Source organism: Brachycentrus maculatus, unplaced genomic scaffold (genome assembly GCF_059751285.1).
Source record: "Brachycentrus maculatus isolate JH-2025_06_01 unplaced genomic scaffold, ASM5975128v1 h1tg000243l, whole genome shotgun sequence".
Taxonomy (NCBI): Eukaryota; Metazoa; Arthropoda; class Insecta; order Trichoptera; family Brachycentridae; genus Brachycentrus; species Brachycentrus maculatus.
The window spans coordinates 285794-429972 of NW_028280994.1; the positions used below are offsets into that span (position 1 = coordinate 285794).

The window sequence follows — 144179 nt, forward strand, 5'->3', positions numbered from 1 at the left end:
TAAAACCCTTATCCGCACCCCAATGGTGCATAGGGCACTGCTTCATATGAACACAGTGTTATCTTGATCGTTTACACACGAAGGAAAGGTGATCAGCCCTCCGCTTCAGGTACCAGTCCAGGGTAATATTGAATAAATATTACAGTGAAAAAATCACTTATATTTATTTGACCCCCCTGGGAATCGAACCCGGGACCTCCAGAACGGTAGCCGAGCGTGCTGACCGTTACACTACAGAGGCGGACAAAAATATAATACTAAATAAATTTTAACTTTATAATACTTTTCCTAATAAACCAAACTTAAGTGTCATGTTTGTCCACCTCTGTAGCGCAGCGGCTACCGCGCCGGAGGTCCCGGGTTCGATTCCCAGGGGGGTCAAAATAAATATGGCCAATTTTCACTCTCATATTTATTTAATATCACCCTGGATTGGTACAAGAAGCGCATCGCTGATCACCTCGCCTTCATGCAATCAACGATCAAGATAACACTGCGTCGCTGCGATGCAGTGCCCTATGCACCATTGGGTGCAGATAAGGGTTAGAAGAAGAAGAATAATACTTTCATGTAGTACATGATTATAGTACGGAGGAATACTAAAATTGTGAGCCCGTATCTATTATATATTATATGGATATTCTCATTTGAAAAGTGGAGTTGTAGTACATACATATCACCGGGAGGGGAAGGTTAATAATAAAAAAAACAGATTTTTTTCCTGCTTTAAAAGAATATAACATATTACAATATGTACAATATTTTTGTTGGACGTCATTTTTATCTTAAATAATTTAACACGGCCGCGTTACGGGTCTGATTCCCTGAGGGTCTAATTACCTTGCGCGGCTGGAGCCGCAAACGCTCCCGCTCGCGAATTGATTTCAAGGAGAGGCCTGTGCACAATGCATACTGACCCATGTCGGCATCCTTGAATCAAGACAAGTCTAGATGCATGACTTTGAGTGTCAGTCTGGAGTTTAGACACTCTAGGGGTCGTCTAGATTCAAGACTGAGTGTCAGTCTGGAGTCTAGGGGTCGTCTAGATTCAAGACTGAGTGTCAGTCTGGAGTCTAGGGGTCGTCTAGATTCAAGACTGAGTGTCAGTCTGGAGTCTAGGGGTCGTCTAGATTCAAGACTGTGAGTGTCGGTCTGGAGCCTAGACTTTAGGGCTCGTCTAGATTCAAGACTGTGAGTAACGGTCTGGAGTCTAGACTTTAAGGCTTGTCTAGAATCAAGACTTTTAGTGTCAATCTGGAGTTAAGGTTTTAGGGCTTGTCTTGATTCAAGACTTTGAGTGTCAGTCTGGAGTTAAGGTTTTAGGGCTTGTCTAGAATCAAGACTTTTAGTGTCAGTCTGGAGTTTAGGTTTTAAGGCTTGTCTAGATTCAAGACTGTGAGTGTCGGTCTGGAGTCTAAGCTTCAGGGCTCGTCTAGATTCAAGACTGTAAGTGTCGGTCTGGAGTTTTAGAATCTAAGGCTTGTCTAGATTTTTTAGACAGAGTGTTTGAGACGGCGGGCTGCACTGTCACTCTCACTGCACCCATGGTCGCCAGGTTGCAATTACGAAAATAGCTTTCGCCCATCACACTCGGAGTATGCAACTACGAATAATCTAAGAATACTCTTTTCTTTACATATTTAACCCTTTGAATAATGTTTTCATAGAAACAACATTTTGAGTGTGTCCAAATACTTGTTCACAAATCTGGATTATCTCCAATCAGGGATTATTTTTGACATCTCAACAAAGATGAAGAAGAATATGAAAGTCTGGGCGTTTTACAGGTGATCAAAGTGTGATTAGTAAAGCGATCACTTAAACCAGCCTATGACGGTCGTAAGCCCCGTAAATGCCCAGACTTCCATATCCTTCTTCGTCTATGTTGAGATGTTAAAAAAGAATATATTGACATTTTTGACAACCAATCAACATAGATGAAGAAGTAGAATGGTGAATGTTGCACGTATGTAAAGTGATCACTTAAACCAGCCTATGACGGTCGTAAGCCCTGCAAGACTAAGACTTCCATATTCTTCTTCGTCTATGTTGAGATGTTAAAAAATATTATTTCATAGGATTAAGAATGGCGAATTTGACGGTGCGGAGGTCCCAAACTTTGGCGACCGCTGGTCTAGTGTCTGGACATCAGTCGGTCTGGCATCTAGACTCGGAGACTTGAGAGTCGGTCGGTCTGGAGTCTAGACCTTGCGAGTCGGTCTGCAGTCTAGACTGGGGCAGCAAGCATTATGTGGGCGAGGTGTTCTGAAGGATCGCGATAGTGGATCTGATCTGTTCCACGGCTTTCCTGCAAAAACAAAAAATAAATAGCACAGAACTAAAATACAACATTTTGAGTGTGTCCAAATACTTGTTCACAAATCTGAATTATATCCAATTATTTCATTTTTCATTCGAACCCTTATCCGCACCCCAATGGTGCATAGGGCACTGCATCATATAAACGCAGTGTTATCTTGATCATTGACATGAAGGGAAGGTGATCGGCCCTCCGCCTCAGGTACCAGTCCAGGGTGATATTGAATAAGTATTAGAGTGGAAAAAATCCTTTATATTTATTTGACCCCCCCTGGGAATCGAATCCGGAACCTCCAGTACGGTAGCCGAGCGTACTGACCATTACACTTACGGAGGCGGACGAAATTATAGGAGTTATTTTTCATATTTGTGATTTGTGAACAGGTATTTGGACACACTCAAAATGTTGTAAATAAATGAACTGGGTCTGGGCGCGGAGTGCGCTACACCACAGGGGGTACAAGGCGTGCTCACAGATGGAGGGGGTTGTCGGTGAGGCCGGCGAGCACCTCGCGGCAGCAGGCGAGGAAGTGGCGCAGCGGGGGCACCTCGCGGTCCCACGCGCGCGGCAGGGAGCTGCCAATGGCCCAGCACAGCTCGGCCGCGTACACTGCAATCGAAATAATAATTTCATTTATTGATTCGGCAGTCACTTTGTGGTAAAATCTATCCATTTTTAATTAATGTTTTACTTAGTAAATAGCACTATTTCTTAAAATCTACTGTGACACGTGTTTCCATGCATTCCGCATCATTTTCAAACACCGTATGATGCGGAATGCATCGAATGCGGAATGCATCAAATGCGGAATCAATGCGGAATGCATCGAATGTGGAATGCATCGAATGTGGAATGCATCGACTGCGGAATGCATCGAATGCGGAATCAATGCGGAATGCATCGAATGTGGAATGCATCGAATGTGGAATGCATCGACTGCGGAATGCATCAAATGCGGAATCAATGCGGAATGCATCGAATGCGGAATGCATCGAATGTGGAATGCATCAAAACACGTGTCACAGTAGATTTTAATAAATAGTGCTATTTACTGAGTAAAACATTAATTAAAAATGGATAGATTTTACCACAAAATGACTGCCGAATCAATTAATGAAATCAAAAAATCTGTTTTAAAAATTCATAAATTCATAAATTAAAATGGAGTTCTACAAATTAAACGTCAAATCAATAAATATGACATATTTGGTAACTGTTATTCCTCTCCGTCTATGTAGAGATGTGATGTACACCGTAGGGCGGCGCTACTCACCGGGGGGGCAGCAGCGCAGGCCCGCGAGCAGGTAGCGCTGCAGCAGGGCGGCGAGCGCGAGCGGCGTGAGCGCCGAGTCAGCCAGCGCGCCCTGCAGCGCGGCCAGGGAGCCCAGCAGCCGCGCGCCGCGCGCCGTCTGCCGCCGCAGGAACAGGCACCCGGCCCCCTTGCCCGCCTCCGCCGCGCTGCAAACCACATACTCGATAACCATCAACATAACACTGGGTTTACATGATGCAGTGACCTGTGCACCATTGGGGCGCGGATAAGGGCTAGAGAGAGAGAGAGAGAGAGATGTGTAGTAAATGAATTAGGTAGTGATATTTTTGGTAACTATATTAAATATCCACCTCCGTAGTGTAATGGTCAGCACGCTCGGCTACCATACTGGAGGTCCTGGGTTCGAATCCCAGGGGGGGGGGTCAAATAAATATTAGTGATTTTTTCACTGTAATATTTATTCAATATCACCCTGGACTGGTGCCTGAAGCGGAGGGCTGATCACCTTTCCTTCGTGTGTTAATGATCAAGATAACACTGCGTTTATATGCAGTGCCCTATGCACCATTGGGTGCGGATAAGGGTTTGAATGAAAAATGAAAAATATTTAATAAATAAATCATATATTTTGTATATTAAGAGCAAAATAAGTACTTGGGAGTGTACGCGACTGAAAATGGCAGCCTTCAAAAGGAACTGGGAGTGCGATCAGGACTCGCAGGGTCCGCATTTAACAGTATGAAGGCTGTCTGGAGATCGGATTTATACTCGGTGAAGACCAAATGCCACCTATACAATGCCTGCATCGCTTCTGTTCTCTTATACGGCTGTGAAACATGCCACCTTACAAGGGCCCAGAGCAGCCGTGTACTAAGCTTTGAGAATAGGTGTCTGTGGAGAATTCTGGGCGTGCGGTGGTCTGACTTTGTGAGGAATGAAGAGATAAGGCGTAGGACGCAGCAAATCTTGGTCACAACTGTCGTCAAGAAAAGGCGATTCAGTCGGTTTGGCCATGCACTCCGCATGCCTCCCGAGAGCCGCCATCAAGCTCGCCTCCTTTACAAGGCATCAGGTTCCCGACCACTGCTGACAATTTGTCGGCAGTTCTCGTCAGAACTTCGGGACGCGGATCTGACTTGGAAGGATGCGAGGGAGCTGGGGGCCGACAGAATAGTCTGGAGACAGTTTGTGGACTCTATATGCTCCACATAGGGAGCGGATATCGCTCACTCCTTTCAAGAACGTCATAAATCAAAAAACTTGATTTTTCAGGAGAACGTTTTTAAAGTTTAAAAATATAATACAATGTATTAAAAATAAATATCAAGCCACTTATTGAACTTTTTACTGTGCCACAGATCTTTTTAGGTAAAACCTGAAGGTTTTTTCTCAATTTGAAAAATATTTAGTTTACTTAAAAAAAATAATTAAACAATACCTTTTCTTCAAAATGCAAAAACAACACTTTCTGCCCTGTAGCGGGTAAATATGAAGTTCATAATATGCCACTTTTGCTGGGATATAGTACATTTTCTGGGCATTCCGAAAACATGCACAACTGAAAATTGACAATTTTTTATTCATGACTTTCTTGAAAGGAGTGAGCGATATGGTCTAGTAATAATAATACAGGAGTGGTCGGCTGTCCAAACTTAAAACACTGTAAGGGGCATTTTTTTGTAGTAGTTTTTTTTTGCATTTTCAAACTAAGTAGAATCTTCACTTCACTTCAAACCCCTTATCCGCACCCCAATGGTGCATAGGGCACTGTATCATATAAACGCAGTGTTATCTTGATCGTTAACTCATGAAGGATAAAGATATCTGTATCATCCCTGATAAAAAAAAAGAAAGAAAAAACAGTTTATTATTCAAGATTTTTATTAGAACTACAAACGTATTTTTATACGTAGATTATAATAATAATAATAATAATAATAAAACCCTTATCCGCACCCCAATGGTGCATAGGGCACTGCTTAATAAAAACGCAGTGTTATCTCAATCATTTACACATGAAGGAAAGGTGATCAGCCCTCCGCTTCAGGTACCAGTCCAGGGTAATATTGAATATTAGAGTGAAAAAATCACTTACATATATTTATTAGACCCCCCCCTGGGAATCGAACCCAGAACGGTAGTCGAGCGTGCTGACCATTACACTACGGAGGCGGACAAACAGTAGAATCTACTTAGTCCAAAAATGCATACTACAAAAAAATGTCTCATACTGTGTTTAGAGTTTGTGGACAGCCGCGGCGTGCGTTACCTTTTGGGCAGCGGGATGAAGACGTCGTGTTGCAGGGCCAGGTGTGCCCGGCGCAGCGCGGCCTGCGCCAGTGCGGCCAGCTGGCGGCAGGAGGGCCCCGCGCCCGGCAGCGCCGCCGCGCGCCGCAGCAGCGCGGCCAGCCGGCGCGACTGCGCCCCCGACACTGGGTCCCACGTGCCCTCCACCAGCTCTGCAACAACGACCAGACCGTCAGAGGGACATGCATACAGCACCACTTACATAACAAACTAACATTTAAGGCGTATACATTAAAAAACAAATTAAAAAGTAGGCAAGACTCTTGTTAAATGTGTAGAAGAATCCTGCTTCGGAAGACTCCTTCGGACACATGGAACAGATCAATATCCAATGTGATATTGTTCAACATAGCGGTAGCTCTTCCTACAGGCATAACCATCGGCAGGTTGGTCCTGTGTATAGGAATGTCACCGGGAGGGGAGGGTTAAACAGACACGGTGACATCGCGCGTCCCTGTTCGATAGGGTTTTGTGTCCAGTATCGAACTGGGCGTAAGAAGAAAATCTCTTATGGTAGAGAAAGTCCAAAAGAAGTTTCTGAGGTATCTCTTCATGAGAGAGTACGGCTATTATCCTCGGCTCTACCCGACCCAGTTTCTCTAGGGTATGCTCGGCTACAGCAGTTTAGAGACTAGAAGGAATGTGTATTTGATGAGGCATTTCTATCCATTGTTGCGCGGTATGATGGATAATCCTGAAACTATCCGGAGCGTCGGTCTGTATGTTCCCGATAGTTAGCTAAGGACAGCGTGGGCATAGATAGTTTCCCATTCCTATATACAGGACCAACCTGCCGATGGTTATGCCTGTAGGAAGATGTGCTGAACAACACCTGTTCCATGTGCCTGAGGGGGTATTCCCACAAGGGATTCTTCTACATCTTTAACAAGTCTTCTTGCTTATATTTGAAATTTGTTGTATATGTATACGCTTTAAATTTTAGTTTGTAATGTATATGTTAACCGGATCCACGCGGCTCGCATAACCGTATGTGTTTTCATAAAACATGCCCCATACGCGGCTGACATAACCGTTTGCGTTTTTACATTGCTCCAAGTTTCGAACCTCAGTTCAACTTGGAGGGATTTTTCATGGTGTGGAACTTTGGATAAAATAATACGTCAATCCTCGGCCTTATGACATCTGTTGAAATATCTGACTAATAATTTGTAACATCACAAGGATAAATAAAAGAACAGATCCCTGATTTTTCTTGCGGTCGGTAATTAGTTAGCGCCATAATCATGCCCTATATCTGTCTCACTCTCGACGCTACGCATCGCCAGTGGGTAAGAGTGACACACGATGCGTGCTTTGATTTATTTATGTTACGATCTTATTTGTTTATATTACGACATATTTCGAGAATAATGTGACACAAGTGTATTATAGAGTACCAAAAAGGCACAATGAATCCCATTGAATGTTTTGTTTAGGAAAATAAATGGTTTCTTAACTAAATACATGATAAAAGTAATCATTTTAAAAACGGTGAAATACCGCCGCGTACGGGCGTCTCTCAGGAACAAAGTTGACGCGGTTAAAAGGTTAATTATAAATAGATCGAGTATATAATCTGGTTGAATAATAATATTAAACCCTAGTGCATGTTTGACCTCGGCTCTTGACGCATGTTTGTGCTGCAACCCTTAGTGCATGATGGTCTTCAGGTCGACCAAAAATGGCATGTGTCTAACATTTTGTGTAGTTTTAAGTGTGTAAAGAGTCCTATGGTGGTGAAGGGTGGTATTGTTTGCACGCTGTAGTAGTGATTGTCCTGACGAAGAGACGGGTAAGTCTCCAAACCGGTAGACATAAAAATCTCGGTAAGTGGTTATATACTAATTTTACTAACATTTTTGTAAAAAAAAAATAATATAATAAAACCTTTATCTGCACCCGAATGGTGCATAGGGTACTGTGTCATATAAACGCAGTGTTATCTTGATCGTTTTTACACATGAAGGAAAGGTGATCAGCCCTCCGCTTCAGGTACCAGTCCATGGTAATATTGAATAAATATTACAGTGAAAAAATCACTTATATTTATTTTACCCCCCTCGGGAATCGAACCCGGGACCTCCAGAACGGTAGCCGAGCGTGCTGACCATTACACTACGGAGGCGGACAAAAAAAATAAATAATAAAAGATAAGAAACAGCTCCTACCCCGTCTTTAACCTTCAACGTCCCAAGGACACAACTCTAAAATTTAAATTCATCTTAGCACTCAAAGTCATCAGACATATAAAATCAAGCATATAAATTGCCCAGCCGATGACAGGTCACAGGCCTTGTAAATACCGTTGCTTCATCCGCGTGGGTAGCCCATAACAGTTGAGATTGGTTTGGTACTGACCTGTCAGCTTGGGCAGGATGACCTTGATGACGATGTTGGGGATGAGGCCGATGTCGGGGTCCGCAGCCAGGCTGGTCTCCGACTCGGGGCTGTCGGCGCCCTCCGAGAGCCCGTACAGCATCAGGCCCCTGGCGGGGGACACACAACAACCGTGAATAGTGCATACATCCTAACTAGAAAATACTATTAATGAATGGGGAAATTGAAGAACAGGTTCATATTACTATATACATATCTCCTTCCTGGCTACATCCTAACTTATCTTCTTTGAAGACTGCTGGGGTCAGCTCTCCTCGTCCTCAGACTGTAGGTCCTTCTGTCATGGACAACGTCACCTAGGCTATGCCTTGGAATCATGTTATCTCTCTGCAGCATCCGTGAATTCCTTGGCCTTCCTCTAGATGCCTTTCTATGGCGATTGCCTGGTTCACAATATGATCAGGTTCTCTGCGCCCTATGTGCCCATACCACCTCCGATTGCCTTTCCCCTACCTTACTATTGATGCCTGTTACAGCCAGGCTTCCACGAATGCGTGAAGTCCAAAAGAAGTTTCTGAGGTATCTCTACATGAGAGAGTACGGCTATTATCCTCGGCTCTACCCGACCCAGTTCCTCCAGGGTATGCTCGGCTACAGCAGTCTACAGACTAGAAGGAATGTGTATTTGATGAGGCATTTCTATCCATTGTTGCGCGGTATGATGGATAATCCTGAAATTATCTGGAACATTGGTCTGTATGTTACCTAAGACAGCGTCGGCATAGATTGTTTCACATTCCTATATACAGGACCAACCTGCCCATGGTTATGCCTGTAGGAAGAGCTACCGCTATGTTGAACAATATCTCATTGGATATGGATCTGTTCCATGTGTCTGAAGGAGTTTTCCGAAGCGAGATTCTTCTACACCTCTAGCAATAGTTCTTGCATTTTTTCGATTTTTGTATGTATTTAATGTATAAGATTTAAATTTTTTAGTTTGTAATGCTTATGTTAATTTAACCGGATCCACGCGGCTCGCATAACCGTATGTGTTTTTACAAGACATGCCCCATACGCGGCTGACATAAGCGTTTGTGTTTTCACTTTGCTCTAAGTTTCGAACATCAGTTCAACTTGGAGGGATTTTGTTCATGGTGTGGAACTTTGGATAAAATAATACGTCAATCCTCGGCCTTATGACATCTGTTGAAATATCTGACTAATAATTTGTAACATCACAAGGATAAATAAAACAACAGATCCCTGATTTTTCTTGCGGTCGGTAATTAGTCCGCGCCATAATCATGCCCTATATCTGTCTCACTCTCGACGCTACGCATCGCCAGTGGGTAAGAGTGACACACGATGCGTGCTTTGATTCATTTATGTTACGATCTAATTTGTTTATATTACGATATATTTCAAGAATAATGTGACACACGTGTATTATAGAGTACCAAAAAGGCACAATGAATCCCATTGAACGTTTTTGTTTAGGAAAATAAATCGTTTCATAACTAAATACATGATAAAAGTAATAATTTAAAAAACGGCGAAATACAGCCGCGCACGAGCGTCTCTTAGGAACAAAGTTAACGCGTTTAAAAGGTTAAAGAAATAAATTAAACTCTTTATCTTGTCTCCAAGGGACACTCCAGCTGAGCACCTGAGCATTCGCGTTTCAGCAGTTTCTAGCTGCCTAGAGTAGGCGTTGTACATTGTCAGAAGTGTGCTTACCTGTACCACTGCATTTTCTCCCAGTCCAGGGCGTCTTCATCCGCTATAGGGTTCCACAGCAGTAGCTGTAATGTTAAAACACAATACTTTATTCTAGTCACTGAAGTTTAGTGTCTAAAAGTGAGGAGAACTTCCTAAACACCCTATCACAGGCCGGAATCCAACCGCCCGCCCAAGTATCCGCCACTCATGCTGACCCTCATTCAAGAATTGTGCTTATAAACACTAAATGACGATACTTAATTTATGGTCCAAAAAAAATTCCATCACTCAAAAATAATTGAAATAATAATTTGAATTGTGAGGTTGTCAATAATGGGTAGAATTGGTGAATGTTACACGTGTGTAAAGTGATCACTTAAACCAGCCTATGACACTCTTCCCAATTTTTCTTCATCTATGTTGAGTTCTTCTTCATCTATGTCCGCCTCCGTAGTGTAATGGTCAGCACGCTCGGCTATCGTTCTGGAGGTCCCGGGTTCGATTCCCAAGGGGGGTAAAATAAATATAAGTGATTTTTTCACTGTAATATTTATTCAATATTACCCTGGACTGGTACCTGAAGCCGAGGGCTGATCACCTTTCCTTTATGTGTAAACGATTAAGATAACACTGCGTTAATATGACACAGTGGCCTATGCACCATTGGGGTGCGGATAAGGGTTTTATTATTTTATTATATTATTATGTTGAGATGTCAAAAAAATAATCTAGATATGTGTGACTCGGGGGTACCTTGAGGCGCAGGAAGGGCCCGGCCAGCTTGGGCAGGCAGAGGCCGGCGTAGGCCTCCACGTACGCGGGGCGGTCGCGGCGCCGCCACTCCTCCATGCGCCCCAGCACGGCCGCCAGCGAGGCAAACTCCTCCAGCGTGTCCGAGAACAGGGCCCCGCAGTCCTCCATGATTTGCTCTGCCGAGGAGAAGATAGTCCGTAAGGAAAGTTGCAAGTTTGCGAGAATAGATGGTGCAAAGCTGAGATGGAAGTTGGCCAAAGAGGGATGAAAGCAGACTGCAGAAATGTGATCCCTTAGACCAAGGGCGGCCAAGCCGGGTGTGTACTTGCGGCCCGCGGAACAAATCACACATTTTTTCCTTTAGTGTGTAGGCGTCTAGCTACACTGCCAAGTTGGCACCGCTGAAAAATACGAATTCGCCACGGAGATTCCCGAACGAAATCAACAAAAGCGGCCAACCGAAGAGAAGAGGCCGAGATTCGCCTGCACCGCTTGGTCCTAACGGACGTGTTTATCTAGCTTCACATTTTTACATCTATATTTCTTTATTTCATTAGATTAAATATTAATAATAATTATCAGCAGTAATTGTAGTGTACAAGCTTATATAAATAAACCGCCAATACTTGTCCGCCTCCGTAGTGTAATGGTCAGCACGCTCAGCTACCGTTCTGGAGGTCCCGGGTTCGATTCCCAGGGGGGTCAAATAAATATTAGCGATTTTTTCACTGTAATATTTATTCAATATTACCCTGGACTGGTACCTTAAGCGGAGGGCTGATCACCTTTCCTTCATATATATAAAAACTAAAACTAACTAAACATCACGCCGCTTCGCCGCAGGGGTAGGCAGAGAGAATCGAACGCCACACCACTCTGTCCTTGCAAACATTCTTTGCCTCTTCTATATTCACGCATCTCCTCATACATACCCGACGATTATTACGACTCCTGACCCGGCCGCTTTTTGACATACCTGATTGTGCCAAGTTTTCCTCGGTCGTCCTCTGCTTCTTTTTCCAACTACATTCGCCTCATAAATTTGTTTAACCATTCTTTCTTCACTCATACGCTCCACATGTCCAAACCATCTCAACACACCGATCAAGATAACACAACGATCATGATAACACTTCGTTTATATGACGCAGTGCCCTATGCACCATTGGGGTGCGGAAAAGGGTTTTAATTTAATTAATCAATAGTAATTGTAGCGTACGAGCTTATATCAATAAACGATCTGTAAGTAAGAATTCTTTAAATATCCTTTTCTGGCTTCCCGTTTCAATAACGCACACACTCACAAGGTCACCAAAAGTGTCAAAAAGGTCACAAAACCACCAAAAGAACGTTCCGCCGTGCGTAGTTCGTATCATATCCCATATATGGGAGTATTTCACTATCCTGGCAATTTCAAGACCCACAATGGCGTCAAGTAGTAAAGACGTTGGACTGAAGAAGAGAAGAGTAACAGAAGAACTGACAAGTTTTTAATACGGATGGACTATAAACTATTTTTTCGTGGAATTTAAAACAAAGCCAACATGCCTGATATGTAATGATTCTATTATTTTTTGACATCTCATCAAAGATGAAGAATATGGAAGTCTGGGCATTTACGGGGCTTACGACCGTCATAGGCTGGTTTAAGTGATCACTTTACACACGTGTAACATTCACCAATCCTACCCATTATTGACAACCACACTACTCAAATTCTTGGAAGTTCTATATAAGTTCCAGACTTCCATATTCTTCATCTTTGATGAGATGTCAAAAAATAATATGAAAATAACCCCTGTAATTGGAGATAATCCAGATTTTGTGAACAAGTATTTGGACACACTCAAAATGTTGCAATGATTCTGTTCATTATTTTCAATTTTCTTACATTCAACGGCAAAGTATGGGATAGAAACTATGGAAAGCTCGTGTAACGGATAGCAGGAGAGGTCAATATTGATGAAAAGGAGCCGCTGCCTGTACCTGCATCTCCAGAAGCGTGCACACTCTTTGAAAGAAAACTTTCTACAACGCACATTCAATAACCGGTGCTGAAAAAAATACTATTAGCAAAGCCGAAAATATACTATTGACTTACGAAAATAAAACAGTCAAAAAACAAAAGTATTTTTTAAAATTCTATTCAGGTTTGTATTTTTTTTAAATAAATACATTTGCATCTGAAACATGTATTCTGCTTAGAATTTTAGCCTACGGATGGTTATGCAGATTGGGAGGACGGTATCTTTACCCGGTCGTATCTACTCGCGTATTGACCTCTGAATCCCGCATTCGTTGTTTTCCCGCATTCACAGTTTATTTTAATAGGTCCATTTAAAAACGATAGATGGAGGTTTCGCTGCATTCAGATGGGCTGGGAGGTCACCTTGCGTGGCGCGGTAGGCGATGAGCTCCGACTGCGGCAGCTCGTCGTCGCTGGAGTCCCCGTCGCGGTGCGCGGCCCCGGGGGCCTCCTGCTCGCGCGCGCGCCGCCGCCGCAGCCGCCGCCCCTCGCGCTCCGCGATCCGGCGGCTGCGCTCCTCGTCGCGGACCGCGCCGACGCCTGAAACAATTTTGCCAAAACTTCCACATCTCAAATCTTCACACATACTAGCTTATTGGCCTTGTAGACTGCTGGGGTCAGCTCTCCTCATCCTCAGGTTATACCGCTCACTCCTTTCAAGAACGTCATAAATCAAAAAACTTGATTTTTCAGGAGAACGTTTTTGAAGTTTAAAAATATAATACAATGTATTAAAAATAAATATCAAGCCACTTATTGAACTTTTTACTGTGCAACAGATCTCTTTAGGTTAAACCTGAAGGTTTTTTCTCCATTTAAAAAATATTTAGTTTATTTAAAAAAATAATTAAACAATACATTTTCTTCAAAATGCAAAAACAACACTTTCTGCCCTGTAGCGGGTAAATATTAAGTTAAAAATATGCCGCTTTTGCTGGGATATAGTACATTTTCTGGGCATTCTGAAAACATGCACAACTGAAAATTGATGATTTTTGATTTATGACATTCTTGAAAGGAGTGAGCGATATATCAAAAAATGTAAATTTTCAGTTGTGCACGCTATCGGAATGCCCAGTAAATGTACTATATCCCAGCAAAAGCGGCATATTATTAATATGTATTTACCCGCTACAGGGCAGAAAGTGTTGTTTTTGCATTTTTAAGAAAAGGTATCGTTTAATTATTTTTTTTAAATATACTAAATATTTTTCAAATGGAGAAAAAACCTTCAGGTTTTACCTAAAAAGATCTGTTGCTCAGTAAAAAGTTCAAGAAGTGGCTTGATATTTATTTTTAATACATTTTATTATATTTTTAAACTTTAAAAACGTTCTTCTGAAAAATCATGTTTTTTGATATATGACGTTGTTGAAAGGAGTGAGCGATATGTCCTTCTGTCATGGACAACGTCACCTAGGTGCCTTCGAATCATGTCATCTCTCTGCAGAACCTATGATGTTTTTTGGTCTTCCTGTAGGCCTCAAATGCACCCTTCAAAGAAGTTGAAGAACATTTTGAGTGTGTCCAAATACTTGTTCACAAAATCTGGATTATCTCCAATTACAGGAGTTACTTTCATATTATTTTTTGACATCTCGTCAAAGATGAAGAAGAATATGGAGGTCTGGGCATGTACGGGGCTGACGACCGCCATAGGCTGGTTTAATTGATCACTTTACACACGTGCAACATTCACGAGTTTCTGCTCAGTAAAAAGCTTCTTTTCATCTCACCAATAGGTATCGTTAGTGAATTTCTAGTGATTCAAGAACAAGGTTTCAAAATTGGTTCATATTGTATATGGAATTTCCAAGAATTTGAGTAGTGTGGTTGTCAATAATGGGTAGAATCGGTGAATGTTACACGCGTGTAAAGTGATCACTTAAACCAGCTTGTGACGGTCGTCAGCCCCGTAAATGCCCAGATTTCCATATTCTTCTTCATCTTTGATGAGGTGTCAAAAAAAAAATGAAAATAACTCCTGTAATTGGAGATAATCCAGATTTTGTGAACAAGTATTTGGACACACTCAAAATGTTGTACATAAAAATTCTCATCATTCATCATTCACTGTGTTTAATACCACATTAAAAATCGCAACTTAAAAAATTTAATTGAATTATTGATGAATGGGGAGTTGTTTTCCATCCCTAGAAAACATATTTGGGAAGTGTGTTTTATAGGGGTGCAGGGCGAGCTAGTCCTCGCGGGAATGACTAGGAGTGTATTGGAGTCGAGTAGGGGTGCGGGGTGAGCGTACCCTGGGCGGGCTGCATGACCTCCTGCGCCTGGTCGCGCACGTCGGCGCGCCGCCGCTCCGTGAGGAAGGCCGCCTTGCGCCGGTGCAGCGTCATGGCGCGCGCCTCCAGCGCGCAGATGGCCGGCATCTGCAACACGACGAGCCTCGCTGGTAACCAACAGAGGGTGGAATCCGGTCTGTTGCGTCCAGAGACAAACAGACCGGATTAGACCGGAATAATGATTTTAACAAATCAAGGATGGGTATTTATTACGCCTGCAAACCGCTGCCAAAGGGATTTGATAATTATGTACATATAGTTTAGACCTTAACAAAAAGATTGGTATATAAAATATTCAGATAAAAACTTATTTTCCGCCATTGAAATGAGACCAGCAAAGCAGCTGCCAAATGACTGTAATCCGGACCGGATTATAATAGCATCCGGACCGGATAATTATGTCATCTGGACCGGATTGTATTGATATCCGAACCGGGTAATAATGGCATCCGGAACGGATAATTATGTCATCCGGACCGGATTATAATGGTATCCGGACCGGATTATAATGACATCCGAACCGGATTATAATGGCATCCGGATGGGATAATTATGGCATCCGGACCGGATTATAATATCCGAACCGGAGTAAAATGGTATCCAGACCAGATTATAATGGCATCCGGACTGGATTATAATGGCATCCGGACCGGATAATTATGACATCCGGACCGGATTACAATGATATCCGAACCGGAATATAATTGTATCCAGACCGGATTATAATGATATCCGGACTGGATTACAATGGTATCCAGACCGGATTACAACGGTATCCGGACCAGATTATAATAGTATCTGTACCGGATTATAATGCTGTCCGAACCGGATAAGATATGAACATGACCGGATAAGATATTAACATGACCGGATTGAAAAATCATTGGTCGGGATCCGAGTCGGACCTGACAGGGAACCAGATAGTTTTAATGGTATTCGGGCCAGATAAGATGTAAAAATGATTGGGACCAGATTGGAGCATTATCGGTCGGTATCAGAGCGCACGGGTTACCTTCTCGTCGAGGCACTCCACGAGGTCGGCCAGGTAGGCGCGCAGGCGCTGGTAGAACTCATAGCGCGAGGCGAGCTGCGGCGCGCGCGCGGCGCAGGCGTCCCGCCGCTCCTGCAGCGCGCGCAGCTCCTCCTGCATGGCGGCCTGCTCGCGCCCACGGCTCGCCTGCCGCTCCCGCAGCGCCGACAGCCTGACACACACACACGACAACGCTCGTCAGCTGGCCTTCATTCATGGGTGTGGTGTGTTGGGAACTGTTTATATGTTTCATGGGTGTGTTGTATTGGGAACTGTTTATATATTTTAAGTGGTACAAATTGTGAAGTGCTTATCTTTTTTATGGGTGTGTTGTATTGGGTGTTATAAGTGTTAATATGTTTCATAAGATGTTGTATTGGGAACTGTTTATATGTTTCATAAGATGTTGTATTGGGAACTGTCTGTATGTTGTATTGGGAAGTGTTTATATATTTCATAAGATGTTATATTGGGAACTGTTTATATGTTTAATAAGATGTTATATCGGGAACTGTTTATATGTTTCATAAGATGTTGTATTGGGAACTGTTTATATGTTTCATGGGTGTGATTTTTTCACTGTAATATTTATTCAATATTACCCTGGACTGGTACCTGAAGTGGAGGGCTGATCACCCTTCCTTCATGTGTAAACGATCAAGATAACACTGCGTTTATATGACACAGTGCCCTATGCACCATTAGGGTGCGGATAAGGGTTTTATTATTATTATTATGCAGTGAAGGGTTAATACGTTTCACGGGTATGTTGTATGTATTGGGAACTGTTCGGCTGTGTGACGGGGGCCCTACCTCTCCCGCAGCGTCTCGGCCAGCTGGCGCGGCGGGGGCCCGGGCTCCCCGGGAGGCGCGAGCGGCCGCAGGTGCTCCCTCGTCAGCGCGGCCTCGCTCACGGCCGCCGGGGGCGCCGCAAACGGGTTCAGCTCCCCCAAGTCTGCAATGCGCAAGCCTGAATATCACGTGACTGCAGTACCGACACCAGCACACACTACACGCACCACGCGGCCATCTAAGAGGCCGTCTCAACAGTGTTTTTTTGTGCGGAACACTCTCCTTATTTACAACATTTTTTAGTGTGTCCAAATACTTGTTCACAAATCTGGATTATCTCCAATTATAGGAGTTATTTATCATATTTATTGTCTAAAATAATGAACGTGCAGTGCACAACCGAGTCCTGGTTCCAACTCTAATGTATGGAAGTGAAACATGGAGTTGGCAAAAGAAGGATGAAAGTAGACTGAATGCAGTCGAAACGCCATCTCTCAGAAGAATGTGCGACAAAACGATGTATGATAGATGTGCGAATAGTGAAATAAGGAAGGAATGCAAAGCTGAGACAAGCATTATCGATAAAATTAAGAAAGGTGTGTTGGGATGGTTTGGACATTGTGGAGCGAATGAGTGAGGAAAGAACGGTAAAACGGATTTATGGGGCGAATGTTAGTGGGAAAAGAAGCAGAGGAAGACCGAGAAAAACATGGCACGATCAGGTATGCCAAATACTTGAAAGTGGTCAGGTTAGGAGTCGTAACAAACGGCGGGTATGTATGAGGAGATGCATGAACGTGGAAGAGGCTAAGAATGTTTGCAAGGACAGAGTGGTGTGGCGCTCTATTCTCTCTGCCTACCCCTGCGGAGAAGCGGCGTGATGGTTAGTTAGTTAGTTAGTTGATAATGAACGTATGGTGACAATAAGTGTCACCTGTCGGGGAAACAGTGAATCATGTCCATACGTTCATTATTGTAAACCAAATACAGATCTAAATATTTTTTTGTACTGGGCTCAAGTAACACATCAAAGTTCGAGTAGCCCCATTCTACGGTAACTAAGAAAATTACATATACTAAAAATGATACATAAAGGTTTCACTGTATATGTATAAATAATAAAATTTATTGTAACTGCAGACAGTTGGTAGAATTCCATATTGAATTGTTGGGTAATATACCCAAAATAAAACAAGGTTTGTTGGATTGAATTCTACATTTATTTATGTATATGTTAACCGGATCCACGCGGCTCGCATAACCGTATGTGTTTTAACAAAACATGCCCCACACGCGGCTGACATAACCGTATGTGTTTTTACTTTGCTCCAAGTTTCCAACCTCAGTTCAACTTAGAGGGATTTTGTTCATGGTGTGGAACTTTGGATAAAATAATACGTCAATCCTTGGCCTTATGACATCTGTTGAAATATCTGACTAATAATTTGTAACATCACAAGGATAAATAAAAGAACAGATCCCTGATTTTTCTTGCGGTCGGTAATTAGTCCGCGCCATAATCATGCCCTATATCTGTCTCACTCTCGACGCTACGCATCGCCAGTGGGTAAGAGTGACACACGATGCGTGCTTTGATTTATTTATGTTACGATCTAATTTGTTTATATTACGATATATTTCAAGAATAATGTGACACACGTGTATTATAGAGTACCAAAAAGGCACAATGAATCCCATTGAACGTTTTTGTTTAGGAAAATAAATCGTTTCTTAACTAAATACATGATAAAAGTAATCATTTAAAAAACGGCGAAATACCGCCGCGCACGGGCGTCTCTTAGGAACAAAGTTAACGCGGTTAAAAGGTTAATACATGACGCGTTTCCTCTTCTTAGGACATTATCAAACACTCTTAGTCGGTGTTTGATAATGTCCTAAGAAGAGGAAACGCGTCACATATTAAAATATACATAAATAAATGTAGAATTCAATCCAATAAACCGTGTATTATTTTGGATATGTTACCTTATCATATTATTTTTTCAGTGTCGACATATTAGGAGTTAATTTTTTACATTATTTTGGACATCTCAACATAGATGAAGAAGAATATGGAAGTCTGGGCATTTACATGGCTATGTTGATGTCAAAAAAAAATGTTTAAAAGACGCGTTGTACCTTTGGAAAGGAAAGCGCTAACGGTGCCCCGCGAGCACATACCTGCAATCTGGTGTGTGGGCGGTATGACGTACGCGTTGCCGTAATACGTCTCGTGTTGGGCGGCCATTATCTGCGGAAGAGAATCAAAATTAGCTAGCGGTCGAAGAATACCCAACGACAAGCTGAATGGTGAGCATTCTTCTTCTTCTCTGTCTGATTCCTCATTACTGAGGGTTGTGACCCTTGTGGGAGCAATGCCTCTTCTCCGATTATCCCTCGACTGCGCTGCACGGAGTGCATGTCAGAACAGAAGAGTGTGGAGTTCCATCCTTTCCGCCTACCCCTGCGGGTCAAACGGCATGATGGTGGTAGCAGTAGTAGTAGTATGTATTTACAACATTTTGAGTGTGTCCGAATACTTGTTCACAAATCTGGATTATTTATTTATTGAACGGCTGAAGCCTTTAAGATAATACATATAATACATATATACAGTATGTCCGCCTCCGTAGTGTAATGGTCAGCAAGCACGGCTACCGTTCTGGAGGTCGCGGGTTCGATTCCCAGGGGGGGGTCAAATAAATATAAGTGATTTTTTCACTCTAATATTTATTCAATATTACCCTGGACTGGTACCTGAAGCAAAGGGCTGATCACCTTTCCTTCGCGTGTTGACGATAAAGATAACACTATGTTTATATAATGCAGTGCCCTATGCACCATTGGGGTGCGGATAAGGGTTTGAAGTATCTAATATAAAAATTCAAAATACACTAATGAATACACTAATAGAGAAACAAAAAGTCTTAAACATAAAATCATAATAAAATAACCAATAGTAAGCACTGGTCAATACACGTCTCCTTCACACACTATCAGCGAGCAGCGAGAGAGAGTGAAACACAACGTTTACATTTATCCATTATAACATGGAGGAGAAATGCTGAGAAAGTACACACTTCAAGGTGGATAACAATATATTAAATAAATCTATACTTTCAAAAGCATCGGCTAACATGTGAAGCCACGGAATGGGAGAGAACGTGGCATACTTTGCATTATGTACAAATACTGGGAATTCAGATTTTTGCCTAGTACCTCTTTGGTGCACGCTAAGCTTTATTTGGTTTAGGAGATCAGGGCTGGTAAGGATTTTATATAACAGGACCAAATCAGTAATTACCCTTCTATCACTAACATTTATCAATTTAAGCCGCTAATTATAATCAAACTCAACAATGGGTATATTTAGTTTAAAATTAATTAATTATCTCCAACTAGTTTTTTTTATATATATATTTTTTGACATCTCAACATCGATGAAGAAGAATATGGAAGTCTGGCCATTCTTTGTCTCTGTTGGGATGTAAAAGAAATAATCTGAGTCATGTTGATATATCGTTCACTCCTTCCAAGAACGTCATAAATCAAAAAACTTGATTTTTCAGGAGAACGTTTTTAAAGTTTAAAAATATAATACAATGTATTAAAATTAAATATCAAGCCACTTATTGAACTTTTTACTGTGCAACAGATCTTTTTAGGTAAAACCTGAAGGTCTTTTCTGCATTTGAAAAATATTTAGTATATTTAAAAAAAATAATTAAACAATACCTTTTCTTCAAAATGCAAAATCAACACTTTCTGCCCTATAGCGGGTAAATATTGAGTTAGAAATATGCCGCCTTTGCTGGGATATAGTACATTTTCTGGGCATTCGGAAAACATGCACAACTGAAAATCGGCAATTTTTTATTTATGACGTTGTTGAAAGGGGTGAGCGATATCATCCGTAGGGTGTCTGACTCACCTGGCTGTGCGTGACGGCTTTACGGATCTGTTGCGCCTCCCACTCCTCCCCTCCACTGTCCACGTCGGAACCTGACAACAAAACAAAATTATAAAGAAAAAAATCATTTTCTTCTTTCTCATATTTTTTTTCTGCGTTTATTTGAGTGGTATGGCAGTCGATGTTCTCTACCTGCTCCTGTGGAAAAGCTGCGTGATGGTTAATTGGTTTGACTCCTAACCTGACCGGTGACAAGTATTTGACATACCCGATCACGCCAAGTTTCTCTCGGTCTTCCTCTGCTCTACATTCGCCGACAGCTGGGAATCGACATCGCAGGAGGATAATCCCTCTTCACCAGGCTTATACCAAGAAGAATGGAGGTTATGGTTACCGTTCTCGGTGACGGCCAGCTCGATGGCCTCCCGCTGGGAGTGTTGGGGCGCAGCGCCGCGCACGTGCAGGCGCTCCTCCTCCTCGTCCGAGCCGTCGCCCGCGCCGTCCTCGCGCACCAGCCGCCCCGTCGCCTCCGCGCCGCCGCCCTCCGCGCCCCCGCACGGCAGGAACTCCGCGCCCTCGCGCGCCTGCCGACAGGACCCATGGGGCGTGAGTGGGAGGCGTACAGAACATCGAGGTGTCAGTCGGAGGGTCATAAGGCAACAAGGTTAGTGGAGGGAGCACAGAATCAAGAACAAGGTGTCAGTAGGAGGAGTGCAGAACTAGCAGGGTGTCAGTGGGAGGAAAACAGAACCAACACGGTGAGAATGGGAGGAGTGCAGAACATCGAGGTGTCAGTCGGAGGGTCATAGGACAACAAGGTTAGTGGAGGGAGCACAGAATTAAGAACAAGGTGTCAGTAGGAGGAGTGCAGAACTAGCAGGGTGTCAGTGGGAGGAGTGCAGAACCAACACGGTGAGAGTGGGAGGAGTGCAGAACATCGAGATGTCAGTCGGAGGGTCATAGAGCAACAAGGTTAGTGGAGGGAGCACAGAATTAAGAACAAGGTGTCAGTAGGAGGAGTGCAGAACTAGCAGGGTGTCAGTGGGAGGAGTGCAGAACCAACACGGTGAGAGTGGGAGGAGTGCAGAACATCGAGATGTCAGTCGGAGGGTCATAGAGCAACAAGGTTAGTGGAGGGAGCGCAGAACAACAAAGTGTCAGTGGGAGGAGTGCAGAACATCGAGGTGTTAGTTGGAGGGTCATAGGACAAGAAGGTGTAAGTGGGGTGAGAACCAGAGCCAACAGGGTGTCAGTAGGATGAGAACCAGAGCCAACAGGGTGTTAGTGGAGGGATCACAGAGCCAACAAGGTGTCAGTAGGATGGTCACAGAACAAGGTGTCAGTAGGGAGAGAACCAGAGCCAACACCTTTTGACACCCTTGTCAGTGGGAAGAGCACATGTAACAAAGGTCCAGAGACAGCAAAGTAACAGCGGGAGGAGCACAGGGCGAACAGGGTGTTAGTTGGGGAGCACAGAGCCAACAAGGTGTAAGTGGGAGGGTCACGGAACAACAAGGTGTCAGTAGGGTGAGAACCAGAGCCAGCAGAATGTTAGTGGAGGAATCACAGAGCCAACAAGGTGTCAGTAGGGTGAGAACTAGAGCCAACAGGGTTTCAGTAAAAGAAGCACAGGGGATAGGATGCCAGAAGACCTAGATCAATATAAGGACCAGAGTAAGGTATGGAGGGGGGTGGGAGGAAGGTGTGCGTACCTGCTGGCGCCTCTTCCTGGCGGCGTGGATGAGCGCCGCGTCCGGGATGGCACCGCTGTCGAGCAGCGCGCGCACGGCGCGGCCCGAGGGCGGCGGCGCGCGGAAGCGCGGGCGCGCCCCCGCCGGCCCGGCCGGCTCCCCCTCCTCCCCGTCCGAGGCGCTCAGGTCGCCGGAGCGCGAGGCCGCCAGCGCGGCGCGCCCCCGCAGCACGCGGCCCTGCAACCGGACAGGCGGCTGAGCTGGGAACCCAACCCTCACATCGCGCGATAATCGCTCTCATTTCACACTTTGTAGTCATACAGGAGAAAGTGACCAAGTGCATTGTTTTACAAAAACATTATCATTGACTATTTGATATCTTACTAGCTTAACCTTTTAACCGCGTTAACTTTGTTCCTGAGAGACGCCCGTGCGCGGCTGTATTTCGCATTTTTAAAATGATTACTATTATCATGTATTTAGTAAAGAAACTATTTATTTCCCTAAACAAAAACGTTCAATAGGATTCATTGTGCCTTTTTGGTACTCTATAATACACGTGTGTCACATTATTCTTGAAATATATCGTAATATAAACAAATAAGATCGTAACATAAATAAATCAAAGCACGCATCGTGTGTCACTCTTACCCACTGGCGATGCGTAGCGTCGAGAGTGAGACAGATATAGGGCATGATTATGGCGCGGACTAATTATCGACCTCGAGAAAAATCAGGGATCTGTTCTTTTATTTATCCTTGTGATGTTACAAATTATTAGTCAGATATTTCAACAGATGTCATAAGGCCGAGGATTGACGTATTATTTTATCCAAAGTTCCACACCATGAAAACATCCATCCAAGTTGAACTGAGGTTTGAAACTTGGAGCAATGTAAAAACACAAACGGTTATGTCAGCCGCGTATGGGGCATGTTTTGTTAAAACACATACGGTCATGCGAGCCGCGTGGATCCGGTTAATATTGCCCTGAAAACATCCCAAAGGATTTTAAACTTGTAAGTATAATATATTGACTTGGTAAAAATGACTAACTGCATTGATGTTTATTTTGTTGCCAAGCAAAAGTGACTTGAATGGTCCTCCTGAACATTTTACGTTTTGGTAGTTGGTCACTTTCTCCTGTACGACTACGATTTATTCACACCATTTTGTAAAGTATATTTTGTTCAATTTCATCAATTGATTCGACAGTCACTTTGCGGTAATATCTACATATTTTTAATTCAAGTTTTACTCGGTGAATACCATCATTTCCCAAAATCTATTGTGACACGTGTTTAATAATAATAATAATATTATTTTTTGACATCTCACCAAAGATGAAGAAGAATATGGAAGTCTGGGCATTTACGGGGCTTACGACCGTCATAGGCTGGTTTAAGTGATCACTTTACACACGTGTAACATTCACCAATTCTACCCATTATTGACAACCACACTACTCAAATTCTTGGAAGTTCTATATATATATGAACCAATTTAGAAACCTTGTTCATGAATCACTAGAACTTCACTAGAGACATCTATTGGTGAGATGTAAAGAAGCTTTTTATTAAGCAGAAACTCTTATATTAGTATGTGAGATCCGAATCCTGGATTATTATTACACGTGTGTAAAGTGATCACTTAAACCAGCCTATGACGGTCGTAAGCCCCGTAAATGCCCAGACTTCCATATTCTTCTTCATCTTTGATGAGATGTCAAAAAATAATATGAAAATAACTCCTGTAATTGGAGATAATCCAGATTTTGTGAACAAGTATTTGGACACACTCAAAATGTTATAATAATAATAAATTTGGATAACTTATATAGCGCCATTTTTGTAAAAAAAATACCTCAAGGGCGCTTCACGGTGAATGAATTGGGGAAAATATTATGGTGGAAATGATTTAGCAAACAAATGTGTTTTTAGTCTTTTTCTAAAGATCATCTCACTCTCACTATTTCTAACCATTGGCATTCCACGCCGTCGGTCCTGCAACAGCAAAGGCACGCTCGCCAAATTTAGTGCGTTGGTTGCGAGCTGGTAAGGTAACTTTGCCCATTGCGGATGTTGTAGCCGATGGAAGCGCGAGACGTCTATCGACCAATTCATCTGGAATACACAGCTCCTTAAGATACTCTGGAGCCATATTGTGTATTGATCTATACACGAGTAGGCGGAGTTTATACTCAACCCTTTCGGGAAAGCGTAACCAGTGGAGTTTGTGAAGTAGTGGGGTGATGTGATGTGATGTTTAGATGCGTTGATGTTTAGATGTGATGTGATGTTTAGATGCGTTGATGTTTAGATGTGATGTGATGTTTAGATGCGTTGATGTTTAGATGTGATGTGATGTTTAGATGCGTTGATGTTTAGATGTGATGTGATGTTTAGATGCGTTGATGTTTAGATGTGATGTGATGTTTAGATGCGTTGATGTTTAGATGTGATGTGATGTTTAGCTGCGTTGATGTTTAGATGTGATGTGATGTTTAGATGCGTTGATGTTTAGATGTGATGTGATGTTTAGATGCGTTGATGTTTAGATGTGATGTGATGTTTAGATGCGTTCCGCATCATTTTCAAACACCGTGATGCGTGTTCAAAAATGAAAAATGATTCGGAATGCATGGGAACACCTGTCACATTAGATTTTAAGAAATAGTGGTACTTACCAAGTAATACCATAATTGAATTGTCCGCCTCTGTAATGTTATATACTGGAGGTCCCAGGTTCGATTCCCAGGTGGGGGTCAAATAAATATAAGTGATTTTTCACTCTAATATTTATTCAATATCACCCTGGACTGGTACTTGAAGTGGAGGGCTGATCACCTTTCCTTCGTGTGTTAATGATCAAGATAACACTGCGTTTATATGATGCAGTGCCCTATGCACCATCGGGTGCAGATGAGGGTTAGAAGAAGAAGAAGTGATTTTGTAAATTCATAATAATAAATATAATGATAAAAATATCTCTTTATTCCAGGTTGACCAAATGGTAGGTGCAATACTTAGTCAGCCATATATGTTTTACAACATTTTTTTTAATACAGTAAAATAAAAAATTATAAAAAAAATAAGAATAAAAATAATGAAAGGAAACGGTGAAAGAAAAAAAAAGAAAATTTGGAGAGATGTAGGTCCAGTCCCCATCTGCGCTCCACAAGCCGCTTAAAATTAAAAGCTAACCTTGTGATACGGTAATATAAAATACTAAATAATGTAATGCAATGGTCAGCACGCCCGGCAAACATTCCGGAGGTCCCGGGTTCGATTCCCGGGGGGGGGGTCAAATAAATAAAAGTGATTTTTTCACTCTAATATTTATTCACTATCACCCTGGACTGGTACCTGAAGCGGAGGGCTGATCACCTTTCCTTCGTGTGTTCATGATCAAGATAACACTGCTTCTATACGATGCAGTGCCCTATGCACCATTGGGGCGCGGATAAGGGCTAGAAGGAGAAGAAGAATATAAAATTGTCCACCTCCGTAGTGTAACAGTCGGCACGCTCGGCTACCGTACTAGAGGTCCCGGGTTCGATTCCCAGGGCAGGGGCAAATAAATATAAGCGATTTTATCACTTTTTTTTAAGACTAAGTGACTTGGGTAGGTCTTTAAACAGACAGAGGACCTTTGAAGGCGTCAAGTTGGCAACGCTGACATAGCAGAGGCTATAAGAGCCCTAACACACTTGCAATCGCTGTCTTTTAATTTGTGCTGACTCGTGGAGACCTTGGGAGAACAAAAGAGGCGTCGGAAGACCCTAAATAAGATGGTCCGACGACATAGTCGCTGTGCGGGGTAGGAACTGGCTGCAAGCAGCAACCGACCATATACGATATTCCTGACTCCCGGACGTTTGACGATTCGCCACCAAAAACATAAGCTGGAAGAAAACATGGTCCGGAAGGAAGCTACCAACGCCCTCCCAATCGAATGTCAGGAACAGTAACAGTCTATACATTAGTCGCATCTCAAAAACAGAGGCGCAAAATATGATAAAAATAAATTCACTAAACATTTTCAAAGTGTGTCCGAATCTTTGTGTTTTTTTTTTCAAGTGGAGAAAAAACCTTCGGGTGTTACCTAAAAAGGTACTAAATCCCAGCAAAAGCGGCATATTTTTAACTTAATATTTACCCGCTACAGGGCAGAAAGTGTCGTTTTCGCATTTTGACGAAAGGATATTGTTTCATTATTTTTTTAAATATACTAAATATTTTTTAAATGGAGAAAAAACCTTCAGGTTTTACCTAAAAAGATCTGTTGCACAGTAAAAAGTTCAATAAGTGGCTTGATATTTATTTTTAATACATTGTATTATATTTTTAAACTTTAAAAACTTTCTCCTGAAAAATCAAGTTTTTTTATTTGTGACGTTCTTGAAAGGAGTAAGCGATTTGTTTAAAAAATGCCATAACTAGCCGAAACAATCGTCACACAATATTAATTTTTTATGTGTTTTTGTTAATAAAATAAAACTTAGTAGACTCAAAAAATCTGTGTTTGATTCAAAATTAATACATACAGTCTTGCATTCCATACACGCCTCGCATTCCTTCCTCATTTCACCGTTCGGACAACTGTCACGGACCGTTTTGCCACACATTCGTCTGAGAGATCGCATTTAGTACTGTCAATACCAGGCTATCTATTAGGACACGCAATTTTCGCTATCGCACGATAATCGCGTCACTAACTCCCGCGATGATTGTTTAGTATTAGAACGACGCCCTATAGTCTTGCATTCATTCCTCATTTCAATGTTCGGACATCTGTCACGGACCGTTTTGCCACACATTCATCTGAGAGATCGCATTTAGTACTGTCAATATCAGGCTATCTATTAGGACACCCAGTTTTCGCTATCGCACGATAATCGCGTCACTAACTCCCGCGACGTTCGCGTAGTATTAAAACGACGCCCTATAGTCTTTATAAAATTAATTAACTTTGTTTTCACCATTTTTTTATGAATACAATTCAACCTACCGGTTTCGACAATACCTTGTCATCATCAGGGTTTATTTTCAACATTTTGAGTGTGTCCAAATACTTGTTCACAAAATCTGGATTATCTCCAATTACAGGAGCCATTTTCATATTATTTTTTGACATCTCATCAAAGATGAAGAAGAATATGGAAGTCTGGGCATTTACGGGGCTTACGACCGTCATAGGCTGGTTTGAGTGATCACTTTACACACGTGTAACATTCACCAATTCTACCCATTATTGACAACCACACTACTCAAATTCTTGGAAGTTCTATATATATGAACCAATTTAGAAACCTTGTTCATGAATCACTAAAACTTCACTAGAGACATCTATTGGTGAGATGTAAAGAAGCTTTTTATTAACCAGCCTATGACGGTCGTAAGCCCCGTAAATGCCCAGACTTCCATATTCTTCTTCATCTTTGATGAGATGTCAAAAAATAATAGGGTTTATTTTAAATCAAAAATATTAAAAACATTAAAATACTCTCACCAAAAACTTCCACACACTCCGTAAAAATCTTAAATGTTTTTTTTATTATTCATTGCATGGCAACATGTTAATAAAAAAGTTGTGAAAACCAAGATAATTAATTCAATAAAGGTATTATAAAGACATTATAAGATGTTCTCATTGGAGAAGCCCTATAGTCTTGTCGGCGCGTGTGGGGACACCGCGCCGCCTGCGGGGCTAGCGCGCGAGTTCTGTACGTAAGTTATGGCTGTCACTCAAGTTTATACCTCGGGGCAAGAATCATTTATCCTACTGTTATTGGAGGTGCCTTCCTGCTGCGCCGGCGGCGGCGCCTCCACGCCCCTGCGCTCGCGGTCCAGGCGCCGGCTGAGCTTCTTGCTGTGCGACGACTTCCTCACTTGGAACACCTCCTCCTCCACTGGACAAAGAGAAAATGTATTATTTTTAGACATCTCATCGAGGATGAAGAAGAATATGGAAGTCTGGGCATTTACGGGGCTGACGACCGTCATGGGCTGGTTTAAGTGATCACTTTACACACGTGTAACATTCACCAATTTTACCCATTATTGACAACCACACTACTTAAATTCTTGGAAGTTCTATATATATATATATATATATATATATATATATATATATATATATATATATATATATATATATATATATATATATATATATATATATATATATATATATATATATATATATATATATATATATATATATATATATATATATATATATATATATATATATATATATATATATATATATATATATATATATATATATATATATATATATATATATATATATATATATATATATATATATATATATATATATATATATATATATATATATATATATATATATATATATATATATATATATATATATATATATATATATATATATATATATATATATATATATATATATATATATATATATATATATATATATATATATATATATATATATATATATATATATATATATATATATATATATATATATATATATATATATATATATATATATATATATATATATATATATATATATATATATATATATATATATATATATATATATATATATATATATATATATATATATATATATATATATATATATATATATATATATATATATATATATATATATATATATATATATATATATATATATATATATATATATATATATATATATATATATATATATATATATATATATATATATATATATATATATATATATATATATATATATATATATATATATATATATATATATATATATATATATATATATATATATATATATATATATATATATATATATATATATATATATATATATATATATATATATATATATATATATATATATATATATATATATATATATATATATATATATATATATATATATATATATATATATATATATATATATATATATATATATATATATATATATATATATATATATATATATATATATATATATATATATATATATATATATATATATATATATATATATATATATATATATATATATATATATATATATATATATATATATATATATATATATATATATATATATATATATATATATATATAAACCAATTTAGACACCTTGTTCTTGAATCAGTAGAACTTCACTAGAGACATCTATTGGTGAGATGTTAAGAAGCTTTCTACTAAGCAGAAACTCTTATATTAGTATGTGAGGTCCGAATCCTGGATTTCAATCACACATGAGAAACGCCAGAAAATGGCATTTTCATTTTTATTATTTAAGCTTATAATTTGACCAGATAATATGAAAAATAACTCCTGCAATTGGTGATAATCCAGATTTTGTGAATTTGTATTTGGACACACTCAAAATGTAGTAAATTTATTTTTTTATTTCTTTTATTCAAACCCTTGTTTGCACCCCAACATCCATCCGTCTACAGATGTGTCGCCCACACATCTGTAGACGGAGGTGACCAGATCGATGCACTCTGAAAACATAGTCGCATTTGTATGAGCATTTTCTGCAAATCTCTTTGCACTGGTCCGTGTCTGTCTGCCGTGCTGGTCGAGCGTCTGCATATTGGCCAGCGTCGGATTGGAATCGGATCTGAACTCTCTATCCGCACCCCAGTGGTGCATAGGGCACTGCATCATATAAACGCAGTGTTATCATGATCTCTAACACACGAAGGAAAGGTGATCAGCCCTCCGCTTCAGGTACCAGTCCAGGGTAATATATAATTTTGATACTTTAATTTTTTATTTGATTTAGTAATTGTATCATCATCAAACCCTCATCCGCATCTGTTAGTGCATAGGGCACTGCGTCGTATAAACGCAGTGTTATCATGATCTTTAACACATGAAGGCAGTCCAGGGTAATATCGAATAAATATAGAGTGAAAAAATCATTACCCCCCCCTGGGAATCGAACCCGGGACCTCCAGAACGGTAGCCGAGCGTCTGACCATTACACTACGGAGGCGGACAATTTTTCAACAAAATTTCTTTAGTAAACTTATATTTATACTTTTAAGAAACGTCTGAGACATTACTATCTAACATTAGTACCCTAACTGTCCATCAAACCTCCTCCCTCTACCTCTTTCCCTAAACTCCCTTCTTCCTTTGCCTTCCTTATTATCATCTTATCCCTTATCCGCACACAATGGTGCATAGGGCACTGCGTCATATAAACGCAGTGTTATCTTGATCGTTTACACATGAAGGAAAGGTGATCAGCCCTCCGCTTCAGGTCCTTATTATCATCAACTTGTAATTTATTTACAACATAATAATAAAATGTTGTAAATAATAAAATGTTGTAAATAAATTATATGTTGTCTGGTTAAATTATAAGCTTAAATAATAAAAATGAAAATGGTATTTTCTGGCGTTTCTCATGTGTGTGATTATAATCCAGGATTCGGACCTCACATACTAATATAAGAGTTTCTGCTTAGTAAAAAGCTTCTTTACATCTCACCAATAGATGTCTCTAGTGAAGTTCTAGTGATTCAAGAACAAGGTTTCTAAATTGGTTCATATATATGGAACTTCCAAGAATTTGAGAAGTGTGGTTGTCAATAATGGGTAGAATTGGTGAATGTTACACGTGTGTAAAGTGGTCACTTAAACCAGCCTATGACGGTCGTCAGCCCCGTAAATGCCCAGACTTCCATATTCTTCTTCATCTTTGACGAGATGTCAAAAATAATATTGTAATTTATGTTTTTTTTAATGTTCAAGTACTATCCACCCTCTGATTGCAAACAGCTATATATGGTATCAAACGTTTTGACCAATATCACTAGACTATGTTTTTAGTTGGTCGGAAGATATTGCTTTTTAGCAATAAGCCCGCCAATGTACTTATTTCTGTTCTGTACATGAAGTTTAAATAAATAAATAAAATGATGGATAATCCTGAAACTATCCGGAGCATCGGTCTGTATGTTCCCGATAGTTAGCTAAGGACAGCGTCGGCATAGATTGTTTCCCATTCCTATATACAGGAGCAACCTGCCGATGGTTATGCCTGTAGGAAGAGCTACCAGTTCCTCCAGGGTATGCTCGGCTACAACAGTCTAGAGACTAGAAGGAATGTGTATTTGATGAGGCATTTCTATCCATTGTTGCGCGGTATGATGGATAATCCTGAAACTATCCGGAGCATCGGTCTGTATGTTCCCGATAGTTAGCTAAGGACAGCGTGGGCATAGATAGTTTCCCATTCCTATATACAGGAGCAACCTGCCGATGGTTATGCCTGTAGGAAGATATGCTGAACAATACCTGTTCCATGTGCCTGAGGGGGTATTCCCAAGAGGGATTCTTCTACATCTTTAACAAGAGTCTTCTTGCTTACTTTAAAATTTATGTTTTTAATTTATACGCCTTAAATGTTAGTTAATAAATAAATAATAAAACCCTTTTCCGCACCCCGATGGTGCATAGGGCACTGTGTCTTATAAACGCAGTGTTATCATGATCGTTTTACTTATGAAGGAAAGGTGATCAGCCCTCCGCTTCAGTCCATGGTAATATTGAATAAATATTACAGTGAAAAAATCACTTATATTTTTTTTACCCCCCTTGGGAATCGAACCCGGGACCTCCAGAACGGTAGCCGAGCGTGCTGACCATTACACTACGGAGGCGGGCATGTTAGTTAGTAATATATATATATATATATATATATATATATATTTATTTATTTATTGAACGGCTAAAGCCTTTAACATAATACATATATACAGTATCTAATATAAAAATACACTAATGAATACACTAATAGAGAAACTAAAAGTCTTAAACATGAAATAATAATAAAATAACAAATAGTACTACTACTACTACCATCACGCCGTTTCCCCGCAGGGGTAGGCAGAGAGGATGGAACGCCACACTCTTCTGTCCTGATATACACTCCTCGCCTCCTTCAAATAGTAAGCACTGGTCAATACACGTCTCCTTCGCAAACTATCAGCGAGCAGCGAGAGAGCGTGAAACACAACGTTAACATTTATCCATTATGACATGGAGAAAAAATACTAAGAAAGTACAGACTTCAAGGTGGATATATGAATTATTATTGAACAAATTGAATTGAATAATATTCCCTTTGAGAAGAAAGATGAAGAAAAACGTAGAAATTCACTAACCTTCATCGCCAAAACTGAGCAAAGTCTGCTTCGGTTTCAATTTGTCCTTACTCTTGTCCTTTTTTGGCCTAATGCTGGGCGCAGGGGGAGCTTGAGGTATATTTTCATCCATATCCATAGAGTTTTCACTCCCGTTCAGCTCATCATCGTCCTCGGTGGCAAAAGCTCGCATCTGCATGCGCTTTTTCGGTTTGCGAAAGAGCGACATTTTGGCCGAACGAACTAAATATCAATATTATAAATGATACAAAACGCACATTTCAACATTCAACGACGTTTCTCCGATGTTGCGAACGCGATGACAGCAAGCGGGCGGCACGGCGGCCATGTTTGTTTTTCAATAAAATGCTGCCAGTTTATACAAATATTTTTTTTTTGTATTCAGGTACGTCACAGTTAAACGGGGAATTAAAATTGCGGGGTGAATAGAATTGATTTTTTAAAAGAAAAGCACAGAGCACAGGATGCCTATAGAAATACTTTTTTTCCCCATATGATCGATTTTACAACAGTTTATTCTACGAAAGCATTTAGAATAAAAGTCAGCTATCCAAAATGTATAAACTGAAAAAATACTTATGGAAAGACATTGGTGTTGGTTAGTCTTCTAAACATGCTTCTTATCTTATATTTATTTAATATGCCTATTTACCGCATTTTTTATTGCTTTATATTTTGCATTTTGCTTATTCGTTTTCCAAACTTAATTCCATGTCCCGAAATGACTAATGGAAATTACTCGTCAGAAATATTATGCATTTGACTTATGTGTGTTATATGTTACTACTACTACTACTACTACTACCATCACGCCGTTTCTCCGCAGGGGTAGGCAGAGAGGATGGAACGCCACACTCTTCTGTCCTGACATACGCTCCTTGCCTCCTTCACATCCATACATCTAGTCATACATGCCCTCCGATTACGCAGACTTTTGACACCGCCAGATTTTAGGTTCTGATTGATCTGATCGTGCCAAGTCTTTTTCGGTCGTCCACGTTCTGTTTTCCCTCTCTGTGTTATATGTTTAAATAAAAAAAAATTAAAATAAGGGAAAAAATCCGAACAAAGTAATATGATGGATAAATGACTATTATCTTTGAATTTTTTAAAGTAAAATTACTTCATTGATTAATTTTTTTAAATGAGTTTTTCATCACCAGGCATTATTTTTGTACTTTTTTTTGCATTTTTACATACATTTTTCGTTTCTTTTGACAATATAAGTGAGCAAGTGAGAACATCATAATATGTTTAATACAGTGAAAGAAGACAAAATGAATTTATGCAAGTAGACAAGTCAGGCAAATTATCGGTAAACTTTTGAGTAATGAATTAAAGAACTCGATACAATTTTTTTTAAAAATAAGTGGGTAGATATGGGTTAGACTTTTTTTTTTCTTTCTGTCCCTCAATCAGAGAGAGTTTGTGATTAAATTTTAGTCCAAAGAGCAAATATTGACATTATCGGACGCAAACGAACTATGTATTGAGATATACAAAACAAGATAAAAACCTACTGATATAAATTGCGATAATGTATTCAGAATGGTAGGTGAATAGAAATACAATCAATATAAAAGATCTTTTTCTCGATATGAGCTAATAACTACTAAAAATAATTGAAAATTGTAAATAATTCTAAATAAAATGTAAATATTTGGGTTACATAATAAAATATTCAACGCAAGATAACAAACCTAATTTGAAATTGAGCGCGAGCAGCGCCATCTGTGTGAGAACCGCGCAAGCGCTTCATTGCGCAACTTCACGCAGTTCCCTTCGTTACCGACGCCGCCATCTTGCGCTACAGATGCTATACCCAAAGGACGTATTATCAACAAAATGCTAGTTCGCGCACCGAGTGTTTCGTGCGAATTATGACTTTGTGCAATATCCTGCCAGCTCCGGGTCCTAGTAAATAAAAAATATGGACTCCGATCCATCTGACGAGACGTCTAGGGTCGCCCCAGGTACCGTAGTAACAAAATAAATCCGCTCTCAAATTGCGCTAAATTCCGACATCCGACTAATGGCTTTCGATAACTTTTCAGAACTGTATTTTCTGGTGGCGAAATTCCTGTCGTCGGGCCCTCTGAAGGAAACCGCGGAGGTAAATTTGGACGTAATTGAATTCGTTAATGTTTTATCTCCATTTTATTCCTAACTAACGCGTCGTTTTGTCCTCAGGTTTTGAGGCGAGAGCTCGAAAAATGCAAGGTGAGTTCTTTGGTGTTTCTTTGACAGATTTCCAAGTTATACATATTTATTGTTGTTTTTCCACGTGGTATCGGCTGTCAAAACACTCTCCGGTGGTTAGTTTCACGAATGTGTGATTCCTATCGATAAATTTACCCCGAATTTCGCTATTGCAGATACTTCCACGGCGGCTAGACTGGGAGGGTCGCGAGCATGACCAAACTTTCGAGGAATTGGTAAATATAAATTTCCACCCTTAATTAAGTGTTTTTCTTTCAATTATATTGATAAATTACAACCCCGATGATAAATCTTGCGTTCAAGACGTTTTTAAAAAATTCCACCTGTACAACGACAGAAAACGATGTTTAAAACGATATTATAAATAAATATGTTAATTAATATGTACTAAATGTTTTAGTTTAAAAAAAAAACCTGTCATCCACGTAATTATCCAAAAGGGTTGATTTCGAGAGAACCGAATCATTGAAGTAGATCTTAACTTCACGAGTCGTGTTTTTAGTTTGAGTCAATTCACCTGTGAAAATAATATATACGACCACCTCTCTGTTTTCTATAGTGCCTCAACATTTATTTATTATACCGTTTATTTAAAATTTCCTTTTTTTATATTTATTCTTTGCTTTTTTTACTTTTTTGTTTTGGTTTTTCCCTTTGCGGATCCTAATCGCGTAATTTTGTTACTGAACCGAATGAATCGGTTCTCTTGAAATACCCGGATCCTAGTTCCTGTTACCGAACTCGGATCTCATGCCGTCTCTTTCCTTCTCGTGCGGAAAACGTATTTTCATCTCTTTCTGTAATAATTGACCTTTGGAACGATTGAACAATGGCTCTTTCCACAGCCGATGCAAATTTTTCGTTATCTTTTTTGTTATGTATGAAAATTTAAAAAACGTGAAAAATTCTTCGTTTATATCAAACTAAATATTGCATTTTATTAAAGCTGCTATTATTTGTATTTAATTCAATTTGAAATATAGATTTATGTTAAAAAGAAACTAACATTTAAATTTTTTTTTCTAATGTAATTTTTATTTATTTATTCTTCTTCTTCTAACCCCTATCCGCACCAAATGATGCAGAGGATACTGCGTCATTTCGAAGCAATGTTATCTTGATCGTTAATTGCGCAAAGGCAAGGTGATCAGTCCTGCGCTTCTAAGGTAAACGTAGCGTAGGAAGAAGGCGTATATCCTGGCTCCGCTGCAGCACTGGGGCGCTGCTCAGAGCGGCTGCAGACTGACACGATGATTGCCAACCTTCAGCGTGGAGTACTCGGGCCGTTGTATGAGGGGAGAGAAATAGCGAGTAATAGGTATTATATTACAAGGCGGCGTGGAAGGTAAACGCAGCGTAGGAAGAAGGCGTATATCCTGGCTCCGCTGCAGCACTGGGGCGCTGCTCAGAGCGGCTGCAGACTGACACGATGATTGCCAACCTTCAGCGTGGAGTACTCGGGCCGTTGTATGAGGGGAGAGAAATAGCGAGTAATAGGTATTATATTACAAGGCGGCGTGGAAGGTAAACGCAGCGTAGGAAGAAGGCGTATATCCTGGCTCCGCTGCAGCACTGGGGCGCTGCTCAGAGCGGCTGCAGACTGACACGATGATTGCCAACCTTCAGCGTGGAGTACTCGGGCCGTTGTATGAGGGGAGAGAAATAGCGAGTAATAGGTATTATATTACAAGGCGGCGTGGAAGGTAAACGCAGCGTAGGAAGAAGGCGTATATCCTGGCTCCGCTGCAGCACTGGGGCGCTGCTCAGAGCGGCTGCAGACTGACACGATGATTGCCAACCTTCAGCGTGGAGTACTCGGGCCGTTGTATGAGGGGAGAGAAATAGCGAGTAATAGGTATTATATTACAAGGCGGCGTGGAAGGTAAACGCAGCGTAGGAAGAAGGCGTATATCCTGGCTCCGCTGCAGCACTGGGGCGCTGCTCAGAGCGGCTGCAGACTGACACGATGATTGCCAACCTTCAGCGTGGAGTACTCGGGCCGTTGTATGAGGGGAGAGAAATAGCGAGTAATAGGTATTATATTACAAGGCGGCGTGGAAGGTAAACGCAGCGTAGGAAGAAGGCGTATATCCTGGCTCCGCTGCAGCACTGGGGCGCTGCTCAGAGCGGCTGCAGACTGACACGATGATTGCCAACCTTCAGCGTGGAGTACTCGGGCCGTTGTATGAGGGGAGAGAAATAGCGAGTAATAGGTATTATATTACAAGGCGGCGTGGAAGGTAAACGCAGCGTAGGAAGAAGGCGTATATCCTGGCTCCGCTGCAGCACTGGGGCGCTGCTCAGAGCGGCTGCAGACTGACACGATGATTGCCAACCTTCAGCGTGGAGTACTCGGGCCGTTGTATGAGGGGAGAGAAATAGCGAGTAATAGGTATTATATTACAAGGCGGCGTGGAAGGTAAACGCAGCGTAGGAAGAAGGCGTATATCCTGGCTCCGCTGCAGCACTGGGGCGCTGCTCAGAGCGGCTGCAGACTGACACGATGATTGCCAACCTTCAGCGTGGAGTACTCGGGCCGTTGTATGAGGGGAGAGAAATAGCGAGTAATAGGTATTATATTACAAGGCGGCGTGGAAGGTAAACGCAGCGTAGGAAGAAGGCGTATATCCTGGCTCCGCTGCAGCGATGGGGCGCTGCTCAGAGCGGCTGCAGACTGACACGATGATTGCCAACCTTCAGCGTGGAGTACTCGGGCCGTTGTATGAGGGGAGAGAAATAGCGAGTAATAGGTATTATATTACAAGGCGGCGTGGAAGGTAAACGCAGCGTAGGAAGAAGGCGTATATCCTGGCTCCGCTGCAGCGCTGGGTGACTGTAGAGTGGTGGTCTTGTTCCGCAGGAGAGTCAGCTGCCGGGAGTGGTCCCGGAGCACCTGCTCTCCGTGTGCGCGGCCCTGCTGAAGACGGAGTCCGGCAAGCCGAAGAGGTCCCTCCTCTGCACCAGCCTGTTCTCCGAGCCGACACGGAGCAAGAAAGACAATTTGCGTGAGTACTCAAATAAGTAATATGTATACGAATCACTAGAACTTCACTAGAGACATCTATTGGTATAAATAAAATTAAAAATAACCCTTATAATTGGAGATTGGTCCACTCCATTTTTCTCTATGCTGCTGAGATATGGACCATAAAAGCAGCAGAAAGGAGAAAAATTTATGCCTTCCAAATGTGGTGTTGGAGGCGCATGCTCCGAATTCCATGGACAGCTAGACGCGCCAGGAACTACGCTTGGATGGCTTGACTCTGGCCAATATCTGTACCCAACGGATTCTCCAGTCCTTTCGACACGTTGCGCGTGGCAACGAGAACGGGAACGACTAGTTGTGATGGGTAGCCTGGAGGGAAAGAGAGGGAGAGGAAGATCCCCCGCACGATGGACCGATCAAATTAAGGCAGCAGTGGGCACCTCGGTGGTTGGAGCGCTACGTGCAGCGCAGTCAAGGGATAACTGGAGAAGAGTCATTGCTTCTGCAAGGGTCACAACCCTCAGCATTAAGGAATAAGACGGAGAAGAAATTGGAAATAATCCAGATTCTGTAAACAAGTATTTGGACACAAGTTATATCTGTATTTGTGTTTATTGTTTTCAGTGGACCGCCTGATATCGCGGCAAGGGGGCAGGCCGTGCGCGCGATTACTGCCATCTTCCATCTACGGATGCCTGCAGCTGCAGCGCCGCACGCTGGGGCACCTCAGCGCCGTGTACTGCGTCCTGTTTGACCGTTCGGGCCGATACATCTTCACGGTGAGTGTTTACCGTCGGATATGTCGCTCACTCCTTTCAGCAACGTCATAAATCCAAAATCGTCAGTTTCCAGTTGTGCGTGTTTTCAAAATGCCCAGAAAATGTACTATATCCCAGCAAAAGCGGCATATTTTTAACATAATATTTACCCGCTACGCTTGGATGGCTTGACTCTGGCCAATATCTGTATCCGACGGATTCTCCAGTTCTTTGGACACGTTGCGCGTGGCAACGAGAATAGCCTGGAACTCCAGTTGTGATCGGTACCCTGGAGGGAAAGAGAGGGAGAGGAAGATCCCCCACACGATGGACCGATCAAATTAAGGCAGCTCAGTGGTTGGAGCGCTACGTGCAGCGCAGTCCAGGGATAACTGGAGAAGAGTCATTGCTTCTGCAAGGGTCACAACCCTCAGCAATTAGGAATAAGACGGAGAAGAAGAATTTACCCGCTACAGGGCAGAAAGGGTTGTTTTTGCATTTTGAAGAAAAGGTATTGTTTAGTAATTTTTTAAAAAAATACTAAATATTTTTCAAATGGAGAAAAAACTTTCAGGTTTTACCCAAAAAGATCTGTTGCACAGTAAAAACTTTAATAAGTGGCTTGATATTTATTTTTAATACATTGTATTATATTTTTAAACTTTAAAAACGATCTCCTGAAAAATCTAGTTTTTTGATTTATGACGTTCTTGAAAGGAGTGAGCGATATATGTAAATAAAGTACATTTTAATGCAGTAACCTTGTTTTGTCTGCCCCGTAGTGTAATGGTCAGCACGCTCGGCTTCCGTTCTGGAGGTCCCGGGTTCGATTCCCAGGGGGGGTAAAATAAATATAAGTGATTTTTTCACTGTAATATTCATTCAATATCACCCTGGACTGGTACCTGAAGCGGAGGGCTGATCACCTTTCCTTCATGTGTAAACGATCAAGATAACACTGCGTTTATATGCAGTGCCCTATGCACCATTGGGGTGCAAATAAAGGTTTGATGAATTTTGGGACACTGGCAATTCGTATGACCGTGTTAATTAAGATGAACTGTATTTATCTGAAATATTTGTTGGTAGAATATACTCGGATGATAGATAGATCAGTGATTAAAGTTATACCTGCGCCGGGCCAGACATTGTGGCCCACGGAGCTGCCTACTAGAATCATACTAACTAACTAACTAACTAACCATCACGCCGCTTCTCCGCAGGGGTAGGCAGAGAGAATAGAGCGCCACACCACTCTGTCCTTGCAAACATTCTTCGCCTCCTCCACGTTCATGCATCTCCTCATACATACCCGCCGATTGTTACGACTCCTAACCTGACCACTTTCAAGTATTTGGCATACCTGATCGTGCCATGTTTTTCCCGGTCTTCCTCTGCTTCTTTTCCCACTAACATTCGCCTCATAAATCCGTTTTACCGTTCTTTCCTCACTCATTCGTTCCACATGTCCAAACCATCTCAACGCGCCTTTCTTAATTTTATGGATAATGCTTATCTCAGCTTTGCATTCCTTCCTTATTTCACTATTCACATCTATCACATCTATCATACATCGTTTTGTCGCACATTCTTCTGAGAGATCGCATTTAGACTGCATTCAGTCTAGTACAATCATACGGGCCGGAATGTCTGGCCTACAGAGTGGTAAGAGTTCGGACAAACAAAGGCTAAAGGTTAAAATACTTCAATATCCCCGTCGAATAATGCGTGAGTGTGTTGTGTCTGGTGTTGCAGGGGGCCGACGACCTGCTGGTGAAGATCTGGAGCGCCGTGGACGGGCGGCTGCTGGGCACGCTGCGCGGCGCCTCCTCGGAGATCACGGACCTGGCCGTGGACGCGGACAACCACCTGGTGGCGGCCGGCTCGCTGGACCGCCTCGTGCGCGTGTGGGACATGCAGACCGCCGCGCCCGTCGCCGTGCTGCAAGGTGATCCTTATCATCATTCCACCTTTCCTTAGATTAGGAAGCTATGGGATGCGCGTGTGAGGAGAATGGAACCATCCAGACTCCCCCACATTGCACTGGGACATCTTGTAGGGTATCGAAAGCTCTTACATCGAGGGGATATATTCAAGGGGGGACCCTTGTAGGGTATCGAAAGCTCTCATATCGAGGTTTACAGCTCCTATCTGAGGGATAAATCAAGGGGGGACCCTTGTAGGGTATCGAAAGCTCTTACATCGAGGTTTACAGCTCCTATCTGAGGGATAAATTCAAGGGGGGACCCTTGTAGGGTATCGAAAGCTCTCATATCGAGGTTTACAGCTCCTATCTGAGGGATAAATTCAAGGGGGGACCCTTGTAGATTATCGAAAGCTCTCATATCGAGGTTTACAGCTCCTATCTGAGGGATAAATTCAAGGGGGGACCCTTGTAGGGTATCGAAAGCTCTTACATCGAGGTTTACGGCTCCTATCTGAGGGATAAATTCAAGGGGGGATCCTTGTAGGGTATCGAAAGCTCTTACATCGAGGTTTACAGCTCCTATCTGAGGGATAAATTCAAGGGGGGACCCTTGTAGGGTATTGAAAGCTCTCATATCGAGGTTTACAGCTCCTATCTGAGGGATAAATTCAAGGGGGGACCCTTGTAGGGTATCGAAAGCTCTCATATCGAGGTTTACAGCTCCTATCTGAGGGATAAATTCAAGGGGGGACCCTTGTAGATTATCGAAAGCTCTCATATCGAGGTTTACAGCTCCTATCTGAGGGATAAATTCAAGGGGGGACCCTTGTAGGGTATCGAAAGCTCTTACATCGAGGTTTACGGCTCCTATCTGAGGGATAAATTCAAGGGGGGATCCTTGTAGGGTATCAAAAGCTCTTACATCGAGGTTTACAGCTCCTATCTGAGGGATAAATTGAAGGGGGGACCCTTGTAGGGTATCGAAAGCTCTTATATCGAGACTTACAGCTCCTATCTGAGGGATAAATTCAAGGGGGGACCCTTGTAGGGTATCGAAAGCTCTTACATCGAGGTTTACAGCTCCTATCTGAGGGATAAATTCAAGGGGGGACCCTTGTAATGTATCGAAAACTTCTTTCTATATGGAAGGTTTATGGCTGCTCTGAGGGATAAATTGAAGGGGGGTACGCAGCTCTTAACAAAAACCGACTAGCCACCAACTGAGTCATCCCAGTTCATATCTGTGTGGAAATCATAGTACACAGCTCGAACTGAGTCACACACAAGACATATCGCTCACTCCTTTCAACAACGTCATAAATAAAAAAACTTGATTTTTCAGGAGAACGTTTTTAAAGTTTAAAAATATAATACAATGTATTAAAAATAAATATCAAGCCACTTATTGAACTTCTTACTGTGCAACAGATCTTTTTAGGTAAAACCTGAAGGTTTTTTCTCCATTTGAAAAATATTAAGTATAAGTAAAAAAATAATTAAATAATACCTTTTCTTCAAAATGCAAAAACAACACTTTCTGCCCTGTAGCGGGTAAATATTTAGTTAAAAATATGCCGCTTTTGCTGGGATATAGTACATTTTCTGGGCATTCCAAGAACATGCACAACTGAAAATTGACGATTTTCGGTATATGATGTTGTTGAAAGGAGTGAGCGATATGTCTGAGGAGATGCGCTGCATGACCGGATGACTTCAATCCATTGGTGTGAGGTTCTTCACTCCCTGTCTTACCTGCGGTGGTCTTTCCTCATTCCAGGGCACAACGGGATGATCACGTCGGTGCACTTCTGCCCGGCGCGCTCCGGCGACCTGAGCTGCCTCGTGAGCACCTCCACGGACGGCTCCGTGGCCTTCTGGACCTACAGCCACTCTGGCGGGGGCAAGCCGTGCTTCATGTGAGTCGGTCTCCCCACTCCCACCACACACAGAGTTACTAAACAAACCAAATTTATTTTATTTTCATATTATTTTTTGACATCTTATCAAAGATGAAGAAGAATATGGAAGTCTGGGCATTAACAGGGCTGACGACCGCCATACGCTGGTTCAAGTGATCACTTTACATACGTGTAACATTCACCAATTCTACCTATTATTGACAACCACACTACTCAAATTCTTGGAAGTTCTATATATATATGAACCAATTTTGAAACCTTGTTCTTGAATCACTAGAACTTCACTAGAGACATCTATTGGTGAGATGTAAAGAAGCTTTTAACTAAGCAGAAACTCTTATATTAGTATGTGAGGTCCGAATCCTGGATTATAATCACACACATGAGAAACGCCAGAAAATACCATTTTCATTTTTATTATTTAAGCTTATAATTTGACCAGATATCTGGTCAAATTATTTTATTTTATTTATTTTCAAAAATACTTCAATTTCGTACTATTTCTGTGAGTCTGAGGGGGGCTCATTATTTGAAATAGGTATCAAATTGTGGTAAAGTGGGTTCAAACTGCGAGACTGACTCGGAGAGTCCGCGACACTAACCACAGGACCACAGCCCGACACATCTTTATAGAAGAGGTATTGATAATCAAGCAATGGAAGTTAGTAGATATAGAATGTGCCATTCGGCCATGTAATCATCCATGATTGTATGACTCATGACATAGTACTTCTTCTAACCCCTATCAGCCCCGATAGTGCATAGGGCACTGCATCATACCGACACAGCGTTATCTTGATCGTTAATTGCACAAAGGCAAGGTGATCTCTTGCGCTTCAGGTACCAGTCCAGGGTAGTATTAAATAAATATTGGAATGAAAAATTCACTTATATTTATTAGACCCCCCCCTGGGTAAATAAATTTTAGTGATTTTTAAATGGTATTTGTTTTTTTAATAGTCACTTAATTTTTTTTGAATAGTATTCATTTTGTCATTCAACCGCATCATCATTCATGATTGCATGCCCCATGACATTGATTATAAAGCTAATAATAATTAGCTACTAGAGGTGGTTAGATGCAGAATAGATGGTGTCATTCGGCCACGTCGTCATCCGCCGTCTCTCTCTGTCGGCAGCTCCAAGCCGGTGCAGTACGTGGAGCGCATGCGGCCGGGCGCCTGCCAGATGATCTGCGCGGCGTGGTCCCCCGGGGGGGCCTTCCTGGCGGCCGGCTCCGCGGACCACCACGTGCGCGTCTACATGATGGCCGAGAACGGGCCCAAGCGCATCTTCGAGGTGGGCCCCCGACGCGGAGCGCCCCTCTGGCGCGCTCTGTAGACCGAGGAGACTAAATTGTATCAATTCAAAATAATTTATTACTTTGGAAAACCTGAGAACGTCCGGGAGTCAACCATTATGGTCAACCGGTGAACGTTTGGGGTCAACCAATTTAGCCACGTGTGAATGTCGTGGTCACCAATTTAGCCACCTCGATGCACTGAAATCAGTTATAGCAAATAAAAACCTATCAGCGGAAGCTAAACTGGCAGTGCGCAACGGAGTCCTGGTTCCAACTCTAATATATGGAAGTGAAACATGGAGTTGGCAAAAGAAGGATGAAAGTAGACTGAATGCAGTCGAAATGCGATCTCAGAAGAATGTGTAACAAAACAATGTATGATAGATGTGCGAATAGTGAAATAAGGAAGGAATGCAAAGCTGAGATAAGCATTATCGATAAAATTAAGAAAGGTGTGTTTAGATGGTTTGGACATGTAGAACGAACGAGCGAGGAAAGAACGGTAAAACAAATTTATGAGGCGAATGTTAGCGGGAAAAGAAGCAGAGGAAGACCGAGAAAAACATGGCACGATCAGGTATGCTAAATACTTGAAAGTGGTCAGGTTAGGAGTCGTAACTATCGGCGGGTATGTATGAGGAGATGCATGAACGTGGAGGAGGCGAAGAATGTTTGCAAGGACAGAGTGGTGTGGCGCTCTATTCTCTCTGCCTACCCCTGCGGGGAAGCGGCGTGATGGTTAGTTAGTTAGTTAGTGTGTGTGTTATTAAAACGGGAAGCCAGAATAGGATATTTAAAAAATGCTTACTTACAGATTGTTCATCGATATAAATTCTCCCTTAGACGAATGTGTGGAAAATCATTGTATGACAGAATTAAAAACGATGATATAAGAAAGGAATGTAAGGCTGAACGAGGAATAATTGAAAAGATTAGAAAGAGCTCTTTGCGGTGGTATGGACATGTGGAGCGAATGGATAGCGAAAGAATGACTAAGAAAATATATGTGGCGAATGTGAGAGGGAAAACAGAACGTGGACGACCGAAAAAGACTTGGCACGATCAGATCAATCAGAACCTAAAATCTGGCGGTGTCAAAAGTCTGCGTAATCGGAGGGCATGTATGACTAGATGTATGGATGTGAAGGAGGCGAGGAGTGTATGTCAGGACAGAAGAGTGTGGCGTTCCATCCTCTCTGCCTACCCCTGCGGGGAAACGGCGTGATGGTAGTAGTAGTAGTAGTAGTACTTTAATTACCATTGATAAATAATAATAATAAACCCTTATCCGCACCCCAATGATGCATAGGGCACTGTGTCATATAAACGCAGTGTTATCTTGATCGTTTACACATGAAGGTAAGGTGATCAGGCCTCCGCTTCAGGTACCAGTCCATGGTAGTATTGAATAAATATTACAGTGAATAAATCACATATATTTATTTTATCCCCCTTGGGAATCGAACCCGGGACCTCCGGAACGGTAGCCGAGCGTGCTGACCATTACATTTGATTAATTACTATTGATATTAACTATTATAATTTAATCTAATTGATTATGAAACTTTGAATTAAAATATGAAGCTAAATATACGTCCTTCAGCAATCAAGCGATGCAGGCGAATCTCGGTCTCCGCGCTTCGGTTGGCCGCCTTTGTTGAATCCGCTCGGGAATCCCCGTGGCGAATTCGTATATATGCACAATGGTGCATAGGGCACTGTGTCATATTAACGCAGTGTTATCTTGATCGTTTACACATGAAGGAAAGGTGATCAGCCCTCCGCTTCAGGTACCAGTCCAGGGTAATATTGAATAAATATGACAGTGAAAAAATCACTTATGTAATATTGAATAAATATGATCAGATCAATCAGAACCTAAAATCTGGCGGCGTCAAAAGTCTGCGTAATCGGAGGGCATGTATGACTAGATGTATGGATGTGAAGGAGGCGAGGAGTGTATGTCAGGACAGAAGAGTGTATGTCAGGACAGAAGAGTGTGGCGTTCCATCCTCTCTGCCTACCCCTGCGGGGAAACGGCGTGATGGTAGTAGTAGTAGTAGTAATAAATATGACAGTGATAAATATCACTTATATTTATTTTGCCCCCCTTGGGAATCGAACCCGGGACCTCCAGAACGGTAGCCGAGCGTGCTGGCCATTACACTACGGAGGCGGACGGATTAATTAATTAATTACTATGTGTTTTATTTAAAAGCCCAATAAGGGCGTTAATAAAAAAAAATTGTAGTCAATGTTTTATGAAAATATTTTTTTCTTGAGATAATTATTTGGGAAATTTGTAAGGAGTCTGGACATTTTTTTCCTCCAATTTGGGGAATTTGACCTAGATTTTCGGGTAAGTCTGAAAATTGCCATTGGCGACGCTGGTAACACGCGTCTGGTTTGCAGACGGCGGCGCACTGGGAGGCGGTGGACTCGCTGCAGTGGGCGCACGTGGGCCTGCGCTTCGTGTCCGGCTCGAAAGACGGCACCGCCATCCTGTGGCAGCTGCACGCGACGCAGTGGCGCCACGTCAAGCTCAACATGGCCGACTCGCTGCCCGGGTGAGTCCATACCACGAGTGTGTCCAAATACTTGTTCACAAAAGCGCTCGATAATTGGTCAAATTATAAGCCAAAATTAATTGAAAATTATGTATTTTATTATTTTTTTGATGTCTCAACATAGATGAAGAAGAATATGGAAGTCTGGGCTTTTACAGAGGCTTTTACGACCGTCATAGGGTGGTTTATCATTGTTTCACGTGTGTAAAGTGATCACTTAACCAGCCTATGACGGGTCATAAGCCCTGTAAATATTCATACTTCCATATTGTTCTTCATCTATGCTGAGATGTAAAAAAAGACTAAATTTTCGATTTATATACATAGATAAAAATGTGCGCATATTCAAATGGAACTCTGTGTCAAATTTACAGATGAATTGGTGGATAAATTAGGAAGATTTGAGATTTTGAATTTTTCAAGAGGTTCATTCGTACGCCGGACTACTCGTCGGACAAATGTCGCTCAACCTTCGCGTTTTACTGACGTGTTCTCTGATTGTCGGTTTTAGGGAGAAGGTGGACGCCGAGGACGGAAAGAAGATGAAGGTGACCATGGTCGGGTGGGACTGCACCGACAGCTACGTCATCACTGCCGTCAATGACTTCACGCTGAAGGCAAGTCTCCGCAGCCTCGTGTGACAAAAGGCCTGTTGATATGTGACCTTGTCAAAAAAGGTCTTGTTGATATGTGACCTTGTTACAATAGGCCTTATATTGTTTATATTTGGCTTTCTAACAAAAGATTTCATCCCAAGCCGCCTTCCTTAGTTTGCTGGATAGTGCTCATCTCAGCCTTGCACCCTTTCCTTATATCACCATTGGAACATCTACCATACATGGTCTTGCCGCACTGAGAGATGGCATCCCGACTGCATCCAGTCTACTCTCATCCTTCCCAAACCATCCCAAGCCGCCTTGCTTAGTTTGCTGGATAGTGCTCATCTCAGCCTTGCACCCTTTCCTTATATCACCATTGGAACATCTACCATACATGGTCTTGCCGCACTGAGAGATGGCGTCCCGACTGCATCCAGTCTACTCACATCCTTCCCAAACCATCCCAAGCCGCCTTCCTTAATTTGCTGAATAGTGCTCATCTCAGCCTTGCACCCTTTCCTTATATCACCATTGGAACATCTACCATACATGGTCTTGCCGCACTGAGAGATGGCATCCCGACTGCATCCAGTCTACTCTCATCCTTCCCAAACCATCCCAAGCCGCCTTCCTTAGTTTGCTGGATAGTGCTCATCTCAGCCTTGCACCCTTTCCTTATATCACCATTGGAACATCTACCATACATGGTCTTGCCGCACTGAGAGATGGCATCCCGACTGCATCCAGTCTACTCTCATCCTTCCCAAACCATCCCAAGCCGCCTTCCTTAGTTTGCTGGATAGTGCTCATCTCAGCCTTGCACCCTTTCCTTATATCACCATTGGAACATCTACCATACATGGTCTTGCCGCACTGAGAGATGGCATCCCGACTGCATCCAGTCTACTCTCATCCTTCCCAAACCATCCCAAGCCGCCTTCCTTAGTTTGCTGGATAGTGCTCATCTCAGCCTTGCACCCTTTCCTTATATCACCATTGGAACATCTACCATACATGGTCTTGCCGCACTGAGAGATGGCATCCCGACTGCATCCAGTCTACTCTCATCCTTCCCAAACCATCCCAAGCCGCCTTCCTTAGTTTGCTGGATAGTGCTCATCTCAGCCTTGCACCCTTTCCTTATATCACCATTGGAACATCTACCATACATGGTCTTGCCGCACTGAGAGATGGCATCCCGACTGCATCCAGTCTACTCTCATCCTTCCCAAACCATCCCAAGCCGCCTTCCTTAGTTTGCTGGATAGTGCTCATCTCAGCCTTGCACCCTTTCCTTATATCACCATTGGAACATCTACCATACATGGTCTTGCCGCACTGAGAGATGGCATCCCGACTGCATCCAGTCTACTCTCATCCTTCCCAAACCATCCCAAGCCGCCTTCCTTAGTTTGCTGGATAGTGCTCATCTCAGCCTTGCACCCTTTCCTTATATCACCATTGAAACATCTACCATACATGGTTTCTACTGCACCGAGAGTGAAGTGGCTAGACTCACCTGTGTGTCACTCCAGGTGTGGTGCAGCCAGTCGGGGGCGCTGGTGCGCGTGCTGCGCGGGCACTCGGACGAGATCTACGTGCTGGAGGCGCACCCGCGCGACCCGGCCGTGCTGCTGTCGGCCGGCCACGACGGCCAGATCTTCATCTGGGACATACTCAAGGGGGTGAGCCCGTGTTTTATTATTACTGATATGCAGTGAAACCTTTATGTATCATTTTTAAAGAAACCTTTTGAATTAAACTATGAATGCTGTTGAAATTTTTTATGCCTAAGTATATCGCTCACTCCTTTCAACAACGTTATATATCAAAAAACTTGATTTTGCAGGAGATCGTTTTCAAAGTTTAAAAATATAATAAAATGTATTAAAAATAAATATCAAGCCACTCATTGAACTTTTTACTGTGCAACAGATCTTTTTAGGTAAAACCTGAAGGTTTTTTCTCCATTTGAAAAATATTTAGTATATTTAAAAAAAATAATTAAACAATACCTTTTCTTCAAAATGCAAAAACAACACTTTCTGCCCTGTAGCGGGTAAATGTTAAGTTAAAAGTATGCCTCTTTTGCTGGGATCTAGTACATTTTCTGGGCATTCCAAAAACATGTACAACTGATAATTGATGGTGATGGTGATATTTGACGTTCTTGAGCGAGCGAACTGCTTTTATTGAGTTGCATTGCACTGGATACACAATTGAATCCTGCATAAAGTCTCAGGAGTAGGGATGAGTGGCCGAATACGGGTGTACTGAGGAAGGAGGCGGGTGTTGCAGGTGTCGCTGGGCTCGTTCCAGAACAACATCGAGGGGCAGGGCCACGGCGCGGTGTACGACGCCAAGTGGGCCCCCGACGGCTCCAAGGTGGCCGCCACCGACTCGCACGGCCACATCCTCATGCTGGGGCTCGGGCGCGGCCACCCGCTGCTGCAGACGGTGAGTGTCCCCTAGACTAGACCTAGAGTAATAAGTGATCAACAGGTCCAAATACTTCACAAATCTAAATTATCTCCAATTATAGAAGATATTTTTTATATTATTTTTTGACATCTCAACATAGATGAAGAAGAATATGGATTCTGTAATATAATATTCCATAAAACTTAAAGTACCTATTTTGGACAAATTTTCCTAAAGTGCCCCGGTGTAGGCAGTGAAAGGAATCAGCTAGACAGTCGGCTAGATCCTGCAGGCGGAACGCAGACGCCTCCACAGCACCGACCAGCACGGCAGACTGACGCGGAACAGTGTGCCAAGACACTTCATCATCGTCATCGCATTTCCCACTCGACCATTATTCATCGACACTCTATAACGGATCCCTTTGAACGATAGACCGTTGGCTGGTTTCAGCTGCCCCTGGAGCTGTTCTTCCACACGGACTACCGGCCGCTGGTGCGCGACGCCCTGGGCGGCGTGTGCGACGAGCAGACGGGCGCGCCGCCGCACCTCATGGCGCCGCCCTTCCTCGTGGACGTGGAGGGCGCGCCGCACGGCCCGCGCCTGCAGCGCCTCGTGCCCGGCCGCGAGCACGCCGCGCACGACCAGCTCGTGCCCGACACCTCGCACGGTGAGCCCCACTCCTCCGTCACTAGTGACTCGCTAGAGACTCGCCAGTATCACAAGGTACCTCCGAGCGGGGTACCTAGTGATACTGGCGAGTCATCCATCTGTGAGAGACATGTCTAGAGTGCCGCTTGCCAGACTGTGCAGGTGTGTTGTTGTCACACACATACCCTCATTCTCGTGATCAGCTCCTAGTGACTCTGAAATCTAGCTACGGCTTATGCAAGACGGCTTATAGCTACGGCTTATCATGACCCTCAGGCTTCAACTTTATAAGTTTCATAGCCTATGCCTACTCGTGAGTGGATTTACTCTTTATATTTAAAGTTAATATAATATAAGTGATTTTTTCACTCTAATATTTATTCAATATTACCCTGGACTGGTACCTGAAGCGGAGGGCTGACCACCTTTCCTTCGTGCGTTAACGATCAAGATAACACTGCGTTTATATGATGCAGTGCCCTATGCACCATTGGGGTGCGGATAAGGGTTCGAATGAAATGAAATAATTTAATGTAATTCATGAGTGAAAATATCATATTTATTCAATATTACCCTGGACTGGTACCTGAAGCGGAGGGCTGATCATCTTTCGTTCATGTGTAAACGATCAAGATAACACTGCGTTTATATGACGCAGTGCCCTATGCATCATTGGGGCGCGGATAAGGGTTTTATTAACTATAAATGTGTATATTAATTGAAATAAATGAATTGAATTGAAAAGAGGCGAAGAATGTTTGCAAGGACAGAGTGGTGTGGCGTTCTGTTCTCTCTGCCTACCCCTGCGGAGAAGCGGCGCGATGTTTAGTTAGTTAGTTACTTGAAGTGTATGCTGTGTCCTACAGATATCCTGATGCAGGACGGAGAGGAGCCGCGATCACACATCGACTACATGATCGAGGCGCTGGCACGCCAGTACAACTACCGCCGGTACGAGCTGCCCGCCATAGACGTACGTATCATAGCCATATATATATATATATATTTATATACAGTGAAACCTCTATCTATCGTTTTTAAAGGGACCTATTAAAATAAACTATGACTGCGGGAAAACAATGAATGCGGGATTAAGAAGTCAATACGCAAGGAGATACGACCGGGGAAAGATACCGTCCTCCCAATCTGCATAACCATTCGTAGGCTAAAATTCTATGAAGAATACATGTTTCAGATGCAAATGTATTTATTTAAAAAAAAAAAACCTGAGTAGAATTTAAAAAAATACTTTTGTTCTTTAACCGGATCCACGCGGCTCGCATAACCGTATGTGTTTTAACAAAACATACCCCATACGCGGCTGACATAAGCGTATGTGTTTTTACGTTGCTCCAAGTTTTAAACCTCAGTTCAACTTGGAGGGATTTTTTCATGGTGTGGAACTTTGGATTAAATAATACGTCAATCCTTGGCCTTATGACATCTGTTGAAATATCTGACTAATAATTTGTAACATCACAAGGATAAATAAAAGAACAGATCCCTGATTTTTCTTGCGGTTGGTAATTAGTCCGCGCCATAATCATGCCCTATATCTGTCTCACTCTCGACGCTACGCATCGCCAGTGGGTAAGAGTGACACACGATGCGTACTTTGATTTATTTATGTTACGATCTTATTTGTTTATATTACGATATATTTGCAGAATAATGTGACACGAGTGTATTGTAGAGTACCAAAAAGGCACAATGAATCCCATTGAACGTTTTTGTTTAGGAAAATAAATCGTTTCTTAACTAAATACATGATAAAAGTAATCATTTAAAAAACGGCAAAATACCGCCGCGCACGGGCGTCTCTCAGGAACTCTGAGGTTTGAAACTTAGAGCAATGTAAAAACACAAACGCTTATGTCAGCCGCGTATGGGGCATGTTTTGTTAAAACACATACGGTTATGCGAGCCGCGTGGATCCGGTTAAAAACGGGAAAATTGTGAATATTCCTTTTAAATGTTGCTTTTATTGACCATAAACAAAGTTGAAATGTAACAATTTAAGCTAGAGGGCACCAGCTATCATAATGAATATCTTTGTCTGTTGGCAGGGCCAGTTTGGGCGCCGGGAGGGCGTCCGGCACAGCGCGGGCGAGTGGCAGCGCGGGGACCCGCTGGTGCGCTCGCGGCGGGCCATGGTGGCGCCGCTGTCGCGCGCCGAGCTGATCACGCGCCGCCTCTACACGTGAGTCCAGACCGTCGCAGAGGATAGAACCCCATGTCCATCTGTCTAATGAAATTTGCCAGATGGATTACCCCCATTGAGCTTCGATATTTCTTCTTCTTCTTCTTCTTCTTTCCATGTTCGCTCCCTAAGTGCAGCATATGGCCAACACAAGACGTCTCCGAGTCATCTCCTTGGCTTCCTCCCAGGTCAGTCCGGCGTCTCAATGTTGCGCTGAGTATAGTCGGTGCACGGGCGCCGGAATCCTCGGGGTTGGAAGAAGAGACACGAGGGTTCGATGCTCTCGGGTGCCGTTCTAAGGCATGTCCCAACCATGTCCACCTTCTCCTCTTCAGGACTTCCAGTATGAAGGGCTGTTGAGTTCTGTTGGCACTGCGTATAAACGCAGTGTTATCTTGATCGTTAACACATGAAGGAAAGGTGATCAGCCTTCCGCTTCAGGTAACCAGTCCAGGGTGATATTGAATAAATATTAGAGTGAAAAAATCACTTATATTTATTTGATCCACCCCTGGGAATCGAACCCGGGACCTCCAGAATGATAGTCGAGCGTGCTGACCATTACACTATGGAGGCGGACAAAAGACGTGGTACCTAACCTAACATAACCATGACACAGAAAGGCAAGGCAGTATATGCCCAAACAGTGAAACCTCTATCATTCCGCTATGTATTGTTTATTTCTTCAACTGTTGACGGTCTCCTCAGGGAGGAGATGACCCAGCTGGAGATGGCGTGGTACCTAACCTAACCTAACTAACATAACCATGACACTGAGAGACAAGGCAGTATATGCCCAAACAGTGAAACCTCTATCATTCCGCTATGTATTGTTTATTTCTTCAACTGTTGACGGTCTCCTCAGGGAGGAGATGACCCAGCTGGAGATGGCGTGGTACCTAACCTAACCTAACTAACATAACCATGACACTGAGAGACAAGGCAGTATATGCCCAAACAGTGAAACCTCTCTCTATCATTCCGCTATGTATTGTTTATTTCTTCAACTGTTGACGGTCTCCTCAGGGAGGAGATGACCCAGCTGGAGATGGCGTGGTACCTAACCTAACCTAACTAACATAACCATGACACAGAGGCAAGGCAGTATATGCCCAAACAGTGAAACCTCTCTCTATCATTCCGCTATGTATTGTTTATTTCTTCAACTGTTGACGGTCTCCTCAGGGAGGAGATGACCCAGCTGGAGATGGCGTGGTACCTAACCTAACCTAACTAACATAACCATGACACTGAGAGACAAGGCAGTATATGCCCAAACAGTGAAACCTCTCTCTATCATTCCGCTATGTATTGTTTATTTCTTCAACTGTTGATGGTCAACGATAAACGCAGTGTTATATTGATCGTTAACACATGAAGGAAAGGTGATCAGCCATCCGCTTCCGGTAACCAGTCCAGGGTGATATTGAATAAATATTAGAGTGAAAAAATCACTTATATTTATTTGATCCACCCCTGGGAATCGAACCCGGGACCTCCAGAATGATAGTCGAGCGTGCTGACCATTACACTATGGAGGCGGACAAAAGACGTGGTACCTAACCTAACATAACCATGACACAGAAAGGCAAGGCAGTATATGCCCAAACAGTGAAACCTCTATCATTCCGCTATGTATTGTTTATTTCTTCAACTGTTGAAGGTCTCCTCAGGGAGGAGATGACCCAGCTGGAGATGGCGTGGTACCTAACCTAACCTAACTAACATAACCATGACACAGAGGCAAGGCAGTATATGCCCAAACAGTGAAACCTCTCTCTATCATTCCGCTATGTATTGTTTATTTCTTCAACTGTTGACGGTCTCCTCAGGGAGGAGATGACCCAGCTGGAGATGGCGTGGTACCTAACCTAACCTAACTAACATAACCATGACACTGAGAGACAAGGCAGTATATGCCCAAACAGTGAAACCTCTCTCTATCATTCCGCTATGTATTGTTTATTTCTTCAACTGTTGACGGTCTCCTCAGGGAGGAGATGACCCAGCTGGAGATGGCGTGGTACCGCCGCGAGATGCGGCGCCGCCCGGTGATGATCAACACAGCGGGCGGGCCCGAGGGCGCGCGGGGCGGGCGCTCCCGGCGCGGCGCCGGCAGGGGCGCGCGCCCGCCGCGTCGCGCGCCGCCCAGCGCGCGCGCCTACAGCGTGAGTACCCCGTCCCCGCACGTGCATGTTTATACACATTTGTGTTTATATACATTTATATCTATATGCAGTTACATGTTAATACACATTTACATGTACATACATGTGTTCATATACACTTACATCTATATACAGTTACATGTTAATACACATTTACGTGTACACGTGTTCATATACATTTACATTTTAATTCACATTTACGTGTACACGTACATTTACATGTACATATATATTTACAGGTGTATGTTCATTTGTGCATTTACATTTACATGTACATTTATATTTACATGTTTCTATACATTTACATCTATATACAGTTACATGTTAATACACATTTACGTGTACACATACATTTACATGTTCATATATATTTACAGGTGTATGTACATTTGTGCGTTTACATTTACATGTTTAAATACATTTACATGTTTATGTACATTTGTATGTTCATTTACATATACATGTACATATATATTACATGTACATATACATTTACATAGTGACCTCAAAAGAGATGGTCTGACGACATAGTCGCTGTGGGGGGTAGAAACTGACTGCAAGCAGCAACCAACCGGAGGAAATGGGAAGAAGGGGAAAAGGCAGTGGAGGACATTAGGCTAGAGAAGAAGAAGAAGATTCCGATCACTGCCCATTTTATTATGATTAGTTATCCAGTGTCCTATGCACCGTCCGAGCTAGAAAGACGGCCAAGGGGATTTACGTAAGAAATATCAGCCTTTTTTAGAATGCGTCATTTACTGTTTGTTTCACAGGAGCCGCCCGAGGATGCGTCTTCGCACCATTCCGACTCGGACTCCTCAGTCCGCATGTCCGTCACCGAGTACAGCGTCTCCAACTCCTCGTCCAGCGAGCGCTTTGACAACGATGGCTCCAGGTAAGAGACGAAGCCCTGACGCAGGCCATCTGAATGAATGCGAGCCAGAGAACTATAGGTGATGTAAGGAAAGGGTGCAAGGCTGAGATGAGCGCTATCCAGCAAACTAAGGAAGGCGGCTTGGGATGCTTTGGGAAGGATGAGAGTAGACTGGATGCAGTCGGGATGCCATCTCTCAGTGCGGCAAGACCATGTATGGTAGATGTTCCAATGGTGATATAAGGAAAGGGTGCAAGGCTGAGATGAGCACTATCCAGCAAACTAAGGAAGGCGGCTTGGGATGGTTTGGGAAGGATGAGAGTAGACTGGATGCAGTCGGGATGCCATCTCTCAGTGCGGCAAGACCATGTTTGGTAGATGTTCCAATGGTGATATAAGGAAAGGGTGCAAGGCTGAGATGAGCACTATCCAGCAAACTAAGGAAGGCGGCTTGGGATGGTTTGGGAAGGATGAGAGTAGACTGGATGCAGTCGGGATGCCATCTCTCAGTGCGGCAAGACCATGTATGGTAGATGTTCCAATGGTGATATAAGGAAAGGGTGCAAGGCTGAGATGAGCACTATCCAGCAAACTAAGGAAGGCGGCTTGGGATGGTTTGGGAAGGATGAGAGTAGACTGGATGCAGTCGGGATGCCATCTCTCAGTGCGGCAAGACCATGTATGGTAGATGTTCCAATGGTGATATAAGGAAAGGGTGCAAGGCTGAGATGAGCACTATCCAGCAAACTAAGGAAGGCGGCTCGGGATGGTTTGGGCGTGTGGAACCAATGAGTGAGGAAAGAATGGTAAAACAGATTTATGAAGCGAATGTAGTTGGAAATAGAAGCAGAAGAAGACCGAGGAAAACTTGATGATCAGGCATTATTAAGTATTTCAAATGCTTGAAAGTGGTGGGGTCGGGAGTCGGAATAATCGGCATATATGTACAAGAAGATGTATGACTGTGGAAGAGGCAAGATTGTGTCCAAAGACAGGTCGTAGGTCGCAAGCTCTTTAAATACCCAGACTAATTCTTCTTCATCCTTGTTGAAATGTCAAAATGTGACTATAATGTCGCTGATTTATTGTTGATGTTTTGATGGAACTGTTGGCTTGGCTTCCAGCTCCTCGTCCTCGGACTACTCCGACTGGGTGGCGGACCAGCCCAACGTGCCGCTGCAGCCGCCCAAGCGCTCCAAGAGGAAGCCCATCGCGAGGCAGAAGTAAGAGACCTTCAGTTTATTTAATAATATACAGCCGTCGGTTTCGGGATCAACCATTTTTATTGTGGCGTGTTGCCACGTTTACGTGATCACTTGTTGGTGATTGTTTTCGCTAATGTAGTGGCTTGGTGCACAGAATGAAATGAAAGAATGCACTGTGATTAAAGAAAACACTTCGTTTTTTACCACTTGAGTTTTATTATAGACTACATGTTTCGGAAGTTAAACTTCCATCATTCAGGTCTGTATAATAACTAAAATATAAAATTGTTCTATAAATAAGGAGAGGGGAAAGTAAGGGGAAGGGGTTAGTCAAGGGGCGGAGTTTGAAAACAAAGGAAAAATGGAAAGCAATGGCGAAGAATTTTGAAACAATATATTATTTAATAAATTATTATTAGAATTTAGGTTTTTTTGTATTTCTAAATTTTCAAGATAATTCATAATTTGGCCTTTATATGGAACAAGGTGTAATCATTTTAATTTATGAGAGTGAAATGGGTGATTAGTATCTATTATGTGATTTGCGAATTCCGAAAAATAATTACTAACAAGACCTACTAAATCAAATCCTTTATAAAATACAGAGATGAAGAAGTGAAGTTAAAATCTAAATTACACGTCTGCTCCCGTTGACAGTCCAAATGATTCTCTTCAGTTTTTAGGTCTCAAGTTTCAGCCTCAAGTCTGTTCGGGTCGGTGGGCTCGAAACTCCTCGGCCCTGCTCGCAACGGTGTTGCCACAAATATAGGGTTATCCAATAAGAGGTTTCATTTTGATATTTGAAAAGAACTGGTATATTTTAAGATAAATTAATAAATATTTATTGCATTGTTAAGAAAACAGTGTCCGCCTCCGTAGTGTAATGGTCAGCACGCTCGGCTACCGTTCTGGAGGTCCCAAGTTCAATTCCCAAGGGGGGTAAAATAAATATAACTGATTTTTTCACTTTGATATTTATTTAATATTACCCTGGACTGGTACCTGAGGCGGAGGGCTGATCGCCTTTCCTTCGTGTGTAAAACGATCAAGATAACACTGCGTTTATATGACGCAGTGTTATCTTGAATGCACCGTTGGGGTGCGGGTAAGGGTTTTATTATTATTATTATTAAGAATGCGATTTACGATGGAAAACGATATCAGCCAAATGGCCGCCGCGGCTACGGCTGCAGCACCATATCCTTTTCGTGAAATTTTCCATGACCAGTTCGCACATTTGCGGCTGTATGTCCTCGATAACTTCACGAATTCCATCCGTAAGGTCTTCAATGGATTGTAGATGTAGAGCGTTGGCATAGACCTCATCTTTCACGTGGCCCCAAGTAAAAGAGTCTCAAGGTTTTAATCACAAGATCTCGGGGGCCAACTGTGATCACCGCTTCGAGAAATAACACGGCCAGGAAATTTTTGTTGCAAAATTGTGATTGTTTCGTTGCTTGTGTGGCACGTGGCGCCGTCTCGTTGAAAATAAACGTCGTCCACATCAACATCTTCCAATTCCGGCCATAAAAATCATTAATCATAGCTCGATAGCGCAATCCATTCACCGCAACAGTTGCACCAGCCTCATTTTCGAATAATTCAATTCAATTCAATTCAATTTATTTAATAAAAAAATAATATATACATTACAAACAATATTCAAGGCGTATATATTATAATAAAAGTAAGGTGTAGAAGAATCCCGCTTCGGAAAACTCCTTCGGACACATGGAACAGATCAATATCCAATGTGATATTGTTCAACATAGCGGTAGCTCTTCCTACAGGCATAACCATCGGCAGGTTGGTCCTGTGTATAGGAATGTGAAACAATCTATGCCGACGCTGTCTTAGGTAACTATCGGGAACATACAGACCGATGCTCCGGATAATTTCAGGATTATCCATCATACCGCGCAACAATCGATAAAAATGCGTAATCAAATACATATTCCTTCTAGTCTCTAAACTATTGTAGCCAAGCATACCCTGGAGAAACTGGGTCGCGTAGAGCCGAGGATAATAGCCGTACTCTCTCATGTAGAGATACCTCAAAAACTTCTTTTGGACTTTCTCTACCATAAGAGAGTACTTAAGCTCGTGTGGCCCCCAGATCATGGAGCCACTCTCGAGTCTACTTCGCACCAAGGAGTTATAAAGAGTTCTCAGCACGCGGGTATTTTGGAAAACCCTGGCAGTACGCAGAACAAATCCTAGCATTTTCAATGCGTAAGGTCCAATCACACCGCCAGCCCAAAAACCGCACCAAACAGTGACGCGTTGAGGGTTTCGATTCTTCACATCACCAAGTTGTCCCAACAGCTCAAATTTTTTAACAAGTTTCACTATTGCTGGCCGAGAAGGCGCTTCATGACGGCCAAAAAGTGCTTTAGTTTCGCGAACTGTGATTGCAAATTTTTCACCATTTCTGTAGTGAATTTTAGCAATTTAAATGCGTTGTTGAAGCGTGTATCGTTGCATTTGTATTAATCGCGTAGTTTTTACTTGTCAAATGTCAAAAGATGACAGCTTCAAAAGTGGCAGCTGCCCAGATAGCGGGCTATTCAAAATGAAACCTCTTATTGGAAAACCCTATATAATTAATATCATATCGTCATATCAGCCCGTTGAGGTCCGCTGCTGGACAAAGGCCTCCCCCTTCCGCCTGCACTCCTCCCGATCCTGCGCCGTCCCCATCCACTGTCTTCCGGCAAACTTCCTGATGTCGTCCGCCCATCTCATCGGTGGACGTCCTTGAGGCCTCTGGTTCCTCGGTCTCCACACCAGAACGCGTTTCCTCCATCTGTCGTCGGTCATTCTGGCTATGTGACCGGCCCATTTCCACTTATATAATTAATATATACATTACAAACTAGCATTAAAGGCACTAAAAAAATAATTATAAAGTAACCAAGAAGACTCTTGTTGAAGATATAGAAGAATCCAGCTTGGGAATGCCCCCTCATCATCTCACATATTTCCCTTATCCTGGTGTTCCTTATTCTGTCTCGTAGACTGTTGCCAGATATGCTACTTAGGGTCTTCATTTCTGACAACTAACTAACTAACTAACCATCACGCCGCTTCCCCGCAGGGGTAGGCAGAGATAATAGAGCGCCACACCACTCTGTCCTTGCAAACATTCTTCGCCTCTTCCACGTTCGTGCATCTCCTCATACATACCGGCCGATTTTTACGACTCCTAACCTGACCACTTTCAAGTATTTGGCATACCTGATCGTGCCATGTTTTTCTCGGTCTTCCTTTGTTTCTTTTCCCGCTAACATTCGCCTCATAAATTTGTTTTACCGTTCTTTCGTCACTCATTCATTCCACATGACCAAACCATCTCAACACACCTTTCTTAATTTTATCGATAATGCTCATCTCAGCTTTGCATTCCTTCCTTATTTCACTATTCGCACATCTATCATACATCGTTTTGTCGCACATTCTTCTGAGAGATGGCATTTCGACTGCATTCAGTCTACTTTCATCCTTCTTTTGCCAACTCCATGTTTCACTTCCATACATTAGAGTTGGAACCGGGACTCCGTTGTGCACTGCCAGTTTAGCTTCCGCTGATAGGTTTTTATTTGCTATAACTGATTTCAGTGCACCATTCTCTTTGTTCTGACACTCTAAGCGCGTTTTTTGTGACTATGGTGTCCGCTCTACTTCCAATCCCATACGTCACAAGTTGTGTAAATCTCGATTTTGCTTGAAAATATGAAAAATATTAAAGAAAAACGTCGTTAATCCGCTGAGTCTGAAGGGGGGAAAGTGGAGCCGCCGTATTATTCGGCCTTCTTCTCGGTCCTCTTGGGCCGGAGCACGGCCAAGGTGTCGGCGTAGAATGGGGCCTAACGCTCTTGGATGTGCGCAGGTACAGCCCGCACCCCGTGCCGGGACGACGCGCGCCGGCCGCGGCCCCCGCACCCGCGGCGCCCCCCGAGCCGGCGGAGGCCTACCGGCCCTCGGACTGGCTGTGCGCCGTGCAGCCGCGCAAGGCGCCCTACCACCCGCAGATGGGCGACCAGTGCGTCTACTTCAAACAGGTCGGTTCTTACTCCTTAGCCTTTCCCTTGGGTCGTAAGTATTATATATTCCTGGTATGTACATAAGAAAACTTACATGGGAGATCTAAAGAAAACTCACGAGGATTGACATATTATTTTATCCAAAGTTCTGGACCATGAAAAAATCCCTCTAAGTTGAACTGAGGTTGGAAACTTGGAGCAATGTAAAAACACATACGCTTATGTCAGCCACGTACGGGGCATGTTTTGTGAAAACACATACAGTTATGCGAGCCGCGTGGATCCGGTTAAAGAAGTAAAGTTATGATCTAAATAAAACGTCTGCTCGCGTCAACGACCCAAGCAGTTCTCGCGGCTTTTCAGATCTCTCGCTTCAGGTCGGGTTTAGTTTGTATGGAAACACCTCCGTACTACTTAGGTCAGCGCGACATAGCCTACATAGCCTGTTTTGCATCCTTTTGCAGGGCCACGCACTCTACCTGCAGGCCGTCGCGGAGAAGAGCGTCTACAAGGTCAGCGTGAGGGACAAGCCGTGGGAGCGGTTAAACCTGAATGTAAGTTACCCTATATAAGCTAAGTTTATAAGATCAGGTGTAAGTCACCCTATATAAACAAATAAGTTTATAACACCAGGTGTAAGTCACCCTATATAAACAAATAAGTTTATAAGATCAGGTGTAAGTCACCCTACATAAACAAATAAGTTTATAAGATCAGGTGTAAGTCACCCTATATAAGCAAATAAGTTTATAAGATCAGGTGTAAGTCACCCTACATAAACAAATAAGTTGATAAGATCAGGTGTAAGTCACCCTATATAAACTAATAAGTTTATAAAATCAGGTGTAAGTCACCCCATATAAACGAATAAGTTGATAAGATCAGGTGTAAGTCACCCTACATAAACAACAATTACAAGTAAGGTGTAAGTCACCATAATATAATAATAATAAAACCCTTATCCGCACCCCAATGGTGCATAGGGCACTGTGTCATATAAACGCAGTGTTATCTTGATCGTTTACACATGAAGGAAGGGTGATCAAGCCTCCGTTTCAGGTACCAGTCCACGGTAATGTTGAATAAATATTACAGTGAAAAAATCACTTATATTTATTTTACCCCCTTTGGGAATCGAACCCGGGACCTCCAGAACGGTAGCCGAGCGTGCTGACCATCACACTACGGAGGTAGACCAAGTCACCATATATGTCACATAATAAATACATCATGCATTGATTTCCTCGCGAGCAGACAGCGTTTCTGCTGCACCCTTTGGGGAATACGTGCCCAGTGTTGGGAGTCTCGGTGCAGGGAGTCACCCCACTGTCTGGTACACCCGCGCATATACCGTTTCAATAGTACTAGGTCCGCCACCGTAGTGCAATGGTCAGCGTGCTCGGCTACCGTTCTGCAGGTCCCGGGTTCCATTCTCAGGGGTGGGGTGTCAAATAAATATAAGTAATTTTTTCACTCTTATATTAATTCAATAATACCTTTTTCGGAGGGCTGATCACGTTTCTTTCATGTGTTAACGATCAAAACAACACTGGTTTTATATGATGCAGTGCCCTATGCACCATTGGGGTGCGGATAAGGGTTTTATTATTATTATTATTATAAAATGTACCAAAGTAGCGGTGTTGCCCTGTATAACGAGGGAAGGACACTTGCAGGAGTGCGAGCAGGTGAAGGTGGTGGGCATCAAGTACGTGATCCGGCCGCCGCGGCTGGTCTGCCTCAAGCTGCAGCTGGACGGGGGCGCGCACTTCACCGTGCGCTACCACGACATCCCCGACGTGCTGGACTTCCTCGTGCTGCGCCAGACCTGCGACGCGGCGGCCGCGCGGCGCTGGGCCCCCGGAGACAGGTACTCCTTCTTCTTCGCGAGCCCTGCCCTCTTCCCCCCTTCTTTCCGTTTCCTCCGGGCGGTTTCTACCCCCCACCGCCTCCGTAGTGCAATGGTCAGCGCGCTCGGCTACCGTTCTGAAGGTCCCGGCTTCGATTCCCGGGGTTGAGTCAATGACGCGGAATGCATCGAAACACGTGTCACAGTGGATTTTAAGAAATAGTAGTATTTACTAAGTAAAACAATCATTAAAAATTGATAGATTTTACCACAAAGTGACTGCCAAATCAATTAACGAAGTGATTTTTTCACTCTAATATTTATTTCATATCATCCTGGACTGGTACCTGAAGCGGAGGGCTGATCACCTTTCCTGCAAGCGTTTAACGATCAGGATAAAACTGCGTTTATATGATGCAGTGCCCTATGCACCATTGAGGTGCGAATAAGGGTTTGAAGATGTAGAAGATGACAGCGACTATGTCGTCGGACCATCTCTTTTGGGGTCTTCCCACACCTCTTTTGTTCTCTCAAAAATTATGAAATATAGGAAATATGTAGCACATATTTCCCTGATCCTGGCGTTTCTTATGCTATCTGTAAGACTCTTGCCTGATATGGTTGTTAGAGTCTTCATTTCTGACACTCTAAGCGCGCTTTTTGTGCCAACGGTGTTCCAAATTTCAATCCCATACGTCAGGATGGGTAGCGGACACCGTTGCCACAAAAAGCGCGCTTAGAGTGTCAGAAATTAAGACTCTAAGAAGTATATCAGGCAAGAGTCTCCGAGATAGAATAAGAAACGCCAGGATAAGGGAAATATGCGAGACGGAAGATGTCGTTAGGTGGGGAAGGCAAAGAAGGAGGCAATGGTATGCGCGTGTGAGGAGAATGGAACCATCCAGACTCCCCCACGTCGCACTGCACGGCTGACCCCATGGTAGGCGACTCCCGGGCAGACCACCAAAGAGATGGGTGGATAGCTGGGAATCGACGTCGCAGGAGGCTAATCCCTCTTAAAAACCGGCCACAAGGCCACAACAAGATGAAGAAGAAGATGATGGGTCGCACACGAACTGCGTAAATCTTGATTTGATAGAGCCTATTTTACTTTTTTCCACAGATAACCCCTTTCCGGTTAAGGTTTCTCATGGTTCCCTTGACACTAGGACAAATCGCTCACTCCTTTCAAGAATGTCATAAATCAAAAATCGGCAATTTTCAGTTGTGCATGTTTTCGGAATGTCCAGAAAATGTACTATATCCCAGCAAAAGCGGCATATTTTTAACTTAATATTTACCCGCTACAGGGCAGAAAGTGTTGTTTTTGCATTTTGAAGTAAAGGTAAAACTCTTATATTTGTTCAATATTACCCTGGACCGGTACCTGAAGCGGAGGGCTGATCACCTTTCCTTCATGTGTTAGCGATCAAGACAACACTGCGTTTATATGATGCAGTGCCCTATGCACCATTGGGGTGCGGATAGGGGTTTGAATATATTTTAGGCTTCCTGAGATTCCTTCTTTTCATATTAATTTATACATCACGAGGAACCCCTACTGTCCGCTCACGCAGGACAGGTAGTCTGACGTCGCGCGACTCTGCCCGCAGGTTCCGCTGCATGATCGACGACGGCTGGTGGACGGGCGCCGTGGTGGAGGGGGGCGCGGGGGAGGCGGCGGCCGGGGAGGGGCAGTTCCTGAGCCTGCGCGTGCGCTGGGACAACGGCGAGTACGAGCGCATGAGCCCCTGGGACCTGGAGCCCATCGACGACACGCGTGAGTCCACCACACTCCCCCACATCCCCGCATCTCCACATCCGCATAGCATGTCTGCAGTGTGACGGCTTGGATGAATGCAGTGTGACGGCTAGTATAACCACAGTATGGCAGCATATCTTGAGTGTAACAGCTAGTATAACTGAAGTGCGGTAGCATATGTTGAGTGTAACGGTTTGTATGAATGCAGTGCGACAGTATAACTTGTTATTACATTACGTTACAGTATAAGGCTTAGTATAGCTGCAGTGTGACAGTTAGTATAACTGACGTGTGACAGTATATCTGCAGTGTGACGGTTAGTATAACTTAAGTGTGACGGCTAGTATAACCGAAGTGTGACAGTTAGTACAACTGGAGTGTGACGGTTAGTATATCTGCAGTGTGACGGTTAGTATAACCAAAGTGTGACAGTTAGTATAACTGAAGTGTGACATTTAGTACAACTAAAATGTGACGGTTAGTATATCTGCAGTGTGACGGTTAGTATAACCGAAGTGTGACAGTTAGTATAACTGAAGTATGACAGTAAAACTATAGTGTAACAGCTAATATAACTGCAGTGTAACAGCTAGTATAACTAAAGTGTAACAGCTTGTATAACTCGAGTGTTCTGTGGCCAGGTCTGCCCACGGAAGTGGGCGGGTGGGTGAGCGTCCTGCCGAGCGAGCTGGAGGCCGTGCTGTACCGGCCACGGCCCGAGGAGTGGCCCGGGGGGGACCGCGCCGCCGCCTGCCGGATGATCGCCACAGGACTCGACCAGGTGACCCATCTAATATATATCTATATATATATATATATATATATATATATATATATATATATATATTGTATATATATATATATATATATATATATATATATATATATATATATATATATATATATATATATATATGTATATTGTATATATATGCATGAATATTGAAGAGGCAAATATTGTTTGCAAGGACTGAGTGGTGTGGTGTTCTATTCTCTCTGCCTTCCTTTGCGGTAAGCGATGTGTTGGTTAGTTGACTAGTTGACTAGTTGGTTAGTTGGCTAGTTGACTAGTTGACTTTTTGGCTAGTGGGCTAGTAAGCTAGTTGGTTAGTTGGCTAGCTGGTTAGTTGTTCAATTGGCTACTTGGTTAGTTGATTAATTGGCTAGTTTGTTAGTTGATCAATTGGCTTTTTGGTTAGTCGATTATTTGGCTAGTAGGCTAATAGATTAATTGGCCTGTTGGTTAGTTGACTAGGTGGCTAGTGTGTTAGGTGGCTAGTTAGTTAATCGATGACGAGTCTCGTTGTGTTCCCGCAGGTGATGCTGCTGGCCATCGCGGAGCCCTTCGTGGCGCCCGTGGACCTGAGCGTGTACCCCACGTACGCGTACGTCGTGGAGTACCCCATCGACCTGTCCACCATCAAGGTAACCTGCGCACTCACACATCCTAACAAATATACCAAGAAGAATACCCAAATATGGTGTTGGGGCAAGAGCATACCCCCAAACAAAAGTGCTAGAGGTCCCAGGTTCGATTCCCAGGGAGGGGTGAAAATTAAAATTAATGAATTACGATTTTTTTCTTCTTCTAACCTTTATCCGCACCCAATGGTGCATAGGGTACTGCATCTTATTTACGCAGTGTTATCTTGATCGTTACTTGGATGAAGGCAAGCTGATCACTTCTGCGCTTCAGGGACCGTTCCGCAGTAGTATACTGCTAAGTGATCACTTAAACCAGCCTATGACGGTCGTAAGCCCTGTAAATGCCCAGACTTCCATATTCTTCTTCGTCTATGTCGAGATGTCAAAAAATAATGTAAAAAATGTTTGGCTGAACTAGTAAGATTCCGTAACGAATTATGCTCGTTACCAGAAGTTCCAGTGTATAGTTGAATCTGGAAAGGTTTTGATTGACTTTGTGTGTGGTCCCGGGCAGGCTCGCTTCGAGAACCACTTCTACCGGCGCGTGACGTCGGCGCAGTTCGACGTGCGCTACCTCGCCACCAACGCGGAGAAGTTCAACGTCACCCACTCGCACATCATCAAGCAGGCGCGCATCATCACCGACCTCTGCCTGCGCATCATCAGGTGACCTAAAACATGAGCGCGGTTTGCTTAACAACCTGCAAACATGAGCGCGGTTTGCTTAACAACCTGCAAACATGAGCGCGGTTTGCTTAACAACCTGCAAACATGAGCGCGGTTTGCTTAACAACCTGCAAACATGAGCGCGGTTTGCTTAACAACCTGCAAACATGAGCACAGTTTACTTAATTACCTGCAAACATGAGCACAATTTGTTTGACAACTCTTAAACATGAGCACGTATTGCGTAATGCAATTTGAGTTACTACTCTGAAGTGTGTGCTCAGTTTGCTTAACAACCTGAAAATATGAGCACGGTTTGCTCAACAACTCTCAAACATGAGCGCATATTGCGTAATGCTATTTGAATTACAACTCTTGAACATGAGTACAGTTTGCTTAACAATTCTAAACATGAGCGTGTTGTACAATTTGCATAAAAACTCTAAAACATTAGCACAGTTTGCGTAACAACTCTCAACCATGAGCACATTTTGTGTTACAACCCTCATAGCCATGTTGGTATAACAATCCTCAAACATGAACATGTAGTGCATTTTGTATAACAAACTAAAACATGAGCTCAGTTTCCTTAACAACTCTAAAAAATGAGCACATTTTTCCTTAACAACCCTCAGACATGAGCATAGTTTGTATAGCAACCCTCAGACATGAGCATAGTTTCCATAACAACCCTCAGACATGAGCACAGTTTTTATGAAAACCCCCAAACTGAACACAGTTTGCATAACAACCCCCAGACATGAGCATAGTTTGTATAGCAACCCCCAAACTGAACACAGTTTGCATAACAATCCTCAGACATGAGCCCAGTTTTCATAACAACCCTCAGACACGAGCATAGTTTATATAGCAACCCTCGGACATGAGCACAGTTTTCATAGCAACCCTCAGACACGAGCATAGTTTATATAGCAACCCTCAGACATGAGCACAGTTTCCATAGCAACCCTCAGACATGAGCATAGTTTCCACAGCAACCCTCAGACATGAGACACAACCATAAACACAAAAGTAAAACCATTATCTTTGTTTCCAGTGACCCCTTCGAGATCGATGTCCAGATGACCTACCACAGCTTGATGGAGTCCTACCAGTCCTCCGACTCGGACACTCCGCTGGCAAAACAGGTTCGTGGACCCGTCACCCGACTAGCTAACCGCACTGGTCTCAATCTTGCAGATTGGTCTGTAGCTACAGATGACATCTCTTTTCCCATTCTCTCCTATTTTCCGAAGTCCCTGTCAGGTCCTCATACGTGGAGCAGCCCATGTCTTCGTGTATTTGATTACGCATATTTATCGATTGTTGCGCGGTATGATGGATAGTATCGCCTTTGTTGTCATTTGAATAAATATAATAAAATAATTGACATTTTTTGACATCTCATCAAAGATGAAGAAGAGTATGGAAGTCTGGGCATTTACGGGGCCGACGACCGTCATAGGCTGGTTTGAGTGATCACTTTACACACGTGTAACATTCACCAATTCTACCCATTATTGACAACCACACTACTCAAATTCTTGGAAGTTCTATATATATGAACCAATTTAGAAACCTTGTTCTTGAATCACTAGAACTTCACTAGAGACATCTATTGGTGAGATGTAAAGAAGCTTTTTTACTAAGCAGAAACTCTTATATTAGTATGTGAGGTCAGAATCCTGGATTATAATGACACACATGAGAAACGCCAGAAAATACCATTTTCATTTTTATTATTTAAGCTTTTATTTGACCAGATAATTTATTTATAACGTTTTGAGTGTGTCCAAATACAAGTATTTGTTCGTCATTGTTCATCTCTGTCGAATCTACGGTGTAGTTCTGAGAGGTTTACGGATTAATTTATCAATTTTTTCTTATTCCAGGGTTCTTCCGGCAGGAAGGCGTCGTCCCGGGACTGGGCGTCCCGCTGCAGGAGGGTCCTCACCGGGCTGTTCGCCGCCTCCGACTCGGCCCCCTTCCGGGAGTCCGTCCCCGTGGACCAGCTGCCCGGTACGTCCCGGTTGGAGCACCCAGCCTCCAGACTTTGTATTATTGTATTATCCCCCTAAAATGATCTGGAAGGTTGGTAGTCGTCGCACCCCTACTCATGGCTCCTCCCCTCCCTTTACAGAGTACACGGCGGTGGTGGCGCGGCCCATGGACCTGGGCACGGTGCGCTCGCGGCTGGAGGCGGGGGGCTATTCCGACCCCGCGCAGTTCGCCAAGGACGTCCGGCTGGTCTTCAGCAACTCTAAGACCTACAACACCAACAAACGCAGCCGGGTGAGTGTTTTTTTTTATTAAAAAAAAATAATGTTTACATATAGAGATATTCGGTCCGCCTCCGTAGTGTAATGGTCAGCACGCTCGGCTACCGTTCTGGAGGTCCCGGGTTCCATTCCCAAGGGGGGTAAAATAAATATAAGTGATTTTTTCACTGTAATATTTATTCAATATCACCCTGGACTGGTACCTGAAGCGGAGGGCTGATCACCTTTCCTTCTTGTGTAATCGATCAAGATAACACTGCGTTTATATGACACAGTGCCCTATGCACCATTGGGGTACGGATAAGGGTTTTATTTATATTATTTTATATATAGATGATACCGAGAACTCATACGTGAAAGAAAGTGTCAATTAACACGTCTTACTCACTTATAACCCTTATCCGCACCCAATGTATCGCCTTGTGGTCCCGTGGTTAGTGTCGCGGACTCTTGAGTCAGAGCTTCTCGGTTGGAACCCACTCTACCACAATTTGATACCTATTTGTAATAATGAGCCGCTTAGACTCACAGAAATAATATGAAATTGAAATATTTGTGTAAATAATACAAAAACACAAATATTTATCTTTTAAAAAAAAAAAAAAAAAGGTGCATAGGGCACTGCACCGAATTTACGCAGTGTTATCTCGATCATTACTTACATGAAGGCGAGGTGATCGCTCTTGCGCTTCAGGAACCAGTCCAGAGTAATATTAAATAAATATGACGGTGTAAAATTAACACGACACTTGACAGTTATTGTCCTTGTTTCGGCCATCTCATAAATAATAAAAAAAATTGTTTAACTCAACCATAGATGGTGCTGAGAACTCACGCGCGAAAGAAAGTGTCAATCGATACATCTTATGCGGGAGGCGAGTGGAACTAATTGGGCATGTGGAACGTATGATGAGTGAAGAAAGAGTAAAATGAATCGTTAGGCGGATGTGGTTGCCAATAGAAGCAGCAGAAGACCGAGGAAAGCTTGGCTTGATCAAGTATTTCGTCGGAATAACTGTCTGTATGTATCCGCCTCCGCGGTGTAATGGTTAGCGTGTTTAGCTACCGTGCTGGAGGTCCCAGGTTCGACTCCGAAGAAGGTCAAAATAAATACTAGCGATTATTTGGCCCAATATTTATTTAATATTACCCTGGACTGGTCCCTGAAGCGCAGGAGTGATCACCTTGCCTTCGTGTATTAACGTCGTCAGTATTGGATGCGTTGAATGGTCTCTTTTATAAAATAAAATTTAACTTCACAAATTTTTGACTTCTTAACATAGATGAAGAAGAATATAGAAGTTCTGCATTTACAGGGCTTAGACTGGATTAGATTTTGGATTATTGGCTACAATAGTTTAGAGACTAGAAGTAATGTGTATTTGATGAGGCATTTCTATCCATTGTTGCGCGGTATGATGGATAGTCCTGAAATTATCCGGAGCATCGGTCTGTATGTTCCCGATAGTTAGCTAAGACAGCGTCGGCATAGATTGTTTCACATTCCTATACACAGGACCAACCTGCCGATGGTTATGCCTGTAGGAAGAGCTGCCGCTATGTTGAACAATATCTCATTGGATATTGATCTGTTCCATGTGTCTGAAGGAGTTTTCCGAAGAGGGATTCTTCTACACCTTTAGCAATACGGCTGTCCGAACTTAAAACACAGTAAGGGACATTTTTTTAGTAGTACATTTTTTTTGTATTTTTGGACTAAGTAGAATCTACTTAGTCCAAAAATGCAAGAAAAAATGTACTACAAAAAATGTCCCTTACTGTGTTTTGAGTTTGGTCAGCCGAATAGTCCTTGCATATATTTTATTTTAATGTATTTTTAATGTATACGATTAAAATGAAGACAATGTGAGGAGAATGGAACCATCCAGACTCCCCCACATCGCATTGTACGGCCAACCCCATGGTAGACGACTCCCGGGCAGACCACCAAAGAGATGGGCCGATAGCTGGGAATCGACGTCGCAGGAGGCTAATCCCTCTTAAAAACAGGCCGTAAGGCCTATAATAAGAAGAAGAAGAAGAAGATGTATACATTAATTGAAATAAATAAATTGTAAAATAAATTGAAATTGAAAAAATTTATTAACTGATCACATATTCTTCTTCGTCTATTCAGACTTCCATATTCTCCTTCATCTATGTTGAGATGTCCCAATCGGAGACGATCCATATTTGTGAACAAGTATTCGGACGCACTCAAAATGTTGTATCACTAATTTTTTTTATTTTCTCGTTTTGCAAACGAAGGCTCCAAACGGGGTAAGTGCTTACATATACTCCAATATTACACTGCAGCAATATCTCGAGATCCGCTCGCGCCTCCAGAAATAGTGCTATGCGTGATACACGCGTTCTAGTGTGCGGTGGCGTTTTATCCCTCTGCGGTTTTCAGCCCTCGTTATTTAATTTTTGTTTTCTTCTTCTCTGTTTAGATATTCGCGATGACCCTTCGTCTGGAGACGCTGTTCGAGACGCTGTTCCGGCCCGTCTACCGGAACTGGAAGTCTGCCAGGAGAAGGGATGGCACCAGGCGTGAGTCGGCATTCTAGTCATATTTTATGAGCAAAACTCGGTTGATGTCAAACTTTGCATGAGCAATACTCGGTTGAATTCAATCTTTGCATGAGCAAAACTTGGTTGATGTCAAACTTTGAGCAAAACCCGGTTATTGTTTGATTTTCTGTAAAAACTCAATTTTTGTCATACTTTGTAGTTGCGAGGCTTGGTATTGTCAAATTTTGTATGAGCGAAACCCGGTTTTGTCTAATTTTCTGTTGAAAAATTCGGTTGTTGACGTACTTTGTAACTACAAGGCTAGGTTGAAGTCAAACTTTGTACAGGCAAAATCCGGTTATTGCTTTAAAATTGCAAAACTCGGTTGTTGTCATACTTTCTAATTGCAAGGCTCGGTTGAAGTCAAATTTTTATACGAGCAATACTCGGTTGTTCTCTAATTTTTCCAAAAATACTTGGTTGTTGTCATACTCTGTAATTGCAAAGGTCGGGCGATGTCATACTTTGTATGAGTGTTATGTGAAATACTTGTTCACAAATCTGGATTTTAATTTTGGAAGTTATTTTTACACTTTGACATCTCAACATAGACGAAGAAGAATATGGAAGTCTGGGTGAACTCTATATCTACAAGTTCCAAGAATTTGAGTTGAATTTGAACATCATATATAGAAGTTACAAAATTTTTAGTAGTATGGTTCTCAATCATGGGTAAAATTGGTTTCGAATTTGAACAATATATCCTAGAACTTTCATGAATTTGAGTAGTGCGGTTGTCAATAATGGGTAGAATGGGTGAATGTTACACGCGTGTAAAGTGATCACTTGACCAGCCTATGAGAGTTCACAAGCCCTGTAAATGCCCATATTCTTCTTTATGTATGTTGAGATGCCAAAGGTGTGGAGATGGAGATGTCGCTAACGGCGGAGTGTTGCAGTGACGGACTCCTCGGGCGGCGGCACCTCGGAGGGCTCGGAGGGCACGGAGGGGGGCCCCCGGGGCGGGCCGTCCAATGGCTACTCGCACGGGCCCCCGGACGACAGCTGGGACAGCGACGCGCCCCTCCGCGGGGCGCACACCTACAAGGGTGAGATATTATCCATTGTCCATATCTTCATTACATAATATATATATCCCTCTCTGGTTTCACTAATCCCTCTCTGTATCACACTAATCCCTCTCTGTATCACACTAATCCCTCTCTGGTTTCACTAATCCCACTCTGTATCACACTAATCCCTCTCTGGTTTCACTAATCTCACTTTGTATCACACTCATCCCTCTCTGTTTCCACTAATCCCTCTCTGTGTCACACTTATCCCTCACTGTGAGCTACTCGGCTGTCCAAACTTAAAACACAGTAAGGGACATTTTTTGTAGTAGGTTTTTTTTTTGTATTTTTGGACTAAGTAGAATCTACTTATTCCAAAAATCCAAAAAAAATGTACTACAAAAAAATGTCCCTTACTGTGTTTTGAGTTTGAACAGCTGCGCTAATCTCTCTCTGTATCACACTAATCCCTCTCTGTCCGCAGGCAAGGGCAAGGGCAAGCGCTCGGCGCCCTCGGCGCAGGAGGCGCCGGCGCGGGAGCCCCGCAGGCGCGCGGCCGCGCCCCAGGGGCGCCCCGGCGCGCCCGGCACGTGGGACAGCGAGGAGGACAGCGTGGCGCGCGACAGCGGCGACAGCTACAAGCCCAGCCGGAGAACGGTGAGCCGGAACACCCGACTTTTAGCCCTAGACTAGAATAGACTCTAAGACTGACCACCTTAACGCAGACTGCCTTAACGCAATGATCGGCAAACTTATTAGGTAAAGATTTTTTCAGGGCCGTGCAAAAATTTTCCATTCATATTAGGTTTTTTTTTCCAACAAGTTCTCCAACATTTTGAGTGTGTACAAATACTTGTTCACAAATCTGGATTATCTCCAATTACAGAAAGTTTTTTTCATATTATTTTTTGACATCTCATCAAAGATGAAGAGGAATACGTAAGTCTGGGAATTTACGGGGCTATGCTATTTGGGCATCGGAGGCGTCCGCCTCCGTAGTGTAATGGTCAGCACGCTCGGCTACCGTTCTGGAGGTCCCGGGTTTGATTCCCAAGGGGGGTAAAATAAATATAAGTGATTTTTTCACTGTAATATTTATTCAATATTACCATGGACTGGTACCTGAAGCGCAGGGCTGATCATCCTTCCTTCATGTGTAAAAACGATCAAGATAACACTGCGCTTATATGACACAGTGTCCTATGCACCATTGGGGTGCGGATAAGGGTTTTATATGGTATTTGGGCATGTAGAACGAATGAGTGAGGAAAGATCGCTAAAACAAATTTACGAGGCGAATGTAATTGGAAAGAGGAGCGCAGCAGGAGGGTATGTATGAGGAGATGCATGAACGTGGAAGAGGCGAAGAATGTTTGCAAAGACAGAGTGGTGTGGCGTTCTATTCTCTCTGCCTACCCCTGCGGGGAAGCGGCGTGACATTTAGTTAGTTAGTTACATTAAAACTATTTTGTTTCCGCGAAAAGTAAGCTGTGATATTCTTCATCAACAATATGTTATAAATTGATACAAATATAAAGCATGCATTGCGTAAATGAAAAGATAAAATATTAATTTATTTTTTAATTGCACGCACCCCTACTTTATTTCTTTCAACACCGGATGTCGGCAGTTATATGGATGAGACTTTTGAGACCTTTGATTGGCAAACGAGAAAATCAAAGTACATAAAGCCAAGTCAGGGAATATCCTTTAAAATTTTGATTTTTACTAATTTTTCCGGCTCCGTGGTGTAATGGTCAGCGTGTTTAGCTGCCGTGCTGGAGGTCCCGGGTTCGATTCCCAGGGGGGGTGAAAATAAATATTAGTGATTTTACGCTGTAATATTTATTTAATATTACCCTGGACTGGTTCCTGAAGCGCAAGAGTGATCACCTTGCTTTCATGTAAGTAATGATCAAGATAACACTGCGTCAATTCGATGCAGTGCCCTATGCACCATTGTGTGTGGATAATAGTTATAAGTAAGTAATTTTGAACAGACATGCTTTCCCCGTCTCCACACTGATAAACTTCTTCCTCTATGTTGAATCGTCTATATTTAAACTTGTTCTCTTTACAGATTAAGAGAAAAAACGGCCGCCCTAGCGGGAAGGTCAAGCATAAGCATAGCAGAAAACGACCCAAAGTCAAAAGACGGTAAGTGCCCCGAACAAACTGACGATGACTTGCACAGTCTTACCCGCACACCCACTCCTTTCAACAACGTTATATATCAAAAAACTTGATTTTTCTGGAGAAGTTTAAAAATATAGTAAAATGTATTAAAAATAAATATCAAGCCACTTACTGGACTTTTTACTGTGCAACAGATCTTTTTAGGTAAAATTTGAAAGTATTTTCTCCATTTGAAAAATATTTAGTATATTTAAAAAAATAATTAAACAATACCTTTTCTTCGAAATGCGAAAACAACACTTTCTGCCCTGTAGCGGGTAAATATTAAGTTAAAAATATGCCGCTTTTGCTGGGATATAGTACATTTTCTGGGCATTCCGAAAACATGCACAACTGAAAATTGACAATTTTTGATATGTGACGTTGTTGAAGGGAGTGAGCGATGTATGATACCATCTCTGGTAACAGTTCCTTATGAACTAGCATGGAAAGGTCCTCATCCAGGCTTCTGCAACGCTCTTCCAGCTGTTGTCTTAGAAGTCTGAACAGTCTGCCAACTTACTATTATCCTCGGCTCTACCCGACCCACTTCCTCCAGGGTATGCTCGGCTACAACAGTCTACAGACTAGAAGGAATGTGTATTTGATGAGGCATTTCTATCCATTGTTGCGCGGTATGATGGATAATCCTGAAACTATCCGGAGCATCGGTCTGTATGTTCCCGATAGTTACCTAAGACAGCGTCGGCATAGATTGTTTCCCATTCCTATACACAGGACCAACCTGCCGATGGTTATGCCTGTAGGAAGAGCTACCGCTATGTTGAACAATATCTCGTTGGATATTGATCTGTTCCATGTGTCTGAAGGAGTTTTCCGAAGCGGGATTCTTCTACACCTTTACCAATCGGCTGTCCAAACTTAAAACACAGTAAGGGACATTTTTTTTAGTAGGTTTTTTTGCATTTTTTGACTAAGTAGAATCTACTTAGTCCAAAAATGCAAACAAAAAAAAAACGTACTACGAAAAAAATGTCTTACTGTGTTTTGAGTTTGGACAGCCGAATAGTTCTTGCATGTTTTCGATTTTTGTATGTATTTTAATATATACGCTTTAAATTTTTTAGTATGTAATGTACATATATGTTAATTGAAAATAAATCAATTTTAAATTTAAAATTGAAATTACCTTGTTGCCCACTGGCCTACACTGGGGTACAAGGTATGTTCCCTAGTGTGGGCCGGTGGAGAACTGACCTCGTGTGTGCTCGTGTTTAGCGCGCGGCGCAGCAGCGGCGAGGAGAGCTCGGCGGGCGAGTCGGGCGCGTGGCGCGGGGGCGGCGGGGGGCGCTACGAGAGCGACCACTCCTTCCAGCCGCGCCCGCCCACCCCGGCCGCCGCCGGCACGGAGAGCGACAGCGACACCCCCCTCGGCAACATGAGGTACTCCCTTCTCCCTTCCAACTTCTCTTCGTCATTCATTCAAACCCTTATCCACACCCCAATGATGCATAGGGCACTGCATTATACAAGCGCGGTGTTTTCTTGATCGTTAACACATGAAGGAAAGGCGATCAGCCCTCCGCTTCAGGTACCAGTCCAGGGTAATATGGAATAAATATTACGGTGAAAAAATCACTTATTTGACCCCCCTGGGAATCGAACCCGGGACCTCCAGAACGGTAGCCGAGCGTGCTGACCATTACACTACGGAGGCGGACAATTTTATATTCTTCTTCTTCTAACCCATATCCGCGCCCCAATGGTGCATAGGGCACTGCATAAATGATGAATATTTAAAGAATGCACTCTGTGCTTAGTCATTTTTACTTTTATGTTTTTGTACAGAAATGTTAGTAATATTATATAGTATCTTCTTGGCTACCATGCCTGAGACCCCGGGTTCGATTCCCAAGATGGTCGAAGAGTCAAACATAAGTGATTTTTCGCTCTAATATTTATTCAATATTACACTGGATTGGTGCCTGAAGCGGAGGGCCGATCACCTTTCCTTTGTGTATTCAATGATCAAGATAACACTGCTTCTATAGAATGCAGTGCCCTATGCACCATCGGGTTCGGATAAGGGTTAGAAGGTAAAAAGCAAGTGTTTTCATTTATAATTCTTTTTTAAAAGGAATAACCCGCAAAGCTTCTATTTGATGCTTGTCTGCAGGTAGGATAGTGAGTATAGGGAAGGTAACTAACTAACTAACCATCACACCGCTTCTCCGCAGGGGTAGGCAGAGAGAATAGAGCGCCACACCACTCTGTCCTTGCAAACATTCTTCGCCTCTTCCACGTTCATGTATCTCCTCATACATACCCGCCGATTGTTACGACTCCTAACCTGATCACTTTCAAGTATTTGGCATACCTGATCGTGCCATGTTTTTCTCGGTCTTCCTCTGCTTCTTTTCCCACCAACATTCGCCTCATAAATTTGTTTTACCGTTCTTTCCTCACTCATTCGTTCTACATGTCCAAACCATCTCAACACACCTTTCTTAATTTTATCGATAATGCTATAGGGGATGCGATATAGGGAAGGTAAATGTGAAAAATACATCACAAACACCCAGACCAATTGAAAATAAATCTTTCTTGAATTTATTTTGCACTTGGCGGGAATTGAACCCGCAACGCCAGTTTTGCAGTCGAACGTCTATCCAACCACGTCGCGGCGTCTGTCAACGTTGAACGTAAGATTGTGACGCAATTTTTAAATATTTTTTTTTGTGCTGTTCCCAGGAGACTGGACACGTCCCGCTCCGGAAACGACGCTCCGTCGACGTCTTCGCACGTGCCGCAGCGCTTCGCCGTGCACTCGGACGAGTCCAGGGTGAGTACCCCCCACCCCCCCCTTCGGGGCCACCGCCCTGCTATTGCAGAGCCATCCTGGGGGGCGTATCAGCCTTCCCACACAGTACTCGAGGATACTTACACTTGTGAATCTATACTATGATGGAATGATAGCTTGGCTCGAAGATGTGCCTGATACTATGAAAGAGTGATAGCTTGTCCCAAAATTGTGCCTGATACTATGATGAAGTGATAGCTTTGCCCACAATTGTGCCTGATACTATGATGGACTGATAGCTTGTTCCACAGTTGTGCCTGAAACTATGATGGAGTGATAGCTTGTCCCACAGTTGTGCCTGATACTATGATGGAGTGATAGATTGTTCCACAATTGTATCTGATAATATACTTTAGTGATAGCTTGTTTCACGATTGTATCTGATACCATGATGGAGTGATAGCTTTGCCCACAATTGTGCCTGATACTATGATGGAGTGATAGCTTTGCCCACAATTGTGCCTGATACTATGATGGAGTGATAGCTATGCCCACAATTGTGCCTGATACTATGATGGAGTGATAGCTTGTCCCACCGAAGTGTCACCAGACACAGCACATAGTATCGGCACTATATTGGAGTGCCAGCTTGTCCCGCAGTCTATGACGGATTGATGTGGCGATGTCTCACGTGTGTGGTTGCGCAGGCGGGGCCGTCGGGGTCGAGCGAGCGCGCGCGGCGCCCGGCGCGGGACTCGAAGCGGCCGCGCTACAACGAGGACAGCGAGGAGGATAGCATCGCCGCCATCAGCAAGCGCCTGCGCGCGCATTTGCGCCCGCGCACCAACGCCATCACGGTAAGGAAACGTACAAACTGCACGGAAACACGTTCGAACGTCTGAGGCATTACTATCCATCATTAGAATCCCAGGACTTCTGGAGATACCGAGAGACCTCCCCATTCGCACAAATCACCTGTAACTAAATACCACTTACTCATATTAACGACATTTTGAGTGTGTCCAAATACTTGTTCACAAAATCTGGATTATCTCCAATTACAGGAGTTATTTTCATATTATTTTTGACATCTCATCGAAGATGAAGAAGAATATGGAAGTCTGGGCATTTACGGGGCTGACGACCGTCATAGGCTGGTTTAAGTGATCACTTTACACACGTGTAACATTCACCAATTCTACCCATTATTGACAACCACACTAATCAAATTCTCGGAAGTTCTATATATATGAACCAATTTAGAAACCTTGTTCTTGAATCACTAGAACTTCACTAGAGACATCTATTGGTGAGATGTAAAGAAGCTTTTTAATAAGCAGAAATTCTTACATTAGTATGTGAGGTCCGAATCCTGGATTATAATCACACACATGAGAAACCAATAGATGTCTGTAGTGAAATTCTAGTGATTCATGAACAAGGTTTCTACATTGGTTCATGTATATAGAACTTCCAAGAATTCGATTAGTGTGGTTGTCAATAATGGGTAGAATTGGTGAATGTTACACGTGTGTAAAGTGATCACTTAAACCAGCCTATGACGGTCGTCAGCCCCGTGAATGCCCAGACTTCCATATTCTTCTCCATCTTTGATGAGATGTCAAAAAATAATACTCATATTAACACACCATCCTGCAGTAATTCCTTCTCTGTCCAAGCGGCCAGACTATGGAATGAATTACCTCTCCGCGTGAACAAACGCACCTTCTCTAATAACTTTCAAGAAACGTCTGAGACATTACTATCTATTATTAGAACCCTAACTGTCCATTAAACCTCCTCCCTCTACCTCCTTCCCTAAACTCCCTTTTTCCTTTGCCTTCCTTATTATCATCAATTTGGAATTTATGTTTTTTTTTACAATGTTCAAGTACTATCTTCCCTCTGATTGCAAACAGCTATATCGCTCACTTCTTTCAAGAACGTCATAATAAAAATCATCAATTTTCAATTGTATCTGTTTTCGGAATGCTCAGAAAACGTACTATATCCCAGCAAAAGCGGCATATTTTGAACTTTATATTTACCCGCTACAGGGCAGAAAATGTTGTTTTTGCATTTTGAAGAAAAGGTATTGTTTAATTATTTTTTTAAATATACAAAATATTTTTAAATGGAGAAAAAACATTCAGGTTTTACCTTAAAAGATCTGTTGCACAGTAAAAAGTTCAATAAGTGGCTTATAAGTTTAAAATATGCCGCTTTTGCTGGGATATAGTACATTTTCTGGGCATTCTGAAAACATGCACAACTGAAAATTGAAGATTTTTGATATATGACGTCGTTGAAAGTCTTATGTCCTCATTGTGTGTAACGGCGTGTGGTGTTGCAGCCGCGCCTGTCGCTGTCGGCGCTGCGCCCCGCGCGCGCCGCGGCGGCCTCGCCCCCGCGCGCCTCGCACAGCCGCGCCTGGCCGCCGCCGCGCGACGACTCCCCGCCCGCGCTCGTCAGCAGCCGCGGCCGCGTGCGCCGCCTCACGCCCAAGGCGCGCGGCCTGCTGCAGGACTAGCCGCCTGCTGACTGACCCAACCTAACCTAACCTAACCCGCTCCCAGTGTGAAATAGTATTCTGCCAAGCTGCTCAAAGGGACGCGTAACAGATCCGGAATGCCTTCCGACTGGGAGATGATTCAAGGGTCACCTAGACTTTCCTATCCGGGAACAAAACTACTCAAATACTTACTAAGGAGTTTTTCTATGATTGGTGTGGAACCATTTGTTTTTTAAAATAAATTTCTACAGCTGCTAAGCTAGCAGTCTGTGCCAGACAGTGTCTGGCACACATTCTGTGCCATTTTAGATGTAATGGCCGTCTGGCACACAAGCTGTGTTATTTTAGCCAGTGTAATGGCCGTCTGGCACACAGGCTGTGTCATTTTAGACAGTTTAGTGGCCATCTGGCATACGGTCTGTGTCATTTTAGACAGTGTAACGATCGGGCACACAGTCTGTGTCATTATAGACAGTGTAATGGCCGTCGGGCACACAGTCTGTGCCACCTTAAAAAATGTCAACCGACCGTCTAGCGCACATTTTTTTCTGCTATGGACGGCATGGTTTAATGGACGTATTGCACACATTCCGTGCCATATAAAGAGTTTCAAATGACCATCTGGCACACAGTCTGTGCCACTTTCGGCCGTGTGTAACGGCCATCTCGCATATATTCTGGGAGGCAACTTGCACTGTGCCTTGGACGGCGTACACCGGCCTTCCGGCACCAGACACCATCTCGAACTAGATTCAGTATCAAAATGTATTATACGACAATCTCTTTAATCTAAACTGACCCATCAAATCATAACAGTTTCAAACTCGCATTTTTCAATACAATTTTCTGTTTTTTACAAATTTTAAGTTAGTCATTTCCGCTAAGATTCACAAGACTGACGCATATTAAAATAGAGATGCTGAAGAAGACCGAGGAAAGCTCGGCACGATCCAGTGGGAATGATCGGCGGGTGTGTATGAGTAGATGCACGAATGCGGAAGAGGCGAAGATTGTTAACAAAGGCAGACTGGTGCGGCGTTCTATTCTCTCTGCCTACCCTAGCTAGTGAGGGAAGTTTGGGGCGATCCAAAATTACATTTTGAGTGTGTCCAAATCCTTGTTCACAAATCTGGGTTTCTCTGCCTAGTAGTCTCAACATAGAAGAATAAGAATGTGGAAGTCTGGGTATATACGGGGCTCACGACCCGTCGTAGGCTGGTTTGAGTGATCGCTTTACGCACGTGTGACATTCACCATTCTACCCATTATTGACGACCAGACATTTTTTTGGTTATACATATATGCGGGTTCCGAAAATTTGAGCAGTGTGGTTGTCCATCGTGCGTAGAATGAAGAATCTCGCACGCGTGTAAAAAGTGTTGACTCAAATCAGCCTACGGACAGGTCGCAAGCCCCGTAAATGCCCAGACTATCATATTCCTCTTTGTCTATGTTGAGATGTCAATATAAAATGGATACTTAGAAGAGAAAACCAGATTTGTGAACGAGGATATTCTTCGTCAAACCCTTATCCGCACCCCGATGGTGCATAGGGCACCGCGTCATATAAACGCAGTGTTATCTTGATCGTAAATCGTTAACACACGAAGGAAAGGTGATCAGCCCTCCGCTTCAGGTACCAGTCCAGGGTAATATTGAATAAATATTAGAGTGAAAAAATTGCTTATATTTATTTGAACCTCCACTGGGAGTTGAACTCGGGACCTGCAGAACGGTAGCCGAGCGTGCTGACCATTACACTGAGTATAAGGATTTTAAGGACACCCTCAAAATTTGTTGGTTTGGTGTTTGAATACAAGCACGGATGGCAGTACGAAAGCCATTGTAGAAAAAAAAATTCACAAGGCTTTAGTTATAAGCGCGGGTTTTCACGTACGCCCATACTTTTTTGAGCAACGTGATACTGTACAGGTCGATATATAAAGTCTTCTTTTATTGAAACATCTCTTTGAGATGCTAAATGAAAGTTTTATCAAGTCAACCACAGATGCTGCCAGCAAAACTCGAGCGCGAGACTTATGATGTACGTAAGAGTTCCAAAAATTTGAGTAATTGGCTGTAAATTGTAAACGGCGAATGTCACACGTGTGTAAAGTGATCACTTGACCGGCTTGTGACGGGTCGTAAGCCCTGTAAATAACCAGACTTGCGTATACCTTAAAAAAAATGTATATTAAGACTTGCAACCGGAGGTAGACGGTGAGGTGATCACTTCTTATTAACAGGAATGATTTTTGTAAAAATGTGTTTTTTTTTTTTAAGTGTTAAATTAATTAATGTAAAGATGTAATAAAATGATATTTTTGTGTTTATTTTTGGTTTTTTATTTTTCCTCATAACCTTCTTTCCAACAGACTCATTGATATCGCTCACTCCTTCCAACGTCATATATCAAAAAACTAAGTTTAAAAATATAATGCAATGAATTAACCTTTTAACCGCGTCAACTTTGTACCTGAGAGACGCCCGTACGCGGCGGTATTTCGCCGTTTTTTAAATGATTACTTTTATCATGTATTTAGTTAAGAAACAATTTATTTTCCTAAACAAAAACGTTCAGTGGGATTCATTGTGCCTTTTTGGTACTCTATAATACACTTGTGTCACATTATTCTTGTAATATATCGTAATATAAACAAATTAGATCGTAACATAAATAAATCAAAGCACGCATCGTGTGTCACTCTTACCCACTGGCGATGCGTAGCGTCGAGAGTGAGACAGATATAGGGCATGATTACGGCGCGGACTAATTACCGACCGCAAGAAAAATCAGGGATCTGTTCTTTTATTTATCCTTGTGATGTTACAAATTATTAGTCAGATATTTCAACAGATGTCATAAGGCCGAGGATTGACGTATTATTTTATCCAAAGTTCCACACCATGAACAAAATCCCTCCAAGTTGAACTGAGGTTGGAAACTTGGAGCAATGTAAAAACACATACGGTTATGTCAGCCGCGTACGGGGAATGTTTTGTGAAAACACATACGGTTATGTGAGCCGTGTGGATCCGGTTAAAAATAAAAATCAAGCCACTTATTGAACTTTTCACTGTGCAACAGATCTTTTTAGGTAAAACCTGAAGGTTTTTTCTCCATTTGAAAAATATTAAGTATATTTAAAAAAATAATTGAACGATACCTTTTCTTCAAAATGCGAAAACGACACTTTCTGCCCTGTAGCGGGTAAATATTAAGTTGAAAATATGCCGCTTTTGCTGGGATATAGTACATTTTCTGGGCATTCGGAAAACATGCACAACTGAAAATTGACGATTTTTGATATATGACGTTGTTGAAAGGAGTGAGCGGTGTGTCATCGTGAAAAGACTTATACCGCATCAATGCTTACAAATTATTTAATTATATTACGAAAATTTAATTTGACCCTCCCTTCGCGGTGTTGTGTGCCTTGTACACATTGCTTCTAATAACCAGAATATCTCTATACATATAATAAATACAACATTTTGAGTGTGTCCAAATACTTGTTCACAAAATCTGGATTATCTCCAATTACAGGAGTTATTTTCATATTATTTTTTGACATCTCATCAAAGATGAAGAAGAATATGGAAGTCTGAGCATTTATGGGGCTGACGACCGTCATAGGCTGGTTTAAGTGATCACACGTGTAACATTCACCAATTCTACCCATTATTGACAACCACACTACTCAAATTCTTGGAAGTTCTAAGTTGTTCACAAAATCTGGACTATCTCCAATTACAGGAGTCATTTTCGTATTATTTAAGCTTCTTTACATCTCACCAATAGATGTCTCTAGTGAAGTTCTAGTGATTCAAGAACAAGGTTTCTAAATTGGTTTATATATAAAGAACTTCCAAGAATTTGAGTAGTGTGGTTGTCAAGAATGGGTAGAATTGGTGAATGTTACACGTGTGTAAAGTGATCACTTAAACCAGCCTATGACGGTCGTCAGCCCTGTAAATGCCCAGACTTCCATATTCTTCTTCATCTTTGATGAGATGTCAAAAAAAAAAAATGATTAATCATTTATAGTAACGGATGCACAAATCTGTTTTTTTTCAATATGTAAATTATTTATATGTAATAACTTTTGAGAGTCCGAACGGGTGAAATATTTTTAGGATTCCTCCCCAACCGCATGGTATGTACGTCGAAATTGTTCAGGTAATGTTACGGCATTGTTTTTAGAGGTTGGGTCACTGCCATATTCTTCTTCATCTTTGATAAGATGTCAAAAAATAATATAATAAATACAAGGCTAAGATTTTAGGTATTCCTCCATAACATATTTACGCATTTGTTACGGTGCAATAATTCTAGCAACCTGAACTATGACCCTGTGCGCCCGCTAGGGGCAGGGCGGGGTGCACGCGGAGAATGTTTACGTTATCCCTTATGAGATTGAGGCAGGGAAGACTGCACACACTTGTCATTGTACTGTCATGGCGACCTGTGGAATAAACCGATTGCATCCTAATTACGAGTTATTATTACCTATACCCGAGTCCCGTAATACATTCATTTAAAAAACAATATTAATAATAATCAGAATTTATCGGGTACATCGGAGGTCCCTCTTCTCCGTCTTATTCCTCATTGCTGAGAGTTGTGACCCTTGCAGAAGCAATGACTCTTCTCCAGTTGTCCCTTGACTGCGCTGCACGTAGCGCTCCAACCACCGAGGTGCCTGCAGCTGCCTTAATTTGATCGGTCCATCGTGTGGGGGATCTTCCTCTCCCTCTCTTTCCCTCCAGGCTACTGATCACAACTAGTCGTTCCAGGCTATCCTCGTTCCCACGCGCAACGTGTCCAAAGAACTGGAGAATCCGCCGGGTACAGATATTGGCCAGAGTCAAGCCATCCAAGCGTAGTTCCTGGCGAATGGACTCATTGGTGTGTCTAGCTGTCCAACGACATCGGAGGTATTATATATATAAATAAACAGCGCGTGAAGAGTGTGCGGGAACCGCGACACTATATTCGCCTCTCACTCTTGCATACTTGTACTGTACAAGCCTGAGGAGCTCAAAGCTCAATGTTCTCTGACTAGCTAGCGAGCTAGTGGCAGTAGATCTAAGAGTGGACCTATGCTTGTTCCGTGAGCATTGCCAGATGGTTTTTTAATGTTTTCAGCAAATAAATCTAAATTATTATAATTTTTTACTTCATTTATAATTAATTAAGGGGATTAGCTATGAATGTCCGTATTTTTCAAATTTGAAAATAAAATAGGTAATTTTTCGTCCGCCTCCGTAGTGTAATGGTCAGCACGCTCAAATATCGTTCCGGAGGTCCCGGGTTCGATTCCCAGGGGGGTCAAATGAATATAAGTGATTTTTTCACTATAATATTTATTCGATTTTACCCTGGACTGGTACTTGAAGATGAGGGCTGATCACCTTTCCTTCATGTGTAAAACGATCAAGTTAACACTGCGTTCATATGAAGCAGTGCCCTATGCACCATTGGGGTGCGGATAAGGGTTTTATTATTATATTTATTATTAATTTTTTATTGTCTAGTGACTACCCAACACCGGGACGCGCGTTTTATTTTAGCACCGGAAGGGAAAGGTTTCATTGTATTTTTACATTTAAACAAGTGGAAATGACTAAAATAAGTCATTATTGAATTAAAATATATTTGTAATACATTCACTCTCTATAATGCTCTCTCCGATAGCGCTGTACTTATATTAAACGTTATTTATTTATTTATTGAATGGCTAAAGCCTTTAACATAATACAGTATCTAATATAAAAATACTCTAATAGAGAAACAAAAAGTCTGAAACATAAAATAATAATAAAATAACAAATAGTAAGCACTGGTCAATACCCGTCTCCTTCACACACTATCAGCGAGCAGCGAGAGAGAGTGAAACACAACGTTTACATTTATCCATTATAACATGGAGAAGAAATGCTGAGAAAGTACACACTTCAAGGAGGGTAACAATATATTAAATAAATCTATACCTTCAAAAGCATTGGCTAACATGTGAAGCCGCGGAATGGGAGAGAACATGGCATAGTTTGCATTATGTACAAATACTGCGAATACAGATTTTTGCCTAGTACCTCTTTGACATATTATACTCTTAGTTATCATACCTTATCGGTTATAGGGGGTTTTAATGCAAATTATTCCTTATTGACGCCGTGAATTACGGACATGTGCTGCATCAGCCGCCCGACGCTGGTGAACTTCCTGAGACAGACGTCGCAGCTGGGGGCCTCTTCGCTCGTCTTGGAGTACTTGGTGACCTTGGGGCGCGGCGCGGGGGCGGAATCCCCGTCCTCCAGAGGGCACGCGGGCGGGCGCCCCGTGTGCTCGTCCTGGAAGTGCTCGCGCAGCGCGAACGGCTCCGGGAAGCGGCGCCCGCACACGCCGCAGCACAGCAGGTTGTGCCGGCGCAGGTGCTCCGCGCGCGCCGCGAACGTGGCGAAGGGCGTGCAGCAGACCTCGCACTGCACGGAGTAGCGATGCGTCGATGCGTAGTGTGGCAGCAGCTCGGCCCGGCGCAGGCCGCCCGCCCCGCACAGCCCGCAGGCATATTCGCCGCGCCCGGCGCGCGAGAAGCGCCGCGCGTGGAGGCGCGCGTGCGCCGCCAGCTCCGCCCGCGCGGCGAACTGTTCCCCGCATATCTGGCAGTCCGTCTCCTCCAACTCCGTGAGAAACGCCGTTTCCTTGTCGAACCCGTCGTCGTAATTATCCGAATCTTCGTCAGGCTTGACTATCAAGAGATGGAAAGAGTCGTCGTCGTCCGCGCTGTCCAACACCGCTTGGTCAGTGAGGTTTCCCTCCTCATCGAATAGTTCGGACAGAGTTGTCACTTGATTCAGGGAGGATTTGTGCTGCGTGGCCAGATATCCGGAGAAGATGGTTTCATCCGGGAGCGCTTCGTCTTCTTCCCACTCCAGCCTCTTCACTTTAATGTGCGAGAACTGACTGAGGTCCGTTTTGATTCCGTTGTAAACATTTTTGACAGCGGTCCGAAGGGCTTGCAATTGAGAGGCAGAAATGTCCATCCCGCATACAGGCACGGTGTAGAACTGCAGGCAGAATTCGCCTTCCCGGTCGGATCCCGGATCCTCCGCAACCTCCCCGTCCTCCGCGTGTTCCTCTCGCTGGATATTCTTAAGACACACGTCGTCCCCGGAAGAGAAATCCGAGTTTTCGTCGTTGTTCTGCGTTCGGGCGTCGGAGTCCCGTCGCTTGCCCCGCGCCTTCTTGCCGCTCGTCGCGAGCTTGTGCCGGTCGAGGGAGCTCCTTATCCTCTTGAAGAGCACGGAGATGAACTTCTCAAAGACGTTGATGTCCCCCTTCCCGAAGAGGTCCAGGTTGAAGTTCTGCAGGCTCTGCCGGGAAGAGGTGAGCAGCCGACTGACGGCCTTGTACTTCTTCATGGCGATTAGTTCCTTGGAAATGGTTTCTATGTTGAGGATGGCTTTCCTCTGCTTGTACAGGAGTCTCTCATACTCCTGCGGGATCTGCAAAAAAATTATACAAACTCTGAACTTATACATATTTATATATAAACTGGCAGTATACAAAGGGGTTCTGGTTCCGATTCTAATGCATGGAAGTGAAAAGAGTTGGCAAAAGAAGGCTGAAAGTAGGCTGAATGGAGTCAAAATGCGATCTCTCAGAAGAATGTGCGACAAAACGATGTATGATAGATGTGCGAATAGTGAAATAAGGAAGGAATGCAAAGCTGAGACAAGCATTATCAATAAAATTAAGAAAGGTGTGTTGAGATGGTTTGGACATGTAGAACGAATGAGTGAGGAAAGAACGGTAAAACAATTTTATGAGGCTAATGTAATTAGAAAAAGGAGCAGAGGAAGACTGAGAAAAACTTGACATGATCAGGTATGCCAAATACTTGAAAGTGGTCAGGTTAGGAGCCGTAATAATCGTCGGGTATATATGAGGAAATGCATGAACGTGAAAGAGGCGAAGAATGTTTACAGAGTGGTGTGGCGTTCTATTCTCTCTGCCTTACCAGCGCGGGGAAGCGGCGTGATGGTTAGTTAGTTTGTTAGTTAATTATATTTATTTAACCCTTTTCCGCACCCCAATGGTGCAAAGAGCACTGAATCATTAATAAAACACAGTGTTATCTTGATCATTGATTAACACATGAAGGAAAGGTGATCAGCCCTTCGCTTCAGGTACCAGTCCAGGGTAATATTGAATAAATATTTCAGCGAAAAAATCACTTATATTTTTAGGTAAAATCTGAAGGTTTTTTCTCCATTTGAAAAATTTAATATAGTTAAAAAAAAATAATTAAACAAAACCTTTTCTTCAAAATGCAAAAACAACACTTTCTGCCCTGTAGCGGGTAAGTATTAAGTTAAAAATATGCCGCTTTTGCTAGGATAAAGTACATTTTCTGGGCATTCCGAAAACATGCACAACTGAAAATTGACGATTTTTGATTATGACGTTCTTGAAAGGAGTGAGCGATATATGAAATATGCAGTTATAATGAGAATATCACCTCTATCTCTTGGTGAAGATCTTTTATATGAGCTAGTAATTCTTTGAGCGTCTTGTTCCACTGGTTGCAGATATAGCACAGAAAAACATCGGAATTTTCGCTGGTAACGTTTTCTTCCCGCGCCCCCTTGCACGACAGCTGCTTCATCCTCAAATTCCCCTCCTCCTTGACGATCTGAATAACTATCCCCGGTTTGACCTGGTCGCAAGCGGCTTCCGGTTCCTCGGTTTTGAGCGCGGCCACGATGGGGATCTCGAAGACCGGCTCGCACGGCTCCACCTCTATCAGGGCGGCCGCCAGGGCGTCACACTTGGCCGCGAAGGAGTCGTCGGCCTTTTCTTGGCCGAATGTAGCCGTCCCTTTGTCCATCTTTACGAATTAGAACCGCGTAAAGAGAGTAAACAGTCGGCAAAACTCGCACACATCGCAGCGGCGGCTGTGGCGCCAAATTATACGTCAAGTTGACAGTGACAGAGAGTGAATTGTTGCCAGCTCTGAGGTGAAAAGTTCTTGAATTTTGTTGCCAGGTGGGAAGTGAAATGTTGGGAAAAAGTACTTACTTGCTTTTTCTAATAAAGGGGTAATTTTAGACATTCTCCGAGGGAGTCGAAGGTCTTTATATATGTAAATACACGATTCACTGTGGTTCACTATAGTTAAATGAACAGTAAAAAAATAAAAGGCAGATATTTCATAAATATTTAATAATAATTTCACAATGTGAAGCCTTGAAAATATTTCATAAAATAAAACAATAATGCAATCGAAAACGTTGAAAATGTCAACTAACAACTATCAAGTAGCCTGCTGTCCGCCACGAGCAATGCTTAGGACAGCATGCGTTGCTGGTTCAATAGATGGCGCTCCCATTCAAATAGAACAATCAATGGTTTTTTTAAAACTTATTAGAGTCTGTATTTATTATTTTTTTAATTACGGCAAGAGTAAAGACCAACGCTTAAGACAGCGTGCGTTACCGGGTCAACAGATGGCGCTGCCATTCAAACTGAACAATCAGTGTGTTTTAATCAATCTTATTGGAGCCTGCATTGGTTTTATTTTTTAAATAACTCAAGAGTAAGGACTAATACTTAGACTAATTACTAAACTAGAACTAATACTTAGAACAACGTGCTTTGCTGTTTCAATAGATGGCGCTGCCATTCGGACCGAACAATCAGTGTGCTTTGACTTTTTTAGAGCCTTGATTGATTTTATTTTTCAAATATCGGCAGGAGTAAGTGATCACAAGTATCAGAAATGCCGGAACGAGTGTCAGGACCAACGCCACATCAAGAAGCATCGTCGAGGCGATGTTGAGTCGAGGGGGCCGCAAGTGTAGGGCTCCGCTGGTGCGGACGACATGCTCGCAGTAGTACGTCACGGCCCCCTTGGCGGACAGGGGGCGCTCCACAAACAGCCGCTGGAGCCCCATCGCTGTCCGCTTGTAGCTAGAATACAGGAAAAGGTTTGCTGTATATGTATACATGAAAGTGCCTATATGGAATGGAGTGTTCATATAAAATATTGTGTGTTCATATGGAATAGAGAGTATCAATATGGAATGGAGTACATCCATATGGAATATTGAAAGCTGTGCCACCGTATTTTATTTTAAAAATTTACATTCAATAGCTTTCAATATCCCTGTCACTGCCAATCTAAATAAATGCAACAGAACGGAGAGTGTTAATATGTAATAGAGAGTGTTAATATGGAATGGAGAGTGTCAATATGTAATAGAGAGTGTCAATATGGAATGGAGAGTGTTAATATGTAATAGAAAGTGTCGATATGGAATGGAGAGTCTTAATATGTAATACAGAGTGTCAGTATGGAATGAAGAGTGCCAACATGGAATGTAGAGTACCAACATGGAGTGGAGTGTGTCAACATGGAATGTAGAAGTCACAAGGACGAGGCTACCTCTCGTTCCCCAGGACTCGGACCACGGCCGCAGCCAGCGACTGGGCCGACAGCTCCCGGAAGGGTATCATCACGCCCTGCCCGCGCGCCTCCACGGTCGCGGCGTTCTGCGGCTGGTCTCCGTACACGGGGACCACCACTAGAGGCACCCCGGCGCTCGTGGCCTCGGTCAGGCTCAGCATCCCCCCATGCGTAATGAAGAGCAGTACATTCGGATGGGCTACAGCAAAAATCAAAATAATTTTTTTTAAATAGAAATAATTAAAATGTAACTTTGTTTTAAAATCACTATAAACATTTTATTATAACTTAATTATAATGTCTACCGGATTCCAAGCTAACCGGTAGACATTATAATTAAGTTATAATAAAATATTTATAGTGATTTTAAAACAAAGTCTTAATTATTTTACTAATTGTGGTAGAGTGGGTTCCAACCGAGAAACTCTGACTCAAGAGTTCGCGACACTAACCACGGGACCACAACCCGACACAAATTTTAATTTTATTTTTACTGATTTCTCAACAAACATGAAGAATATAATATAATATAAATCTGGGGATTTACAGGACTTACGGCCCGTCACTTAGTTGTGTTTATCGGCTCCACATGTACATTATTATGTCCTCGGGTATTATAATGATGAATTTCCCTATTATTCTTTTTTTCTTTGCTATATTCTTCTTCATCTATGCTGAGATGTCAAAAAATAATATAAAATAATCTTCTTCACTTCTTCAAACCCTTATCTGCACCCCAATGGTGCATAGGGCACTGCAACATTTAAATGCAGTGTTATCTTGATCGTTTACACATGAAGGAACGGTGATCAACCCTCCGCTTCAGGTACCAGTCCAGGGTAATATTGAATAAATATTAGAGTTAAAAAATCACTGATATTCATTTGATCCCCCCACTAGGGGTCGAACCTGAGACCTCCAGAACGGTAGCCGAGCGAGCTGACCATTACAGTACGGAGGCGGACAATTGAAAATGAACAACCAAAATCTGATGCGAGCATCGAATGTTAGGGATTTGGGCGTTAGATTTGTTAGCACCCTGACATTTCACCATCACATAGAGGCAGTCAGTGATAATGCATTGAAAATGCTAGGATTTGTTCTGCGTACTGCCAGGGTTTTCCCAAATACCCGCGTGCTGAGAACTCTTTATAACTCCTTGGTGCGAAGTAGACTCGAGAGTGGCTCCATGATCTGGGGGCCACACGAGCTTAAGTACTCTCTTATGGTAGAGAAAGTCCAAAAGAAGTTTTTGAGGTATCTCTACATGAGAGAGTACGGCTATTATCCTCGGCTCTACCCGACCCAGTTCCTCCAGGGTATGCTTGGCTACAACAGTCTACAGACTAGAAGGAATGTGTATTTGATGAGGCATTTCTATCCATTGTTGCGCGGTATGATGGATAATCCTGAAACTATCCGGAGCATCGGTCTGTATGTTCCCAATAGTTAGCTAAGACAGCGTCGGCATAGATTGTTTCCCATTCCTATACACAGGACCAACCTGCCGATGGTTATGCCTGTAGGAAGAGCTACCGCTATGTTGAACCATATCTCATTGGATATTGATCTGTTCCATGTGTCCGAAGGAGTCTTCAGAAGCGGGATTCTTCTACACATTTAACAAGAGTCTTCTTGCTTACTTTTTAATTTGTTTTTTGAATGTATATGCCTTAAATGTTAGTTTGTAATGTATATATTAATTATTGAATAAATTGAATTGAATTAAAATTGAAATTAAAATCATTTAAAATGGAAATGTAACATTTTAGTGATGACCTCCACACAGGTTGGGTTTACAACATTTTGAGTGTGTCCAAATACTTGTTCACAAAATCTGGATTATCTCCAATTACAGGAGTTATTTTCATATTATTTTTTTTGTCAAAAAATAATATGATAATAACTCCTGTAATTGGAGATAATCCAGATTTTGTGAACAAGTATTTGGACACACTCTATGTTGTAAATAAATTATCTGGTCAAATTATAAGCTTTATAATAAAAATGAAAATGGTATTTTCTGGCGTTTCTCATGTGTGTGATTATAATCCAGGATTCGGACCTCACATACTAATATAAGAGTTTCTGCTTAATAAAATGCTTCTTTACATCTCACCAATAGATGTCTCTAGTGAAGTTCTAGTGATTCAAGAACAAGGTTTCTAAATTGGTTCATATATATATATATGGAACTTCCAAGAATTTAAGTAGTGTGGTTGTCAATAATGGGTAGAATTGGTGAATGTTACACGTGTGTAAAGTGATCACTTAAACCAGCCTATGACGGTCGTCAGCCCCGTAAATGCCCAGACTTCCATATTCTTCTTCATCTTTGATGAGATGTCAAAAAATAACATGTTGGGTTTGTTGATTGGTCACCTAGTATGCTCGACTGTGGAAGCCATTTCCTGGTTATCACGTTTTCCGGTTTTGAGGGAAGGTCTTCTTCTAGCTTCCACAGCACCGTCTGCTCCAGGGTCGCGAAGAAGTCCAGTAGTCCCTGTTTCAGCTCTTCCGGAAGCCTGGAGATGTTTAGATTCCCACCCATGCTGAAGAATATGACTCCGTGTGGATTCGAATCCAGAATCCTTTGAAGATCCTAAAAGAAAATAATAATAAATAATAATAATAAAAACCCTTATCCGCACCCCAATGGTGCATAGGGCACTGCATCATATAAACGCAGTGTTATCTCGATCGTTAACACACGAAGGAAAGGTGATCAGCCCTCCGCTTCAGGTACCAGTCCAGGGTAATATTGAATAAATATTACAGTGAAAAAAATCACTTATATTTATTTTACCCCCCTTGGGAATTGAGCCCGGGACCTCCAGAACGGTAGCCGAGCGTGCTGACCATTACACTACGGAGGCAGACAGAAAAAGAATAAGAAATAAAATATTTAAAAAAAGACTGGAGGAAATGGAGGAAGGGGAAGAGGCCTATATCTAGCAGTGGAAGACAGAGGGCTCGTGAAGAAGACGAAGAAGAAAGGTTTTATTTTATTGAATATACATAGTTATATGTATATTTTATACGTCCGCCTCCGTAGTATTTGGGTAGTATGTTTTCTAGGGATGGAAAGATTGATAAAGACATAGAAAGGAGAGTGAATGCTGGGAACAGAGTGAATGGTGCACTAAAATCAGTTTTAGCAAATAAAAATCTATCAGCGGAAGCTAAACTGGCAGTACACAATGGAGTTCTGGTTCCAACCCTTATGTTTCCATACAAGCGAAGCATGGAGTTGGCAAAAGAAGGATGAAAACAGACTGAATGCAGTCGAAATGCGATCCCTCAGACGAATGTGTGGCAAAACGATGTTTGATAGATGTTCGAATGATGGAATAAGGAAAGAATGTAAGGCTGAGATAAGCATTATCGATAAAATTAAGAAAGGTGTGTTAAGATGGTTTGGACATGTGGAGCGTATGAGTGAAGAAAGAACGGTTAAACAAATTTATGAGGCGAATGTAGTTGGAAAAAGAAGCAGAGGACGACCGAGGAAAACTTGGCACAATCAGGTATGTCAAATACTTGAAAGCGGCCGGGTCAGGAGTCGTAATAATCGTCGGGTATGTATGAGGAGATGCATGAATGTAGAAGAGGCAAAGAATGTTTGCAAGGACAGAGTGGTGTGGCGTTCAATTCTCTCTGCCTACCCCTGCGGGGAAGCGGCGTGATGGTTAGTTAGTTAGTTAGTTAGCCTCCGTAGTGTAATGGTCAGCTCACTCGGCTACCGTACTGTATGTCCCGGCTCCCATTTCCAGAGGGGTGGGGTCAAATATGTAAAAAATATAAGTATAAAGCTTGCCTCATTCCGCCATAGATGTCTTTAATAAAATTCAAGTGATTCAAGCACTATGTTTCGAAAACGAACCATATATATGGAAATTCCAAGAATTTGAGTAGTGTGGTTGTCAATCATGGGTAGAATTGGTGAATGTTACACATGTGTAAAGTGATCACTTGAGTAGCCTATGACGGTCGTTAGCCCTGTAAATGCCCAGACTCCCATATTCTTCTTCATCTATGTATGTTGAGATGTCAATATATGTATATTTTTGTATTATTTTGTCCACCTCCGTAGTGTAATGGTCAGCGCGCTCGGCTACCGTTCTGGAGATACTGGGTTCGATTCCCAGGGGGGTCAAATAAATATTAGTGTTTTTTTTCACTCTAATATTTATTCAATATTACCCTGGACTGGTACCTGAAGCGGAGGGCTGATCGTCTTTCCTTCATGTGCAAACGATCAAGATAACACTGCGTTTATATAACGCAGTGCCCTATGCACCATTGGGGTGCGGATAAGGGTTTTTATTATATTATTTTATTATTAAATATTTATTCAATATTACCCTGGACTGGTACCTGAAGCGGAGGGCTGATCACCTTTCCTTCATGTGTTAACGATCAAGATAACACATGAAGGAAAGGTGATGCGTTTATATGATGCAGTGCCCTATGCACCATTGGCGTGCGGATAAGGGTTAAAAAAAATAATTACAAAAAAAAATTACCTTAAAATTCAAGTGAAGAATACAGTACCGACCTGAGGTAGCGGTGTCGGATTATGCAAATGATGACCAGCCACTTCTATGACGTTTGGAAGCAGCGGAAGTCCGGGGCCTATGGAAGAGTGGCTGTTGAGGAAGGCCAAGGCAACTTGATCCAGTAATTGGGAAAACGGAATCAGCCTGGACTCTTCAGGAAAGTAGCTGTTATAGACCCATCTCTGTAAAGGCTTCTCTAACAATCTGGAATTATACATGATAAAAATAGTGTAGGACATATCACTCACTCCTTTCAAGAACGTCATAAATCAAAAAACTTGATTTTTCAGGAGAACGTTTTTAAAGTTTAAAAATATAATACAATGTGTTAAAAATAAATATTAAGCCACTTATTGAACTTTTTACTGTGCAACAGACCTTTTTAGGTAAAACCTGAGGGTTTTTTCTCCATTTGAAAAATATTAAGTATATTTAAAAAAATAATAAAACAATACCTTTTCTTCAAAATGCAAAAACAACACTTTCTGCCCTGTAGCGGGTAAATATTAAGTTAAAAATATGCCGCTTTTGCTGGGATATAGTACATTTTCTGGGCATTCCAAAAACATGCACAACTGAAAATTGACGATTTTTTATTTATGACGTTCTTGAAAGGAGTGAGCGATATGTAACATACACCAAGCTAGGACAAAATGCCGAACCCTCTTCTAGTGGAACGGAAGGGCTGCTGAGGACAGTCAGCAGTCCGCCTTCTCCTGAGGAGTGCAACGTGGTATCATACATGATAAAAATAGTGAAGGACATATCGCTCACTCCTTTCAACAACGTCATAAATCAAATATCGTCAATTATTAGTTGTGCACGTTTTCGAAATGCCCAGAAAATGTACTATATCCCAGCAAAAGCGGCATATTTTTAACTTAATATTTACCCGCTACAGGGCAGAAAGTGTTGTTGTTGCATTTTGAAGAAAAGGTATTGTTTAATTGTTTTTTTTACTATACAGACTTACATATTCTTCTTCATCTATGTTAAGATATAATTTTTTTATATACTCACTGATATAACAGCTCGTCAAAAAAGAACATGGCAGTGTTGATGGACCTTTGGAGAAGGCCCATTTGTAGTGCGTAGGGCAGGAACGCGTGAGGTATTGCAGCCGGGGAAACCAAATTGGACATCGTTCTGGCGATGCAGTGTGGCAGCCCCACAGATGAGCTGATGATCACGGGACAACCAAATCTGACGCCCAACCTGAAACCAAAACATCCGTTAGAAGTGAAGCTTCATAGTCCTGGTTCCAACCCTGATATATGGAAATGAAAAATGGAGTTAGCAAAAGCAAGATAAAAGAAGACTGAATGCCATCTCTCAGTGTGGCAAGACCATGTATGGTAGATGTTCCAATGGTGATATAAGGAAAGGGTGCAAGGCTGAGATGAGCACTATCCAGCAAACTAAGGAAGGCGGCTTGGGATGGTTTGGGAAGGATGAGAGTAGACTGGATGCAGTCGGGATGCCATCTCTCAGTGCGGCAAGACCATGTATGGTAGATGTTCCAATGGTGATATAAGGAAAGGGTGCAAGGCTGAGGATGAGCACTATCCAGCAAAGTAAGGAAGGCGGCTTGGGATGGTTTGGGAAGGATGAGAGTAGACTGGATGCAGTCGGGATGCCATCTCTCAGTGCGGCAAGACCATGTATGGTAGATGTTCCAATGGTGATATAAGGAAAGGGTGCAAGGCTGAGATGAGCACTATCCAGCAAACTAAGGAAGGCGGCTTGGGATGGTTTGGGAAGGATGAGAGTAGACTGGATGCAGTCGGGATGATGCAGTCGGGATGCCATCTCTCAGTGCGGCAAGACCATGTATAGTAGATGTTCCAATGGTGATATAAGGAAAGGGTGCAAGGCTGAGATGCGTTGCGTTAACATGAAACTACATGTTAACATGGAAATTGAATTTATTATTTACCTTGCTTATTATGCACAAGGTTTATAGATCATTTAGTGGATTTTTGTTTCTTCCAGCTAATTAAATATGTTTTTATTTGAATCTGTGTTGGGACAGGAGGGATAATCTAGTGTGGGCCAATCAGGAACTTGTCAGCATTTGGCCATTGCTGGGAGGAAACCACGTAGAACTCCTCAGGAGAATGCAGACTGTTGACTGTCATCAGCAGACATCTGTAGTAAGCCTTACTCACCCAATCATGGCGTCGTTCATAAAGTGCTCCGTAACAACTAGATCAAAGTGCTCAGACTTGTTCCCCAGGAGATCTTGCACCTCGGCGTTGTTCAGCAGGAGCTTGGAGTTGTTCATGGCAGCAAATGTTGACAGCAACAGCATAAGGAACACGGGGACATTCACCAAGTCGAAACTGTCAAATCCCACTGAAAATCAATACATAAAATGTGGAGGTCCTCACCAAAAGTTACATTACCAATATTGCACAAAATTCTTTAAATGCAAATCTGTTCTATAATTAAAATGTAACTTTATTTTAAAATCACTACAAAACTAAGTAACCATAACGCATATATATATATATATATATATATATATATATATATATATATATATATATATATATATATATATATATATATATATATATATATATATATATATATATATATATATATATATATATATATATATATATATATATATATATATATATATATATATATATATATATATATATATATATATATATATATATATATATATATATATATATATATATATATATATATATATATATATATATATATATATATATATATATATGTATTATGCAGCCCAGAGTGCCTCAGCTATTGGTGTTATTTTTGACACCTCATCAATTCGTTGCGTGCCCTGTGCACCACTTATAGCGCTTATAGAGACTATATAAAAGTACTAACTAACTATCTAAAAATCACGCCGCTTCGCCGTAGGGGTAGGCAGAGAGAATCGAACGCGACACCACTCTGTCTTTGCAAACATTCTTTGCCTCTTCTACATTCATGCATCTCCTCACACATACCCGACGATTATTACGACTCCTGACCCGGCCGCTTTCAAGTATTTGACATACCTGATTGTGCCAAGTTTTCCTCGGTCGTCCTCTGCTTCTTTTTCCAACTACATTCGCCTCATAAATTTGTTTTACCATTCTTTCCTCGCTCATACGTTCCACATGTCCAAACCATCTCAACACACCTTTCTTAATTTTATCGATAGTGCTTATCTCAGCCTTACATTCTTTCCTTAAAATCACTATAAATATTATATTATATAAATAATAAATAAAACCCTTATCCGCACCCCAATGGTGCATAGGGCACTGCGTCATATAAACGCAGTGTTATCTTGATCGTTTACACATGAAGGAAAGGTGATCAGCCCTCCGCTTCAGGTACCAGTCCAGGGTAATATTGAATAAATATTACAGTGAAAAAATCACTCATATTTATTTTTACCCCCCCTGGGAATCGAACCCGGGTCATCCAGAACGATAGCCGAGCGTGCTGACCATTACACTACGGAGGCGGACAGATTATATTTTAACTTAATTATAATGTCTACCGGTTTCCAAGCTAACCGCTTCTTTATCAAGACTGATTAATACTAAAACACTATCTACTCAACAAAATTCAAATTATTTTGATGGTTAGGGAAAGGAGCTTGGGTAGATCTCAAGTGGGTTTATTTTTTTGTTGATTGGTAGTCACAGTATATCGCCTACTCCTTTCAAGAAGGTCATAAATCAAAAAACTTGATTTTTCAGGAGACCGTTTTTAAAGTTTAAAAATATAATACAATGTTTCAAAAATAAATATCTAGCCGCTTATTGAACTTTTCACTACGCAACAGATCTTTTTAGGTAAAACCTGAAGATTTTTTCTAAATTTGAAAAATATTTAGTATATTTCAAAAAATAATTGAACAATACCTTTTCTTTAAAATGCAAAAACAACACTTTCTGCCCTGTAGCGGGTAAATAATATGTTAAAAATATGCATTTTTTTCTGGGATATAGTAAATTTTCTGGGCATTCCGAAAATATGCTCAACTGAAAATTGACGATTTTTGATTTATGACGTTCTTGAAAGGAGTGAGCGATATATAAAAACACTTCTCCATCAAGTACAGTAATTACCTCTTATTGAAGATATTTCTGGAACAATGATCTGTTTATAAGTGGTATTTTTGGTGTGGTATCCACTGATATATGTTACCTACAAAATAATAAAAAACATTTTACTTTTATAAACTTAAAATTGAAATTTTGTTTCAACCACTTTATCAGTACTGCAAGCACCTCGTGACGCGTCGCGGAGGTCATTAATGGAGTGGGTGGGTATTTACCTCGTGACCCCCTTCGTGCAATATATCCGCTATAGACTTCATGAGCACGTGGTGGCTTCTCGTGTATGCCGGACATACTGCGAGCACCTCGTGACGCGTCGCGGAGGTCATTAATGGAGTGGGTGGGTATTTACCTCGTGACCCCCTTCGTGCAATATATCCGCTATAGACTTCATGAGCACGTGGTGGCTTCTCGTGTATGCCGGACATACCGCGAGCACCTCGCGGAGGTCATTAATGGAGTGGGTGGGTATTTACCTCGTGACCCCCTTCGTGCAATATATCCGCTATAGACTTCATGAGCACGTGGTGGCTTCTCGTGTATGCCGGACATACCGCGAGCACCTTGTGACGCGTCGCGGAGGTCATTAATGGAGTGGGTGGGTATTTACCTCGTGACCCCCTTCGTGCAATATATCCGCTATAGACTTCATGAGCACGTGGTGGCTTCTCGTGTATGCCGGACATACTGCGAGCACCTCGTGACGCGTCGCGGAGGTCATTAATGGAGTGGGTGGGTATTTACCTCGTGACCCCCTTCGTGCAATATATCCGCTATAGACTTCATGAGCACGTGGTGGCTTCTCGTGTATGCCGGACATACTGCGAGCACCTCGTGACGCGTCGCGGAGGTCATTAATGGAGTGGGTGGGTATTTACCTCGTGACCCCCTTCGTGCAATATATCCGCTATAGACTTCATGAGCACGTGGTGGCTTCTCGTGTATGCCGGACATACCGCGAGCACCTCGCGGAGGTCATTAATGGAGTGGGTGGGTATTTACCTCGTGACCCCCTTCGTGCAATATATCCGCTATAGACTTCATGAGCACGTGGTGGCTTCTCGTGTATGCCGGACATACTGCGAGCACCTCGTGACGCGTCGCGGAGGTCATTAATGGAGTGGGTGGGTATTTACCTCGTGACCCCCTTCGTGCAATATATCCGCTATAGACTTCATGAGCACGTGGTGGCTTCTCGTGTATGCCGGACATACTGCGAGCACCTCGTGACGCGTCGCGGAGGTCATTAATGGAGTGGGTGGGTATTTACCTCGTGACCCCCTTCGTGCAATATATCCGCTATAGACTTCATGAGCACGTGGTGGCTTCTCGTGTATGCCGGACATACCGCGAGCACCTCGCGGAGGTCATTAATGGAGTGGGTGGGTATTTACCTCGTGACCCCCTTCGTGCAATATATCCGCTATAGACTTCATGAGCACGTGGTGGCTTCTCGTGTATGCCGGACATACTGCGAGCACCTCGTGACGCGTCGCGGAGGTCATTAATGGAGTGGGTGGGTATTTACCTCGTGACCCCCTTCGTGCAATATATCCGCTATAGACTTCATGAGCACGTGGTGGCTTCTCGTGTATGCCGGACATACCGCGAGCACCTCGCGGAGGTCATTAATGGAGTGGGTGGGTATTTACCTCGTGACCCCCTTCGTGCAATATATCCGCTATAGACTTCATGAGCACGTGGTGGCTTCTCGTGTATGCCGGACATACTGCGAGCACCTCGTGACGCGTCGCGGAGGTCATTAATGGAGTGGGTGGGTATTTACCTCGTGACCCCCTTCGTGCAATATATCCGCTATAGACTTCATGAGCACGTGGTGGCTTCTCGTGTATGCCGGACATACTGCGAGCACCTCGTGACGCGTCGCGGAGGTCATTAATGGAGTGGGTGGGTATTTACCTCGTGACCCCCTTCGTGCAATATATCCGCTATAGACTTCATGAGCACGTGGTGGCTTCTCGTGTATGCCGGACATTCTGCGAGCACCTCGTGACGCGTCGCGGAGGTCATTAATGGAGTGGGTGGGTATTTACCTCGTGACCCCCTTCGTGCAATATATCCGCTATAGACTTCATGAGCACGTGGTGGCTTCTCGTGTATGCCGGACATACTGCGAGCACCTTGTGACGCGTCGCGGAGGTCATTAATGGAGTGGGTGGGTATTTACCTCGTGACCCCCTTCGTGCAATATATCCGCTATAGACTTCATGAGCACGTGGTGGCTTCTCGTGTATGCCGGACATACCGCGAGCACCTTGTGACGCGTCGCGGAGGTCATTAATGGAGTGGGTGGGTATTTACCTCGTGACCCCCTTCGTGCAACATATCCGCTATAGACTTCATGAGCACGTGGTGGCTTCTCGTGTATGCCGGACATACCGCGAGCACCTTGTGACGCGTCGCGGAGGTCATTAATGGAGTGGGTGGGTATTTACCTCGTGACCCCCTTCGTGCAATATATCCGCTATAGACTTCATGAGCACGTGGTGGCTTCTCGTGTATGCCGGACATACTGCGAGCACCTCGTGACGCGTCGCGGAGGTCATTAATGGAGTGGGTGGGTATTTACCTCGTGACCCCCTTCGTGCAATATATCCGCTATAGACTTCATGAGCACGTGGTGGCTTCTCGTGTATGCCGGACATACCGCGAGCACCTCGCGGAGGTCATTAATGGAGTGGGTGGGTATTTACCTCGTGACCCCCTTCGTGCAATATATCCGCTATAGACTTCATGAGCACGTGGTGGCTTCTCGTGTATGCCGGACATACTGCGAGCACCTCGTGACGCGTCGCGGAGGTCATTAATGGAGTGGGTGGGTATTTACCTCGTGACCCCCTTCGTGCAATATATCCGCTATAGACTTCATGAGCACGTGGTGGCTTCTCGTGTATGCCGGACATACTGCGAGCACCTCGTGACGCGTCGCGGAGGTCATTAATGGAGTGGGTGGGTATTTACCTCGTGACCCCCTTCGTGCAATATATCCGCTATAGACTTCATGAGCACGTGGTGGCTTCTCGTGTACGCCGGACATACCGCGAGCACCTCGCGGAGGTCATTAATGGAGTGGGTGGGTATTTACCTCGTGACCCCCTTCGTGCAATATATCCGCTATAGACTTCATGAGCACGTGGTGGCTTCTCGTGTATGCCGGACATACCGCGAGCACCTCGCGGAGGTCATTAATGGAGTGGGTGGGTATTTACCTCGTGACCCCCTTCGTGCAATATATCCGCTATAGACTTCATGAGCACGTGGTGGCTTCTCGTGTATGCCGGACATACTGCGAGCACCTCGTGACGCGTCGCGGAGGTCATTAATGGAGTGGGTGGGTATTTACCTCGTGACCCCCTTCGTGCAATATATCCGCTATAGACTTCATGAGCACGTGGTGGCTTCTCGTGTATGCCGGACATACTGCGAGCACCTCGTGACGCGTCGCGGAGGTCATTAATGGAGTGGGTGGGTATTTACCTCGTGACCCCCTTCGTGCAATATATCCGCTATAGACTTCATGAGCACGTGGTGGCTTCTCGTGTATGCCGGACATACTGCGAGCACCTCGTGACGCGTCGCGGAGGTCATTAATGGAGTGGGTGGGTATTTACCTCGTGACCCCCTTCGTGCAATATATCCGCTATAGACTTCATGAGCACGTGGTGGCTTCTCGTGTATGCCGGACATACCGCGAGCACCTCGCGGAGGTCATTAATGGAGTGGGTGGGTATTTACCTCGTGACCCCCTTCGTGCAATATATCCGCTATAGACTTCATGAGCACGTGGTGGCTTCTCGTGTATGCCGGACATACTGCGAGCACCTCGTGACGCGTCGCGGAGGTCATTAATGGAGTGGGTGGGTATTTACCTCGTGACCCCCTTCGTGCAATATATCCGCTATAGACTTCATGAGCACGTGGTGGCTTCTCGTGTATGCCGGACATACCGCGAGCACCTCGCGGAGGTCATTAATGGAGTGGGTGGGTATTTACCTCGTGACCCCCTTCGTGCAATATATCCGCTATAGACTTCATGAGCACGTGGTGGCTTCTCGTGTATGCCGGACATACTGCGAGCACCTCGTGACGCGTCGCGGAGGTCATTAATGGAGTGGGTGGGTATTTACCTCGTGACCCCCTTCGTGCAATATATCCGCTATAGACTTCATGAGCACGTGGTGGCTTCTCGTGTATGCCGGACATACTGCGAGCACCTCGTGACGCGTCGCGGAGGTCATTAATGGAGTGGGTGGGTATTTACCTCGTGACCCCCTTCGTGCAATATATCCGCTATAGACTTCATGAGCACGTGGTGGCTTCTCGTGTATGCCGGACATACTGCGAGCACCTCGTGACGCGTCGCGGAGGTCATTAATGGAGTGGGTGGGTATTTACCTCGTGACCCCCTTCGTGCAATATATCCGCTATAGACTTCATGAGCACGTGGTGGCTTCTCGTGTATGCCGGACATACCGCGAGCACCTCGCGGAGGTCATTAATGGAGTGGGTGGGTATTTACCTCGTGACCCCCTTCGTGCAATATATCCGCTATAGACTTCATGAGCACGTGGTGGCTTCTCGTGTATGCCGGACATACTGCGAGCACCTCGTGACGCGTCGCGGAGGTCATTAATGGAGTGGGTGGGTATTTACCTCGTGACCCCCTTCGTGCAATATATCCGCTATAGACTTCATGAGCACGTGGTGGCTTCTCGTGTATGCCGGACATACTGCGAGCACCTCGTGACGCGTCGCGGAGGTCATTAATGGAGTGGGTGGGTATTTACCTCGTGACCCCCTTCGTGCAATATATCCGCTATAGACTTCATGAGCACGTGGTGGCTTCTCGTGTATGCCGGACATACTGCGAGCACCTCGTGACGCGTCGCGGAGGTCATTAATGGAGTGGGTGGGTATTTACCTCGTGACCCCCTTCGTGCAATATATCCGCTATAGACTTCATGAGCACGTGGTGGCTTCTCGTGTATGACGGACATACTACAAGTATCTTGTGACATGTCATAGAGGTAACACAAGCCAAAAGTAGTGAGCACAATACAATTTTCTTCATGTTAACTGAAAAAAAAAGCAAAACGTTTAATTATTTCCGTATATTTTTATATAATATGAGGCGAATGTTAGTGAGAAAAGAAGCAGAGGAAGACCGAGAAAAACATGGCACGATCAGGTATGCCAAATACTTAATACCAAATACAAAAGTGGCCAGGTTAGGAGTCGTAACAATCGGCGGGTATGTATGAAGAGATGCATGAACGTGGAAGAGGCGAAGAATGTTTGCAAGGACAGAGTGGTGTGGCGCTCTATTCTCTCTGCCTACCCCTGCGGGGAAGCGGCGTGATTTATAGTTAGTTAGTTAGTACTTTTATATAGTCTCTATAAGCGCTATAAGTGGTGCACAGGCACGTAACGAATTGATGAGGTGTCAAAAATAACACCAATAGCTGAGGCACTCTGGGCTGCATAATATATATATATATATATGTATATATATATATATATATATATATATATATATATATATATATATATATATATATATATATATATATATATATATATATATATATATATATATATATATATATATATATATATATATATATATATATATATATATATATATATATATATATATATATATATATATATATATATATATATATATATATATATATATATATATATATATGCTGACTCATTGACTATTCAGATTGAAAATTATATAAAAATAACTATGCAATCACTTTTTATAATTCCCTTTATCTTAAATAAGTGCAATGTATCAAATCGTATAGTACAATATCATTTCGTCGCTGATTCTGCAACACCTCCCATGTGACAATTTCGACTAAAATAATGTAAGGGAAAACTTGACATGTCAAGTATTACTAATACTTGGGCGCGGTTAGGTCAGAGGTTGGAATAATCCACGGGTATGTATGAGGAGATGCATGAACGTGGAAGAGGCGAAGATCGCTTCCTAAGACAGACCGGTGTGGCGTTCTAGTCTCTCTCTGCCTACTCCTGCTGGGAAAGGGTGTGATGGTTATAGTGTTGGCTTATATATATTGATAAATTAAAATCGTATTCGTTACGCATCTGATAAAATGCAACATTAGAAAAAAGCCTGCAAAGCTCTCCCTCATAAAGCTACTTTCCACTTTTTACGCTTTTACTTTAGACTTTTTACGCTTTTACTGTAACATTTTTTACGCTTTTACTTTAACACTTTTTACGCATTTACTTTAACACTTTTTAAGCTATGTTAAAATGTTAAAGTAAATACTTTAACATTTTTTACGCTTTTACTTTAACACTTTTTACGCATTTACTTAACACTTTTTACGCTTTTACTTCAGACTTTTTACGCTTTTAACATCTTACATTACAGTTTAAACTTTTTAAAAGGAATAACTCGCAAAGCCTCTATTAGAGGCTCGTCTGCAGGTAGGATAGTAAGGACAGGGAAGGCGAATGTGAAAAATACATCACAAACACCCAGACCAATTGAAAATAAATCTTTCTTTAATTTATTTTGCTATTGGCGGGAATCAAACCCGCGACGCCTGTTTCGCAGTCGAGCGTCTACCCAAATACGCCAGGGCACTTTTTTACTTAACACTTTTTCTTTTCACTTTTATTTTAAACTTTTTAGGCTTTTAACTCCTTAATTTAACTTTTAACTTTTTTACTCCTTAATTTAACGCTTTTTGCGCTTTTACTTTACACTTATCACGCTTTTACTTTACACTTTTACCACTTTACTTTTCACTTTTTACGCCTTTACTTTACAGCTTTGACACCTTTACTTTACGTTTTTACGTAATACTTTTTACGCCTTATTTTAAACTTTTAACGCCTTAACTTTTCACTTTTAACGCCTTTACTTTACACTTTTATATTACACTTTTAGCGCTTAACACTTTACGGCTTTACTTTACACTTTTTAGGCTTTTACCTAACAGTTTTTACACCAAAGGTGTAAAAAAAGGTGTAAAAACGCAAAGCAAAGGCTTTGCGTTTTTACGTAAGACTTTTTACGCCTTTACTTTAAACTTTTAACGCCTTAACTTTTCACTTTTAACGCCTTTATTTACACTTTTTACACTTTTATATTACACTTTTTGCGCTTAACACTTTACGGCTTTACTTTATACTTTTTACGCTTTTACTTTACACTTTTAACGCCTTTACTTATCACATTTAACGCCTTTACATTACACTTTTTACTTTTTTGCTTAATACTTTACGGCTTTACTTTATACTTTTTACGCTTTTACTCTACAGTTTTTATACCTTTACTTTACGTAAGACTTTTAACGCATTTACTTTACACTTTTTACACTTTTACTTAACGTTTTTACGTAAGCCTTTTTACGCATTTACTTTACACTTTTTACGCTTTTACTTTAAGCTTATATTTTACAAATTTTACGATTTTTTATTACAAATTTCACGCTTGATAGTTAGTTGGTTATATTAATACCTTCTTAGTACGTTCTTAGGACGCATAGGAGATGTCGGGCTATCAGCGTCGACGCGATAAGTAATCGTGATAAAATGGACTTGTAAATTACGGTTTAAACGATAAGCTAATTACACATAATTGTGTTGTCAACTCGCGTTCAATGTCACATTTGCTCTGTCATCAAATAAATATAAAAAAAACACAGGTCAAAACTACGCTGGAGAGTCGAAAAAACCACGATTTACCTGTCTGCGTCAACCCTGAGCCGAAACGCGCGTAAGTATGACGCAAAATTTGACTTTTTACTGTGTAATTTGTAACTGGTGATGGGTATATCACGAGCAGCTTTGTAAAACGCCCGTCAGATGGTGTAGTGTGCCATATCTTGACAGTAATGGACTTTCAAATAATTTTTATTTTTATTTTTTATATTTATTAGTTGCCTTAGAAAATTCTCCTTGCCTATGTAATATATCTTGTTATAACGCCTCATCACATTCGCAAAAACTATTAAAAGTGAAAACTTTTAAAAATTATGGCAGCTCGGCTGTCCAAATTTAAAACACAGTAAGGGACATTTTTTTTGTAGTAGGTTTTTTTGCATTTTTGGACTAAGTAGAGTCTACTTAGTCCAAAATGCAAAAAAAAACCTACTACAAAAAAATGTCCCTTACTGTGTTTTAAATTTGGACAGCCGAGCTGTGTTGACGTTGCTTTCTGACGTCTATATATGTGCAGAGGAAGAGTTTCTGCTCACCAATAGATGTCTCTAGTGAAATTACAGTCAATTCAATCACTATGTTTCGAAATTGAACCATATACATATATCGCTCACTCCTTTCAAGAACGTCATAAATAAAAAAATCGTCAATTTTCAGTTGTGCATGTTTTCGGAATGTCCAAAAAATGCACTACATATATCCCAGCAAAATCGGCATATTTTTAACTTAATATTTACCCGCTACAGGGCAGAAAGTATTGTTTTTGCATTTTGAAGAAAAGGTATTGTTTAATTATTTTTTTAAATTTACGATATATTTTTCAAATGGAGAAAAAACCTTCAGGTTTTACCTAAAAAGATCTGTTGCACAGTAAAAAGTTCAATAAGTGGCTTGATATTTATTTTTAATACATTGTATTATATTTTAAAACTTTATAAACGTTCTCCTGAATAATCAAGTTTTTTGATTTATGACGTTCTTGAAAGGAGTGAGCGATATATAGAACTTCCAATAATTTAACTAGCGTGGTTGTCAATAATGGGTAGAATTGGTGAATGTTACACGTGTGTAAAGTGATTATTAAATATTATCGTATGAGTGAGGAAAGAACGGTTAAACAAATTTATGAGGCGAATGCAGCTGGAAAAAGAAGAAGAGGAAGACCGAGGAAAACCTGGCACAATAAGGTATGTCAAATACTTGAAAGCGGCCGGGTCAGGAGTCGTAATAATCGTCGGGTATGCATGAGGAGATGCATGAATGTAGAAGAGGCGAAGAATGTTTGCAAAGACTGAGTGGCGTGGCGTTCTATTCTTTCTGCCTATCCCTGCGGGGAAGCGGCGTGATGGTTAGTTAGTTAGTTAGTAAAGTGATTACTTAAACATAAGCTTATGACAGTCTTAAGCCCCGTAAATGCCTAGACATCCATATTCTTCTTCATCCACGTTGAACTAAAACTAACTAACTAACTAACCATCACGCCGCTTCCCCGCAGGGGTAGGCAGAGAGAATAGAGCGCCACACCACTCTGTCTTTGCAAACATTCTTCGTCTCTTCCACGTTCATGCATCTCCTCATACATACCCCGCCGGTTGTTACGACTCCTAACCTGACCACTTTCAAGTATTTGACATACCTGATCGTGCCATGTTTTTCTCGGTCTTCCTCTGCTCCTTTTTCCACTTATATTCGCCTCATAAATTTGTTTTACCGTTCTTTCCTCGCTCGTTCGTTCCACATGTCCAAACCATCTCAACGCACCTTTCTTAATTTTATCGATAATGCTTATCTCAGCTTTGCATTCCTTCCTTATTTCACTTTTCGCACATCTATCATACGTCGTTTTGTCGCACATTCTTCTGAGAGATCCATTTTGAGGTGCCCAAAAATAATTTAAAAAAATAACTCCTTTAGTGATCATCCAGATTTGTGAACAAGTATTTGAACACACTCAAAATGTTGTAAATTTTATATTTTCATTTCAGCATACAGAATGGGTGGGACATGGAGAGTTCTTGGCTTGGCCTTGCTGGCCTTTTGCTGCGCAGAGATTGACGGATACAAGATACTGGTAGCGACGCCCATACCAGCCAACAGCCACTACAACCTGGGCAAGGCCGTAGCCGACACCCTCCACAGCAAGGGACACGAAGTAAGTTGGCTGCAGCGGACTAAAAATTTGGTGGAAAGTGGACTTTTAGCCGCTGTTGGGCCACTGAACCTCAAAGACATGTTTCGAGTCCTTGGATATGTTATATACCCTGAGTCTTAAGGAAATTTTTACACACTTTCTTCGGGAGTTTCAGAGAATTTAATATATATTTATACTACATTCTTTCCTGTAGAGTCCCATGGAAGTTCTCATATTATATTACACACTGATCTCGAGAATCTAAGAGGATTTATAACTACATTCTTCTCCTTAGAGTCCCAGGGAAATTCTCATGTTGTTAATGTTAACTGTGAGAGTCTCCGAGAATTTCTCATGTATGTAATTTTTTGTCCGCCTCCGTAGTGTAATGGTCAGCACGCTCGGCTACCGTTCTGGAGGTCCCGGGTTCGATTCCCAAGGGGGGTAAAAATAAATATAAGTGATTTTTTCACTGTAATATTTATTCGATATTACCCTGGACTGGTACCTGAAGCGGAGGGCTGATCACCTTTCCTTCATAAGTAAAACGATCATGATAACACTGCGTTTATAAGACACAGTGCCCTATGCACCATTGGGGTGCGGATAAGGGTTTTATTATGTAATTAGGTATTTCTCATTAGAGTCCCAGAAAATTCTCATGTTGTAACATGTTTACAACATTTTGAGTGTGTCCAAATACTTGTTCCCAAAATCTGGATTATCTCCAATTACAGGAGTTATTTTCATATTATTTTTTGACATCTCATCAAAGATGAAGAAGAATATGGAAGTCTGGGCATTTACGGGGCTTACGACCGTCATAGGCTGGTAAGTGATCACTTTACACACTTAGGATTCGGATCTCATATACTAATATAAGAGTTTCTGCTCAATAAAAAGCTTCTTTACATCTCACCAATAGATGTCTCTAGTGAAGTTCTAGTGATTCATGAACAAGGTTTCTAAATTGATTAATATATATAGAACTTCCAAGAATTTGAGTAGTGTGTTTGTCAATAATGGGTAGAATTGGTGAATGGTGTAAAGTGATCACTTAAACCAGCCTATGACGGTCGTAAGCCCCGTAAATGCCCAGACTTCCATATTCTTCTTCATCTTTGATGAGATGTCAAAAAATAATATTTGTAACATGTTAACTGTGAGGGTCTCCATGAATTTCTCATGTCATTAAGCATTTCTCATTAGAGTCCCAGAAAATTCTCATGTTGTAACATGTTAACTGTTAGAGTCTCAAAGAATTTTTCATGTAATTACATACTTCCATTAGAGTCCTATGGAAATTCTCTTGTTATCACATGACCTCGCGGGTCTCGGATAATTTTTCATGTATTTACATACTTCTCCTTAGAGTCCCTGGGAAATTCTCATGTTACAATATGTTAACTCTTAAACCCTGAGAGTCTCGGGGAAATTCTCATATTATTACATACCAACACTATGAATCTTAGAATTCTCGTATTATTACATACTAGCTCTGAGAGCCTCACAAAAATTCCCTAGTGCTAAAATGTTAACCCTAAGCGTCTCAGGAAAATTCTCATGTTATTACACATGAACACTGAGAATCTAAGGAGAATTCTCGTGTTATTACATACTAGCCCTGAGAGTCTCACAAAACTCTCTAGTATTAACGTATTAACCCCGAGAGTCTCAGGGAAATTCTCATGTTATTACACACGAGCAATGAGAGTCCCAGGTAGAATTTTCAAGTTATTAATTTATTCCAGGTAACTTTCATGGCATGTTACGCTTCAAAGAAGCCGCTTTATAAGGAAATTGTTCTACCAGAAGTATTGAAAATAAAAGGTAAAAAAAATATATTATTTTCAATTACTAACGTTTAAGTAACTCTGAAAGCTCTAGCTAGCTACGGCTTATGTAACACCGCTTATCATGACCCTACTGAGGTTCGTTTTATAGCCTTCATGTACTCGTGAGTGAGTTTACTCTTTATGTTGAAAGTTCCTATAATTTCGTGTAATTCATGAATGATTCTAGGCAAACTAGACACACTCAAAATGTGGCACTTTTATTCGAATTTCAGACCAAATGGGTGACGGTGTCATGTCTCTAGACAAAGAGCCCAGCCTTTCCCTTATGCTTAATATCGGCACCTGGATATCGAACATAACGGAGGCCACCTTCTCAAACCCTGGCTTCAGGAACATCCTCAAATCTGACGAGAAGTTCGACCTGGTCATCATTAACTACTTCTTCAACGACGAACTCATTGGGTAAGCTGTGTGACTCTGTGTAATAAAATGAGATATGTAATAGAATGAGAATTTCCCTCAGACTCTCAAGGTTAACCCTTTCTTTAAAAAAATCTAGGTAGACAGGTACATTCCAATTGAAAAAAATGTTTTGTCCTCTGCTCCATATACTGTTGTAATAGATACGAGTGACAAAAATGTAAGCTTGGAATTTAAATAAATAATACTTATGACGAAAATCTTTCTTTTCCTTTCAGGCTTGGAGTCCGCTTCGACTGTCCAGTCATCATAGTGTCCCCACTGTCGCTGATGGGTCCTCTTGCGGTCATGACGGGCAATCCGCTATCCCCAGAGCTTGTCCCCAACCTGTTCACGCCTTTCACGAGCAGGATGACGTTCTTCGAGAGGACCATCAACACCCTCGCGACCATACTGCAGGAAGCTCTGATGCGGTAAGCCATAACGACCAAGATCTATTTACAACATTTAGAAAAGGTGCTGATGCGGTAAGCCATAATGACCAAGAACTGTTCAAAACCTTTTGAAAAGGTGCTGATGCGCAAAGCCATAATGACCAAGAACTGTTCAAAACCTTTTGAAGAGGCGCTGATGCGGTAAGCCATAATGACCAAGAACTGTTCAAAACATTTTGAAGAGGCGCTGATGCGGTAAGCCACAATGACCAAGAACTGTTCAAAACCTTTTGAAGAGGCGCTGATGCGGTAAGCCATAATGACCAAGAACGGTTCAAAACCTTCTGAAGAGGCGCTGATGCGGTAAGCCATAATGACCAAGAACTGTTCAAAACCTTTTGAAGAGGTGCTGATGCGGTAAGCCATAACGACCAAGACCCATTTACATCATTTTGAAGAGGCGCTGATTCGGTAAGCCATAATAACCAAGATCTATGTCTATTTTTGAAATTGATGAAGAAGAATATGAAAAATAACTCCTTTAATTGGAGATAATCCAGATTTGTGAATAAGTATTTGGACACACTCAAAATGTTGTAAATAAATTATCTGGTCAAATTATAGGCTAAAATACTTAAAAAGAATATGATATTTTCTGGCGTTTCTCGTGTATGTGATTTTAATCCAGGATTATATTCACATACTTAAGAAACGCTATAAAATACCATTTTAATTTTTAATTTGAGCTTATAATTTAACCAGTTAATTTATTTACAACATTTTGAGTGTGTCCACCTCCAAATCTAGATTATATCTCGATAATCTCCAAATATGGATTATCTCTAAACTGGATTAACTCCTAATCTGGATAATATCCATATATGGATTATCCCCAAATCTGGATAATCTCCAAATATGGATTATCCTTAAATCCGGATAATCTCCAAATATGGATTATCTCCAAATCTGAATTATCTTCAAATATGGATAATCCCCAAATATGGATAATCTCAAAATATGGATTATCTCCAAATCGGGATAATCTCCAAATATGGATTATCTCCGAACTGAATTCACTCTTAATATGGATAATCTCCAAATATGGATTAACCCCGAATCTGTATAATCTCCAAATATGGATTATCCCCAAATCTGGATAATCTCCAAATCTGTATGATCCCCAAGTATTTAGGCACGCTCAAAACGTTGTATGTTCCTCTTCGCAGGTTCTACATGGACGGCAGGCAGGCCGGACGCTATGAGAAGTACCTCCCCGAGGAGGCGGCCAGGGTTCCCTTCCACGAGCTGCGCAACAAGGTGGCTCTCGTCTTCAGCAACACCCATCCCTCGCTCAACGGGCCGCGACCGTTCTTGCCGAACGCCATCGAAATCGGCGGATATCACGTCGGACAAGCCGAGCCCCTTCCAGCGGTGAGAAACCAAACCCAAGCCTTCTTCTTCTTCTTCTTCTTTTAGGACAATGTCCTGTCATTCTCCGGTCCTAACCTGGGAGGTGGAAGACCAGGTATCCCTCCATCGTTTAGGTGGTCTTCCTGGGGGTCTGATCCTGCCTATGCTGCTGTCCGCTGCTATCCTCACCACTCCATCCCAACTCGCTCTTCCCACATGATCTCTCCGCCCAAGTCACTCCAGTAAAATATTTTTAAAGAATTGCATTTATTATTTTATTATATTTTTATTATTATTTATTATAATGGATCTTTGTCAGACGGGACGAATATCTAATTTAACATACTCAACCTGTACAAGATTGTATTAGTCTTAGTATTATTATTACTGTCCGCCTCCGTAGTGTAATGTAATGGTCAGCACGCTCGGCTACCGTTCTGGAGGTCCCGGGTTCGATTCCCAGAGGGGGCAAATAAATACAAGTGACTTTTTCACTCTAATATTTACTTAATACTACCCTGGACTGGTACCTGAAGCGGAGGGCTGATCATCTTTCCTTCAAGTGTTAATGATCAAGATAACACCGCGTTTATATGACGCAGTGCCCTATGCACCATTGGGGTGCGGATAAGGGTTTTATTATTATTATTTATTTAATACTACCCTGGACTGGTACCTGAAGCGGAGGGCTGATCATCTTTCCTTCATGTGTTAATGATCAAGATAACACTGCTTTGTATGATGCAGTGCCCTATGCACCATCGGGTGCGGATGAGGGTTGAAGTGTTTATAACAGCCGATATAATCAATATTATCATTCGTCATTTTCTTTTGGAAAATTCGCCTTCGAAATAACGTTATTTTCGTAAGTTGGCAATGAATGACGTCACAGAAACGACGGGGTTATTTTAATATTGGTAACATTGCTATATTATTGGCGGCTCTATTTGTTGACGTCTATGGTCAGCTTTCAGAACCTTTTGGTCATCACTATGAGGGTGTGTGTTCACTCTAGAGAGATTTCAAGCCATCACCGTGTGTTCACAGGACCTGCAGCAGCTGATGGACAAGTCGAAGCACGGCGTGATTTTCTTCAGCATGGGCAGCAACGTGAAGAGTTCCACCATGTCGGAGAAGATGAGGTCGGCCATCCTCAGCACCTTCGGGAAGTTGAAGGAGACGGTGGTCTGGAAGTTCGAAGCGGACTTGCCCGACAGACCGAAGAACGTCCACATCAGCAAATGGCTTCCGCAGAGCGCCATTTTGGGTAGGCGTGTGTTTTGATGCACGGTTGTAAAAGTTACATTTCCAATATTTTATTTATTTTTATTTACAACATTTTGAGTGTTTCCAAATACTTGTTCACAAAATCTGGATTATCTCCAATAACTTTTTTGACAAATGTTGTAAATAAATTATCTGGTCAAATTATAAGCTTAAATAATAAAAATGAAAATGGTATTTTCTGGCGTTTCTCATGTGTGTGATTATAATCCAGGATTCGGACCTCACATACTAATATAAGAGTTTCTGCTTAGTAAAAAGCTTCTTTACATCTCACCAATAGATGTCTCTAGTGAAGTTCTAGTGATTCAAGAACAAGGTTTCTTAATTGGTTAATATATATATAGAACTTCCAAGAATTTGAGTAGTGTGGTTATCAATAATGGGTGGAATTGGTGAATGTTACACGTGTGTAAAGTGATCACTTAAACCAGCCTATGACGGTCGTCAGCCCCGTAAATGCCCAGACTTCCATATTCTTCTTCATCTTTGATGAGATGTCAAAAAATAATATGAAAACAACTCCTGTAATTGGAGATAATCCAGATTTTGTGAACAAGTATTTGGAAACATTAAAAATGTTGTATCTATATAAACCTTGTACATAATTCATTCATTCAAACCTTTATCCGCACCCCATGGTGCATAGGGCACTGCATCCTATAAACGCGGTGTTATCTTGGTCTGATGGTATGTTTATATGTAATTTCAGCGCACAACAAGACGAAGTTCTTCATAACTCACGGAGGGCTACTAAGCAGGACCGAGGCGGTCTCTCTGGGGGTGCCGCTCCTGGCTATACCGGTGGCAGGTGATCAGAAACATAATGCCAGGCTGACTGAAGAGATGGGCCACGGCATACAGCTACAGCTGTGGAACCTTACGGAGGAATCCTTCGCCTGGGCCGTTGAAGAAATGCTGAATAACCCTCAGTGAGTACACACAAATCACCAAATTATAAATCAAACTGCTATAGAAGTAATAGAACGCCACACCAGTCTGTCAGAAATTCATAGATACTGCAGAAAGATAAAATCAAGACGTACGAATCACGAATTCGTGGGAGCCTGGCTGTAACAGGCGTCAATAGTAAGGTAGGGGAAAGGCAGTTGGAGGTGGTATGGGCACATAGGGCGCAGAGAACCTGATCGTATTGTGAACCAGGCAATCGCCATAGAAAGGCATCTAGAGGAAGATCAAGGAATTCATGGATATGTATATATCGATATATATATATATATATATATATATATATATATATATATATATATATATATATATATATATATATATATCGATATATACATATCCATATCATATATATATATATATATATATATATATATATATATATATATATATATATATATATATATATATATATATATATATATATGTATATATATATATAAATATATATATATATATATAAATATATATATATATATATATATATATATATATATATATATATATATATATATATATATATATATATATATATATATATATATATGTATATATAGCAGCACCCAAATGGTGCATAGGGCACTGTCGTATAAACGCAGTGTTATCTTGATCGTTTACACATGAAGGAAAGGTGATCAGCCTTCCGCTTCAGGTACCAGTCCAGTGTAATATTGAATAAATATCACAGTGAAAAAACCCCTGTTTTCACCCTGGACTGGTACTTGACGCGGAGGGCTGATCAAGATAACACTGCGTTTATATGATACGTTTTTTGGTCAGCGTGTTTGGTAGCTACCGTGCTGGAGGTCCCAGGTTTGATTCTCAGTGGGGGTGAGAATGAACATTAGTGATTTTACATTCTAATAATTATTTAATATTACTCTGGACTGGTCCCTAAAGCGCAGGAGTGATCACCTTGCCTTCATATAATCAACGATCAAGATAACATTGCGTCAATACGATGCAGTGCCCTATGCACCATTGGGGTACGGATTAGGGTTTGAAGAAGAAGATGAAGTGGTATATATATATATATATATATATATATATATATATATATATATATATATATATATATATATATATATATATATATATATATATATATATATATATATATATATGTATATATTTATTTTTTTTTTGACAGATATAAAGCGACTGCTTTGAAGCTGGCCAAGCTGTTCGCAGATCGTCCGACCCCGCCCAGAGACACGTTGGCGTTCTATGCCGAACACGCCATCAGGACGAGGGGAGCATCACACCTGTCCCCTCCCAAGCTGAGCATCATCCAGACGCTCCTTGTGGACGTCCTGTTCATAATGCTCCTGCCGTTCGTATTCGTCATCGCGGCCGCCAGATCGCTCTACAGGAAACTGAAGAGCCTGCTCGGCTCGAAGGAGGAGAAGAAAGTCGAGCAGAAGAGTACGAGAAAAGAAGCGAAATTGAAAAAAAAATGATTGGGTCAAAAAAATCACTGAAAAATGTTTTTAAACAAAAGTTAAAATGATTAAAGAAAACACTTGTTTTTTACCACTTGAGTTTTATTATAGACTACATGTTTCAGAAGTTAAACTTCCATCATTCAGGTCTGTATAATAACTAACTAACTAACTAACTAACCATCTTCCCCGCAGGGGTAGGCAGAGAGAATCGAACGCCACACCACTCTGTCTTTGCAAACATTCTTTGCCTCTTCTACATTCATGCATCTCCTCATACATACCCGACGATTATTACGACTCCTGACCCGGCCGCTTTCAAGTATTTGACGTACCTGATTGTGCCAAGTTTTCCTCGGTCGTCCTCTGCTTCTTTTTCCAACAACATTCGCTCCATAAATTTGTTTGACCGTTCTTTCTTCACTCATACGCTCCACATGTCCAAACCATCTCAACACACCTTTCTTAATTTTATCGATAGTGCTTATCTCAGCCTTACATTCTTTCCTTATTTCATCATTCGAACATCTATCAAACATCGTTTTGCCACACACTCGCATGAGGGATCGCATTTCGACTGCATTCAGTCTGATTTCATCCTTCTTTTGCCAACTCCATGCTTCGCTTCCATACATAAGGGTCGGAACCAGAACTCCATTGTGTACTGCCAGTTTAGCTTCCGCTGATAGATTTTTATTTGCTAAAACTGATTTTAGTGCACCATTCACTCTGTTCCCAGCAATCACTCTCCTTTCTATGTCTTTATATATAGTAACTAAAATATAAAATATAAAATTGTTCTATAAATAAGGAGAGGGGAAAGTAAGGGGAAGGGGTTAGTCAAGGGGCGGAGTTTGAAAAGAAAGGAAAAATGGAAAGCAAAGGTGAAGAATTTTGAAACAATATATTATTTAATAAATTATTATTAGAATTCAGGTTTTTTTGTATTTCTAAATTTTCAAGATAATTCATAATTTGGCCTTTATATGGAACAAGGTGTAATAATTTTAATTTATGAGAGTAATAATAATTTTAATTATTACACCTTGTTCCATATTAAATAAAAAATTACCGAAAAAATGGGTAATTTCAACTTTAGTTTTTGAACTCTTTCTTTGTATTGGATGTAATTTTATTTTCACTTTTAAGATATCGGTAATTTCAACATTAGTATTTTGACCTTATTCCTTTATAGTGTGGTTAATATATAACTAACCTAACCTTACCTAACCTAACCTTACCTAACCTAACCATCACGCCGCTTCCCCGCAGGGGTAGGCAGAGAGAATCGAACGCCACACCACTCTGTCTTTGCAAACATTCTTTGCCTCTTCTACATTCATGCATCTCCTCATACATACCCGACGATTATTACGACTCCTGACCCGGCCGCTTTCAAGTATTTGACGTACCTGATTGTGCCAAGTTTTCCTCGGTCGTCCTCTGCTTCTTTTTCCAACTACATTCGCTCCATAAATTTGTTTAACCGTTCTTTCTTCACTCGTACGCTCCACATGTCCAAACCATCTCAACACACCTTTCTTAATTTTATCGATAGTGCTTATCTCAGCCTTACATTCTTTCCTTATTTCATCATTCGAACATCTATCAAACATCGTTTTGCCACACACTCGTATGAGGGATCGCATTTCGACTGCATTCAGTCTGATTTCATCCTTCTTTTGCCAACTCCATGCTTCGCTTCCATACATAAGGGTCGGAATCAGAACTCCATTGTGTACTGCCAGTTTAGCTTCCGCTGATAGATTTTTATTTGCTAAAACTGATTTTAGTGCACCATTCACTCTGTTCCCAGCAATCACTCTCCTTTCTATGTCTTTATGTATAGTAACTAAAATATAAAATATAAAATTGTTCTATAAATAAGGAGAGGGGAAAGTAAGGGGAAGGGGTTAGTCAAGGGGCGGAGTTTGAAAAAAAAGGAAATATGGAAAGCAAAGGTGAAGAATTTTGAAACAATATATTATTTAATAAATTATTATTAGAATTCAGGTTTTTTTGTATTTCTAAATTTTCAAGATAATTCATAATTTGGCCTTTATATGGAACAAGGTGTAATAGTTTTAATTTATGAGAGTAATAATAATTCGTTTCAATTATCGTCCAAGCGACTCTAAAATCTATCTACGTCTTATGCAACACCGCTTATCATGACCCTACTCCGCTTCAACCTTTTAAGTTTCATAGCCTATGAGTCAATGAAATGTCAAATGACATGAAAACACACTTCGTCTCTGTAGAGACATGTATGACATGAATTATCTGATGACACAAAAATTAACTTCGTCTCTGTAGAGACATGTATGACATGAATTATCTGATGACACAAAAATTAACTTCGTCACTGTTGAGACATGTAAGAGATGAATTATCTAATGACATAAAAATTAACTTCGTCTCTGTTGAGACATGTAAGAGATGAATTATCTAATGACATAAAAATTAACTATATTATATAATATATAATATATATAATATATATATATATATATATATATATATAATAATATATAATATATAATTATATATTAACTATGAGATAATGAAGTATCGAATGGCATAAAATTTCACATCGTCTCTCTTAAGACATGCATGAGATAATGTTATGTCGAATGGCATAAAATTTCACATCGTCTCTTTGGAGACATCATTCAGAGTATTATTTATAAATCGCGTACTAAAAATGAATCGAATGACATAATACACTTCGTCTCTGTCGAGACTATAATAAAAAAATAATAATAATTCGCGTACTAATATATTATGTATTTTTTAATTACCTAACTTCCAAGTGACTCTGAAATCTGGCTACGGCTTATGCAACACCGTTTATCATGTCCCTACTCGGGTTTCAACTTTATAAGTTTCATAGCCTCTGCCTACTCGTGAGTGGATTTACTCTTTATGTTTAAAGTTACTATAATCTCATGTGATTCATGAGTGAAAATTCTAGGCAAAAACACTCGCTACCTCGCTAGAGGCGTGAGTTTATACATTTCACCGTTTCTGAGTTAACTTGAAGTTACTTAGGTGTATGATTTTGTCTTCTTTTCATCTCACCAATAGATGTCTCTAGTGAAAATTCTAGTGATTCAAGAACAACGTTTCGAAATTGGTTCATATACAGCAGCAGGCACCTCAGTGGTTGGAGCGCTACGTGCAGCGCAGTCAAGGGATAACTGGAGAAGAGTCATTGCTTCTGCAAGGGTCACAACCCTCAGCAATGAGGATTATGACGGAGAAGAACATTTATATACAAAATTGAGTAGTGTGGTTGTCAATAAGGGTAGAATTGGTGAATGTTACACGTGTGTAAATCGATCACCTAAACCAGCCTGTAAAGGTCGTCATAAAATCACTTAAAAGTGATTTTAAAACAAAGTTACATTTTAATTATAAAATGGAGAATCACAAAGTCAGTGTTTTAAATATAAATTATATGGTTTATATTTATATATTTTTATTGAAGTATTTTGTATGGGATTATAAGGTCATAACTAACTAACCATCACGCCGCTTCCCCGCAGGGGTAGGCAGAGAGAATAGAGCGCCACACCACTCTGTCATTGCAAACATTCTTCGCCTCTTCCACGTTCAGGCATCTCCTCATACATACCCGCCGATTGTTACGACTCCTAACCTGACCACTTTCAAGTATTTGGCATACCTGATCGTGCCATGTTTTTCTCGGTCTTCTTCTGCTTCTTTTCCCACTAACATTTGCCTCATTTTTTTTTACCGTTCTTTCCTCACTCATTCATGAGGTCATAATATACTACATTTTGAGTGTGTCCAAATACTTGTTCACAAAATCTGGATTATCTCCAATTACAGGAGTTATTTTCATATTATTTTTTAACATCTCATCAAAGATGAAGAAGAATATGGAAGTCTGGAATATTTACATCTCTAGTGAAGTTCTAGTGATTCAAGAACAAGGTTTCTAAATTGGTTCATATATATAGAACTTCCAAGAATTTGAGTGGTGTGGTTGTCAATAATGGGTAGAATTGGTGAATGTCACACGTGTGTAAAGTGATCACTTAAACCAGCCTATGACGGTCGTCAGCCCCGTAAATGCCCAGACTTACATATTCTTCATCATCTTTGATTAGATGTTAAAAAATAATAGGTCATAATATAACCAAAATATATCTTAAGACGTGTCGTTCTATCCTCTGTCCCGACTCTAGCGCTTCATGGGTTCATCGCAGAAGTATTATGGACCGGACACCTTTTTTTCTAGAAATATTGCCATATCAAGTTCGTCAACAGTATCAACCCTTCCCAAATCCACTCCAGAGAGCCTATTCTCGAATCCTTATAAAGAGCTTTTTTTGTTGAATTTCTGGTATCTGGCTGCGGCCTATGCAACACCGCTTATCATGTCCCTTTTTAGGCTAGTTTTTTTGGCATACTCCCCCTACTCTTTATGTTTAAAGTTACTATAATTTCAAGCGAAAATTCTAAGCAAAAACATACAATATATATTTTTTTTTCTTTCTTGAATATACATGAAAATATATGTAATTTATCTGCACTTTGGGTCTTCAGGCATAGCCTGTATTGAGGCGAATATATATATATATATATATATATATATATATATATATATATATATATATATATATATATATATATATATATATATATATATATATATATATATATACATCAAAATAAATATAAGTGTTTTTTTCACTGTAATATTTATTTAATAATACCCTGGACTGGTACCTGAAGCGGAGGGCTGATCACCTTTCCTTCAAGATAACACTGCGTTTATATGAAGCAGTGCCCTATGCACCATTTGGTGCGGATAAGGGTTTTTATTATTATTATTATTATATTTATACATGCTACTACTATTACTACAACTACTACACTGCCATCACACTTTCCCTGCAGGGGTAGTCAGAAATGATAGAACGCCACACTCTTCTGTCCTGATATACACTCCTCGCCTCCTCCACATCCATACATCTAGTCATACACGCCCCCCGATTACGCAGACCTTTGACACCACTAGATTTTAGGTTCTGATTGATCTGATCGTGCTAATTCTTTTCGTCCGTCGTCGTGCTAAGCATTACAAAACGGTGAAAGAGCGAATAACACGAGGAGATTTTAGATTTCGAACAAACGAGAATTTACCTTTTTTATTTCTGTTTATTTAATGTAGTTACATTTTTTAATACAATTTATATTTCATTCAAACCCTTATCAACACCCTTATGGTGAATAGGGCACTACATCATATAAACGCAGTGTTGAAGACAACATTCATCAAGAGATCATTAACACGAAAGAGAGGTATTCAGCCCTCCGCTTCAGGTACCAGTCCAGGGTAATATTGAATAAATATTAGAGTGAAAAAATAACTTATATTTATTTGACCCTCCCTGGGAATCGAACCCGGGACCTCCAGTACGGTAGCCGAGCGTGCTGACCATTACACTACGGAGGCGGACAATTTATATACATATGGCAAATTAATAATTTTAGTTTCGCTCTGCCTCTCCAAAAAAGAGACTGAGCTCTCGTGCTTGGAGAGGGACTTACACTTATGGTTTAATGTTTTATATAATTAATGGTATAATAGTCTTTTTCTTTTCTTTTAAATATTTTTTTTGAGATAAACATGTAATACGGCTGTCCAAATTTAAAACACAGTAAGGGAAATTTTTTTGAAGTACGTTTTTTTTTGCATTTTTGTACTAAGTAGAGTCCACTTAGTCCATAAATGCAAAAAAAAAAACTACTACAAAAAATGTCCCTTACTGTGTTTTAAATTTGGACAGCCGAATAGGTATTAGTATAAATAATAATTATAAAAAAATTAAATAAATAAATAAAAATAATCGACATTTCAGAAAAAATAAAAAAAATGGATTCGAGAATAGTCACCGGGCATCTGCCCCCTTCAAATTTAAGTCTTAGTCCCAAAATACAGGCGATTCTCAAACTGTGGGAACCGATACCAAAAAAATAAAAAATAATTTGGATAATTTATATAGCGCCATTTTCGTCATCAACCAATCAAATATGACTTGGCCGAATGATGCAATCTATTTCAGATCTACCCACCTCCATTTTTCATTTATGAATGGTTCTTGCTTATATTATTTTTTAACTTCTTAACAAAGACGACATAGATAAGAAAATATAAGTTATCACTAACACAGATATCTTTTATGTTTTTTTTGACATCTCATCAAAGATGAAGAAGAATCTGGAAGTCTGGGCATTTACGGGGCTGACGACCGTCATAGACTGGTTTAAGTCAATCACTTTACACGCGTGTAACATTCACCAATTCTACCCATTATTGACAACCACACTACTCAAATTCTTGGAAGTTCTATATATATGAACCAATTTTGAAACATTATTCTTGAATCACTAGAACTTCACTAGAGACATCTATTGGTGAGATGTAAAGAAGCTTTTTATTAAGCAGAAACTCTTATATTAGTATGTGGGGTCCGAATCCTGGATTATAATCACACACGAGAAACGCTAGAAAATATCATTTTCATTTTTATTACAAAGATTAAATAAAACACTTGTTTTCATAACACTTGAGTTTTATTAAAGACCACTAAGTTTCAGAAGCTAAACTTCCATCATTCAGGTCTGAATAAAAGCTTTAATTTTTATTATTTAAGCTTATAATTTGAACAGATAATTTATTTACAACATTTTGAGTGTTTCCAAATACTTGTTCACAAAATCTGGATTATCTCCAATTACAGGAGTTATTTTCGTATTATTTTTTGACATCTCATCTTTAATGAAGTAAGGTTTTTTGTATTGGTTCCCATAGTTTGAGAAGCAGGCTAGAGTAATCCTTAAGGAATGAAGTACCTTTTCATAGATAGCGTCCCTCTCCAAGGATATCGACTTACTGGGAAGACTCTCTTATTTCGCCTATTCAAAGACAACCAGTGGTGTGACAAAAACATTTATGCACACACACACATATATATATATATATATATATATATATATATATATATATATATATATATATATATATATATATATATATATGTATATGTATATATATGAAAATATAAATATATATATATATATATATATATATATATATATATATATATATATATATATATATATATATATATATATATATATATATATATATATATATATATATATATATATATATATATATATATATATATATATATATATATATATAAATATATATAAATGACAAGCCAAAATGTACACCCAGACTTCCATATTCTTTGGTTATACTTATGAAGATAAAGATGCTCAGTCTAATTTGAGAAAGCTCATATGGTATCATAACATATCGTGTATAGAGTGATAACCCAATGGGAATCGAACCCGGCACCTGAAGCATAGTAGTCAAACGCTGTAATCACCACACCATGAAGGCTCAGATTGATATCTATAAAAAAAACATAACTTTTATTTTTATGACTTTCTGTACAGCCACGAGTCGTCTATGAGTTTGAACCTTTTTTATCATATTTCCTTTGCTCCGAGCAAATAAAACTTTTTTTCCTAACCAACTCACCCAACCGATCCTCCTTTTAATCTAATACAATCTTACATTCGTGTGTCAGCGGTATTTTGAGGTATTAGATCGGGCAGAGACATGAGCCTTGCGGTACACTGGTGACCTTACTTTTTCAAAAAGACATTGGTACCATAAAACCAAGCTAGGACACAAAATGCCGGACCCTCTTCTAGTGGTTGGATCTGTAATAGTACACAAGGAACTCTTACGAGAGGTGGTGTCATACATGATAAAACTATCCAAAGACATTGGCACCATGAACCAAGCTATGACCTAAAATGCCCAACCCTCTTCTAGTGGAACGGAAGGCCTGTTGAGGACAGTCAGCAGTCTCTGTGAGCGGTTTCTATTGAGCAGCTCTACGTGGTTTCTTCCCAGCAATGAGCAAATGCTGACAAGTTACTGATTGGCCCACACTAGATTATCCCTCCTGTTCCCAACACAGATTCAAATAAAACATATTTTCAGCTATGTAGAAGTAACAAAAATCCACTTAATGACCTATAAACCTTGTACATAATATAATAATAATAATAAAACCCTTACCGCACCCTAATGGTGCATAGGGCACTGCTTCATATAAACGCAGTGTTATCTTGATCGTAAACATTGAAGGAAAGGTGATCAGCCTTTCCTAACCTAACCTAACCTAACCTAACCTAACCTAACCTAACCCTTATCCGCACTCAAATGGTGCATAGGGCACTGCATCTTATAAACGCAGTGTTATCTTGATCGTAAACATTGAAGGAAAGGTGATCAGCCCTCCGCTTCAGGTGCCAGCCCAGGGATATATTAAATAAATACTAGAGTGAAAAAGTCACTCACATTTATTAGAGATAAATGCACAAAAAAATTCAGGATGTTTTTCTTTTTTGTATTAAACGACTTTTGGCTAAGCTAGGGGTAAAATAAATACATACATAAAAATTAATGTGGGGAATTGAAGAATTCAGTGTATGCAGATAAAAGGTGGTAGAACGTTTTGTCAACCCTTTCATTCCCAAATCGGTGTAATTTAAAAATAATAATAATAAGTTTATATTAAATAAATTAATATATTTTTTAAATTGGAAACAGAATGTGCAACAGAAGGTATGCAGCTGATGAGGCGATAGGACATGGTGTAAGACGAATAATACAAAAAATAAGCTGTTTTGAATATTGAAAGCATTAACTTTGTGGATCATATTGATGTATTATTTCGAGAAATAAAAATACTTTGTGTTCTGATCCACTCACATTTTTATTAACCAACTAGTTTCGGCAACAACCTGTTGCCCTCTTGAGGCATTTCAAACCTAAGGATTGAAGGATTGAGCCGGAAACTCGGGTCTTCTAGGCATACAGTGCAGTTTTATTGAGCCGTTTGAAGTGCCTCTACTGGACTACAAGACGCACGCATGGGATCTTCCCGAGGTGCCATTTGAATTATATTGCATAATCTTTTGAGAAATAAAAAGACTGTTTTGATCCACTGACATTTTTATTAACCAACTAGTTTCGGCAACAACCTGTTGCCCTCTTCAGGGTTTAATTTATGACTTTGAATGAATGAAACCCTTATCCGCACCCCAATGGTGCATAGGGCACTGCGTCATATAAACGCAGTGTTATATTGATCGTTTTACACACGAAGGAAAGGTGATCAGCCCTCTGCTTCAGGTACCAGTCCAGGGTAATATTGAATAAATATTACAGTGAAAAAATCACTTATATTTATTTTACCCCCCTTGGGAATCGAACCCGGGACCTCTAGAACGGTAGCCGAGCGTGCTGACCATTACACTACGGTGGCAGACAAACGACTTTACGTCATTAATTTATGACTTTATGTCATGAATTAAACCCTGAAGAGGGCAACAGGTTGTTGCCGAAACTAGTTGGTTAGTAAAAATGTGAGTGGATCAGAACACAAAGTATTTTTATTCCACGAAATAATACAAAAAATAAGCTATGCGAAAAATCTCGATTGATAGATATAAACTTTTTACAACATTTTGAGTGTGTCCAAATACTTGTTCACAAAATCTGGATTATCTCCAATTACAGGAGTCATTTTCATATTATTTTTTGACACCTCATCAAATATGAAGGAGAATATGGAAGTCTGGGCATTTACGGGGCTGAGGACCGTCATAATTTTTATTTTTACGAGAATTTGAGTACGACCGAGGAAAACTTGGCACAATCAGGTATGTCAAATACTTGAAAGCGGCCGGGTCAGGAGTCGTAATAATCGTCGGGTATGTATGAGGAGATGCATGAATGTGGAAGAGGCAAAGAATGTTTACAAAGACAGAGTGGTGTGGCGTTCGATTCTCTCTGCCTACCCCTGCGGGGAAGCGGCGTGATGGTTAGGTAGTAGAATTTGAGTAGTGTGGTTGTCAATAATGGGTAGAATTGATGAATGTTACACGTGTGTAAAGGGATCGCTTAAACCAGCATATGACGGTCGTCAGCCCCGTAAATGCCCAGACTTACATATTCCTCTTCATCTTTGATGAGATGTCAAAAAAAATAATGATCAATCATTTATAGTAACGGATGCACAATATGTGAATTATTTATATGTAATATTCTTTTGAGAGTCCTAACGGGTGAAATATTTTTAGAATTCCTCCCCAACCGCATGGTATGTACGTCGAAATTGTTCAGGTAATGTTACGGCATTGTTTTTAGAGGTTGGGTCACTGCGGAACGCATTCCGTAGCTACAAAACCCACATGTACAGGCTGGCGCAAAATGAATCACCCTTTTCAAAGATGTTATAATTTTTGCAAATGGCTTCGTACGTCGATCATATTTCGCTCACTCCTTTCAACAACGTCATATATCAAAAATCGTCAATTTTCAGTTGTGCATGTTTTCGGAATGCGCATAAAATGTACTATATCCCAGCAAAAGAGGCATATTTTTAACATAATATTTACCCGCTACAGGGCAGAAAGTGTTGTTTTTGCATTTTGAAGAAAAGGTATTGTTTAATTTTTTTTTTTAATATATAAAATTTTTTTCTAATGGAGAAAAACCTTCAGGTTTTACCTAAAAAGATCTGTTGCACAGTAAAAAGTTCAATGAGTGGCTTGATATTTATTTTTAATACATTTCATTATATTTTTAAACTTTAAAAACGATCTCCTGAAAAATCAAGTTTTTTTATACATGACGTTGTTGAAAGGAGTGAGCGATATGTGAACTGGACAGCAGACAGAAAATTATCATCCAATTTTGTATAATATCTGTCAAGCGGCTGCCGCCAGTGATGATACACATTTTTGCCCGTTTTATGAGTTCATTTGTACACTGCAGCTGTCTAGTTTGCAAGTGTCAAATATAATAGACGTACCACCCCATTTGCAAAAATTATGACATCTTCCGATAAGGTGATTGTTTTTGCGCCACCCTGTACAAGGGTGGATTTTCTGAAAGGGTTGAGGGAAAATAAGGATTAAATATTTTTAAATTTATTACAATAAATAAATAAATAAAATAGGGCATTGCATCGCAGCGACGCAGTGTTATCATGATCGTTAATTGTATCCAGCCAAGGTGATCAGCCCTGCGCTTCTCGTACCAGTCCAGGGTGATATTGAATAAATATGAGAGTATAAATCCAATATATATGTATGTGTATGTCCGCCTCCGTAGTGTTATGGTCAGCACGCTCGCCCACCGTTCTGGAGGTCCCGGGTTCGATTCCCAGGGTGGTCGAATGAATATAAGTGTTATTTCACTGTAATATTTATTAAATACTACTTTATATGTAAATTTAAAAAAAAAATTGGCCGTCTCTGTAATGGTCAGCGCGCTCGGCTTCTGTACTGGAGGTCCCGGGTTCGATTCCCAGGGGGGTCATGAATATAAGTGATTTTTTCACTGTACTATTTATTCAATATCACCCTGGACTGGTACCTGAAGCGGAGGGCTGATCACCTTTCCTTCGTGTGTAAACGATCAAGATAACACTGCGTTTATATGATGCAGTGCCCTATGCACCATTGGGGTAAATACACATTAAACATCAAACATACATTGAAAAATACATTAAACGCGATGATCCTGGCCTATTTTACCTTATACCAAATATTTCCACGCAAAAGGACATTTAATCCTTTCTTTGTTGTGTGAGCCGCAGAAATTGGACACCGAAGAAGTCGGCATTGTTATAGGATTATCCTGTTACGAACACAATTCCCTTTTTACGGACGAAATATAAAAATTCAAGGTCCTACTATTTTTTTTATTGTTATATAAACAATGCATTCTCGTGATGGGAGATTACCTAGGCATGTTTAGCCACGCAGAGCCCGGATCAATGTCAAAACTAGACGAAGATGAAGATGCATTATATGTATATATATATATATATATATATATATATATATATATATATATATATATATATATATATATATATATATATATATATATATATATATATATATATATATATATATATATATATATATATATATATATATATATATATATATAAATATATATATATATATAAATATATATATCTTGTCCGCCTCAGTACGCTCGGCTACCGTTCTGGAGGTCCCGGGTTCGAGTGATTGTAAGTGATTTTTTCACTGTAATATTTATTAGGTATTACCATGGACTGGTACCTGAAGCGGAGGGCTTCGAGGGAACGATCAAGATAACACTGCGTTTATATGACACAGTGCCCTATGCACCATTCGGGTGCGGATAAGGGTTTTATTATTATAAATATATATATATATATATATATATATATATATATATATATATATATATATATATATATATATATATATATATATATATATATATATATATATATATATATATATATATATATATATATATATATATATATATATATATATATATATATATATATATATATATATATATATATGTATATATATATATATATATATATATATATATATATATATATATATATATATATATATATATATATATATACATATGTATATTTCAAAATCGGGGATAAGTACTGCCTATTTCACCCTAAAACATCGTTTTAATTCAGTTTGCCTAAAAGCAGAAAGAATTTTGTTAAGCTCAGTACTGTACAGTGAAGAAATAAAAAAGGTTAAATTCTATTATATTTTTTTTTGTTCACGGTATGAATACATGGATTGGTCATTTTAAACCGTAACAAATTTATATATGTACTACCCGGCCACGAATTACTGAGGCTCAATCTAGCTAAATGGAAAAGATATCATGTACAAAGCACACATTTGTAATATCGCTCACTCCTTTCAACAACGTCATATATAATAAAAAAATAGATTTTAATGTTTAAGAATATAATAAAATGTATTAAAAATAAAAATCAAGCCTTCCCAAACCATCCCAATCCGCCTTCCTTAGTTTGCTGGATAGTGGTCATCTCAGCCTTGCACCCTTTCCTTATATCACCATTGGAACATTTACCATACATGGTCTTGCCGCACTGAGAGATGGCATCCCGACTGCATCCAGTCTACTCTCATCCTTCCCAAACCATCCCAAGCCGCCTTCCTTAGTTTGCTGGATAGTGCTCATCTCAGCCTTGCACCCTTTCCTTATATCACCATTGGAACATCTACCATACATGGTCTTGCCGCACTGAGAGATGGCATCCCGACTGCATCCAGTCTACTCTCATCCTTCCCAAACCATCCCAAGCCGCCTTCCTTAGTTTGCTGGATAGTGCTCATCTCAGCCTTGCACCCTTTCCTTATATCACCATTGGAACATCTACCATACATGGTCTTGCCGCACTGAGAGATGGCATCCCGACTGCATCCAGTCTACTCTCATCCTTCCCAAACCATCCCAAGCCGCCTTCCTTAGTTTGCTGGATAGTGCTCATCTCAGCCTTGCACCCTTTCCTTATATCACCATTGGAACATCTACCATACATGGTCTTGCCGCACTGAGAGATGGCATCCCGACTGCATCCAGTCTACTCTCATCCTTCCCAAACCATCCCAAGCCGCCTTCCTTAGTTTGCTGGATAGTGCTCATCTCAGCCTTGCACCCTTTCCTTATATCACCATTGGAACATCTACCATACATGGTCTTGCCGCACTGAGAGATGGCATCCCGACTGCATCCAGTCTACTCTCATCCTTCCCAAACCATCCCAAGCCGCCTTCCTTAGTTTGCTGGATAGTGCTCATCTCAGCCTTGCACCCTTTCCTTATATCACCATTGGAACATCTACCACACATGGTCTTGCCGCACTGAGAGATGGCATCCCGACTGCATCCAGTCTACTCTCATCCTTCCCAAACCATCCCAAGCCGCCTTCCTTAGTTTGCTGGATAGTGCTCATCTCAGCCTTGCACCCTTTCCTTATATCACCATTGGAACATCTACCATACATGGTCTTGCCGCACTGAGAGATGGCATCCCGACTGCATCCAGTCTACTCTCATCCTTCCCAAACCATCCCAAGCCGCCTTCCTTAGTTTGCTGGATAGTGCTCATCTCAGCCTTGCACCCTTTCCTTATATCACCATTGGAACATCTACCATACATGGTCTTGCCGCACTGAGAGATGGCATCCCGACTGCATCCAGTCTACTCTCATCCTTCCCAAACCATCCCAAGCCGCCTTCCTTAGTTTGCTGGATAGTGCTCATCTCAGCCTTGCACCCTTTCCTTATATCACCATTGGAACATCTACCATACATGGTCTTGCCGCACTGAGAGATGGCATCCCGACTGCATCCAGTCTACTCTCATCCTTCCCAAACCATCCCAAGCCGCCTTCCTTAGTTTGCTGGATAGTGCTCATCTCAGCCTTGCACCCTTTCCTTATATCACCATTGGAACATCTACCATACATGGTCTTGCCGCACTGAGAGATGGCATCCCGACTGCATCCAGTCTACTCTCATCCTTCCCAAACCATCCCAAGCCGCCTTCCTTAGTTTGCTGGATAGTGCTCATCTCAGCCTTGCACCCTTTCCTTATATCACCATTGGAACATCTACCATACATGGTCTTGCCGCACTGAGAGATGGCATCCCGACTGCATCCAGTCTACTCTCATCCTTCCCAAACCATCCCAAGCCACCTTCCTTAGTTTGCTGGATAGTGCTCATCTCAGCCTTGCACCCTTTCCTTATATCACCATTGGAACATCTACCATACATGGTCTTGCCGCACTGAGAGATGGCATCCCGACTGCATCCAGTCTACTCTCATCCTTCCCAAACCATCCCAAGCCGCCTTCCTTAGTTTGCTGGATAGTGCTCATCTCAGCCTTGCACCCTTTCCTTATATCACCATTGGAACATCTAGCACACATGGTTTTGACGCACTGAGAGTTCACTCATTCGTTCCACACGCCCAAACCGTCTCTAAACACAGCTTTTCCCGATTATTTTTAGTCTTATTAGCGTCTGAAATAGAGGTAAACATTACCTTAAATTTGATCCATTTGACAGATTTGCTTGCAGCTTGCCAGATGGCAAATCGCCAGACCAATTTGTGGTATATTATTATACCTTGTAATCGCATCTCCGCTATATACAGGGTGGGACAGAAGCAGAAAGTCCGGTGCCTCATAAAATATAATCAAAAATAATTTATTTCAAGATTTTTTATGGATATCTTTTCACAGTCCGCCTCCGTAGTGTAATGGTCAGCACCGTTCTGGAGGTCCCAGGTTCGATTCCCAGAGGGGCGGGTTAAATAAATATCACTCTAATATTTATTCAGTATTACCCTGGACTGGTACCTGAAACGGAGGGCTGATCACCTTTCCTTCATAGGTTAACGATCAAGATATGTGATGCAGTGCCCTATGCACCATTGAGGTGCGGATAAGGGTTTGATTGATTGATTGATTACGCTGATGAAGAATATGCAAGTCGTGAGACCATTTGGCTGACTTCAAGTGATCACTTTATTAACTGTGTACTATTAACCCTTCCTTTAGGGCGTTTGTGCACTACATGGAATTTTACCGTCCGGCACGTCAGTTAGCGTGATAAAACGATGATTGGCTTGGATCGGCTTGTGCTTTTGTCCATCTTTCTTCGGATCGGAGCTCTTGATCGGTGCGTGAACACGTTGCGCGTAAACTCCATCACGCTAAACTGTCTTAGTCACTTTTATTTTTGAAAACCGGACTGCCGGACGGTGAAATTCCGTCTAGTGCACAGACGCCCTTATGCTTAAATGCTTAAAACTTCCGCGTGCAACGGTGATATATGTATTTAGTACACCATATGAAAATGTGGTTAAAAACGGGAAAATTTGATAATATTACTAAATGTAGCTTTTATTGACCATAGTTGAATTGAACTGTAACAATTTTGTAATAATAGCTCTGGTAAGTATCTGAAAATGACAAAAAAATATATCTCAAGCAGCCGCAATAGCCGGCGTAGCGACACGACCGCCGCGTAAGACGATCAGCGCACTGCTGGCGCAGTAAACACGCTACGACATGCGCGAATAATGACACGAGAAACGTTTGTGTATTGGTGATTTATCCCCGATTTTTTTCATATGTAATTTATTTCCGTCGCTGCAAATGAATGACTTTACAACATTTTGAGTGTGTCTAAATACTTGTTCACAAAATCTGGATTATCTCCAATTATAGGAGTTAGTTTGGACACACTAAAAATGTTGTAAATAAATTGTCTGGTTAAATTATAAGCTTAATAATAAAAGTGAAAATGGTATTTTCGGGCGTTTCTCATGTGTGCGATTATAATCCAGGATTCGGACCTCACATACTAATATAAGAGTTTCTGCTTAGTAAAAAGCCTCTTTACATCTCACCAATAGATGTCTCTAGTGAAGTTCTATTGATTCAAGAACAAGGTTTCTAAATTGGTTCATATATACAGAACTTCCAAGAATTTGAGTAGTGTGGTTGTCAATAATGGGTAGAATTGGTGAATGTTACACGTGTGTAAAGTGATCACTTAAACCAGCCTATGACGGTCGTCAGCCCCGTAAATGCCCAGACTTCCATATTCTTCTTCATCTTTGATGAGATGTCAAAAATAGAATGACTTTATATTATAATACTTTAATGTAATACATGATTATATTACTGAGGTATACAAAAATTGTGTCAGAGTGTAAAGTATTAATAGAAATATGCCGTTTATTTTTGTTCGCCTGTACGCAGTTATGGGGAATTTCCTTTTCTCATATAATATCGCGGCATAGTAGCTCATTAGTGCCTTCCTGTTATATTTCAGATGTATCACTGGAATATTATTTTCTAATATTATATATATATATATATATATATATATATATATATATATATATATATATATATATATATATATATATATATATATATATATATATATATATATATATATATATCTTATTCTTCTTCTAAAGCTTATCCGCACCCCAATGGTGCATAGGGCACTGCAACGTATAGAAGCAGTGTTATCTGAATCGTTAAATACACGAAGGAAAGGTGATCAGCCTTCCGATTCAAGTACCAGTCCAGGGTCATATTAAATAAATATTATACTGAAAAATCATTAATATTTATTTTGACCCTCTTGGGAATCGAGCCCGGGACCTCCAGCATAGTAGCCTAGCGCGCTAACCTAATATATATATATATATATATATATATATATATATATATATATATATATATATATATATTTATATATATATATATATATATATATATTTATATATATATATATATATATATATATATATATATATATATATATATATATATATATATATATATATATATATATATATATATATATATATATATATATATTTCATTCAAACCCTTATCCGCACCCCAATGGTGCATAGGGCACTGCATCATATAAACGCAGTGTTATCTTGATCATTAACACATGAAGGAAAGGTGATCAGCCCTCCGCTTCAGGTACCAGTCCAGGGTAATATTGAATAATTTATTATTAGATTAAAACCAATATTTTTAGCTTTTCCACTTTTTTATTCGACCAGCGACCGGGTTTCGTCGTTACCGACATCACACAACACGACAATACACATATATATATATATTTATATATATATAAAAATATATATATATATATATATATATATATATATATATATATATATATATATATATATATATATATATATATATATATATATATATATATATATATATATATATATATACATATATATAGTCATACGGGAGAAAGTGACCAAGTGTATTTGTTTACGTGATCATTGACTATTTGATATCTTACTAGCTTAATATTGCCCTGTAAACATCCCAAAGGATTTTAAACTTAGAAGTATAATATATTGACTTGTTAAAAATGACTAACTGCATTGATGTTTATTTTGTTGCCAAGCAAAAGTGTCTTAAATGGCCCACCTGAACATTTTACCTTTTGTTAGTTGGTCACTTTCTCCTGTACGACTACGACATATATGTAATAAAATACCTAGGTACCTACCTATACGTTTTATTAAGTACTTACATATAGTACCTACATAAAATAGATCTACCACCAGATGTCGCATGCGTCGCACTGAATAAAACAAAAGACATCAGATAGAAAAATATAATATTCTGAACTGTCAGAATCAGATAAATAGATAGAAAAATATTATAAAGATAAATTAAGAATAAACTTAAATTATAAACTTTAATTACAAAGCAACACATTGTTTATTTTATTATTATACACCCACTTTACATATTATTTACACCCAATTTACAAAGAAAAATATTACCACGTTATATATATATATATATATATATATATATATATATATATATATATATATATATATATATATATATATATATATATATATATATATATATATATATATATATATATATATATATATATATATATATATATGCTCTCGTATGCACCGAATATTTGGATAAGTGCTTCCTCAAAATAAAGCACTTGTCGTTTGAATCGACCATTTAAAAAACTCTCTTATGGCCAAATTCTGTAAAAAAAAAACCCTACAAAAATTCCGTTTATTAAATATTTACACTGTCATGGATTTAAGTTTCAATGGGTAATACTGATATAATAACTAAACTATCTATTGGTGAGATAAGGCGTAGGACGCAGCAAATCTTGGTCACAACTGTCGTCAAGAAAAGGCGATTCAGTTGGCTTGGCCATGTACTCCGCATGCCTCCCGAGAGCCGCCATCAAGCTCGCCTCCTTTACAAGGCATCAGGTTCCCGACCACTGCTGACAATTCGTCGGCAGTTCTCGTCAGAACTTCGGGACGCGGATCTGACTTGGGAGGATGCGAGGGAGCTGGCAGCCGACAAAAAAGCCTGGAGACAGTTTGTGGAATCCATACGCTTCACCTAGGGAGCGGATATGGTTAATAATAATAATCTATTGGTGGCGCAAAATGAATCACCCTTTCGAAAGATGTTATAATTTTTTTCAAATGGCTTCGTTTTTATTTTGCGCCACTTGAATGAAATTTTTGTTCATTTAGAAAAAAGTTATTAAAAAATTAATTGGAAGTTTAATTTTGCGCCAAGGTAAATTTGTTTGTTTACTGCAGCTGTCTAGTTCACAAATCGCTCACTCCTTTCAAGAACATCATAAATCAAAAATTGTCAATTTTCAGTTGTGCATGTTTTCGGAATGCCCAGGAAATGTACTATATCCCAGCGAAAGAGGCATATTTTAAACTTAATATTTACCCGCTACAGGACAGAAAGTATTATTTTTGCCTTTTGAAGAAAAGGTATTGTTAAATAATTTTTTTAAATATACTACATATTTTTCAAATGGAGAAAAAACCTTCAGGTTTTACCTAAAAAGATCTGTTGCACAGTAAAAAGTTCAATAAGTGGCTTGATATTTATTTTGAATACATTGTATTATAATTTTAAACTTTAAAAACGATCTCCTGAAAAATCAGTTTTTTGATTTATGACGTTCTTGAAAGGAGTAAGCGATATGTTGCCGTGTTTAATGGCCACGTGAAAGGATTACGTTTTTGGTATTAAAAGGGTAAGCCAGAAATAATTTAAAGAATGTTGTTTTTACTTACAGGTTGTTTATTTTCTCTAAGCGCGTACAATTATGATAATTACTAAAAATACTTAATACAATGAATTTATGAACTGAAGAAGTAAAAATGTGAATCTAGAGTGAGCGAAATGTCAAATATGATTGACGTACGACGCCATCAGCATTTTTTTTTACATTTTTTGATAAACTTTCTTACTACGAGTTTCAATTTTGGGCAACGGTGGATTTGGAAGAGAGCGATTCATTTGTCGGGTCTGTTTTCAAGTGGACGCATCTGTTTCATTTCAATATTTTATACAGGCATTGCATTTGAACATCAATACGTCTTGTCTGATATACTATAAATACTTTTATATCATACACAAAGTCAAGGCTTGGTCGATATACATATATATAAGTATATATATATATATATATATATATGTATATATATATATATATATATATATATATATATATATAAATATATATATATATATATATATATATATATATATATATATATATATATATATATACATAAATATATATGTATATCGACCAAGCCTTGACTTTGTGTATGATATAAAAGTATAAAAGTATCACCTTTCCTATGAAGATAATGATCAAGATAACACTGCGTTTATATGATGCAGTGCCCTATGCACCATCGGGGTGCAGATAAGGGTTTGAATGAAAAAAAATATTTATATTTATAAATATATATATATATATATATATATATATATATATATATATATATATATATATATATATATATATATATATATATATATATATATATATATATATATATATATATATATATATATGTATATACATATAAATAAATATATTTTTCATATAAACGCAGTGTTATCTGGATCATTATCATGAAGGAAAGGTGATCAGCCCTCCGCTTCAGATACCAGTCCAGGGATTACCCAGGGATTATGGAATAAATATTAGAGTAAAAAATCACTTATATTTATTTGAACCTCCCTGGGAACCGAACCCGGAACCTTCAGTACGGTAGCCGAGCGTGCTGGCCATTACACTACCGAGGCGGACAAAATTATATAGAAATATATATAGAAATATTATATAGAAATATATATGTATATATATATATATATATATATATATATATATATATATATATATATATATATATATATATATATATATATATATATATATATATACATATATATATATATATATATATATATATATATATATATATATATATATATATACGAACGAATGTGGAAGAGACGAGTATAGTTTGCATTAACAGATTGGTATGGTATTCTACTCTTTCCTCTACTGAGATGGTTATCGGAGTTCATTTTCAAAACTTTTATCCACTCTGCTCATCCCCGCGGGGAACAGCTTGAAGGTTAATTGACAGATGAAGACGTCACCGTAGCGGGTACATAAAACAGCTCGCCCCTATGGTGCGCAATCTAAATGGTATAAATCACTCATCTTGGTGCACACCGAGTACTCGAATTGAGCGGGTGAATTATAACTGAACGGTTTATTAATACATTATTTGTTCGTTCAATTTGAGCCCAATTTATTCCGATTTGTACCTGATTTGTGTCCAACCTGTGCCCAACTTGTGCCCAATTAGTGCCCTAATTATGCCCAAATTGTGCCCAAATTGTGCCCAAATTGTGCCCAAATTGTGCCCAAATTGTGCCTAACTTGTGCCCAAGTTGTGCCCAAGTTGTGCTCAAATTATGCTAAAATTATGCTAAAATTTTGCCCAACTGGTGCCCAACTTGTGCCCAACTCATGCTTATTAGTTCTAAGCTTGTGCCCAACCTGTGACGAAATTGTGCCTAACTTTTGCTTAATTTGTGCCCAATTGTGTCAAACTTGTGCCCAACCTATGACAAAATTGGGCCTAACATGTGCCAAACTTGTTTCAACTTGTGCCCAACTTGTCTGAGGCTCTCACTTAAATTTTAAACACGTATATATTATACTTTATATTGATATACTTATTATAAAAGTCTAGTTGTAGTAAATACATCGCTCACTCCTTTCAACAACGTCATATATCAAAACACTTGATTTTACAGGAGATCGTTTTTAAAGTTTAAAAATATAGTAAAATGTACTAAAGATAAATATCAAGCCACTTATTGAACTTTTTACTGTGCAACAGATCTTTTTAGGTAAAAACCTGAATGTTTTTTCTCCATTTGAAAAATATTTAGTATATTTAAAAAAAAATTAAGCAATACCTTTTCTTCAAAATGCAAAAACAACACTTTCTGCCTTGTAGCGGGTAAATGTCAAGTTAAAAATATGCCGTTTTTGCCGGGATATAGTACATTTCCTGGGCATTCCGAAGACATGCACAGCTGAAAATTGACGATTTTTGATATATGACGTTGTTGAAAGGAGTGAGCGATATGTAGAATAGATGTCGCTTCCTCAATTTTTTAATGACCCCCTCCGAACTACTATATGAAAGTATTTGAAATATTTCAACCATGCCGGCTATAAAATTCAAGTTTAGACGCATATATTATCATAATCATCCATGCTTACTCTTCAAATACCAATTGATAGCTATTTACAGTCACCGTGTACAAAACTACACGGTGACCGCAAAGAATACTGTATTATCAGACGGGAAAAATATCTAATTTAACATACTCAAGCTATAAAGGATTGTATTAGACTCGTGAAGTGTTTATAACACCCGATATAATCAATATTTTCATTCATCATTTTCTTTTGCAAAGTTCGCCTTTGTAAAAATGTTGTTTTCGTAGGTTGGTAATGAATGACGTCACAGAAACGATGGACTTGTTTTAATATTGGTTACATTGCTAAATTATTGGCGGCTCTATTTGTTTAAGTCTATGGTCCAGCCTCCCACCCCCCCTCATATTTTCTGCATATTTTTCTCGTAATAGGATATTATCGAATGACATATCTAATTTAACATACTCAACCTATAAAGGATTGTATTAGACCCGTGAAGTGTTTATAACACCCGATATAATCAATATTTTCATTCATCATTTTCTTTTGCAAAGTTCGCCTTTGTAAAAATGTTGTTTTCGTAGGTTGGTAATGAATGACGTCACAGAAACGATGGACTTGTTTTAATATTGGTTACATTGCTAAATTATTGGCGGCTCTATTTGTTTAAGTCTATGGTCCAGCCTCCCACCCCCCCTCATATTTTCTGCATATTTTTCTCGTAATAGGATATTATCGAATGACATATCTAATTTAACATACTCAACCTATAAAGGATTGTATTAGACCCGTGAAGTGTTTATAACACCCGATATAATCAATATTTTCATTCATCATTTTCTTTTGCAAAGTTCGCCTTTGTAAAAATGTTGTTTTCGTAGGTTGGTAATGAATGACGTCACAGAAACGATGGACTTGTTTTAATATTGGTTACATTGCTAAATTATTGGCGGCTCTATTTGTTTAAGTCTATGGTCCAGCCTCCCACCCCCCCTCATATTTTCTGCATATTTTTCTCGTAATAGGATATTATCGAATGACATATCTAATTTAACATACTCAACCTATAAAGGATTGTATTAGACTCGTGAAGTGTTTATAACACCCGATATAATCAATATTTTCATTCATCATTTTCTTTTGCAAAGTTCGCCTTCGTAAAAATGTTGTTTTCGTAAGTTGGCAATGAATGACGTCACAGAAACGATGGACTTATTTTAATTTTCAACACAGGTCTTGCCTAAAGAGCTGTTATACATATAGTATTAAAAAAATGTATGTATATATTTTAATAAAAAAAATAATATATATACATACATTGGTAATATTGCTGAATTATGTCTATGGTCACCTACCCTCCTTATATTTATATAACACAAATGGTAATGTAGTGGTAAACAGACAATCCACACTACTACTATCACAGCCCTATAAACCATGGACAATAAACCATATGACGTCATAAAACGCTCGATGACGGAAATTTGATGACGTGTGCGCACGCACGTTTTTCGTTTTATTAAAATATGTAAAGTTTAAACCTTCATACCTCCCTTAGTTCCCTACAGATGTCAATAAGAATGCCACCGATAGTCTTGCGATTTTTCATATTAATATATCAGCCAATAAACCAACATCGTGACAGAAATCCATTTATGTTTTTATAATGGATTTTTTAGTCATTGTGTATTTTATACCAAGTACAGTGTTTGTAGCTTTGACCGAGTACATTAGCCTGATAGTTTCTGTCCATAATGCCTTATCTGGACTTCTTTAAAAGCTTTACCAAAACTAATTACTGTCTGAAGGCGTATAGCGGACTGTATGTATGTGCTTTGGTCTGTTTCTGGGATCGCTTTTACTGGGTGGCGCAAAAACAATCACCCTATCGGAAGATGTTATAAATTTCGCAAATGGGGTCGTACGTCAGTAATATTTAACACTTGCAAACTAGACAGCTGCAGTGTACAAATGAACTCATAAAACGGGCACAAATGTGTATCAACACTGGCCAGGTAGCCGCTTGACAGATATTATACATAATTGGATGATAATTTTCTGTCTGCTGTCCAGTTCACATATCGCTCACTCCTTTCAAGAACGTCATGTACAAAAAAACTGGATTTTTCAGGAGATCGTTTTTAAAGTTTAAAAATATAATGAAATGTATTAAAAATAAATATCAAGCCACTTATTGAACATTTTACTGTGCAACAGATCTTTTTAGGTAAAACCTGAAGGTTTTTACTCCATTTGAAAAATATTTAGTATATTTAAAAAAATAATTAAACATTACCTTTTCTTCAAAATGCAAAAACAACACTTTCTGCCCTGTAGCGGGTAAATATTAAGTTAAAAATATGCCGCTTTTGCTGGGATATAGTACATTTTCTGGGCATTCCGAAAGTATGTCCAACTGAAAACTGACGATTTTTTATATATGACATTCTTTGAAAGGAGTGTGCGAAATGTCAAATATGATTGAGGTGCGACGCCATTTGTATCTGAATTTAATACATTTAGGTCCTGTGCGCACTGAATTCAACAGTATGAAGACTGTGGAAGTTTATACCAATGAAACACTTCCTATGACGGTCGTAAGCCCCGCAAATGCCCAGACTTCCACATTCTTCTTCATCTAGGTTGAGATGTAAAAAAAAACTGGGTTTCTTCGTATTCTATCATAACCCCGTAACATATATCGCTCACTCCTTTCAAGAACGTCATAAATAAAAAAACTTGATTTTTCAGGAGGACGTTTTTAAAGTTTAAAAATATATATATATTTTTTTAAACCCTTATCCGCACCCCAATGGTGCATAGGGCACTGGGTCTTATAAACGCAGTGTTATCATAATCGTTTTACTTATGAAGGAAAGGTGATCAGCCCTCCGCTTCAGGTACCAGTCCATGGTAATATTAAATAAATATTACAGTGAAAAAATCACTTATATTTATTTTCACCCCCCTTGGGAATCGAACCCGGGACCTCCAGAACGGTAGCCGAGCGTGCTGACCATTACACTACGGAGGCGGACAATATAATACTATGTATTAAAATAAATATCAAGTTACTTACTGAACTTTTTACTGTGCAACAGATCTTTTTAGGTAAAACCTGAAGGTTTTTTCTCCATTTGAAAAATATTTAGTATTTTTTAAAAAATAATTAAACAATACATTTTCTTCAAAATGCAAAAACAACACTTTCTGCCCTGAAGCGGGTAAATATCAAGTTAAAAATATGCCGCTTTTGCTGGGATATAGTACATTTTCTCGGCATTCCGAAAACATGCACAACTGAAAATTGACGATTTTTGATATACCTATGACGTTGTTGAAAGGAGTGAGCGATATGTGGAATGTCATTACCTTTGGCGTGTACTCACACTTGGGGTTCTAATCATGCCTGGCACAAATCAGCTATACACATGTGTGTCACTAATCCTCACACTGTGTGATGTGACATATGCCCGACACGGAAGCCGTGTCGGGCATATGTCACAATAGAACAATGCATGACGATGACAAAGTACGCTTGACTTAGAAAAAAGGAGCAAAAAGCTCAGAGGAATACTGATCAAGGAATAATATACTCGTGTATATATACTAGCTTAATATTGCCCTGAAAAAATCACAAGGAGTTTGAACTTGTAAGTATAATATATTGACTTGGTAAAAATGACTAACTGCATTGATGTTTATTTTGTTGCCGAGCAAAAGTGACTTAAATGGCCCTCCTGAACATTCAATGTTTTGCTAGTTGGTCACTTTCTCCTGTACGACTACGATATATGTATGTATATATATACTACTACTACTACTACTACCATCACGCCGTTTCCCCGCAGGGGTAGGCAGAGAGGATGGAACGCCACACTCTTCTGTCCTGACATACACTCCTCGCCTCCTTCACATCCATACATCTAGTCATACATGACCTCCGATTACGCAGACTTTTGACACCGCCAGATTTTAGGTTCTGATTGATCTGATCGTGCCAAGTTGTTGTCAATTGTCACAAAATATTAATTTTTTATGTGTTTTTGTTAATAAAATACAACTTAGTAGACTCAAAAAATCTGTTTGATTTAAAATTAATACATAAATGTACGTAGTTCCTAGCTAATTTTAGATCTGATCGTGCCAAGTCTTTTTCGGTCGTCCACCTTCTGTTTTCCCTCTCACATTCGCCACATATATTTTCTTAGTCATTCTCTCGCTATCCATTCGTTCCACATGTCCATACCACCGCAAAGAACTCTTCCTAATCTTTTCAATTATTCCTCGTTTAGCCTTACATTCCTTTCTTATATCTTCGTTTTTGATTCTGTCATACAATGATTTTCCACACATTCGTCTGACGGAGCGCATTTCAACAGCGTTCACTTTGCTTTCATCCTTCCTTTGCCAGTTCCATGTTTCGCTTCCATACATTAGTGTCTATATAAAGTGTGTATATATATATATATATATATATATATATATATATATATATATATATATATATATATATATATATATATATATATATATATTTTTTTATTTTTTTATTTTTTTATTTTTTTATTTTACTTTTTATTTATTTATTTTTTATTTTAAATATAAAAACGATCAAGATAACACTGCGTTTATATGATGCAATCACCTATATATTATTTGACCCCCCTGGGAATCGAACCCGGGTCTTCCAGAACGGTAGCCGAGCGTGCTAACCGTATATTCCGACCGCCTCCGTAGTGTAATGGTCAGCACGCTCGGCTACCGTTCCGTAGGTCCCGGGTTCGATTCCCAAGGGGGATAAAATAAATATAAGTGATTTTTTCTCTGTTATATTTATTCAATATTACCCTTGACTGGCACCTGAAGCGGAGGGCTGATCACCTTTCCTTCATGCGTAAACGATGAAGATAACACTGCGTTTATATGACGCAGTGCCCTATGCACCATTGGGGTGCGGATAAGGGTTTTATTATTATTTTTTTATATTAATTTGTATATGAAGTGCATTAGGGTGATCGTTTTCCCCCTCGCTAACTCATTTTTTTAATCCCTATGATTCAAACGTCTGCTTTTATGCCATTTAATATTTCAGTATGAAAATAATCCTACTTTATGTGACGCAGGCACGTCTGCCGTGTGTTGTAATCACCGAAACGGATTAATATTAGTTAAGTCCATTCATAAAAAGCCCTACCTCCATACAAACAGTCGGAACAATGTAACTGTACAGGATATAATGTATGGACGCGCTGGACAATGTCTTCTCATACATATTATTTTTTGACATCTCATCAAAGATGAAGAAGAATACGGAAGTCTGGGCATTTTACGAGGCTGACGATTGTCATAAGCCGGTTTAAGTGATCACTTTACACACGTGTAACATTCACAAATTCTACCCATTATTGACAACCACACTATTCAAATTCTTGGAAGTTATAAATATATATATATATATATATATATATATATATATATATATATATATATATATATATATATATATATATATATATATATATATATATATATATATATATATATATATATATATATATATATATATATATATATATATATATATATATATATATATATATATATATATATATATATATATATATATATATATATATATATATATATATATATATATATATATATATATATATATATATATATATACTATAGGCACTGCTTCATATAAACGCAGTGTTATCTCGATCGTTTACACACGAAGGAAAGGTGATCAGCCCTCCGTTTCAGGTACCAGTCCAGGGTAATATTGAATAA

General features: G+C 40.7%; 5 protein-coding genes across 9 annotated transcripts; 2 read left to right on the forward strand and 3 right to left on the reverse strand.

The window, feature by feature from the left end:
- Nucleotides 1-463: 463 nt before the first annotated feature.
- LOC148306368 (PAX3- and PAX7-binding protein 1) lies at nt 464-32985 on the reverse strand. Of its 4 annotated transcripts, none has more exons than XM_088265193.1 (17): nt 32666-32985; nt 28224-28375; nt 22486-22701; nt 21168-21357; nt 20795-20865; nt 19003-19114; nt 16885-17026; nt 16054-16243; nt 15002-15128; nt 13102-13278; nt 10713-10888; nt 9978-10042; nt 8259-8386; nt 5863-6052; nt 3594-3778; nt 2794-2929; nt 464-2308 (listed from the first exon to the last, which is right to left on the reverse strand). In XM_088265193.1, the coding sequence occupies exons 1-17, from the start codon at nt 32871-32873 to the stop codon at nt 2248-2250; spliced, it is 2526 nt and encodes an 841-aa protein (XP_088121319.1). In that variant the 5' UTR covers nt 32874-32985; the 3' UTR covers nt 464-2247. The 4 variants fall into 4 exon arrangements, with proteins under 4 accessions (XP_088121319.1, XP_088121318.1, XP_088121320.1 ...); XM_088265192.1 differs by having other exon boundaries at nt 16885-17041; XM_088265194.1 differs by having other exon boundaries at nt 467-2308; nt 16885-17041; nt 19045-19114.
- Nucleotides 32986-34428: 1443 nt separating this feature from the next.
- BRWD3 (bromodomain and WD repeat-containing protein) lies at nt 34429-81855 on the forward strand. Its single transcript, XM_088265178.1, has 37 exons — nt 34429-34638; nt 34720-34778; nt 34856-34885; nt 35041-35100; nt 37746-37890; nt 38496-38650; nt 40385-40577; nt 42334-42472; nt 43615-43774; nt 46191-46345; nt 46857-46962; nt 48480-48629; nt 49243-49401; nt 49819-50035; nt 50883-50989; nt 52083-52216; nt 54210-54384; nt 55158-55279; nt 56383-56481; nt 60353-60524; nt 60971-61060; nt 62183-62376; nt 63969-64135; nt 64759-64898; nt 65435-65542; nt 66057-66208; nt 67266-67356; nt 68101-68227; nt 68349-68500; nt 70941-71040; nt 71961-72110; nt 72559-72731; nt 74155-74231; nt 75489-75653; nt 76962-77052; nt 77718-77867; nt 79364-81855. The coding sequence occupies exons 1-37, from the start codon at nt 34596-34598 to the stop codon at nt 79538-79540; spliced, it is 4884 nt and encodes a 1627-aa protein (XP_088121304.1). The 5' UTR covers nt 34429-34595; the 3' UTR covers nt 79541-81855.
- LOC148306370 (uncharacterized) lies at nt 81850-88526 on the reverse strand. The gene is made up of 2 exons (XM_088265180.1): nt 88048-88526; nt 81850-87031 (listed from the first exon to the last, which is right to left on the reverse strand). The coding sequence occupies exons 1-2, from the start codon at nt 88414-88416 to the stop codon at nt 85682-85684; spliced, it is 1719 nt and encodes a 572-aa protein (XP_088121306.1). The 5' UTR covers nt 88417-88526; the 3' UTR covers nt 81850-85681.
- A 210-nt stretch (nt 88527-88736) lies between these two features.
- Nucleotides 88737-106441, reverse strand: LOC148306371 (UDP-glycosyltransferase UGT5-like). Of its 2 annotated transcripts, none has more exons than XM_088265184.1 (9): nt 106182-106302; nt 103596-103750; nt 98663-98741; nt 96722-96908; nt 95574-95768; nt 94553-94757; nt 92377-92596; nt 89974-90193; nt 88737-89498 (listed from the first exon to the last, which is right to left on the reverse strand). In XM_088265184.1, exons 2-9 carry the CDS (start codon nt 103743-103745, stop codon nt 89225-89227), a joined length of 1530 nt encoding a protein of 509 aa, XP_088121310.1. In that variant the 5' UTR covers nt 103746-103750; nt 106182-106302; the 3' UTR covers nt 88737-89224. The 2 variants fall into 2 exon arrangements, with proteins under 2 accessions (XP_088121310.1, XP_088121309.1); XM_088265183.1 differs by lacking the exon at nt 106182-106302 and adding an exon at nt 106409-106441 and having other exon boundaries at nt 88784-89498.
- LOC148306372 (UDP-glucosyltransferase 2-like) lies at nt 106308-116361 on the forward strand. The gene is made up of 9 exons (XM_088265181.1): nt 106308-106439; nt 108370-108536; nt 110267-110345; nt 110584-110773; nt 111010-111204; nt 112392-112596; nt 113623-113842; nt 114572-114791; nt 115979-116361. The coding sequence occupies exons 2-9, from the start codon at nt 108378-108380 to the stop codon at nt 116286-116288; spliced, it is 1578 nt and encodes a 525-aa protein (XP_088121307.1). The 5' UTR covers nt 106308-106439; nt 108370-108377; the 3' UTR covers nt 116289-116361.
- Nucleotides 116362-144179: the final 27818 nt, after the last annotated feature.

Coding starts and splice junctions, on each gene's coding strand:
- LOC148306371 (XM_088265184.1), bottom strand. CDS start 103,745: ATGAAGAAAATTGTATTGTGCTCACTACTTTTGGCTTGTGTTACCTCT. Junction 98,742..103,595: donor TGCACGAAGGGGGTCACGAG/GTAAATACCCAC, acceptor ATTATTTTGTAG/GTAACATATATCAGTGGATA. Junction 95,769..96,721: donor ATGAACGACGCCATGATTGG/GTGAGTAAGGCT, acceptor TTTTGGTTTCAG/GTTGGGCGTCAGATTTGGTT.
- LOC148306370 (XM_088265180.1), bottom strand. CDS start 88,416: ATGGACAAAGGGACGGCTACATTCGGCCAAGAAAAGGCCGACGACTCC. Junction 87,032..88,047: donor ATCTTCACCAAGAGATAGAG/GTGATATTCTCA, acceptor ATTTTTTTGCAG/ATCCCGCAGGAGTATGAGAG.
- BRWD3 (XM_088265178.1), top strand. CDS start 34,596: ATGGACTCCGATCCATCTGACGAGACGTCTAGGGTCGCCCCAG. Junction 72,732..74,154: donor ACAAGCCCAGCCGGAGAACG/GTGAGCCGGAAC, acceptor TTCTCTTTACAG/ATTAAGAGAAAAAACGGCCG. Junction 77,868..79,363: donor CGCGCACCAACGCCATCACG/GTAAGGAAACGT, acceptor GTGGTGTTGCAG/CCGCGCCTGTCGCTGTCGGC.
- LOC148306368 (XM_088265192.1), bottom strand. CDS start 32,873: ATGTCGCTCTTTCGCAAACCGAAAAAGCGCATGCAGATGCGAGCTTTT. Junction 16,244..16,884: donor GCCGAGACGCTGCGGGAGAG/GTAGGGCCCCCG, acceptor TGTGTGTGTCAG/GCTGTCGGCGCTGCGGGAGC. Junction 10,889..13,101: donor CGCCTACCGCGCCACGCAAG/GTGACCTCCCAG, acceptor TCTCCTCGGCAG/AGCAAATCATGGAGGACTGC.
- LOC148306372 (XM_088265181.1), top strand. CDS start 108,378: ATGGGTGGGACATGGAGAGTTCTTGGCTTGGCCTTGCTGGCCTTTTGC. Junction 108,537..110,266: donor TCCACAGCAAGGGACACGAA/GTAAGTTGGCTG, acceptor AATTTATTCCAG/GTAACTTTCATGGCATGTTA. Junction 110,346..110,583: donor AGAAGTATTGAAAATAAAAG/GTAAAAAAAATA, acceptor TTCGAATTTCAG/ACCAAATGGGTGACGGTGTC.